Source organism: Magallana gigas, chromosome 3, assembly GCF_963853765.1.
Source record: "Magallana gigas chromosome 3, xbMagGiga1.1, whole genome shotgun sequence".
NCBI classification, from domain to species: Eukaryota; Metazoa; Mollusca; class Bivalvia; order Ostreida; family Ostreidae; genus Magallana; species Magallana gigas.
In genome coordinates, this window is record NC_088855.1 from 19,047,972 (window position 1) to 19,167,500 (window position 119,529).

A 119,529-nucleotide genomic window follows, 5' to 3' on the forward strand; every position below is an offset into this window, starting at 1 on the left:
ATTTTTTTATACAACCCACTCTAAAATGTTTTTGGCGCTCATCTATTCCGGTTGTACAAAAAATAGAAACGAGCGCCAGAAACATTTTAGTGTGGGTCATTCTTCCTTTCAGAGAGAATAATATTGCCGTCAGATACTGCATTTATTTTTAATTAAAAATGTTTTTTTACAAGTACTTTCCTCGTGTCCTAGTTGTTGCATTATAAACATTTCATTTCATCCCGTACGTGTTATGGAATACTCGTGACAGGATGCATTTATATATACATGTACACCCGGCTATTATTGGTGGGCTTATCCAATTTCAAAAATTGGTTGGGAACCAGGAAAAAAGTTTTGCAACCGTATATGGGCGGCAATTTTGTGCCAGGAACATATCATCATATATACATGTATATTTCTAGTTTATTAAATCACATTCAAAATTCCGAAAGTCTAAACACTATCATATATATATCAGTAATTGTCACTGTCCAGTTCTTCGTCGCTTGACGAAGCAATTTATGTTTGAACTTTCGCGCGCTTTTTCGTCGTCGTGACGTCACACAGGTGTACGATTTCATTTTTGGATGGGCACAGTACGTGCGGACGATGGTCTACTCAGATGGGTCTGATTGAGCTAATCTGTTTAACCTCGTAATTAAGATAAGTTGTGACGAACAGGCCGATCAATTGAATAAAAAACTACTCTTGGGAGTGTGTAGTTGAATGTCGAGTTAAAGCGATCACCTGTGTTTTAAGTTTGCCACATGGATATTAACGTCTGCTTTTAGGACTTCCAATTTGAGTAGAATTTTTATCATCAAAACGCAATGACAGCTTGCCAGGTAGGTTTCAATTACACAACTTATTTTATTTTGTAGGGGCATGTAACATTAACCAGTGAAATATATTTCCCCCTGAAAGTTACATGTAAACTTTGACATGTTTACTTAGAGGCACTTCCGATAGATAGAGCCCTTGGGGGTAAAGCGTGATCCGCTCGGACCAAACCGATGCTTGTTTTGGTGTGTAATCGGTATTTATAACATACACGGGGACATTTGCGTACATAGGGTGGGAATGGCATGATATGCACCCTACTAGCTCTGCACCAAATGTAATATAAATCATTTTGTGTGAATCGATAGACCCTGACAATGAGCTTGTTTGTGGAGTTTGACCACCAGTTGTGAGAACACCAGTGGGACTGTTGTTTGTATATACAGTGCCATGTGTGTTATTACTGACTCCAAGCTGGGGACAAAAGTCTTCACTTCTGCAAAACATGCCATTTTTGACTCTAATCTACTTTGTATGTAGCCTTCATTCATTGACTGTGACAATTAAGGCACTTCTTGAAAGAAATTAAGAAACAGTTTGGAAAAGCACATGTCAGAATCAATGTGGCGATTTGGTGGTCATCAATTTTCTTAAAATCTTTCAAGGAAAGAGCTTTACTATTGCACCGTATGTCAGAATCTGATATTCACAGATTTTGCTGAAAGAGTCTGTGCAGGTTTTCCTAGTCATTATATTAATAAGAATAAATCAAGTTTTCATGGCATTGTTATATACTTATATATATATATTCTTCATTTGGGATCTACTAATAATATACTATGAAACAATTTCTTAAAGACATATACCGTATCTATTAATTGTATGAAACAATTTCCTTGTAAAGACGTATATTCAATGTGAAAGTATTTTTAATTGGTTCGTCAAGGAACCTCCAATATATAAATTTCATATAAAGCCAAAAATAGAGAGTGTTAATCTTCTTTTGTTTATCCCTCACTTTGAAATTAAGATTATTAAATCAAATTAGTTCTCTTATTCTTTAATAATCCATCATTTACCGGTATATAATTTTAGCCATTCCCGTTTATCCTATTTTAACACAGCTATAAATATGCATAGTGAGAATATACCGGTAGATAGAAAAATTAAATATTCATAAAACCTGCTAGACCTGTATATTTGCATGCTGCAGTAATGCAGACAGTTTTCATTTTTACATAAATATAATTGAAGTGTCAAGATGATTAAATGTTTTGATCTCTCCATAATAATTCTTGAATTCATTTTGCATAAACCTGTTTTGTTATATAGGACTGATTCCTAAGGACTATAGCGGTATATGTGCCTGATACAGTGTTTTTATGCCCCCAAAACTCAAAGTAATGAATAGCAAGCTAGAGCTTTAAAAATTTCCAAATATAGATTAAAAGATATCTAATTTAAATTTGAAAAAAATAAATTGTCTAATCGGTGTCATATTAATAGAAATGTTATATATCATCAATGAGCTTATATGACAAAAAGTATGTGTTTTAGCCAAAAATAAGGTATTTTCTATCAGTTTTTTTTAAAAGGAAACATTGAGAGTATGTGCTTGCTCCAACACAACTTTTGAATGATATGCAAAATAATATGAACAATAATGTATGTAAGAATGATATTGGAGCAACATTTGACAAACTTTATACTATTGAATTTGAAGAAAAACTGATGAATTCTTCATGCTTTTGAGAAATTGCAGAAAAAAGCCCATTTACGTGACGTCATAGAAGCGATGTTGTAAAACTTATAAATTTCTGTAGCTTACATATTCAGTTTTATGTTTGATTAAAATATCTATATAATAGGATGTTTTTTTTTCAAATTTATAAAAAATGGGATTAGAAATTAGACCTTAATTAAATTATCCAATACATTTCTTTGTTGGCTGGTTTGATTAATTGAATGCACAAAACTTAACTATTTTAATGCATATTTCCCAGAGCTAAATAGCTTAATGCGCGTACATAATACTGTAACAGGTTTTATTATGGAATCTTTTCAAAATTTAAAGAAAGGATACCTATGAAAAAGCTCTCTTTTTTGTCAATGAAAGATTAGGTTTGACATCATTTCACTTCCTAAAATTGTCCTTTAATTTCTCTGTATAGATCATGTCAATAGACTGCCTATATTTAGAAGTCATCTGTACTTCATCGTGACATCAAACATGGTTTTATAAAAATACGGTTAAGTAAACACTTCTGTTCTGTATAGACCAATTACTGCATCGGCATTAGAAGACAGGGAGTAAATAGGATATGGGAAACCCTGCTTCAGAAAATGAAGTGTATATGTAAATATTTTTTGTGTTCACAAGATTAATTATCATTCATTTTCCATCTGAATTGCAATTCATTACGGGTATAATGGCTGTCACGGGTAATCCTATATATTTGATGAAGAAAAGTAGGTTTTTTTATTAGAAATTGAATATCAGTGGTGCCTGCAGTTATTCCCCTTGGGATATTCACTTAATGTGCATTAAGGTGGCCATAATGTTAGCAAAGGTGATCAGATTCAATTACAAGCTGTCATTTGTTTAATTTGACCATTTCAATAAATCAGTATTAGATGGACAGGACTGAATGCTAAATGGACAACCATGATTGAGTTTTTATTGCTCAGTTATGTCCCCTTTCAGTGCTTCCACAGGAATTGCCCATTACTTTAATGGCTTAATAAGGAAATCATGGATTATGTCCTGGTTTTAGTGATGCATGCAAAAATTTTATATCCTGGAATAACACTAACACAAATGCTGAGCTCTGAGCAAATATTTCTACAATATATTAAACAAATATGAAATAATAAAATAGTTGAGTTTATTACGAAAGAACAGGAAACTTGTAAGTACATCGTTTAATCCAATCTTTGTGTCAATAAACATATTACGTGCTAACTTTCTAATAAGAATTGGAGTTTTTATCTTTGTATATATACAGTCAATCTTGTACTCTTTCTAGGACTGCCACCAAGGCTTTGTAACTGATTGATAAAATCATCTCCAAACAGAGACAGTGACAGAGTTGTAAATGAGTTTTGTTGTAAGCATATGCCATGTGGAAGGCCGTGACAAGTCCTTCACATTAATCAGGCCCTGCCCCACAGGCAGGGAAGTGGTCAATGGTCAGTTGTGACCACTCTCCGCTAGGCTCCTTGACCTTTCAATGCTTCTCTCTCTCCCTGTACATTTTGTATGAACTCTGTAAAACTTTTCTTCTTTAGTGTAAACGTATTACTCAAGTTGATGATGGATTTTTAATGTCAAAGAGAACATAGACTCATTGTGCCACCTGTGCATATTCTGAAAATGAAGGTAACTTTTTAAAAAATTATGAATTTTATAGCTAGCATATTAAAATATATCTAGGATGTAGTGAAGATGAATAAATAGGTGGAAAGGTCTTTGAACTTAACCATAATCATGATATGTTTATAGATATTTGGCAAACATCTTCTTTTATAAAGGTTTAATTCACTGGTTGATCCAAGATACGAATAGTTTATAACTATTTATGGGCATAGAAACAGGTCTTGAGTTCTGCGGAATTTAGAATATTTAGATTTCTGCATTATATGCTTCACAAACAACTCCTCCTCACTACCTGTTGACAGATAAGTAAAGATATACAGATGACACTGATGATGAGTTAAGTTTATGGACCGTGAAATAACTTTTCAACTGATACCGATCAGTTTAAGTATGTGTGACATATATCAGAGTACTTGCCTATGTAATGTACAGATTTCATCTAAAAGAATACCCTATCTTGACAGAAATCCATGGCTTATGTGTATCATGAGTATGGAAATGGCCTTCGTTGTTTTTTAGGATGTGGATTAAGAGCTTTGGTAACTTTTAAGTTTGTTTAACTTTTCATAATTTATCTCTGTCCATGGAATCCTGTTGCGTTATTTTGTATACAAAGCTTTCGTTGTACGGACAGCAACAGGTACAGTGTAGATAATCCCGTAATCCTTTAGTACACCTGATTAGGTATTTTGACACACCTGTTCAGGGACAAGTATATTGCATGGTAAATAAGCAGTTTGTCACTTCTAGGACATAAACACCATACAGTCATTGTTGTGTACACTAACCTACTTGTTCATATCCCGTCCCAGGTGTAAACACAGGTATATGAGTCTCCGGTGGAAACCTTCGATCAGTACTCCCATTATGTAAATGATTGACGTCACAGTGGTGAATATTGTGGTCCTTGCATTATAATTACCCATACATTAGAGTGTGCATGTATAAATTTAAATCTCATGTGTCAAAGGAATGATTCAATTTTCAAGATGCTAATTAATTTTAGAGTCCAGACTGACTTAAAATACTTGTTTAATGTTAAGATTTATATGTCCGCAAAAATGTCTGACGGGCAAACTTTGGCGATATACAGTAAAAAAGAATAGCCACTTATTATGATGAAAAATCTTCAGAAATTTCGTCATTGGCAAACCTCAGAATCAGCATTGAGATTTATGAATGGATTGACCCTAGTCTGTCTTGTGGTTTGAATTTTCATGCTTTGATTCATTGAGATTTTCTCTTACCATCATTTGCAATCATGCACGTATATAGATTAGTGCACATTTATAAGGGCTGAATTTTCTCCAGTTACACCTAACAAGTTTATATGAGCTTACCAAAACAGGAAAATTGTCCTTGATTTAGGAAGCATTTTGTACTGAGTTGTGAGAAAGTTTACTAAGGCGGCAATGAATGTTAAGTGGTCCAGTGTAGACATAAGAAAAATCGTGATCTACTCGTAAATTGTTGACATATCTGCTCGCCATATCATGTTTTCAAACAGACTATGTCATTGATGTCATAGCCTTATACATGTACCTAATAAAGACTCTTGGGATAGATCCTTTTTCTCGTGGGGTTATTGGTTCAAAACCTCCACTAAAAATGACTGTTCAGATCTAAAAGAAAATGTCTAAAGTCAGATCTTGATTTTTAACTTGATTCGGATGGTCGGGTGATAATAATTGATGAAATTCAACTGCAAGATGGGTGTGAAGAAAAACATTGAAGTTTCTGAGGTAAATTCAAACTCTTTTCAATATCCCTTGAAATGTGCAGATGTAAATAATCAAGAATTGTTTTATCATGGTGCATTTTGTTTTAGAATAAGATAATTGATGATTCAAAGTATTCGGACTGCATGCTGAGCTATATGCACATATTGTGATTGATAACCAGGTGGTGCTAACAACCTCCTAACGAATTAACACCTGGCCTAAATGAAATAATACCCGGAGGGGCCCACAAAAAACAAATTTAATTCCTCTGTTGTTTGAAGTGGGAATTTTAAAAGTTCTAATATATATGTAAAGGCATTTTGTTACATAATTCATTGTGATTTAGGACCAAGACCTAGGGAAGTGGTCTCAAAGGTAAAACACATATTTGACCGAATTTGTTGTCGTAAAAAGGTTGAAGGAAGGTGCACATTTGCTCAAACTGAGGGCTAGATTTTCCCAAAACCATATTCAACCTCTAATGCACACCTATTCTGCACCCTTCCTTTTTAAATCTTTTTTTTTCAATTCATAAGCCATGCAAAAATGTGGTCATGAATGCAATTATAATTGGATTAGACATATTTGCACGGTGATATTAGATTGGGAATTATACCTTTATATTTACATATGGGGTATGTTTTTCGTCATGGAGCACAGCCTGTTTAGTTAAATCGAACGACCCCTTGATGCTGTGTGCTATCCCTGCAGGAAATAGCCAAGTTATTTCAAAGTTCATCATTGTACTTAGTGAATGGTACATACATTTAAATCTGGTAGTATTTGGGGGGAAGTGACCACAAACTGACCACTTCACTTACCGAGAAAGTTTACTCAAGGCTTCTCTTTTTTTGTGAGAGCTCGGAGCTCTACAAGCCGCAGACAAGACATGCTTAGACAAATATTTAAACTTTCCCTTGTAGTGTAAATAGCGGCAATGTGAAAACCAGTTAGGAAAACTCAAAACGAGTGATCAATGACCATGTAACAATTGATTAGGAATGTTTTCTGAAGCTTCTGAAAAGATAAATATTTATTTGACTGTTTTGTTGTGTTATCAAGGCTGTGCAATATTGAACAGTGTAACAGTGTAGGGAATATAGCCGTTAATCCCATAATGTTGAGAAACCAAAAACTTTAGTAATCCTAAAGTTGTACATGGATTAATTTACAATTGTAACAAAATATGTTTCTGTAACAGCTTCTGTGGAGGTGCTGTGTGATCCATAACGATCAATTTTTCAACAATCAGTGGCTTCCATCTTTTCTTTTCTTTATATCCTAAATGTTTTGAGAGAGATAGCGAGAAAAACCTGAGATTGTGATGTCTACGATTATAGGAGATAGTCATGATCACGAACCTGATAATAAATTTCAGTTTGACAGAGCCCACAAAGGAACCTGTCAGACACTGGTGGGTAGATTTTGTCTTGTGGACTCCAAAACCTACCACAGTACAATGAATCCCTCAAAACCAGGGGGGTTTCAAGGCATGAACTGCTGAATTATCCATAGCATTATCAGATTAACTAATCAATTACACTATTGTTCAGCCCCAGGTAAACAAGTTACTGAGAAACACCGAAAAAAAGTTAGCGTGAGCAATGCACTTTAAATCAATCATGTTTCAGGTCAATTTGATCTGGATGTTGAAAGAAGAAAAATGAAAGGAAATAAAAAACAACGTAATACCTGGGTAAGATACCTGTCTCAGGATCAGGTTACCTGAGGTCAAAGAACTGTGAAAAAAAGAGGGTCAGTGTTCCTTGTGAACTAGTACCCGCAGAAGATTTCCAAATAGGACACCTGTGTTATCTTGGAGTCAGATTTGATAATCTTTGCCTTTTTTTGCAGCAAACAAAATTCAATAAAAACAGATTTGAGGTACTATTTTGGGTTAGATCGGTTCAAGGACACTTGGTCTTGGCCTGGAGATTGGGCCAGAAGGTTGCCAGGTGCTTGAAGCATATTGCATTGAAGGCGGCAGGACATCTTCTGGCTGAGTGGCACTGAGACAGATAAAACAGCTCTCCCCGTCTGACGGATGATGGGGGCCATTACACAGAGCCCAGCAGGTGCCCCCAGACCCCGTCAGATTCCTCACCAACTTATAGCAGGCTAATTAAAATTCTACGCTCTCTTCTACAGAGATAATTTGTTCCAAATGGTGCACAGTATCTAAAATGAACAATTTCTGTGATGCATTTAGAGCCAGCAGTTTTTTAATTTTTCTGAAAAGTAAAAAGCAGATAGTTCTAACTCTCCATTGCTCAGGCTTATGCTAAAGATACAGTCTTTCTCTTGTTGTGAAATAACACTGTAGCACCATAACAGTTAAACCAGAGCTGATTTTTGTTCTTTTAGTAGAAGAAATGTACAGGTGTACTAATTCTTTACAACCCTCTCCCCTTCATTTGTCACCCGGCCAGTCTGTGTAGTTAGAGCTTTGTCCTGTTGTCAGCCAATGTGCAAGTTTTACAGCCATGTTAACACCTTTCTCTTTGTGATTCACTTAGTCCACTAACCTTCAAAGACATTGCTGACATTCCACGGTGGGGCAACCTTTTTACCTGACAGGATAATAGAAATAAACATTACTTTTTATTTCTGTTACACGTGCTTAAAGTACATGTACTGTGGTCATCTTAAAAATTGGAAGAACAAGACATGTACATTACATCAAAGAATGGATATACATGTATCTCTCGTCGGACTTGGGATGTAACATTTTGAGTTTTTTGCTTGTTTTTTTTTTTACCTGTTTCCTCTAAGATTTCCAAAATCTTGGCATACATGCTACAATGGCACACTTGAAGTATCTTTGCCAATTGTTTTTGATTTGCAGTGCCTCATCGACCCTTGTTGTTGCATTTTGATTCGTCTTTTCTTTCATGAGGAGCTCTGGAGGTTATTTTTGGCGTTGAATGCAATGGGCTGTTTTGACATGTGTTATGCAATTTCATGATCAATTTGAAATAATAATACCCCTAAACAACAGCTGAATATCTCTTTTTGTCTCTGCTATTTTAAAATTGTGTTTGGGTTGGATGTGGAAACCTTTGCATCATTTACAGGTCAATGCCAATTTGATTTATTTCTATTATGGTTTCTATGTAGGTCTCTAGTATAAATGTGATATCAAATGAAGGAATATACTCTCAAGTTTTGCTAAAAATCCACATATAAATTTTAGGATGTGTATTTGTAATTCAGTTTCCTTCTGACTTGGGGTTTGGAGCACTATATAGCCTTGGGGATCACAAATTTTATGTGTGCCCCTTGAATCAAAAGTGCATCGCTACATCACACTCAGCACTTCTTGAAATTCATCTGGTTCATTCGTTATTAATTTACAGTCAAGTGTCGTCTTTTGGAGAAAAACGGTTCCCTGGAATTGGTTGGCATTTTTAAGACTGATATTGATCAAAGTGCGTTCTCTTTCAACCCGAAAACTCCTACCTAAAATAAACTTTTAAAAAGTGAGGCATTTATGAAATGCAAATTAATCTCAGTTACGTTATCTTGTGTGGTTGATAAAATAAAAGGCAAATACATGTATGAGCATTGATTGACAGATCCTTCTTTCAGAAGACCAAGGAATCTGAACCCCCAGTAGACAATAGAAGTACAAAGGCAGCTAGTTTACCAATAATATATATGATCACGTCAGTTTACACATGATGGTGTCAAGTTTTTGGAACTCAACTCAGAAATCTTCTATCTGCTTTTAAAAATAGGTTTATAGTTATATTGCTCAAAACATTAGAGCATGCATGAATTTCAATCTGCAGGCATAGGAAAGTGTTCTTCATGCCATCTGTGCAGACACACTAATCTTTTCAGAGATATTTACAGAAATGCATTAAAGACAGTTATTTCTATGTTAAATATTGTTTCTGTCAAATGTAATATGACAGGGATTTATTGGAAGCTTGGATCAAGTATACACAAGCAGTAATGCCTTTAGAAGTTACAAAAATTCCCTGTCAGAATTCATTTGTCAACCTTCATAACAGAAATAACCAGCTTTTGTGTTTTGTATAGGAATGACTTTGTCTTAGTGAAACTATTCCCTTCAAGATGATATCTATAGTGACATCTGTTGAAATGAACTTTCGAAAAGTTCAATCATAAAGATAGGGTTTTTGGTCAGTTATGACTGACTTTGTTTTACTTGCTACTCATTGAGGTCAATTTGCAAGAAAGATAGGCAAGAAACATTGATAACACTGTGATTTTGAAAACTCTGTATTGATTTGTGAGTTTGTGGAAGATTTCAAGAATTGCGTCACTTCCATCAGTGCCTAGAGCATTACCCCCTAGTTAAACAGGAAGAAGTAAGCTTCCAGGGGAGATCACTGCAGGCTTTCCTGAGATCATTCTCCCAGCTTATCTCCCCTGTAGAGATAAATGTGTTGTTATAATTACCATTTAAGATGATGCTAAGTGATAGGGATTTGTGGGGATACTACTAGCCCAACCTGATTACAGGCTTTATCAGTAAGGGGATAAAACAACATATCTCTTCAAAGGCTCAAGATCAAGGATAGAGGAATATTGTAAAGGTCAATCGATTCCTTAGAAAAGACAGTTACTGCAAACACTGGGGTTTCAATAAAATGTTTTTATGGATTTCTGGATGCCATATTGTTTAGTTATTTAAATGATGTACATATAGATCAGAAGCAGAGTTCCTCGTCAAGTGTTGAAGGATCATCCATTGTAAAGACAACAGTGTACAAATCATGTAACAGTCGATATTTCGGGCTCTTTGCATGATCACAGCCATCATGCAGATGTATCTATTTGAATCATTTTTGGCTAATTAAATGGCTGGCATTTCTTATGAATGGCCCAGGAAGTTATTTATCTAACCATCTTTTTGTGCACCTGGGGTATCAAACGCCATACAGTTTTTCATATGCTATTCATAATTTTTGTGTTTTTCAAGAATCCTCCAGACATTCGCTTTAAATATATCTCTGAAGTTTGGTTGAAGAATGATCTTTAGATAGAGTAACTGTGTCAGTGAGCTATCTATAGATGATCCAGAACTCAACAGACATCGAAGATCTGCTGAACTTCAAATGTAGTTGCAAAACTTCAGATGAAGCTGCAATCAGAATGACAAGCATCAAAAACATCGAGAAGTGAAGAGTCAGACTCTTGATTCTTCTTCTTCATTGCCATCTTTACCAGTAAATCATTTCGGGGTTTAGTTAGTAGTTACACACACAGAGACATAATTGAGAAGGCAGGTTCTGTTAAGCATTTGTTGAGAGGCATACACACAACTGCTAACTTCTTTAACTGTTTTTTCTGAATCAACAGAAGGGTTACCTTGTCATTCTAAAGGAGTATAGCCAAGATGTGTATGATGTACAGGGCCAGCCATTGAACAGATGCATTGGACATGGGGAGTTAACAGTAGGGAGTAGTGATGGAGATGGTCTTTGAACCTCTGTAACTGTTAATTAGCCCCCTTGTACCTCCTTTCCGGTGTTCTACGAGAGGTGTTGTGTTTCTGCCTCTTGTTTTGTGATTCTGTCTCTTCCTGTTGTTGTCACGGAACCTCTGCAAGCAAATGACATGCAGTGACCGAGTACATCAGTACATATACAAGAACACAACCTTAGCAACAGAGAGAGAGAAGAGAGAAAGAGAGAATATTTTATTTAAAAAGATTAACTTCCACCTCAGTTCAGAAATTTGTCAAATTATCACAAATACTGGCATATGTACTATATTTCATTCTGTACCATTAATGGTTCCAGGCGCCAAATGTCTGTTAATTAGATACTTTAAAACATGCTTCAAAATTAGCACAGCACTGGTGACTACTTTTATAAACCAGAGTTACTTGTATCCAGAGGAGGTCAAAATATATATATAAAATTGGGGGAGGGGGGGGGGATTGAAAAATTACTAAACAAAACTAGTATATATAAAGTCAACCAAGATGATTGCCTTGCAGAGGGTATTGTATCTTTTTAGAATATAGAAAGAAAGAATTTAAGGTATTCTGCAATATCTACGTAGAAAGTGTCATTTATGACTTGGCTAAAGCAATGTTTAGAGAACTTATCTTACAAAGTTCATTGACCAAGTTGGCAGTATCAGTTAATTTGGGTACATTTTCAGAAATAATTTTGTTATAAAACTGTCAAATAAATTGTTCACTTGACTTCTTAATATTTTGATTCTTATAAAAACTGTGCTGAACATCAACTATTGGGTAGAAAACAATAGAAATAAGGGTAGTTTGATTATATCAGTTATTTTAATTATATAGACCTACAGTTAATGATTTATAGATGGCTTTTGAAATTGAGCTCTTCAGGATTCTCTACGAAGTTCTCACTATTCATATCTTTATTGTACTTGGTTTTAATTTGTTTTTATTCAGTTGACATGGAACAAAAGTGTAGATAGCAAAACTACTTTTATATCTAGAATTTCCCCTTTCAACTGAATAAGATGAAGGAATTAAGTCTTTCATTGCTGAAACTCAAGGTGATGAATTTGAAGGATTACTGGATAAGACGTGAAATATAGCCAACAAGAAGCATTTTGAAAACTCTCTCTCTCTCCTCTCTCTCTCTCTCTCTCTCTCTCTCTCTCTCTCCAAGAGAATCCTTCACACACCTTTCTTATCCTCTTTTATATTACAGGTATTTCCACACTGCCGTACGTGAATTATTTTAAGTGGTACATGTACATAGTTCAAAAATAGACAAAGCTGCATGCATTTGTGTACATGACATATTATATCATAAATCATAAATTTTTTTCCTCTAGAACTTAAAAAGTAAAAGCATTGCATAACAGCCTTGCGTTGCACATTTATATTCAGTCTGGTATCATACATTTTAATAGACAAGCTAAAACATTCAAACCACAAATATGCATACATTAGCCAACACTTTTTATTTTGGGAGAATTGTTTAACCTAATATGGTGTTATAAATTTTCCCCCAAAAAATCTATCTTAGAATGCATTGATAAACTAAATGTTTGGCTTTTCATTTGCCTTTCCACAAATGTGAGGATACCATTTGGTATTTTGGGTCTTGACAATAGGGTGATTGAGAGCAGATTTTATCCCCCGAGGGGGCCTCATAACAAAGCTCCCTGATTGCAGCCTAGTACATGGTTGGTGTGAGTTGTCATCAGCTTGTAGTACTACCAAAGGGACCAGCTACAGTCAGACTTAGAAAGGGAGCTGATATGTTCTTATATGACAGCTGTAAGAAAGCACATGGAGAGGGGAAAAGAAAGCATTAGGGGATGTATTTATAGCGCTCAGTGTGCAGCTTGCCGTGAAAAGTTTAAATATCTTTGTTGAGAGTCTTTTCAGTCAAAGAGTGGGCTGGGTAATCTTTACTGAAGGACGATTGCGCCAAGCATTGTGTTCAAACATTGGTGTTTATCGGACGTTTGTTTAAAAAATACTCAACAATCCAAGGAATGTAGACTTTTGTGGGACTTTAACATACGTGCAGTGTTAGTGCTGGAGATATTTCAGACTAAACTGGAGTATTCTGTGTAAGAACCTTGTGTTGGTGTTACCTTGATGCTCATATCCAGGTGTTGTTAAAGATAATTTTATCAGTCTGGAGACTTTTTAGGGTGGCCTTCAGTATTTGTGTGATTGCCGTTATAGTGGGGCACTTACTCTGTCCAGGGATGTTAATTTAATTGCGGACTATACTACCTGATCTAATTGGATTTAGGGCTGTATGTGCTGAGCCTTAACCTCTCTCTCTCTCTACCTGCACCACAGAACTATCTATTATTTATCTGACTGAATGTGAAGTGTCTTGTCTGGAGTTAAACATTTATATATAGATCACACAAGAAAAAGAAGATTGCCTGCGCCCTCGGTCGGTCGACTGCTAGCTCAGAATTCATCAGCTACGGAGGAGGCTTCTTTCTTTGTCCAACTTGGAAAAATGATTTTACTCTGGGAATATAAAACTTTGCTTTGGGAATTTTAATTTCACTGTGTTGTAATTTTTTTTTTCTGGATTTGAAAAAAAAATGTCCACATCCTCAGAGGTATGTAAATCTTAAAGATTTACCTTTTGAAAAAAAATAGAAAAAAAGGAGAAAGTTTTGTGTTTGTATTGGAAAAATTGTGATTCATACAATGAGTAAAAACGGGGGACTAATTAACCAATAATCAAACAAGGCCACGATGACCTTTGATTGGGTGGATGACTGATTGTGTGTACTCTCTCATACCACTCGTTTACACGGGGGAATCCATAGACTACCTGCCGATAAAATGACAGAATGATAAAAACATTGAATCAAAGTATTGACACTGCAGTCAGCTAGTCCCGGGAGAGGTCTTTGTTAAGGTGGCTCTATACACCACTTTTTGATGACGCAGTACGCAAAAAAGTAAATCTGGAAACATGCATTTCCGGTACTGGCTGATTTAAACTGAGGTGAATTGTATGGGAACCGCTATTTTGAAAAATTTGTTAAATGGATAGATTTAATTTGATAATTGGAAAATTCATTACTTACAAGTAATGTGGTGTGTGACGCCTTCACGTTGTGTGGTATTATATATTTATCGAAATAAACAATAAAATCAAGTATAAATTTTTAAAGAGTTTCTTTAGCTTCATCGATATGTTACACCGTAGCGCAGTGGGTTAGTGGGTTCACTACAAACCAGTAGGTCATGAGTTCGATTCCCGTTGAGAACAATAAATTTTTTAATACTTTCCAAAAATTTCTAAAACGTATTTTTTGGTTGAATACCGTGAAAGAAAATTCTAAACAGGTGAAAATATTTCAATTATAATATACTTTAATGCACATTAACATCGACACCTAACGGGGATGACAGGGTTGCTTTGAATTTCTCTCAGGTTGGGATACATAAATCCTATTAGCCTAGTCAATGTTTCCCTTTATTTATTTGACTTAGTTTTGCACTAAAGCGAATATATTCACTTATACAGGAAAAAGTCTATAATGAAATATGCATGTATTTATCATTCCAACATTATTTTTAGGAAATTTTCTTCAACTCTGAAATGAAAAGTCCCCAAGGTGTTTTGGCCTTGGGACTTAGGAACGATAACCCTTACATGAGGAACTTTCATACCAAATAAAATTTAAAATATTTTTTGTGTTTATTTGCAATTGTTTTCATTCAATTTTTTATTTCACATTTATTAAAATACATTTTCTTATAACATCAAGCAACTTTTTCAGATGATTTGTCAACAGAGTAAGAAAATATGAAAAAATATGTTTTTGGGAAATACTAAAAAAAATTGCAATAATAACATTTTTGAATGTTAAGAAGTGTTATATTTTTTTTTATGTGTCCGAAGGAAATATCCATCATATGACAAAATAATTTCTTTCAATTTGTTGATAGCTGTCTTTTTAAAAAATATTTTACAAAAACACGAAAAAACATTAAAAAATTCTTTTAAAATACCTATAGTATCCCTATCGTCATTTTAATATTTGATAAGTATATGTTTTGTGGTCTTCTATTGAAAATTGGAATAAACTGTGGGTGTATAGAGCCACCTTAATTGTAACTTTGGTCTATGGGGGGCTGGCCTGACTTTGACAATATACAATGTCATTAATTATACACAGCAATGAGGTAATGATTGTGTAATTGTTTCATGTAATCGCATATCTCTGATGCCACAACTTCTTATCAGTGGATGGTCTAAACACTTTCCATACTTTGTTATATACAGTTATTGGCCTTGGTAGGAAGCCCTCGTTCTGACTTTTCTTTTGGTTTGGTTATTTTTTTTGGTAGAAATTTGCATGAATACTGTGACAGATGTTGACATTTTGGGCCTGACAAATATTAAATGACCAAAATCTCAGAAAACCGTTAAAATCAATTTTTGTGCAGGGAAAAAGTTAGCATGGTGTTGGATTGTTACACTGAAGTCTATAATTACATGTTCTAGATGAATCAGTTGTAACATTGAAGTCAATAATTACATGTAAAAAATGAATCGATCACTACGAAATATTAGCACCTGATAATTCATATTTCCTATTGGCCTTGTCTAATAATTGATATGAATATTGATTTTATGTATATTTGTCCCTGATTTCTTTCGGTTATTTGCTATTATGAAGCACTACAAATTCAATTATAATATTTGACAATGAGTCATAAAGTTGTGTGTAAGTAGGGAAACTATAATTGTTTTGCAATAGTATACGACTCTGAGATATGACTCAGTTTCTTCTACCCATCCTAATATCTCAGTGAAAACAGTGATTGGAATTCTGTCAATGTTACGGCAGCAGTAAAAAAAACTTCACCCCAATGACTTCATGCTCGACAAGTCTCTGACCTCAGGAACTGATTGCTAACATACTCTTCTCTATAAGTTAAAGTTGGCAATCGTGGTCGTATTTTGTAGGAAAAGATATAGGATTGGGGGGGGGGGGGGGGGGGGGCTTGACTTGCACATATTATTACTCCTATATGTATATATGTAGGGTTTTACAGCTTTTAATAAGGTACAACCACTGTATAAAGCTTGAGACTGAAATAAATGTATGGAATGTGATATCATATTTCTAAGGGTCGTATTTAATATAAGTGGCTGTTGTGCTGCGGGCCCAATACACACAAGTCTTTGGGGGTATGCATGTAGTTTGTCATGCAGAAACATGCGATTACTGATTCAAAGATTTGTTAAGTTCTTTATGAAAATTGTTAAAAACTAAGAAGATATAAATGAATACTGAGCATGAAATAGTTGAAAGTGATATGTTTGAGATGTTAATATGCATATATAATTTGATATCCATCAGGTTATTATATTTATGATTATTATATATATTTATGTAATTATATTAATGTAAAACGCATGAAATTACAGATATTGCTAGCAAAGGCTTTATACAATTTTTGTGCTTTAATGTCGTTTTAGGTAATTAAACCATATTTCAAACAAAATTGTAGAAAAGTATGTTAAAGCAGTTAATGCATGTTTCATGTGTATTTGAAATGTAATACATAAAAGTTGCTTTTCCTCTTCCAGACATTGCTGGCAAAGGCTTTGTACGACAATGTGGCGGAGACTCCAGATGAGCTGGCATTCAAACGTGGGGATGTCTTGTCAATCCTGGAGCAGGACGCTAATGGTCTGGAGGGATGGTGGCTCTGTTCATTCCGTGGGAAGCAGGGGATTGCCCCAGGAAACCGGCTCAAGCTGTTGTCAGGAATGACGGAGAATGGATACCCAGAAAACATGTACCAAACGCCACCATCGACCAACAAAAACTTGCATCGCCGCAGTTGGGATGTCATCAGCAATCAGGTATTAGAAGCATACGCCATGTCATGTAGTTCATTACCAATGTTCACCGCGAGGGTCTGGTACATCTGTACAGTAGATCTTGGCCGTTCCTTTCAAATTGCTATAGAATGGTATATCTTTGTGTTTCTAGTATTGTAATATCCTCTGCTAATCTGAGATTATCTTCTTACTAAACCTTCTTGTTATCGGAATTCTTTTGTTGTCTATTTACTGATCATACTTCTCAAACAGCTATTCAGAGTCCATAAGGGATCATTACATGTTTAATGCCGATTAATTAAGGCCAAAATAAACTCCAGATTTGTAACATGGAGAGGTTAACAGCTATCAGTAACCAGCTTACAAAACAAACCTGCTTGCTTGGCCTTTATTTGGAAGGTTGACAATTTTTTACAAACAATTCCCACTGCATTTTGGCAATCTCAAAATAATTCCTGTAGAGAATATCAAAATAATATAAATGTGTATTTCTCTGAAAGCCTTAATTGAGTCTGCATAAAGCTGAGTTAAATGAGATAAAAATAGATCCTGCTATCTGAAAGTTTCAGTGCTTAGAAGTTCATAAACATTCGATTCAAAGCTGCACTGAGTGGTTTTAGTAAAATCTATACAAACAAATTCACTTTGCACTTAATTTGGATGATATGAAAATAGAGATGATTTATTAGTTTTAATATCATGTACGGTAAATACATGTACAAGAAGCATCAAAATATTTTGGGAGGAAAGTTTAGATTGCACTGCGGTTTTCAAAAATCTGCATGAACTACAATTTCTTTTCAATTTAATACTTTTGAAAAAGTTCCTGACTCACCTATTTTTCGTAAACAATTACTTTTTCTGGATGACCAAATGCCAGTCAGTGGTTAATGATTTGGAATAACTTTCCAGGATTGGCTGGTTGCGTCCATTGAAGAGTTTCTTTGTTAAAAATTGTTGAATTTTCCGCCATTTCATTAAACTGTTACGGATCTCATTAAGGGAGGTGTCATTATTGTTAACTGAGAAGTTGATGTTCTAAGTAATCTGGTCAGAGTGATAATAGATCTAGATCAGGTATCTATTACTGTTCAACTGATTAAGTAGAGATTGACATATTATGGTTGTGACATTGAATTATCAGGGAAAAAAATGAATTATTTTTGCTTCAGTTCACTCCACCACACAAACAAACTTCTGATGTCAGTGGCTGATGGACCATCATTCTTGAGGGTGACACTAATTAGAGTGAAATGATTTTCGAATTAATTTCGCAACACTTTGCCTATATAGTTTGCGGTCTTGATACTGAGGAAGCAGTGTCTAGGAATTAACACTGTATGTAAATCATGTAAATAGTTTTTTGGCATTTTGATTGCAATGTGGTATGGAATTAATTATGATTGGTAACGTCGAAAGGTGTGAATTTTTATGCAAGGATTGGCAAAATACCAACATTACTGTAGAACTAGTCATAGAGTGCCTTCGTAGGTAAATATAGCTGATACTGTGTGGGTTACTGGTAACTGCATTGTAGCATGGTTTGACAGAACTTATCAAGTTAGAGACCATCAAATTTGAAGGTGCATTTTTTATTTCTTGAGACCACTTGTCCTTAATATATCTCCCTTCAGTTACAAAATTGTGTACATGTATTAATTAGTATATTAGTCCATCAATCATGAAAGGACATTGTACATGTTATTGTTGTATTTAAATCTGACCAAGGACATTTTATCAAATTTTTATGAAGTAAAGTCTAGATATTATGTGTTGATAGCAGATGTGACACTTTGAGCTTCTCTGTGTCAGGGAATTTGTGACTTGATACAGGTAGCGTGAGTCTATAGGCAAATATATCATGCAAACTTGACCTGGAAATCGGCTCTCTTTCTATTGACAAATCTTGACCTATTTCTATTAAACGATTCCCCTAAATCAGCAGTATAACATTCTCAAAAACCTTTACCAATGATAAAAGGTTCTTTATGTTGACGGCATAGGCATTCTATAGTTCTTGCCCATCTGTGTCCTTCTTGTGTTACAGTTTTTGAATTATGTACCAAAAACTGATGACAACTTGATAGGTAATTTCATTTTGGAAAGTATGGCTTTTGTGCATAGACAGACAATAATTTCCATGTATGTTGAACTTTGGTATACATAAAATGTCTGTGTTCTCAAAATCTATCATACACACATGTAGATTGAAAAGATTTGTAAATTTTCACTCACATTTATAATGTCAAGAAATATATCATGAAATCTGAACTAGCCTTAACCAAAAAAACGCTGATGTTTTAATGTATTGCATGAATTCAGCACATGCTTATGATTACAAGGGCAGACAGCGTGAAACATTCCTCAGTCTTAAACAAACCCTGACACCATGTTATCTTTACTTAGGGAGGGTCATAAACCTCTACAAAACAAAAATAATATTGTTCCATAGAAAGACTTAGGTGACATTCCACATTGTCATTAGACAAAAAGATTTAATAGCTCGCAATTGAGGCATTTTAAAAACATCTGTTTGGCATAACATGTTTTTAAAATGTTTAAAAGGTGTAAATTCAAAAGGCATTATAATATTGCACATGGCTGTTGTCGTTTGGTCTATATACCCATTAGTCATAAAGTACCTGCAGGCCCCAGAGCATTGTAGACTTGTTAAACTCGTCTGTTAAGAGGGTATCCAAAGGCTTGGCCAGTTCAGATATGTTAATCTGTGTATTGCAAGTTGTTTGATGATCTCAGGTGTGTATGTGAGTCAGTTTGAGGCATCACCTTTCGCCTCCCACACGCTCTCCATCAATTGTGTATTCCCCATGTGTAGCCCTTGTTAGGTTCTCTGTGCATTCCCTATCTGGTAATAAGAATTCTTACTGACAGGTGCTCTGTTTAGCACCCTTAGTGCAACCATCTTTCACTGTGTTTATTTACTTTAGCAGTAAATAACAGGATGATCAGTTTATAAGTTCGACCTGCTTCAGAAGATGGGCATTGAATCCTTGGTGATTTGTGTATCAGGCAAACACTAATTCCTACATCTGTTACAGACCAGCCTATTTAAGATCAAAATGAAAGTACTGAAATGATCATAGCCTTCCCATACAATTAATTACTGGATACTTGGTGTCATAATTTCTACGTCAGTTATTGCTTAGTAACAATTTTGTTCCCTTTTATTGTAGAAATATTCAGGTTAGTTAACATTATATGTTTTTCATTACTTGTGATCCATAAAATGAAATTCCGTAGTAAAAATCTATGCATATGATGGTTCCTAAAGCCTTCAGAAAACACAAGATGATCAAATTCCTAAAGAATATTTCAGATTCCCTGGTTGATAAATGTAGTGAATCTTTTATAAACTGCCTGTTTATGAGATCATTTGAACATAGCAAGATGTGTGGTATATTGCCCCATATCTGTGTTGACCTAGGACACCAGTTCTTGAAATTGTTTCCAAATGAATTATAATTCTTTGTGACAACCTGATGATCTGACTTTTATGTTTGGGAGAGAAGCAACAGTTGCATGAGATTGATGATTGATAAGACGATTGATGCCAGGCCGCCAATACTTGTCAGGCCTTCATTGATCGGCCCTCTATCTTACAAACCCCCTTGGTTGATCAGGGAGAAAGTCCCTGTGGACATTTGATAGAATTACCCAATCTATTTGTTTTGTTTTTTTGTTCGAATGGATTTACTACACCTAATAATTGTTCTCAATTGCTTGTATTTTTTGCGGCCATTTAGATTTGGGATGACTAAACCTTTTCGCCTATGAATCATACAAAACTTAGGTCGTATTCCTCAAACATTTTTTATGCGGTAGGGATTTTATCAGGCCCTCAATAAAAATCATACACTTGGCTAAAAAGCAAGAAAATTCAATTGAACAAGTTTGATATCTATCAGTATTGTGATTTGAAGTACAGCGAATCTGGTTTCCTAATGGAACACATCAGAAAACTCTTGTTTTTTCTCCTGCTTGCTCATGATTTTGCCATTTTCTTGCATATCAGTCCATTACTAATGATTTCAGTTAATGTTGTTTTGCATTCATTACAAGATTTCTGAAACAGCATGGGAATGAGAGGCTGTACTTGAAAAATTTGGAATGGATCATCGGAGGATCATGATTGCAGATTTATCAAAATTCTAAAAATATATCTGTCTTTTATCACAGTGTTACATACTTCTATAACTTTCACATCCCTGCTGGATTTTTCTCACTGATTTTTAGACCGTTTGGCTATCGTCTCGCACAGTTACATCATTTACAAACACTCCACCTTCCTGGGTTTGATAAAGGTATCTTGAATTTGATCTTCGAATTTTTTTTCTAAATCTGAACGAAAAAATCGCTACCATGGTGCAAGTACAATGCTCATAAAATCTGTCATTTTCGAAATGTATTTTTTTTCTCCGTGAATACATGAGGGTTGTCATTTATCTTTAAGGTCTTAATGTTAGAGGTTTTGTATCCAAAGTGCTGAGCTTGCACCAAGATTCTGTCAAACGCTAGTTAGTTATTTCATTAAACCTGCATGTTTTATGAATAATTCATCAATGGGAGGGCTACATTGATATGTATTTGTAACATTGACAACATACCTTTAGCAGCGAGCTACAGATTTTGGGAGGTGCCCCGAATGCCAAAGTTCATGGGAGGGGGAACATTGAGATGGGGTCATGTCTGTTCATAGGTTGACAGCTAATGTGATAAGAGGGAAGCAGACCCATATCTTGAGAAATATGAAGCTTTTTGTGAGTGAAATGTAATGTTTTCTACAGAAGTTAATGCATGTCAACTTCTTCTGATTGTAGAAGAATTATGTAGACATTGTGCTACAAATACCTTAGTTACTCAGAGAGCCAGATGTGTAAAAAAAAAAGTAGGGCTGTTCACTAATGTTTTGGCAAAGAAATACCCTATTGTTCGGGCTGTAGAAAGCTTTGACCTAGAGTCTAGCACCTCTAATCTGAAGAAGTGGCAGAGTATTATTTGGCTGGATGAGCAATCAAAGCCAAATTATATCAAATTTATTCAACCTTTTTTTAAGTCCTTTTGTATCAGGGAGAGCCGTTTGTCTTTCCCTTTGTTTTGCTAAGTGTTTTGATCCCTGTGACAAAGGTTATTTAGCAGACCACAGTCTCATATAGAAGAGGTAATTAGTGCGATTGGACCGCAGTGATGGCCTGATCAGCTGACCACTGCTATTGTGTAGAGGGGCCAGAAGACCGTGTGATGTTAATTCCCCAGAGACAGATGGGCAGACCAAAGCAAACTGTTCATTTCATTTTCGAGACACGATAAACTCTTGTTTGTGCATGAAATTGATTGAGTCTTGGACAAAGCATTGTCAATAACCTTGTGTCTTGATGTTAATCAGACATTTAATGTAATTTGTTACCTTTGGTCAGCCTCTGGCCAGATTGAGAGAGACTTTTTATTTGGCGATTAGCGGGAAATTCTAGTAATGCATTGGTAATAAGATCAAATGTCATTGATTTTATTGGTCACTTAGTCGCTTAGTCATTTGACTCACGATCTGCATAAAATTTCAAGAAAAGGCAAAAAAAAAAAACCTTGCATTTATAACATGCACCACTCTTATCAATTTTTAGAAAAATTTGCAGAATTTTCCCTAGTGACTATATTGTAGAAGCTTTACACATGAGTTCATGGACACCATCATTCCTGACAAGTGCATGTTAGCATGCACTGGGTGGGACCCTTCTAAATGTGATAAAGTTTACTTAACAATCTCAGTGTTACTTATTTACCCATATTGTACACATCCTGGCATTGTAAATATTGGATTTATTAATGCAGGAAACCTAAAGCTTGGCAGTCTTCAAATTGGTTTTCTGTTTACAGTGTATACCTGCGATAAGCTCTCGGACCTCTGAGAACTTAGGCAGACTTCAATCAATGTTTGTCTGTCTTTTTCTGTGATATGTTTTGAAATTTCATTGATAAGTTTGGTGACCTCTGAGAGTTTTTGCCTCTTTTTTTTTCATTACATGTTATAAATACATATTGCAGTTATGCTAACAATCACACAAACTTGTCTGTGTATATAACTCAATTAATAGTCATATTCTGTAACCTTGTAAAATTGTTCCACCCTCTTTAAACTGTATCACATCTCATATTTCAGGATTTGTTTTTTTTTTTGCAGTAATACAGGATTGACATGAAACCACTAGGGTATTATTACTACCGTGGTTCTATGTCATGCAATTAAATTGTATCAGGGAAAAAAAGATTTATAAACTCACAAAGAGATAGATCTGTCAGTATAAAAACGAAATAAGGAGAAACCATTGAAGTTCATAAAAATAGATTTCTGACATATCAGATTCAGAGAAAAACAGCTGTATGGCATAAAACCATGTTTTATATTTCCTCACCATTTGGTTTATCTTGTCCAGCGCACCTCTCAATTTCCTCCACAGAATTAATTACTTTTCAACTGTTCTGCTCTTTCCAACCCTTGACTATCGGTACAGATGCCTGATTTGATTATTGCTTGAAATATTCAAAGAAGGCTTCATTCATGTTTCTTGAGTTTGTGTTTACTTCATATATATTTCATTCATTGATGAGTCGTACTGGATTTAAAAAAAAAAAAGAAGAGAGATCGTGATAGAATTAGTTCATCATATCAGACCCCCTGTGAGGACACAGGATAGAGATAAATATAAAAAAAAAAACATCCTGACATTTGAAACAGAAAAAATCATTCAGTTATAGTGCTTCTAGTTCAAAACGAGATCATAATATGAACTTATCGGTGTAAAATAATGTATGTTACAGCTCACACTGTAAAGGACATTTAACAAATACAAAAGTACCGGTAGTCTTGAATTCAAAAAACAAATTTTAAAATCTTAAAAAAGAAAAAAAGACATGCTAAATCTAAAAAGACAGAAAAAAAGTGACATGCTTTGTGAACATTCTTGAGCAAGACACATGATATCGTTACGACATGCATATTTTATTCGAAGCCAGACAGACAGGCTTCAAGTTCTCCGCATCAAAGTCGCAATTTTCTGTGTATATCATAAATCACTTTTTCATTTAATGCAATTATGTAATTTTAGTTTTAAGGAGACGTTAACAAACACTAAAACTTACTTCAAGTAGTTTCAGAGTGCAAGACGTTTATTGGCAAAAGCACTGGACCAGAATGACAAACCTAATTATGCATTCACTAATTAGTTAATTGTGTCTGATGGTTGTACTTTTCTTTATGAAAGAAAAATCTGTAACTGGATAGGTTTAATTAAAGGTGTGGCAACTTCTCTATCAAGTTTATCATATCAAATTTCTTTTCTAATTTAAAGGATATGTACGGGGGTATAATTTTTCAAAATAAATGTTTAATTAAAAATATTGCTGATTTGAAGAGACATCTTGTAATACGGATTGAAAGTTGCTGTTATAATGTATGGTCTAAATGATGGACCATGTAGAAGTTTGATACTAGAGGTCGAAAAAATCGGAGAATTCATTTCAAGATGCCATAGTTCACTGATGATAAACGCAGCATCATATCCGGTGATAAAACCATTTAAATGACTCACAAAGAAAATTATTTTCAAGCATTTGAGCTTCCTTGGGAAAAAAAAATAGTGGCTGCCAAATTAAATATGAGAAATTCAAACTGTGCATGTGTTTAATTTAGAATCAATTTAGAGATTGGACAAATGTAGCATGAAATAAAGTGCTTGTTCAATTCAGCTGAGGTTGTAGATAAGAGTTACGGTGCAAAGAAATGGTTATCAAAATGAACTTGTCTGATATTTTTTGTATGTTAAACTTATTTGATTAAAAAAAAAATCTCTAATCAATTGAATTTGTAACTTTAATTGGCTAAATGAGCACTTCGTCAATTGCAAATTAAAAAAAAAAAGTAACTTATTTCTATCTACCATATAAAATGTCAAATACATTGGGTTTTGGTTAAGTATACTGGTCAGTTAGCTTTTAACTTCAATTTAAAGTGCAGATTAATTTTCATTATGATAACTTCTACTAAATTTTCAATATGAATGCACTTGTGAAATGAATGTTGGCATTGTAAAGTTCTTTGATATGGCAATGCAGTGAAAGGTTTTTTTTGGGGGGGGGGGATATTCATTCAATCAAAAATACCTGGTATTTGTCGTATTGTGAAAAGATTGCAAGATCAGCAGTTGAATAGACAGGATGCATCGATGGTGTGTTGAATTATTACAGTCGACATACTGTATTGTGTTCTTTCTGAGGTTGTAGTGCTCAAGACGCATCTAAGCTGGAAAACTCACTCACGAAATAGGGCACGACGTCACAGCTGCTTCATTCATGTTTTGTGTCTGAGAACAAAATGGATTTCTTGCTGTTTTGAACGTGTATTTTCTATCTTTGGTGGCACGAATGATAAGACACCAAGGGTATGATGGTATTCTTAAAGCAAACAATTGTATCAGATTTAAACAAAACAGGCTTGCATGAGAAAACGGCGAACTTTGCTCTTTATTATACTATCTCTCAAATCACAGTGTAACCTTTTCCGACCCTTACAAACGTGTTCGTCTTGATCTAGATTTACACATCCAGGTAGATTTTTTAGGCAACATAGTACAAGTTGTTATTCAACAATATTGTATCGTAGAGTCTCAGTTAAACTATAGCTGAATTATTGAGTTAGTTGTACATGTACTCAGGGTTTGGTAAAGCTTATCAAACACCCCACTGTGTGAAAATCCTTTTTTTAATGTTGAAATGTTAAAATTGCAGTAACTTCAGGCATATTGAATTATTCCATTAGTAATATTTGCATTCAAAATGTTTTAATAATATTTTTGGCCTATTCATAATGTCCAATTGCCTGCTATTTTAAAAGGCCTGTGGTAATAGTCACAATTTACTTGGGACCATATTGCAATATCGACACTTAATTTCGCATTGAAGTTGTGAATTTCAAAAGGTTCTGTGCCCCTTAGGCTTCATTGACAATTGCCGTAATTATAGATTTTGTGAGCGAGCTTAAGACCAAGATAAACATGTGCATGCAATGGTTGTGCAGTGCCCATAGTGATAAAGCTTGAATTGTAATAATTTTGAAATTATGTAATGATATAAAACATGATTAATAGCTTGCAATATGGGTATATATTGATGTTTTGTGGGTTTTGATTTGTGAGTCATTGCTTGCTAGCCAAACAAATTAGAGAGTCCACAGAACTTTTTCATCATTGCTGATTTGACGATTTGCTCGGCTAGTCCGAAAGTCGGATTGCATGAGGCTTCAGGATGAATTGGAGTAGTCTTTATGTAGCTGTTTTAAAACGTGAAAACCAAAGGCGAAAAGTAGGGTGTTTTGTCGGTGTTTTGGAGAATTAGGCTTCTCACAGATTTCAAGCTATTTGTGACCTTTTCATTTTGCCATAAGTTGAGTCATCAGATGTAATCTGATGTAAAATGCAGAAAATTACAGGAAATAGATTTGTTCATTAAGATTCCTCATTAGCATATTTCTATTCATTGTCGCGGAGCTACACATGTGGGGTGGACAGTTTATTGTTTTGAATTCAGTTGTGCATTGAAGTGGGAATCTCCAAGAATACAACCTAGAAAATGGAAAATAAGGCAAACTCTTGGAGCTAATATCTCTCTTTATTTCAATTATCCCCGAGTTTCATAATGTGTCCATTGTTAGCTAATCTGATTATCAGATGGAATTGGAAAATTTGATCTAAAGTGAGGCTGAGCAACCATCAAGTTGTCAGTCACATATTTTCAATTGAAACATGATGTGTCTTTAATTACATGAAGTAAAGTGATGATAAATGATGTATGAAAATTATAACTCTTGATTTTGTTTTGCAGGTTGTGACTCCAGTGCGGCACGGAGATATTTTCCAGTTTAATACGCCACCACAGCACGACTACGACGTCCCTCCTGTACGACACAGTCGGGGTAATTCCGTTGATCGGACCATACCAGAAATGGAGATGAACTATGATACTCCTCCCTCCATGAAAAACTTCGCCGAAAACAACATGCCTGGGTTTGCTGTGTATGACACTCCACCGTCTGCTCAAAAAGATGGAAGAAGCATGTCGTACAATTCTTCTGGAGGTGATGATGTCTACGATGTACCTCAACCATCATCCAATAGATCTAGCATTGCATCGAACATTTCTCATCTCTCAAATGAGTCCACCATGACAGTTTCAACCAGCAGTGCTTCAAACAAAAGCCGTGGAGGCAAAAATTCGGGACCCCACAGTACCTGCGACTCTGCCCGATCAAGCATGGACATAACTCCACAAGACTTTTACGATGTCCCTCCATCTCAACCTTCGGCTGTGTATCATCTGAAGCAGCCATCTGCCGATTCGGGATTAGATCTTTACGATTCACCACCAAAGGTGAGAACAGTGCTAGAGGATTTACCTGATTACGATGTGCCAAAATCAGACTCCCCCGTTTCAAAGCCGAAAAAATCTAACGGAAAATTTATCCAATTTGGTGAAAGTGCATATGACGTTCCAGATGGAAAACCCATCGAACATGACATAGACGATGTGTATGATGTTCCTAAAAATAACGCTATTGTGAAAAAAGGTGATAAATCTCTATTATGTAACATTCAGGAAAATTCAAAGCCAGATCAACTGGAGTTAATGAAATGTGAGGGATCCGGTGGTGTGTATGACATTCCTCCACAAGTTACACGGGATTCAATTCTGTCTTCCAGGTCCGATTCCTCGGACAGCACTGATGGACAGAGAGTATCCGGATGTAGTCTTGGATCTAGAGATTCAGATATTCCGATCTATGATGAACTTCCTTTAGATCTGGATGCTGCTATGGATCTAATGGTGAAACTTCAGCAGGATGTGCAGAAATCTACAACCAAATTATCCAGCTTTGTAAGCAGTACCTGGAGAAAACGAGAAAACCTGGAGTCTAAACTCTATGGGATAAAAATCGCCTGTAATGGTGTCAAACAGACTTTTGAGGAGTTTTTGGATTTTGCACAAGGAACTTTGGCAAATTCGGCCCGTCTACCAGACCGAAAACTAATTCATAAACTTCATAAACAGTTAAATCCACTACAACAAACGTTGCTCCAAATCAAAATATGCATCACAAATCTTGATGAGAACAACTGGCAGGTTTCAAGACTTGTATCTGATGATCCTGCCAAAAATGACGACCTAGGAAAAATTGCAAACATTTCAAAGGACCTGACCATTGATGTCAGAAAACTTGTGTCCATCATTCATGGAAATTCATCTCTTCTTTTCAGGCGAGCGAAAGATGGCACCCCTTTAAAAAGGGATGGCCATTCAGAATCTTGCAGCACGCCACACTCAAAACCTCCGCTAAGACAAAAACTAAACAGTACTCCCAAACCAGTACTGACCCCTGAGCGAGTGTCTGATGTTCAACAGAGACCTTTACCCCTACCCCCAGGGAAGGAGAGGCCCCTCCCTCCAACTCCTCTCAAAGTGACCACCGCTCACTCCGTGGAGGGTCTAACCAAACCTGTAACAGAGAATGAAGATGAGGCTAAGCAGGTGTCGGAGGTCCTGAAATCTCTGAACATTGAAGTGAAGGACCAGAAAAGTTGCAATGAGGAAGACATATTGGATGAATACGACTATGTGGCCTTGGAGGCGAAAGATGCCGAAGATCATCAGAAAAATCTCCTCAGAGACCTAGAGCAGGAGAAAAGGAAAGCCGTTATCCATGAGGACTTGGATGACAAACCGGTCAAAGAATCCTCTGTTCCAGAGTTATGTCCCTTAAAATCACTGACAGATATTCAAAATTCCCTTAGTGAGGACCAGGATATAAGTGATGAAATGGAGAGCGTGAAAACTCCGGTGAACCGAAACTTTGTGATCGACCCTGCTAACTGTATTCCCAACATGATCAAACTGGATCCTAATGACAAGCAAGTGTTGAATTTCTATTCTGGACAGTTAGACACCCATACCACCTTACTAAACAATGCAATAGATGCCTTCTTTAACTGTATAGAGTGCGGACAGGGTCCAAAGATATTCATATCGCACAGTAAATTCGTTGTGGTGTCGGCTCACAAACTCGTGTACATTGGTGATAATCTTCACAAAAATCTCATGCACAATGAGGTCAAGACCAAAATCATGCACTGCGCCAATCACCTGTGTGACGCCTTAAAATTGACGGTGAAAGCGACTAAAACGGCCGCTCTACAGTTCCCTTCCGTTCCTGTCGTACAGGAAATGGTGGACAGAGTGGTGGACGTTTCTCACGCTGCGTATGAACTCAAAACCGTGATCGGCCAGGCATCTGCATTGTAAATCATTGTTCCATAAGTGCTTTATATATTTTGAATATTATTTATTATTTTGATGTCTTTTACTCTGGCTGTTAATCGACTCAGATTTTTTTTTGGCTGGCCTCTGTTGAGGTTTAATTAATTAATTGCTGTTAAGGTTATAATTTTTTTTAAAGTTGGTAGAATTGATGATGTCAAAAGAAGACTTTTTTTTTGTCTTGTTCTGCAAATTTTGAGAATGAACCAACAAAATGTCAGGTTGTGCTCTATATACTATGGTGTTTGGGAAGCATTTCTATGAAGTGTGACTTTTGAGAGCACTTCTCTGAAATGATATTGCACTGTAAATCAATTGATCTCATCTGTACAACATGGTGCTCAGAAAAAAAATCATCTCCTTTCCATAAAGAACACCTTCTGAAATGCGTTTGAGTAGAATATTTTATTTATGTATAGCTGTTGTGTTGAAGAGCTTATATGCACTTTGTATCTATGCCAAAAAAATATATACTAAGCATTCAAAGGGAAACAACTCTTGTTATCACCACCACTAGTTTCAGATGATGTGCCTTAATAATACACATTCAGCATTACTGTCATTAGATATGCAAGCAACCAGCAGTAGCCTTAGTCCACAACAAAGTACAATTAATATTGATTAATGTGTTCAGCCTTCTTTATACCAGGTAGATTCTCATGTTGTTCTCATAAAAAGAAATTCATTCAATTCAATTCATTAAATGCCGACAGAATCATCTTTCCTATTCATATTACAACTGTGATACTTCCATTACAACATAATGTACATTGGGTATATATATATATGTAATTTCGTCACATAAAAATTCGACTAAATTAATACTACCAAAACATTTTTTTGTCTGTAACAGTCACCTTGTTATCACAGTACAGAACTAGCAGAGTACCCGTCATTATGTAATATGTAGGTTACTACACCGACGACACGCACCAATCTCCGTCGGGTTTTGAGTTGTGTCCGGGAAGGAGGGTGGGGAGATGTGTGGGATTTCAATGTACTACTGTCTGCATGTTACAAAGCAATAAAAAGTATTAATCTACAAACTGCCTTTTTTTGGTATTTAAACTTGTGGTTTATAATAAGAGACTGTGGATTATGTATAAATTATATGCAATGCTTTCTGTAACAATGGAAGATAGGTTATTATAAAAGAAGTTTTCATAGTTCAAGTGCGTGAACTCCAAGATCAATATGAGAAAAACTCATCTTTAAACACTCTGTATGCAAATGACTGTTATAAAGCCACACAAAATTGTAAGGATGATTGAAGAAAAGTCTGTAAAACTCTGATGAAAGAATATCAGAATCTCAGCATTTTGGTTCAAGTTAAAACACACCGGTAAACATATGTAGCACTTTTAACCATTATCGAGGTACTGGTAACAGCAACAACATCAACAAATACTTGACTTTCTATCGAAACAGTTTCAACAAATTGTAATTTACAAAGTCCACCTTTAGAGCTTGTAGACGGAGTAATAGTTCTTGTGTTGTGGCTGCCGAGTATTCATGATTGTGGAGTGCGTGACAAACAATTAGTTTAGTCTGGCATCAAACCATAGATTTCTCAGACTGGCTGATGTGTCACAACTCTGTAAACATTGGAAAGTGCAAGTTTACAGAAAATTAAATAAATACCATTCAGCATTAATATCAGATAGAACCTGCAGTCATGTTTACACAAGTAAATTAAAACCTTTGGGTGGGGAATCAATAAAACAGGCATTGGCATGATGTACACTGTTTATTCTTATTAAATCAAAGCAATACAATACAGATTTGAAAATCTTGCCATGAACACAATTCTAATATCTATTTATTTATTTTTTTTTCAAAAGCCAAAAGAAAAACCCATATATTAGTTTAGAAGAACTAATTTTTGGTAATTCAAATATAGCAAGTAATTAGAAAAAGATTATTACATAATTTTTCTGCTGGTAATACCCATGCAGGGTAAAATAAAGTCATTCAATATTTAAGATGTTGGCCCAATCTATGCCAAAAAAATTCATTTATATACATATCTTTAAAGGGGCTAAAGTTGGAACATACTGCATCATATATAAACCTATGGTAATTGAATATGTAGAATGTATTAGTTATTATCTTGTAAAAAAAACAGTTGAATTAACAATGGAGTACAATCTGTATTTTGATATACCGGTACATTGCAATTTTAGAATTTAGATTGAATACTTTGAGGCACCTTATGAAAAAAAAGGAGGAGGGCTACTATACTGCAAGATTTAACAATGAGAAACTAAATATTACACACAATTTTCTTTATCTGATTTTACATTTTTTTTTTTGCTTTTAAAAAACAATAAATGAAATACATGTATTGTCAAACAAAGAACTATATATGATAAGAGTTAAATTTGGCCCCCATAATTCGCCATTTTTTAAGTGTTTTGGGTACAATAAAATGTTAACTTCTTTTTTAGAAGAGTTGATATAAAATATATTTTTCATGTATTTATTTGATTTATTTGCACTCACTGGCAGTATATGTCGTCAGAAGTGACGCTATTTCTATAATTCAATCAAAATCAGCCAAAAATTGACTTTTTCTTATCTATTTTTGAATGGGAAATATAGAGTGCATGCTTGAACAAGGAAAATGTTTTTGTCACTTAATAGTCTTGGCTTGATACATCTCTGATTTTAATATTTTGTTTGTTCAAGTATGCACTCTATGTTTTCGGAAGGAAAAACTGCTTGAAAACAAGCAGTTTTATGCTAAAAATGGAGGGAAAAGGTTGTCTTTACGATGACACATTTCTAAATTGTGGGCACTTGAACCAAAATTAATATTATGTAAACACATCACATACATATCTGTACTAAGAAAACAAAGAATTATAGTAAAATGATGATATTCATTTTAGGGGCCATTTTAGGCCCATATCATATATAGTCCTTTCACCAATACATATATTTTGTATGTAAAAGTTAAATCAAATGATAACAGTACAAATAAATCTAGAAAATAGTTTAAATTTCAAAGAAAAATACCCCCACAGGTACAATATTAATTTTCCTACCATCAGCATCAATCAAAATATCATGTAACTAAATGTGTATATAGTACATACAATGCAAACAACATTTATTCCATCAAATCCTAGTAGGATTCTTTGCTGGAGAGGAATTCAAAGCACCTAATGAATACTTGAAAAATATATACATTGGCAGTTAATATTGAATTGGCCCGACATCAATGCAGAAACATGCCGGTCCAAACATACTATGCAAATTAAGCAAATCAGTTTTCTTGCAACAAATTTTTGCAATATCAAGATCCAGTAAAATCATATAAATTGGTAGTGAAAATCCAACTCCATGAAATGAACAGATAATGCATGTATTGTAGCTGATGGTAATCATCACACAATGCAGTAAATGCCCTTTCAGCCAAGTATGATGCATTTTATCGCAATGCATTTCCCTAATATACACACACACCTATCAGATATTTCTTCATTTTTTATTCAACAAACTTATCCAGAATAAATTTCCTCACAAAACATATTTATAACCAAATTTTTTCTTTTACATGTACCAAAAGTTCTGCTCTACATGTTTTGGATGATTAAGAAAAATACCGTACTTTATTGTCATCGAATGCACTTATGAAAGAGAAAGACAATAAAAGATGTAAAGGTAAAAGTAAGGAGATTCTATGCTTTAAAATAACATTTACTAAAGCAATTAAGTTCTCATGAAGAAAAAATAATTCAAGATCTTGAGGTATCTGTTTACTTATATAAAGATTCTCTAAATGATTGGTAAATGGTCACTCAATGAGGAAGGGCGTGTCTAGGCAGGAAAACCCCGTGTTGACCCCTCCTTCGTTGACCCCCAGGTACTTGGTCCGCATCAAATGTCCTGCTTCATGGTTCTCAATCACCTCATCAGCTGTTCTACAAAAAATCAAGGAATTGTATGGTATGAAAAAATTAAAAGAAACAATCCTGTGTAAAAAATAAATATTTATGGTATTCATTTGTTGCATAAAATGATTCAAAACATTGCTGTGTAAAAATTATAACTTAAATATTTTTTTGATCTGATAATATTCCTCATAAACCAGAACTGAAACTCAGCAACATTTTTTGAGGATGTATTATTCAAAGTGTCAATTATGTTATTCAACATTCAAATTCTCTTTCCCTAGTATAAAATGTTATTCAAATGGCAAACAAATTTTACATAGAGTAGACTGCCACTAAGCTATATAAATCTAAAATTGTTATTATAAAATGAATATTCAGATCGAGACAAGTTGAATAAGCCATCAAATAAATAGTATATGAAATATTTGAAAACCATCAGTCAAAGGACTTAATATGTAAGACAATTTATCAGTAGGTGAATGTAGATGATATAATGAAGGACAGAAAAAGACAAAAAATTCCAAACATAGATCTGCCCAGCCCTTGCAGTGGTTACCCTATATTGGTCCCATAGATTCACATATTATTTTATTCAGCCCTCATAATGGCCCCATAAATTTCTTACATATTTTATCATACAGCCCCTGCCGTAGTTACCCTATAATGGTCCCATAGATTCCGATCTCGCTGACCACCTCCCTCAGGTCAATGGTCTCCCCCGTCTTGATCAAGTAGTTCTTCTGGACCCAGGGGTAGATCTTCTCCATCAGTATGTACCCCGCTCTCATCTTGTCATCCTTCAGCTCTGTTAGCAGGGTCTTGATTTCATCATCGTAATGGTTGTTGCCTACCACCAACAAAACAGCAGATATAAATAAAAGTCAGCTGTTTCATGCATTCATGTGTAACAGGATGGGAGAAATAATTACATATACTAGTCTGGGATTCAAACCCAGGCTCCCTGATTTTCTATTCAAAGGTTCTACGAACTGAACTATCTAACATCAGCCATTAAATTAGTCTGACTGTAACCCATGTACACTTGAAAACCCCACCCCATCCATCCTTCACCAAAAATATTGAAATTAAATCTCAATGACTTAGTAAGATTCATATATGAGCAAAAATTCAAGGACTTCATGAGAGTTTAATATGAATGCTCCAATTCTTTGTAGATGACTGCTGGATGACCTTTCCCTTACCTCCGCCCTCTCTCTGAGGTTTCAGCACATAATGTCCAGGATTATTGATGGCTGTCTCTGCATTTCTGTCTCCATCAGGGTCCTAATCAGTAAAAGATACTCACTTTAAGAGCAAGGTAAAATTGACATTTAAAAAAAAAGTACTATTGATCCAATCATTTTAACAGTAAATGTTGAGGGAAGTTTAGGATTACAGATATTCAGATTTGAGAATTGATTTTCCATGTAAACTTTATTTGCTTTAATGTACCTGATTTAGTTGTACAAAAGAAATATACAACAGTTACACATATAAGCATGATTTTCCTTCACTGTAAAGAATAATTAAACAAGTTGTTTCCCTTGAACACACATTACCAATTCCTGATTATCGGTATACCCCGGTATTTCTTTCCTTTAAATGCAATACACATTTTTTTTAATGATTTACTTGCTTTTTCTAGTTTTACAAGTTACATGTTTTCTATCTAACCATAGACAACAACACTATCCATCTCCCTTTACTTACCAGCATTTTTTTCCTAATTAAAGTACATTGTGATTTATCTCCCTTTGCTTACCAGATCTAGACTGTACTGCCCTGCAAACACGGATCGAATCTTGGCAGCCTCCTTCTCATCACTGACAAACCGCTCTACGGCGCCCTCTCTTGCCAGTTCCTGCTGAATTTTTTTGGTCCCGGCTAGTTGATAGTGGATTGAGGGACATTTGATGGCTTTGGACCTTTCTATATCAAGTCTTGCACTCCACTCCTGAAGCAAAACTAACTTGTGAAAAGTTATGCAAGTAACAATATTATTATTAAATAAATGTTAAAGCTACATTTTGTTTTAATCTCTTTGCACATAGCTTAAACACATACAGTACAAATAGTGTATATCTACATGTACATGTATATTGTATACCCCAGTATACTCCATTACAAAATCACTTTGTAGTGTCATCACAAAGACACTGGAAAATGTCACTATATTAAATTCCAATGTCGTTTTACTGTATGTAAAATACAAAATCTTTACACAATGAAGACATCAATATACAGTATTTATGTATGAAGTCATCCTACCCTCACCTTTTGACTGCTATAATGATCTGGGGAGTATCCTTCTCTGAAGTACACCACAGCTATTTCAGTATTGTTTCTGTAAAAATAAATGTACAGCTTATCACTGATTACACACAGACTTCCTGGAGTAGACATGAAATATATGTCTACCTAAACTTAACTTTGTGAATAAGGGGATGAGGGGATCATGATCCGTGATTTTTTTTTTTATCTTTATTTCAGAATAATGGTAAATACTGTGAATGCATTTACAAATCACATTGCAATTTGAAAAAAAAAAATTTTACTATCTAGAACACCATATGCTCACAGGAAAAGTGCTTTGTCTCTCCCAAGAGACATAAGTGAAGAAAGAGATGGCAAGTTACAATATAAGACGTCTATTGATTGGTCCAAATCAAAGATTTTCTTCTCCATCCATGTGTGATCCAATCTGTTTCGCTCTGGGATGCTTGACACAAACAGGATGGCTGCACTGGAAGCAAACACCAAAAAATGTGCTACAGTATATCTATATACCCGTTTCACTACATGCTGACATTGTAAATCTCTATTTTTCTAACTATTAAATACAGTGCTTAAAAATAATGTGAACTGATATATCAATTTCAAGATGCGATGCTCTGGAATAAAAGATGGAATTTAATTGGTATACATAAATACTATACAATTACGTTTAATACCCAGTATTAAAGATTACATTTAATTCAGGTATGAGAGAGAGAGAGAGAGAGAGAGAGAGAGAGAGAGAGAGAGAGAGAGAGAGAGAGAGAGAGAGAGAGAGAGAGAGAGAGATGTAAAACAATTTCTGGTGTACATATTTCACTGGTTATAAATGTTCAAAGATAAGTGGTCTTCTGACAAGTCTTCATTGATTGACAATCATTATTTTGCACCACATTATCACTGAATATTTAATATCTAACAGCAGTTTAATTTTCTGGCAGTCGGGTAATAAACTTGAGTTTAAAAGAAAGCTGTGTATCAATGTAATCACAATACCATTAAATCTCTAATCAATAGCAATCTAAAATTTGCAGACATTTACACATACTTTTTGTTTCCATAATGTTGCCATGCTTTCACTAATCCTTGACAAAGTCCTAGAGCTGGGTCATTCCTTGGTAGCTGAAAATACATAGAAAAAAAATTCACATAATGAAATAAATGGATCAATGAAATTAAAAAAAATAATTCTATAATCAGTTAGACACTCGTGTTGTTTTTTATGGCTCTGCCTATTTCCTACCTGATTTTTTGTGCACTTGATCTTTGCTTTTTTCACTGTGTATCTATAAAATGAATAATTATTTCATAAAAAGAAATCGTGATGAATAATGAAAAGCAACATACATGTTTTGCATTTAATTAGACTATCAAACATTACAAGAGACAGGTCATTTTACCAGTATAAAATCTGATTTTTAAACCTTTCTTTACAAAGCATGCCCAGTTACCTACAATTTTTTGGTATAGAAAATTCCCTTCAGATTTCCTTTATATTCTATGATGAGGAAAACTTAAAATAAATAATTCAACCATATCAGCGCCATGAAATTTGAACTCTACACCCTAGCCTACAAGTTTACCTGTGAACATCTGAGAGAGCCCCTACCAGGCCAGCAAAGCTCGAGGCAATGGTATTGAACTCGATCTGTTTGAGTTTTGCATGCTCGCCCACTTGAGATAGGGAGCAGTCATTATTCTTCTCCATCTTTTTTGTGTCCATCATGAAATCATTCCTAAACAGGCCCAGCGATACTGGCTACAGATGAAGAATTTAATTGTACAAAACAATTATAATTTAAACTATCCCCATTTTATATAGATTTCATATCATTCTGTTTTCATTTATAACACATAAAATGAATACATACTAGACTTTAATATATATATGATGAAGAACAATGATACACATCTTTAATTAATAAGTAGAAATACTGGTGACAGTTAGACCAATCTGAGTACAGCCGCTAGATAGCTCAGTTGGGAGAGCACCTGACTAGAAATTAAAAGGGCCCCCATTTGTGCCCTGTCTGGTCCATCATTATTTCTCACATCCCATTACACAATACACTGTATTATGAATGCACTGATACATGCAAAAGATTGACAATATTACTGTGATTCTGATTTCTATTTCTTAACCACACTAACTAAATGATACATTTCTTCAGATGCCAATACTGTAAATTCCTAATTAAAGGCGAGGAGCTTATTTTCGCGTAAAATCGCCAGAGGCACCCTTCGTGGATTTTAAAATCTCGCCATTATTTTTTGAGAGTTGAGAACTATTAGAAATAAATAGGAAAGTTCTGCGTTCGCGATTTTATATTCTTGCGATTTGATACAAACCAGCGGGGTCGCAGAATTAAGTACTGAGTCTCGCGTAATTTAAGGAATTTTCAGTATTTACTGGACAAGCAGGCCAAAGTTGAACTGTTTAATGTTTCACCAAGTCTATTACAGTGTACCTGAGTAATGCCCTCCTCTCTCACACTGATGTAAATCTCCCACAATTGTCTGGTGAAGTCATCCACCTTGATTACACTGAAATATATTACAATAAAACTGTGGACAAAGCTTAATGAAAAAAACATTAACTAGACATTTTTCTGGAATGAATGTTAAAGAAAATAAAGATATTTAAGGAACGATTCTGCCAAACTTAATTAATGTGCACCATTCTCATACTTGTGTAAAGCCTGCTCTAGAAATTGGTGATCATGGGCAACGCGATGCATCAAAAGGTTAAAGGATTTTTGGATTCCCTTGGCATGTTCCAACAAACTCTGAGGAATGACAGATGGAAACAGAGTGAAAGGAGCATGATTGACAACAGTGGAGGATCCAGGATTTTCTTTTGTCCTCATTAATGCCCCTGTAACGAAATATTTACTGTTTACATAGTGGGGCATGTACATGTACCTATGTCTACATGTACAATAAAAGCTTTACTAATATATAACCAAAAAAGACAGGGCAGAAATAAATTTCATACTGAAATAATAAAACTATGGGATAATATTATCTTAGCAACTGTTGATTTTCTCGAAATTCACTGTTTAACCGTTTTAAATCATACATGTACCATTAATCAGGGCTCGATCAATAGCTGATGCTATTATTTCCTGTAGTTTCTTTTCTTCAATTTTTGAACCTTCCAAAAGAGTCGCCATATTGTAGGATAGTGTACCAAGCTTGAATGCCTGGACCTGTTCATAAGCATTGAAACGTTTCAACGTATAAAATCTAGAACATCATCTCTTGTTCATCATCTAGATCATCATCTTAATCATGAATTAATGCATGGACGATTGACAGTCTCAGTACTTATATAAACAAAGGTATACTTATTTATGCATAAAAAAATTCACAACACGTTGATTCGTGAAATACAGCCGTCAACCGTCAACCGGAACAAATCGAAAGCTATACGAAACAGAAAGTGAAAGTAGAGTAGTTCGTTCATATGAGCACGTGATGTAACCAAGCGAAGGTATGTTTAGCCAAACAGGTTTAAAATCTTGATATTCGTGAACAAAAATGCCATTAAAAACAACGAATAATTTAGTAAAGGCAACATTAAAAACAGGCTTAAGCCAAAACATTAACCGAAATGAAAGTAGACTTGACAAGTTTTTGCACTTCGTGTCCGTAATCACAGGCACTTGTTTCTGAGAAAAAAATTTACCCTATAGTATAATATATACTATAGGGTAATTTTTTTTCTCAGAAACAAATTTACCCTAAAGTATAATATATACTATAGGGTAAATTTTTTTCTTAGAAACAAGTGCCTGAAATTTACCCTATAGTATAATATATACTATAAGGTAAATTTTTTTCTCAGAAACAAGTGCCTGTGTCCGTAATGTAGGCTTCTGAGAAATCTAAAACGGTTTATAAAAGGTTTTTATGCTACATATATAAGCTAATTGAGGGAAAAATGTCATCCCTGTATAGATCAAGATCGAGTCTGTCTAGCAATACTCAGATAATAATTATATAGATTGCACATGCAGTTATGCACGAAAGTTTAAAAAATGTTTATTAATGATAATGTCACTTGTTTCAGAATGTTGCAGTAGAAAGAAATATGTTGCACAAGACGCCATTTCCTCACAAATACCAACAATGGGCTTTTGATCTGTCAGAATTCATCCTTAGGCCGGTTCTTTTGAGCCTTAGTGAAATTGTGTCCATTTTTATCCCAACCACCCATGAACGGAATCATGTAGTAATGCACTACCTCCAAAACCTGCCCCTCCTACCTCTGTATCTGAGCATACTGATTTGTCTACTAGTTCCTGCAATAGTTGCTTTCTTCTCACGGTGTCTTCTTCATTTATACAGAAATTCCTACATTCTCTCAGTAAGATTAAAAGATGGACAAACAGATGCAGATACATGTACCTCAACATGTCATCAGAAATGTCATAGATACAATATCTCGACAATGAACATCTGTCTGTTGCCTGAGTTTCTGTCTCGATTTAACAATCTCTCTCACACATCCTGGAGAGCTCAAAATATAGGGTGGCGAATTATTGCAGATCAAGATCAAGATCAATCCATAATTAAACCCAAAGCACCAAGCTCTAGGGAGCATATTCTTACCAACTTTCCCGAGATGGATTTTATTTGTATTCAAGAAGCATGGCATAGAGACTACAGCAGATCTTTAGTCAATGAGCTTCATAAGATATACCCTTGGATCATATATGATGTGGGAAACTCGAACCTATATAACAATTACTTTTTATTTAATAGTGGACTGATGTTTGTCAGTAAATATGAAATACTTGATGCTAGCTTTAAAACATACAGTCATTCTTGCAAACAGTGTTTGTTTTCTGGAAAAGGACTCCTAATGGTCAAGGTATTTATTAACATTCACTTTATGCTTCAAACATTTGTAAAATGTGAGATGAATTAATTTAATGACAAGTGAAATTTGTTAGTTGAAGATCAGATGCTTATAAAATTGATTAACTTTTATTTGAAGGTATTGCTTGAAAAAACGAGTAAAGGTACCAAAGTAGGTTACATCTTCAATACACACTTACAGGCATACCAAGGTAAGAATGTATTGCACATTTATTAATTTCATAATATACTACAAGTCTATGGGAAAAATTAAGGACTTTTTCTTCCAGGTGAAACCCCGATCATTCAGAAACAATTAGATGAAGTGCAACTTTGGACAAAGGAATTCCGTGCAATGACCAGTGGTCAAGGTGACATAGTGACCTTTGACATCCTGTGTGGGGACTTTAACTTTGATAACATATCACCAGGTATATCACCCAGTCTTTGTTTAATCTTAAGATCTATGCATACTGATAATATTGCTTCAGATGACCAGTCATTTACTTGTGCTCTTGCTTGTAAACATTTAAGGTGGGATGGGACAACTTCATATTGTGACGTATGTCCTATTAAAATAAACAATTAATAGAACCAAGCATAATTTTATTAACCTTTCTCTCTCGTAATTGTTATCTAACAGTTTAGCACAAAGGGTTAGAGCATTAACTACGAATCTGTATACTTCATAAGTTCGAATCCCGATAGGGCTATGTATTATAATTTTTACCTTTCCAAAAAATGTTAAAACATATATTTTTGGTCAAATCTTGTGAAATTTGTAAATTTTAAAACAATAAAATTATTTTGATTTTGATCTACTTTTATCCACATTAATATCGACAGGTATCCATAAAAAGGAGACTGGGTAATTTACATTTACCTAATCCAACCAATGCTTATTGCTTATACATGTATATTTTTACACCTATGTAATTTACAATATTCAATGAGACCACTAATTGACCTTTGCCAATATTTTTATAGTACATATAAATTTGAGACAAGGGCAGGGAGGAGTGAACATCAAGCATGCTTTTATGTGTTTTTCTTCATTGACAAGCAAACCTCCATGCATGCTTGTTATCTGATAAGATGACCAGTGATTTACCTTATTTTATTTTATTTACCTGCGCTTTTACATGGATATACATTAGCTTTGAAGTTTACCAGCGATCGATTTATTTATGTTTACATAATCATATACATATCAAGTATACTGTATATTTCAGCAGACCAGTGCTTTACATGTATTTGCTTTTGCTTGTATACTTATACACCTATATGGTATATTTCAGGTTTAGGTGACAGTTTACTTACCTGTGCTGATATCTTTATGTACCAATATTACATATACTTAATCTCAGCAAGATTTGTCGAGACTGACAAATTTTGTCTGACGTCTCTTCGGAAGAGACTTCAGTCAAAAATTTTCCGTCTCAATGAATTTCGCTGAGATTACTACATGTATTTGGTATGTTTCAGGTGACTTGCACTTCAGCGATTTACCCGTGCTGATATATTTATATATCTATATTGTATATATCAGGTGACCAGTGTCTCTCAGAACATGGACTGTTTAGCATGTATGTCGACCCAGCTCGTAAATTTGTGGGCAAGGACCAGGACTGGACTGTAGGTAATGACACAACTTCAACATTTACTGGTAGTTAACCAGGTTAGGCCATTCCAAGTTTTTTCTATGTTTAGCGTCCGCGGACGGATTGGTTTTGAGATGTAAAAATGAAAAAAAACACAATTTTTGTTCATAAAATTAGATCGCTTTTTCATATGTCGGGCTCAGGATCGCATTTTTAAATCCAGATCAGAAATCAAATAGAACAACATTCAAAATGGCAATCATATAGTAGGTATTTGTTATTTTTGTTACAAAGTGAAGAAAATACTTCAAAATATAGAACAAATTTTATTTTGTTGAACTTTTAAAGTTGTGTTTTTTTTCAAAGGTTTGTGTTTTTTTTAATGTTGTTCTATGATAAGTTTTTGAGTTTTGGGTGGACGCTAAACAAAGGAAAAACTTGCAGTGGCCTTAGCTAGAGTACTCTATACAGGGAAATATTTGTAAGGGTACTGTATACAGGCCCCTGTTTTATTTTCGTTAATTGCTCTTTTTGTCAACTGGCAAATTTGAGACTACATGTACTAGGCAAATAAAACAATTTTTATATAACTGTGTTAAAAAGTAAGATGGCTGCAGAACTGTAGCTGTGCAGGAGTTAAGGTTGCTGGATCATAGAGCTACAGTTCCATCAATACAAATATTAACTCTATATTTATTGTGCACAAAAATGTTGTGCACGCATTTAGACTTATTAAACTAATTCAGGAATATATTCTGTAATTATTTTCACATCCAAAAAAAAAGTTTCCGTCAGATTTTACCACTAATTCAGCATTTTACTTTCCTCAAACATTTTCTTAAACGTTGTAACTGACCTCGAAAAATAAGATATGTTAAACTCTTTACGGGATCAAAAGCTGCCATTTTTACCTGTTAACAAATCATACCATTTCATTTTACAGGGGTGTTGAAAAGATATTCAGAGGCAAGTAAAGTAATGACATCTAAAGTAAAATGTCTTAGGGATTTTTATTATTAAAACTCTCACAGAATGTAATAATTAGGTAATAGGTAAGTCCAAAACCGTACGCAACTTTTTTTCCGTAATAAATATTCACTACAGTTTTTTTGTAGGAATGAAACTGTAGCTCTACTGTCTGTCAACTGGAATTTCCCATAGAGCAACAGTTTTGCAGCTATTAGAGTATTTATTTCCAACTGTGTCTTGAAATTCTGATCATTTCAACCAAGATTGTGGTTGGATTGCATCATTTTTTTTTTGAAAATTTTGCAGATTCATCTCAACAATACGCTGTTTTTATCAGGAACTTCATCTTTATTTCATCACAAAAGACACACTTTTTATAATATTCATGATTGAAAAGTGAGAGCCAATCATCCATAATCAACTTTACTAAAACATAGGTGATTTTTTCTCTTCAAAAGGTACAGAAATGAGACAGTCATGTTTATGGGAGGCGGATGTTTCAACCCCAGAGAAATTTAAGGTGTCTCTAAAAAATCCTGCAAAACGGAGAAGGTACATACTTGATGCTGACGTTGAAATAGCCACACTCTCTAATCTTGTGTACAATGCTCATCCCAAAACGGGGAAAGTAAATAAGGAGCGTGATGGAAAACGCAGGATAGACTATGTCTTATACAACAAGGATGTGAATGTTGTAAGTACAGTAAAACTCAGTTATAGCAAACACTGTTATAACAAATTCAAGCTTATAGTGAAGTAAAGTTTTTTCTCCTTTATTGTAAAATGTATCTTACACTTATTAAATGCAACAAACTATGTTTATATTGAATCAAAATCCTTTGCCTGTGTCTATAAGTGGGTTCACTGTCGATGCATTTTATGATGAAAACAGTCTAAATCTGCCTATATTAACCTGTATCAAAGGAGGTTTTTACTATGGAATAGATATGAATTTGTGTGACCAGGATTGGAAAAAATAAGCAGATGTATATGAATATGCAAATTGATGGTGTAATGTGTCTGTTGCTTTTACAGAAAATAGATTTGATAATGACAATTTGAAGGAAAAAAATATGCTCAACTATATTGTGGTAAATACATGTATGTTTGATAAGAAATGTTATATTTTATTACAGAAAGTTGAACAATATGCCTTTGTGACCAGATTGGCCCAAGTGACTGACCATATACCAGTAACTATGACGATAAGCACTTTGTGATACAATGTATGGAACAGCTTTTGAGAAAACCAGAATTTCTCGCCTGCAGCTAGCGTTTTGTGATATTTTAGCAGACTACCTTAAACCTTACATTAAGAAGAACTAGTTTGTAGATTATTTTTTCATTTTACAAGAAATCAATGTGATGCAATCTTATGACAGACATTTGAGAGAATCCTGTAGCCATAAAATCTGTCATTTTGTGATATTTAACCAATTAAAGGATCAAATAGGGGTATTTACATGTAGCCATTGAAAGAACATACTGTACAATCAATGCAAGCATTTGTGATATTTTGACAGACATTTGATGATAACTAAAGCCTGTTACCATGATATTTTGTAGATTTTTTTTATATTAAAACAAAAATCCGTTTCCAGGACAACATTTTGTTTGTGATTTGTATTTACTTTTGAGAGATAGAAATTCTGTCCCTTCCTATCTCTATAACACGTTGAGCAGTGCTGAACCTGCATTTCATCAATTAAAGTTACAAAATCATTCGAAAATATACACATGATCTGCGATCTTCAAAATAGCCGTGGAGCTTGGACAGGATGTGCCCCCGATCTGCGCAAGATGGCATTGAAAAAGTTGTAAACAGCTTCTTGGAATTGGCATCTGAATCTAACCGGGGTAATCTGGGAACTCAAATGTATCGTTATGTTATCAAATATAAAAAATAAAACGAAAACCATTTAGATGTGAAAAAGCCGTGTTAACGCCTTGGATAAAAGGTGCTATGTTACAACGCACTTTGAAAAATTACGCACTTTGAAATTATTTTTTTCAAAGTGCGTTAATTTTGGGACCAAGTCAACGCACTTTGAAAAAAAAAATTTTTATTGTTCGGCCAGCACATTTTTTCAATAAAACTGCATGTACTTATACAAAACATATTTCTTTTTCCGATCTTAAATGTTTACCCAAAGTTGCTGAATAACATGTTTTGGAAGGAAAAATGAAGGGTAGGGGACCCTCTTGTAATCAATTAAATAATGCACTGGTATTTGACCTGTGTCCTTGGTTAACCCCCACCCCACCCCCATCCCCGTTCTAAAAACGTTAAATTAGATTCACGAGTGTTAACAAATCATCAAACTATCAACAAATTAGAAATTCATTTCCAGAATTTGTGATATAAAAATATTTTTTCAAAGTGCGTTAAGAGTGTCGATACTAAAATATGTTGATGTACCTTCATAACGCACTTTGAACAAAAATTTCAAAGTGGGTTAACTTGGTCCAAAATTTAAAGCACTTTGAAAAAAAAATTCAAAGTGCGTAATTTTTTCAAAGTGCGTTGCCGCAGTCCTATAATGCAAGAAAATTGGGTTATAACTGATGTCTTTTAGGAAAGTGTGTTATCGTCTTTTTGCACTTTTTCTTTTTGGGGAAAGCGCTTTAATGCCTTTTATTTGCTTTATAAGTCTTTTTCGCCTTATAACGCTCACCAAAGGCAACATTGCGTTATTACGTCATTTGGAAAGATGTTCCCTACTACAGAGAATTAATATGACATTTAATTATCGTTAAAACGCATTATTTGCATTATAACGCCTTTTTAAAAATCTTTTGGAAAAGCGTTATGCAATTATTCGTGTTACGATTCTTTAATATTTTTTCGTTGTTATGGCTGTTGAAAAGGCATTATTACGCCTTTTTTCGGGGGTAATACACTTTGTAGTTTATTTTTCAGTAAAGTAAATGATAATTTCAGGCTTTATATAATTTGTCCGCGTCCAGTTCGCCTCTGAAGTTCACTAAGGATACGACGTGATAGTTCCATGATGGCATCATCGTTCATATCCCATATGTGGACCACTGCAATTCGTCACTCCTCTAGCGTAGTATCCATGCTAAATAAACCTGATGGGTGCTACTTATTACTGAACCCCCTTTTACTATTGTGTAAGTATAAATACGGATTTTACTACGGAGGAAGATAAACGACAACTGTCTTTTGAATTCTTATCAATCAAGAAGCAACTAACACCACTTTTTATTTGTCACTCCAATACCGAAATTTGCTAGATATAAACCTATATTCAGTGAATTTAAATTATTTATTCAAAGACATGCATATTAAAAAACAAATTCTACATGCAAAAAAAATTGATAAAAAAAGAGCATGCAGTTTTGTAAAAAAAAAAAAAAAAAACACTATGGCATGCATGTAGTGATCTTTGCGTTTTGAGACAAAATGTGTACCTCTCAAATAATCTAGCTTCTTTTTTCTGAGAACTACAAATGTTTTGTATGACTGATTAAGTCATCGTCTTAGATTAATTACAGATACGTTAATGATAGACATAACGGTTGAAATGTCAGAAATAAACTAATACTTCAACACTAATTAAGTAGTGTCTAAATGGTGATAACTCATTTCAAACTTCTGTATATTAAGACAATATACACCGTGTGTAACTAAATACTTGCACTATTTGTAATCTAATGCTCGCACAATGCCTATACTGCATCTCTACTGATAGAGATCGATCTATCCATTATCACATTTAGTTGTAGACAGTGTGCAAATGGCGTTAAGCTAAGTTCTAGACAGTGTGCAAAAGGCTTGGCATACAAAAGGCATTGAGCTAAGCTCAGGACAGTATGCAAAAGGCTTGGTATGCAAAAGGCATTAAGATTAGTTCTAGACAGTATGCAAAAGGCTTGGTATGCAAAAGGAATTAAGCTTAGTTCTAGACAGTATGCAAAAAGGCTTGGTATGCAAAAGGCATTAAGCTAATTTGTAGACAGTATGCAAAAGACTTGGTAAACTATGCAAATGGCTTTAAGTTTAGTTGTAATTTTTATGGAAAAAGCCATGTACATGTGTACTAGTATGCAAATGGTGTTAAGCTTAGTAGTATATAGCAGGCATGGGCACGATTACTCAAAAATGTAATCGATTAATAATCGATTACATAGGGTAATTTTGTGTAATCGATTATTCTCATTTTTGTCCACTAATCGATTGTAATCGATTACTTTATAAGACGTAATCGATTAATAATTGATTACTTTAAAAAAAATTCATTAAAATGTGCATGGTACCTCTTCAGAACATATCATATATTAAACTCTTCAAGTTAATTTGGTTTTTTCATTATATGAATGATATGAAAATTTCAGAATTTATATTTCAATTTTAATAAGATAACATTTTATAATTTCTACTGCTTATTTAAATCATAAGCAATTATAAAGAGAGCTCTGTCATTTAAATTATGAAAACAAGGTTTAAAAAATTAAAATTTTTTTTAAAAATATCATAGGCAATATCAAAAGAACTTTGAGGGAACCTTGCTTCACGATTTGAATGAACTGTGTTTGGAGCTTATAATTGTTCTGATTTAATAGATCCTTGTTGGGCAATTTTAATTGTTATCTAAACATGATTAGGGTGGTCACACCTCATTAACTGCTTTGTGCATTCCTTACCTGGCAAGAACAAACACACTTACTGACACTTACACACCATTTTTTTTGTTTCTCTGGCAAAAAAGACACTAAATATAACCTCTCTCTCTCTCTCTCTTTCTCTCCCTCCCTCTCTATCTGTCTCTCTTTAAATAATGGTCAGTAGCTTAGCGATTTTTCTCTGCCACAACTTGGTTAAATAATCAAAAAATTCTGCAAGGAAGTGTGAAACACAGAGTGAACTGATTATTTGATTATATACTCAATGACCTTTGAACCAATAGTTATATTTGAAGTGAAAATGGAAAATCATAAAAAATGAATATAAACAATTTTATTTTAAAATTTATAAAATGTATTATAAACAACACTTGAAGAGCATTTTTTCATACAATATGTGCATCACAATATGTTTATGTAAAGAGTAATCGAAAGTAATCGAAAAAGTATTTATAATTACACTGAACTTTTTGGCTGTAATCGATTAAATTACGATTACAAGTAATCGAAAATCTCTTCGATTACAGATTACTGTCGATTACTCGAAAAAGAGTAATCATTACAATCGATTACGATTACTCGATTACGATTACCCCATGCCTGGTATATAGTATGTAAAAAGATAAGTATGCAATGACTTTAAGCTTAGCTGTAGACAGTATGTAGAAAGCTCAATATCCAAAAAGTTTAGTTCGCAAATTGCTTTAAGCTTAGTTCTAGACAGTATGTTAAAAGCCTAAAGATGCAAAATGGCGAAAAGCTTAGTTCTAGACAGTATACAAAAAAAGTGTGAAGCTTAGAAACGATTTGACGTAAAAAGCCTATGCTTAGTTCAGTCAGTATGTGAAAAAAGAGATAAGCCTTATTGTAGACTTATGCAAAATGTGTTAAGCATAGTTGTACGCTGTGTGCCATAAAAAGTCTTTGCATAGTGATTTCAGTAAATCTCAGTCTTAGAAGTACAAACGTCCCAAACAACGATAAACTGTTGTATAAAGGGAATGTCTGCGCCATGACTCATGCACATTTTCATGTAGGCTACTGCACAAAACTAATAGTTCAAAGTCAACTTTAGTTGATTCGAAATGAAGCACATGTTACTGGCCCATGTGTCAAAGAAACTGTCTTAGCTGGCACATAAATGTCCCGGATTATTGTCAATCTCGCCTATTGACCTTAAGTCAAACACCATGGTGCAAATGTCCGTGACACAGACACACAGTTCTCATTCTTAAGATATCAACGTTGTCTTCAATGATTCCGTGCAGTCCAACTCAAAGTTACACACGGCATAGTCCATTCAGGGAGTCTACGATAATCATAGTTGTATATTTCCACAGAAATTACATGAGTCATGCTTTCTCTTGTTCTATGTGAAATGCCCTAGCAATCCACTAAAAAGAAAAACAATTTCCCTTTTTAATCAATTATAATTTTAAACATCTATCTTAATAAAACTGATACGACTTAGTTTGTAAAACCTTTGGAAAAATGCGCTTGACAAAAACCATTTAGACAAACAAAAATTGTATCTGGATTACATCCTTGTGAACAGTCAGTCAATAAATTCCAGATTGAGATACTAACCCAAAAGTTTCCCCCTTCAGTAGATGTAGAAGGACTTATTAAGGTCATCAGTCTGCACGTGTCTCTTAGGGACTTTGTGCTTCCTGGGTTGAGGGATGTCATGGCGGCGGAGAGGGCGGTGCTTGAAGTTTGTACGAGCCAGCCATTCGATCTGTAATCCACATAAATATTCATTATTCCAAGAGATTTGCGAGATTGATGAGTATATTTCAAATATCAAACAGGGTGTTCACTGACCGTGTGGGTGGGTTGCGGGATGGTGGGCAACTCCCGTCGATCTTCTGATTTGTTGATGGCACCTGTCAGGCGGTACTGCAATGCAAAATCAAACTTTTAAGAAATTTGACATAAACCTCATAGATTTCATTTAGAACTAGAAAAATCTTGTGTACATGTATTGTTCTTGTGTTAAAATAAGAGTGAATGCAGCGCAAAAATAACGAGTATTTTATGTATCGTCCATGGTTTATAATCATAAAATTATGATTAATTAACCCAGGATAGCCACATGATGTATCTTACCCAGTCATTCATATGCTCTTTCCATCCGTGACGGAATGAAGCAAACGATGGCTGTTGCTATAGATACACAGTTACAGATAATGAGAAAATGTAATGACAGAAAAACAGACAGACAGACGGAAAGACGGAAAAAAGATCTCTCTGAGAGAGAGAGAGAGAGAGAGAGAGAGAGATATGAACTTACGCTAGACTTCATATGAAGCTCCAGCAACACCTCGTACCATTGACACTCATCTGTAGAGGTCTCTATACAGCGCTGTATAGACAAAACACAACATTGTATTCATAAGGGTAACATTCGTAAGGCGACATATAGCGATACGCGCATGTATTTCATCGCTTAAATTATTCCTTGAATTAGTTCAGGATATATTTTTAAAAAAACATTTATTGCATTTTTCAATCATTTTCATTTCATGATTCATTTTCTTAATAGATTTTAATTACATTATGGCTCTAATGTTCATATACACCCATTAATATTAATCTGAAGAAATATAAAGGGAGCATCGATCAGCCTCTACCCGTCCATTCGATATCGAAGACTGTGTAACTTTGGTGCATATTTGTAAGCCCAAAATGTCGTATCTATTATATTATTAAATCTGTTTTTTGTATGGATGAAATTAATGTGAAAAGGATAAACCGTGATTTAAAAAAATTATGAAAATGGCATGTCTCCAGACCCCGTGCAAGCGTAGTTAAAATTTTAATCTATTGTAAATATAAAGATAATAGCCTTTCCTTTTAAAATGAGTATACATTTTGAAAGACAGTACCCTCTTAGACACGCTTTCATGCTTTCTACTATCCGATCGCTCTCGTTTCATGCTGATTTTGTCAGATTTTTTCGCTGTGCGTAAAACACGTCAAGCTGCCACCGATCGAAGTCAGTAACTAACGCGGTAACCACAACGCAACCGCTCCTAGGATTTAGCGTTACGTCGCCCTTGACAACGTAAAGGTACAGGTGCCGTCATTACCTTATATGGACTATAGATATCATTTTTTGACTTACCTCAAATGAGTGAAAGGTAATCCATTCACAGGGTAGTTCAAACTATTCTACTGTTATACCACATTGACGTACGTTTTTTTATGTAATGTGACGTCACAGTACGAAAATCGCGCAATTTTCCGTAAATTCTAACCCAGTGTAATCATGAGACTTACAGCCTTGCCACGTCAATATTTTGTTGTTGTCTGGCAAACTATGGTTTTTTACCGTTCTCTGATTTAATGTTACCTAGAATAACTAGCATCATGCCCTGGCTACTGAGCATATATCTTAAATTAAAATAATTACCCAATGCTTTGTACAGTAGATTCTTAACTAAACGCGAGGTTTCAGAACAAACTCTCGTAGAACTGCAAATGCAACTCCGTGAGGATTTTAAAATCTCGCTATTGTTTTACTGACAGTTACTAACTAAATAAAAGTACAAAAGGTTAACTTTTGTGATTTTATATATGTTCTTGATATTTGATACAAAATGTCGTAAGTGCGGAATTAAATGAACCAGTTTCGGGGGACTGGTCAAGCAGCACTTAAAATTAAAAAAATATAGATGGCACAGGTCCAGGACCAGGGTAAATTTAACGTAACGAACTAAAGCATAACAACTCTAATTTAATAAAATATTTTTCGTTATCAGTATTTGCCATAACTAGAAACCCAACCAGTCTCGCGATCGCTCATTCCTTAGTCACATTTTGGCAGATGGTCGGGCCACCATAATTTTGGTCGGTATATGGTAAGCCCCTTTCACAATTGGCGCACGAGCAGAAGCGACCAAATATTCGTGCGACCAAAAAAATTAGATATGAATCGTTAGTTGTTGCCGAAATAATCGCATATGAAAAAAGTATTCGTACGAATTTTGCACGATCTAAGCAAGCATTGTGCGATATAAACGCATTGAATCTTGCGATATATCTTGCGTCTGTATGCGACTGTTGTACAATGAAAGCAACTGTTGAAAGATAATACGATAGGAACGCGCGAGATACTAGGTGATCGGACGATTGAACGTGCGCCAATGTGATTGGACGTGCGATTATGTGTTCCATGGTACGAATGATCGTGCGAGTCAGAGGGGGTATATATACCGCCCATATTAAGTAGACATAGTTGAAAGCGAGAAAAGATGCCGCCCAAGAAGATACAGATGTGCAGCAGCATTTATTATTACACCTCATTATGATTATTCTATTATATCTGATTGGTTTAGAAAGTCATGTGACAGGACGATGTCATAAGAATGAAAAAGCCGATATTAGCATACGATATAGACAAATATGAATAAATCAAAAATATTTAATCATTATGATTCTCAGAACCAACTTAACTATCAAAGTTTTATGAAAGAAAAGTGAGACAGTTACATGGAAAATCAAACAATCACGACGTTAATGTTGCGACTGTTGAAAAGTCAAACATTATAAGAAATCAACGTATTTTGTGTAATCATATGTTGCTTGGTAGAATAAAACGTTTATTGCATTTATGTTCAGGGAATATGAAGATTTACTCACTAGACTAGGGACACCCCGATCGGTGAACACTACTCACTAGGCCAGACCCCGATAGGTGAACACTACTCATAAGGCTAGACCCCGATCGGTAAACACTACTCACAAGGCTAGGGAGATACCGATCGGTGAACACTACTCGCTAGGCTAGGGACACCCCGATCGGTGAACACTACTCACTAGGCTAGAGAGATCCCGATCGGTGAACACTACTCACATGGTTAGGGACACCCCGATCGGTGAACACTACTCACTAGGCTAGAGAGATCCCGATCGGTGAACACTACTCACTAGGCTAGAGAGATCCCGATCGGTTAACACTACTCACAAGGCCAGGGAGACCCCGATTGGTGAACACTACTCACTAGGCTAGGGAGATCCCGATCGGTGAACACTACTCACTAGACTAGGGAGATCCCGATCGGTGAACACTACTCACTAGGCTAGGGACACCCCGATCGGTGAACACTACTCACAAGGCTAGGGAGATCCTGATCGGTGAACACTACTCACATGGTTAGGGACACCCCGCTCGGTGAACACTACTCACAAGGCTAGAGAGATCCCGATTAGTGAACACTACTAATTAGGCTATGGAGATCCTGATCGTTGAACACTCCTCACTAGGCTTTGGACACCCCGATCAGTGAACACTACTCACTAGGCTAGGGAGATCCCGATTAATTAACACTACTCACTGGGTTTATGGGACCAAAATCACTGGAAACTACTCACCTGGAAAGGTACAGTTGATCTGTCCACACTACTCACTTGGCTATTGACAGTCCGAAGTGAACACAACTTATCCTTCTTTGAACAATCAACCCTATTTACGCTTTTTGACTCGTTTAAACTGGACATATACCATGCATTATTGCACAGATTTATGTACAGTCGTGCTTTGATTACTCCCTAAGCCATATTTACATATTCAAAAGTTGTGTTCATGTGCTTGATGATTTCCAATTCATGCAAAAACCTAGAGTGTTCTTGTCTCTGGAATAATCACACTGAAACCTGCAAACGTCAATGAATGTCATAATGAATAGAAGGGGTGGGGTCAGTTTGATCAAACTAATCTATACAAAGCGCCTTGTCAAAAGCTAGGGCTTGTTTCACCCAAAATAACACATACTGCTGTTGCGCCGAATACTAGTAGTCCTTTGGATAATATTAGCTACATGTAAGAGTATACCTCGACATATAGTACAGGGGATCTAAACACAATGTGCAAAGCGAAACAACTAAGGACTAGTCAGTCAGATGACACCAGATTCTGAAGAACGAGGAGGTCCTCATTGGGTCCCCAGCGCCAACGAGAGTCGAGCTGATCAAAACCAATTTTGGCGCCCGTGCTCTATCATACTGTTATAGAGGGGCCAGTCTAAATATTTCGCTTTGGGCCATAACTAGAACATGTGCCATCGGGTTCGCTGGGTATTGGGAAGCTCAAAGGGGCTGAAACATGGCGGCTAGTGGAGAAACTTCACATACGACTTGCACCACTCGAATGACAAAGGATTCTGGACGATACAGGGTATCCAATTGGGGTCTTCGCAGTCAAAGTTAGCCTGATCAGGTTAGCTATACCCTTACGTTGCCTCTGATGGTTACTGACCTTTTGCTATAAGTAACTCTAGTTTCTTTAGTAATTGACTCAATAGGTTATACATGTATATGATTAATATCAAGTGTGATTTCACAATGCATCGGACAATCTTGGTCGGATCGTATTTATTTTTGATCAAATGTCTGCTATGGTCCAAATGAAAATAAAACTTGCCTGAGAAGACACATGTGACCCCCCCCCCCCCCACACACACACACACACACCTTAATATTTGAAAGATTGATATAAAATTTAATTGAATAAACTCATAGAAAATATGAAAGCAAATATATGCAGTAGGTGGATAATTCCCAATGGATCAAAAGTGATGGTGACCAAAAAGTCACACCTCAAAGTGCAAGTCTTCGACAATGGTTAACTTAAAACTTGCGAAGCTTCAAAATTTAAATTTAATGTTCACAAAAATTAAATATGCTATAAAACGCAAATATTTCGTAATTTTAGAAAAATTGACTCGAATATCAGCAAATTTTAAGCTTATATATAAGGCAGATGTTATGCTTCTAACTTCCCTTAATGAAATCGAAGGGCTTTCATACATTTTACGTTTAAGAATTAGTAAACAACGATTTTGAAATCTATTCCATAGAGATGATTGATACATGTTTGCGGAGACTATATTTATGTACAAACATTTTATTTGAAACTTGAATGTTTCAAATAACATTTTATTTTAACGACCGAGGGATTAACATTAATGTTCAAACATCAAAACTCGATCTCTGCTCCGTTGGGACTTTAATCAACCTGAATTTTCACCTGACATAAAAACAGGTAGAAGTACATTTTTGATTTACACTTACCTTTTAATGCATCACTTTAAAACTGTTAGTTATCGCCATGTTTTGATTAGGATTTAGATTGGCTTCGTTAAATAAGTAGATTTCTATGCGGTATCAATTTATCCCATGCAATTTTATGTACATTTAATATTTCTATCAGTTACCAACAAGTATAGAATTAAAACCCAAGAATTTTCAAGAATTAACAAAGTGAAAGAAAGTTTTGACCATTGTCGCTATATGCAAAAGAACGGCTGATTCTTAAGAATCAAAATTTGTACTTTCATGGCAATTGTACAAACAACAGATAGATCTAACTTTTATGTACTAGAGGGGGGGGGGCATAAAATTTTATCCTAACTTATGTGTATCCAAGTAATCCTTGGGTATGGAACGAAACAGGTGACAACTTCAAGACGCCCATATTTCAGGGTTTTGTTGACTGGGTCACGGGGTGCGTAGAGTGGCAGCACTGAGGTGGTATCTTGTACAGAAGGTATATCGATCCTGCAACGACGTGTGAAAAGTCGCAAACTGATTAGTTATGAAAAGAAACGGTTTGTAATTTATCCTAAATCACTGCTAAATGCGGAAAATAGCTTTAAAAAACTGAATTACTGGAAGATTAAGAGCCCCTAGCTTCCTTTGATGATAATTTGTTTGAGGTGTGTGTATTTGTTTGAGGTGTGTTTGGTTGGTGGGAAGGGGGGTGGGGTGCTGGTTTTGTATTTTCACGCAATAACTTACATGCTGCCTTTTATTAAACAATGATAATTACAGGTTTAATTTATTAAACAGAGTAAGATTTTTTTGACTGATAAATTACAAGTTTAATATGTTAATTTTACGAGTAGAAAAATACATTGAGTCAAAGCACAACAGTATTAAAAAGTGAGGAGTTACAAATCTAAATACTAACAAATTAAAGACAGAGGTATGTAATTGCCCGAAAGTAGACCAAGCATGCAGCATTTTATTTCGTCTTTTAATTATAATTCGTTGAGTGGAGTATATTTTCAAAACTTTCATTGCCTATAAAAACGGAAAGTGGCAAAATGTGAATACCGTATTGAATCGAGCAGCTTCACTCTAGTTTTATATACAAAGATTAAAGTTTAGATCTGATAACAGCTTTTTTTTTTACGTTTTAATAGTTGGGTTTGGAATGAAAAGAAATGATTTGCTTTGTATGTACTTGCAAGGTTTGCCTGCACGAAACAGAAAACCCCCAATGAAACAGGCACATATGCAGATGCAACTCTGAAGTGTGATATAATGCTGTTGTGGGTTTTTTCCTCATCGACAGAATATTATTTGTAATTTTATTTTATTTCATAAATACAAATACACACTCACTTAGACTTGGTTTCACCTCATCTACACGTAATATTCAAACTAATTTCGTACACAAATTTAAAACATCGTAATTAATTTCTTTTTACGTACAAAATCTGTTCTCGTGTTATATCCGATCTTCAAAATTTTATTTACAATCATTTATGTTTTAATGCGATTTACTTATACTGCTCTGAAACTCCCACAATATATTTCTATTGATAAAAATGGCAATTAAAGGAAACAGCAGTTGCAGCATTCATGTCTTCCATTCACGATCGCGTAATTATGTACAAGAGGTACACCCCTTTATCGTGGTTGAAAAAAGAACTAATATATTCATTTAAATTCAGGACTGGTTAATTATCACAGATTTCTTCAAGTACATTACGCCTTTTCTTTCTGCCGGTCCATTAAAAAAAATCCCAGCAAAGAAATAATCACAACTTGAAAAGCAATATGTAAATTGGTTGATCAATTGAATTGATTTTGATATCGCCGAACAGTGGGGAAAAATTTTCTCTCTAACGAGTCTCCATGTCTTCTTGGCAGAGAAAGGCCTTTTCTCGATGATTGATTTTGCCTATATTATGATCCTGACAGGCCCGCTTGCTGAAATAGGACTTTTAAAAAACATGGTGTTGCAATGTGTATATATCTATTGTCACAATGGACTTTCCCTAAACACAAAAGAGGGGCAATTTCTTATCCGCTAGAAACGATCTTTGTGGAAAACAATAGGAAAACTGCAGAAGACATGGGGATTTAATATACGGGCTGTCAGCCTTGTATTTATAAGTATTTACTAGTCAGCTGAGAAGAGTTCCACTCCGGCGTTAGTTTGAGTGATTGACAACCCTCTTACCGGTGAAGATGATACTGTTGGCGTTTTTTGGACACTGCCTAAAGACAAAACAATCTCTAAGATAATATATGGATAAGCAGGGATTATATATCTAGGAAGCAGGTGGCGAATTTCACTTGTTACAACGAGATATGGAAAGAAAAAGGTTTGTTATTTTAAACTTTTTATAATGTAGAAAATTGATTTTTCTTGGTATGATTCTTTCAGAGTTGTTTGTTAAAAATTGCTTATTTTAAAAACCAAATTTTCAAAAGGGTTGTAAATTTTATATTGATCTCTTTATTACGAAAATAAGTTCTAACTATAAAAAAAATCTGTCAAATTATTATGATACTATTTGAAGATCAAGCATGTAAATATCTGCAAGACAATTCATTCACAGAATATTGGTACGTTTATCTAATCTATTCTTTGATGCCTGTCATTGGATATCTTTGAATGTATCAGAATAATATCTGATCACGAATCAATGATCAAAAATATTCGTTGCTATTTCCCTGGACATGAGCATGAGGGAAGGACTTTAAAACAGGTCATTTTAAAAACACTTGACACTGCAATAGCAACCCCGAAGTCAAAAACAACAATGGCTAGTTCCGAGTTCTTTTGAAATCCGCTCTGTGTTTTTGTTTCTTGACAAAATCTTATCTCGATAATCTTTGTCCAAAATGTGGAATTTATGGTTACCCATAATCAGCTTAGGGCTTAATGAGATTAACAACAAAAAGTAAATTTTCGTCAAAGCTGTCCTCTTTAAAGGGTCTTTTCTTACCTTGAAAAAAGAGAGTAAATATAAATAATTTAACGCTAACTTCCTATGAAATACTGTACAATGATAGGATATATAACTTTCAAGATTGATGGGAAAATTACACCGGTATATAGGGTAGTAGTTGTTTATATGCCTTCGTTTAAAGAGTTCCAATTTCATTTGAAAATTGGTCATTTCATACATAGATATCAATCGTGCATGAACATGTATGATAAATTGCTGTTATTGTTTCTAAATAAAATATATGGAATGCACGTCATTAAACCGAGTCAAAGATAATTTAAAGCACTGCCACATTATCAAGAACACAAGTTTTTCTATCAACAATTAAAAATTTCATATTCAGTTGATATGGATTATTATTGCTATCTAAGAAAAATGAATAAAACAATCAATAAATGAAATAAAAATGGGATGTGGTGTTTGTAAGAGCTCTATTTTACAGATTTTACTTTTTGTTGAATGGAAATGCAAAACAGTTAAACCATTAATCTAAAATAATATTTGACTAATCTGCCAGATTAAATTAATTCATCGGATTTAAAAGTTAGTATAGCCACAATGGTCGATATTCCCTTGGAGAAAAATGTCAGATTGTTTCTCCAGAACGTTTAATGTCAGATTAGTAAAAATTGTTGTCCTTAATCCCAGAGATACCGTATATCCACCAATCCAGAACTATATTACTAATTAAGCAGGTACATGTATAAAGTAAAATCACATGATAAAGTTATCACAAATCAAATCTTTTTATGACAAATATTATTTTACATTGACCATGCCTTTGCAACAAAGCAATATGGCAATTTTAATGAAAATGAAAATAAATATCGTGTATTTACATAATGTAAAAGTACCATAACCAATTAATATTCTCTATGTTTCTATATATTTCATGGGATTGATTTATAAACTAATTAACTTCATTTATCTTTAAAATCTGTTACATAACCTCAAACTCACAGTATCTGTACAATTTAATACACCCATGCATCCACCTCTTATATCTATATTTTATGGTTAAAGGAATAAAATATACTCGGTATCTAGGACCTCGCCATTGTATTGGCAAAATTTACTGAAGTTTAAGAAAAGCAGAAAACTCATCTGTCATGTAACAAAAAGTCAAAAAGGTTCGAATTTCTGAAAAATGGAATCTTAAGCAAAATCTCTCAGACTTTGGTATAACCTAGAATGTCATCTCCTCAAATTATGAAATCAACTGTACTCTGCATGGGTGCGCTCTGCGAACTTAATGAATACTGTGTACTTCGCTACAGAAAAATCGCCTTCGTCATGAAATAGATACATTATCATTAGAACCTTGATCACTATCGTGGCATTTACCTGTGCATCCATTATCCAAAATGGTCAGTATTCTAAATTCAATAAAATATTGATTTGGACTGCCTCCTTGACAATCAAATTCATTTATGTTTGTCATTTGAATTTCAAAACATGACTAAATATTGACTCTTCATCAAGTATTGCAGATCAATACTTTGACTAACAATAAATATTACCCAAGTAGTTTCTTTGGAAGAATATAATGGCCCGTAAGTATCCAGTATGGGGTGTTAAATAAATATTGGCGTCAAAAGATAGTTTAGCGTCATCGAAAATGTTCTTCACGCAATACTTGGAACTTATGAAAATAATATTATGTCAATATTTGTTTTCGAGCTATTTGGATCTCTATCAATATTACTCCTTCATTTTAACAGCCCTAGATCGGTATCGAACTGCAGGGCAAAAAAAAAAATTTCGTAAGAACATAGCAACGGAAATTTTGATGACCAATTGAGGTTGTAATCATAGTAAATGGATATAGGTTGACGCCATGCACGTTAAACTTCCAGCATGGGTAATACCTGTGCAATGGGAAAAATGAAACTATACCTTTAAAGAATGTCAAAGGAGGTTTAATTTTGACAGGAATAGAAATAAACCCCTGCTTTTGGCAGTCGTTTGAGACTTTGAAGTTCTGAAGTTCTGAAAGTGGATCTGAATACAATCAATGGAATTGGACAAGTTACAAGGAAACCCTTGAGTGGTGAAAATATCCAGGGGACATTTTTTGTGTTGATAAAAACTCGCTGGGATTGTTTTTGTAATCTGCAAAAAGGTGCTTTCTGACTCTTTAAGTTTTTTCTCAAGGTGAGGCTTCAGGGGCCTGTGAAAAGTGTTTCTCTTTGGGGGTGTGTCATTTTGGCAGAATCTGATGAAATTGCTCTCTTTAATCAAAAGAGATTGTTCTTAGCTTGTGCATATATAAAGATTACCTTCTGTTCCAAGGAATAGTAGATGCTTCAAATGCAGAGGAACGAACATTGAGAAACTTAACTCTTTTGATTTGAGCTTGCAGACATGATTGACAAGCGGTACGTGTACCATGTATAATTAAGAATATAATTTTCTAGTGCTTATAGGCAGATTTGGTATGCATTTCATGTGAATGGTTTTAATTAGGAAATTTTCTCTCTATTTTCAATACTGTATGTGTTGCCTTTTTGTATACTCATGCTATTCATCCCAGAAACATTAACCTTTTCCTACTGAACGCATTTGAAATTGAGAACGGATAATGGTTAATCTGTGAATCTTTTTATTGAATGGTCGTAGGATCATAAACACACATTCTCGGGCCGTCTGCGATTCCCGTTGTCAATAAATGTCAATTTTACCCAGGGTGACGAAATCTCAGACTTGAAATTCACACAATGAACACGATCCCACAGTGAATAAGAAAAGCTTGTGATTATTAAGTCTGTAATTTTAATAGGGGACTTTCTGCTAAGAATGAAGGATGAAAGGTGATAAAGGCTTCTTTACAAATCAATATAATGAATGGGTGATAAATTATAACTCGGAAAGGAGTTCAATGTTAATGAAATATTAGTCTGTGCATTCTTAGAGGAAGTGGATAAGGTATGTTCGCTGTATTGAATTTTTTACTTTACCTGTATCTTTAATTTTGCATATAGAAATATAGAATTTTGTATATAAACAGTTTAAGTTCATTTATTTTCACTCATAATATATAATGTTACATGAGGTATAGAATAGTTACATGTACTTACAAAAGTATAAGAAAAGCAGGATTTACAATAGAGAAACAGAAAAAAGTACACAATGATTTTTTTTTAATTTGTTACGTAGGTGAACAACACAGTGAAACTTGTGTTAGTAAGCTGCATGCATTTTTTTAATTCCCTAAAATTTCTTCAATGAATGATGTTTTGAATGAGATAATAGTATGAATATAACTATGGTAAAAAAATTTATTAGTAAACATCTAAAGACTTCATTTTACTGGTATGCTAGAATCTTTAAAATATCGGTAAGAGCCCATAACATTTAGGATACCCTTTAATGATTGCATTATGTACAAAATTTTGGATCAGTGCAGCAGCGAGAGGAAAAAAATCAATATTGTTTAATTAAAATCTCATATAATACAATGCCAGTATGTCCAAATCAATTTGAACCAAATTAGATTTCCATTGTATTAACGTAAACTCTAAATTACTACAACTTCTGGTTTCATGTTTTATTTAAATGGAAGGGGGGGGGGGGGATTTTTCTGAGTATGCATGAAATCTGAAATGGATGAAAGAAGGGTAAGTAGGCAAGCAAAAATTCAATGTTATTGATCAATTCAAAAACTTTTTCTGATTTCAGACCACAGAGTAGTAGGGGAGGCCGTGTGAGGTCAGCAGGAGCGAGTCGGAGGGGTCCACCCAAAATGGGCAAAACTAAAATGACAAATGGCACCACCAAGCCAGCAATCAATAAGGACCCACTTGCAATTCCAAGACCGCATGTCCCAGAAAAACAGAGCTTGAAATCACAGCCCAGACCTCCGGATGTGTCACTGGAATCTCCCCCTAACCCCGAATTACAGCGAATTCTGAAGGAAAACCCGGACATTCCTCCTGCTACAAGAGACTTCTTTGATTTCATGGTGGAGCGCAGGTATGACCAGGTTAAAAAGATGCTCAAAGAGAGGCTGGTTGACGTCAACTCTCGCGATACTGACAACCGTCTGCTCCCAACTCCTCTACTTATTGCTACTGAACTCAACGATGTGGAACTTGTGAAGTTGCTACTGAAAGCTAAACCCAAACCTGCCAATGTAAATGATGAAAACATCAAAGGAAGAAGACCCATTTGGTAATTCATGTTAAAATTCAGTAAACATTTACTTGAATACTTAGAGTGATGTTCTCAATTTCAATTCAGTTTCTTTGACTTCAAGTGCTATTAGATGTACTGTAGTTACTTTACATTGAAAATAACTTAATCAGAAAAGAGAAAACTGAAAAGTATTTGTTCGTCCATATTCAACTGCTCAACTGCTAGTCAATGAATTGCTCATGCAATATCCCCCAAAAATGGTAAATAAAAAATGACAATGAATTCGTTTGATTTGGTGTGAACTGATACTGCTAGTCTTACAAAATTTTATGGAGAAAAATATATATCAAATATTTGAACAGGTATTCAGCTATTAGACATAAGTAATTTCAAATGCAATCATAATGTATTGTACTGATTTCATTTCTGTAGGTGGGCAGCCAGATGGGCCAATGAGGAAATTACAGATCTACTGCTGAACAGCAGTAAACAGAAATGCGAGGTCAACTTTGTTGACAAAGAGACAGGTACGTATTTATAGTCCGTTATCACACCTTTAAATTTCCTGAGTCTTTATTTTATCAATGTGTCCCCTATATGTATTACTTGGTAAACAGTTAGATGATATTAAAGACAAGTGCAAATGTACTTTCTGCAACTTATATGGTTAACCTTGCTTCTGTAAGAGAAGATAGATTGACCTTTAGGTTTTTAGCTGACTATGTAACAGATTTATCAGTTTTGTATAATCATATTTATGTACATTCATGTAAATGGAATGCTTTAGCCACTTTTGGTTTTGAATTTTTCTTGTTCTTAAATACATACTGGTTTTTTTAAGAACATATGGAAAAAGAACTGAATGTGTGAATTAAAAGAAAAAAATCAGTATACATTTGTATTAGGTAAACACTAAAAAACTTTGTACCAGTACCAGTAAGTGAAGACTGGAGTTTCTCTTAGATATACTCACGACACATGTTCTGGTTTCAGGATGCGCTCCCCTTTACAGAGCCATTCTGTCTAATGCTGCCAATATAGTCCAGCTCCTGATTCATGCGGGGGCAGACATAAACCTCAGGATCATGGGTCTGGATGTCGGCGCTGAAACCCCTCTCATCAAGTAGGTCTCTCTCTGTTATCATTACCAGATCCCCCCCCCCCCCCAAAAAAAAATAAGTATAAATCTAAGAATGGGTCTCGGTCTCTCCATCTCTCTCTCTCTCTCTCTCTCTTTCTCTCTTTGTTTTTCTCTATAAGTTTACTAGTAAAATTATTTTAGCAACTAATTTTCAATTAACAATCCTAATAGAGCCACTTTAACAATACTAGGAACTTTGGGTAGGTTGTATCTAACAGCAATTGCTATAGACTTTTCTATGAGCTTTTTATTGTTCAACTATTTAGTTCCTGCATGGCTACTTATAGAAATCAACAACATTTGTCCACTTTATTCAGACCCATCATGATCATCATAATCTGTAATGGTGTATATTTTACTTGAGATCAGCATCAATTTCAACTTGTTTTGCTGTTGTAATAACTTAAAGTCCATGGTCTTGTTAAATTTCTATTTCTAAATCTTGAATTAGCTACATGTGTCCAATTAATGTATTTCTCATCTTTCATTCTGCAGAGCAATTCAAAAGGACAACAGGGAAATCTGCGAGTTGCTTGTAAACTCTCTGTGCAAACTACAGGCCAAAACTACAAGTGGACTGAATGCTTTACATTACGCCGTGGCATACAGACGGTATGAAATTTGTGAACTCTTGCTGGAAAATGGAATCAAGATTAATTCTAAAACTCCATCAGGAGTGACCGCCATGGCTGTAGCTGTCGAGCAACAAATTCCGGCCATGGTGAAACTACTGTTGGATTATGGGTACCGAATCGACAAGAGGTATAAATGGAAAGAGACTCCTCTCCAGCATGCCATAAGCATTCATTCTGAGGAATGTGCAGTGACATTGATACACTATGGTTGTAGTATAGTACCTGAAGGAAAATGGAAAGGACCATCCTATTTCTTTATGGCTGTGAATGAAAAACAAATGAAAGTTGTTAGATTCATGGTGGCCATAAAACCAACTTTACTCAATGAAAAATGGCTTCAAAAGAAAAAGTGGCCAGTTTCCATATATAGAAGGCCTGATATTGTAGAATGGCTTGAGAAAAAATGTCAGAAAGTGCAATCTTTAAAGGAACTTAGTCGCGGCCGTATATTTCAGTATTTAGGTAAATTTGGCATCAAGAAAATAGATAGTCTCCAATTACCAGATGCAATGAAAGAATACCTTAGATACAATGAATTCATCAAAGAAAAATATTATGTACGCAAAAAGTTAGACTTAAAGTGTTGTCCGTTTGAATGCCCGTCCTACTGTGCAAACAAGCGATGTTTACCTATAGAGATTTCTTCGTCCGAAGAAGACAGTGAAGCAAGTTCGTCAGAGGAAGAGACCTCAGACAGGGGAAACTACTGCAAGATCTGCATGATAAAACATCCCTCTGATATGACTGATAACCTTCATCATCAGCCCATTGGTTATAGTGGCAGGAAGTGACATCACTTAGCAACCAGACTGCAAATCAATTTTAAGTCTTTTTCTGAAGAAATACCGTCTTTTATTTTTTATATAATATATTATTGCATGGTTAAGTTATATCTTAAATGTCTTTGTGTATTACGGTATACAGTTTGTGCAATATTTCATTATTCTTGTGTCAAATCAGGCAAAGCAACTCACCTTAAACACTTTTCCATTGTACACTTTACAATTGCATGTAATTTAAATTTTCTTTTAATTTTAGAGCAGAGATTCATTTGCTCTTTTTGATGTTTTTTTTACCTATTGTATTATCTTATTTTCCTTAATTGTTAATTCATACACTAGGTATATGGTTTTTCAACTGGTACAATTACTCACTTTTAATCTTGTAATAAACTTAAGTTTGCATTTTGCTTTTGAACTCTTATTGAATAAGACGAGTTACACAAAATTATGTCAATAAAATCTGTTAAAAAATTATGCTACACAATGGGATTCAAATAAAAAAAAATCACTGCAAATTATCTTGTTTATGATATAATTCACATGAATATACAGGTGACTTTTACGTTATTTTTATCAGATTATTATACCATAATAAACAAAATAAATGAAGATATTAATATTTTTATTATTATACTTAAACAACATAATAAACTAAAATTTAAAGAGTCCATGTGATCAAATAAATGATAAAATGAAAAAATGACAATAACAAACCATGAACCATCTCAAAAATCCATAAAACGAAATACAAATTCAAAGCAGAGCAACACTGATCTCCAAATAGATAGAGGTAGGATCAGGTGCCTTAGGGAGGAGTAAGCATCCTCTGTTGACCGGTCACACCCGCTGTGTGCCCAATGTCATAAATGTTGCAAAATAATTGCAAAACAGCTGCAAAAATGCATAGCAGAAAAAATACATAATGGACATGTAAGTTGGTTATGTTAATTTTTTCTTGATGCAATATGTATACCTTTATAACCCAAATGAAGCACTACAAAGAAAACATGTTGTTTATATTAATTAACATCTACCTTTGAATTATTTAATCAATTATTCATAAAAACTTATAAAAGTATGTAAATTTATTAAAATTATTGTAATGTTATTTTCTACTAAAATGACCAAAAATATTATGGTTTTAAAATTTCTGTTAGCTCTGTTTTTGTGGGGAAAGCCATTAAGAAGCCTGTAATTGGAGTAAAATTGAATTATTGTCGTCCTCTACAAAAATAAATCTGCTATATATTCCTTATAAGTGAAATCTTTCTCCTGACAAAAATTAATGATTTTTTCAAATCTTATTTATCATAAAAGTTTAAGTTACAGGCAGACTGATCATACTAGCAGGTTTTTGCAGCAAAATAAAATTCTAAAAAATACAGCTCATATTGCTTTAAACTTCTATAAAGAACAGGGAGCACTATGTATAGTATATACTGTAAAGAACAAGCAGACAATTTTCCATCAATGTGAAGGTTGCCATGGAAACTCCAGTCTCCTTAAATGGAAGTCTGAGGTCAGTCCATGCAAGTCCACGGAAGCACTGAGGTTGAACAGTTATTTTCAGCTGAAAGTCCTCATAAATGATTTAAAACATCAAATTTAAAGTAAAACTTCCACATGGAACTTCTTGCATGACTTGCCCAAGTGTGATGCCACTGCAGCAAGACTTCACTCCTTTTCAATTCTGTTAGGCAGCACTGATATGATGTGTTAGTCCTCATGAAGTGTACACTTGCACAGATAAAAAAATCAGAAATGTCCTGTAACGGAATCACTTCTAACTGTCCCGTTGGTGCCTGCAACGGCACCATGTGCATGGTGCTCCTCATCACATCTGCAACAATGTTCATTACATTTACATTTGCAAAGAACAAAACTTGTTGCAGGAAACAGCTCAGCATGTAGGACACTGGTTTTTCACTTAAATGAAATATTCAACTTGTCTAAAGTGCGGTTTGCTGATCTAACGATTGCATGTGTTGTTCAATATGTTGTTGTCGTTTTGCATTGTTTGGAGTGAATCAGTTGAATTTATAAAGCTTTGAACCTGTAGATCAACAAATTTAAACAGGGCACAATAATAGTTCAAAACATAAGAAAAATAATAACTATCAAGTTTCTATGCATGCACAGCTAGTGCAGCTCTTAAAATTTTACAAACCCAAAAATTACAAGCATTTAAATTGCCATTAATTGTCTGAAAATATGTAAAATTGGAAAAAACATAATTGCAATAAATATTTCTTTATTAATCATATCACTTTCAAAGGTAATAATTCTTAATCAGGACAAACTCCAAGTCAAAGTTATTTCCCTTGAACGATTTTGAAAATGGCGCGCTTTTTCCGCTTACATACGGGCACCTGCATTGAAGCAAAAATGCCCTCGTTTCTATTTTCGAACTCATCACCGCCATTTTGATTACTTTGCAAAGAAAAATATGTCCTTTGATGGACAAAATACTACTCATCTCCAAGTAGAAAATGTTGCTGGTGAGATTTGTTTATCTATGAATACTATTACATGTAATTTACAAACATTTTGACTTCCAAACTATGATGAAAACTTCTAACAGGCGGGCTAATTTCTGTGTAGTGCGTCCGTGTTTCCTCAAAAAGAGTACTGGGCGCAGTGATATATTTTCATTCACAAGTTGATTTCGTAGTGGTATTCCTACACTGGCAGTCTGTTAATATGTACATTTCTCGAGTACTCTTTGCGTATTGTTATTATTTTTGCTGTGAATTCAAAGCTTTGATCATTAGAAATCACCCTATGGTGTTTTCATTGTTATGTCGAAATGTATCGCTTCTTAATTTCAAAGAACTAAGTTTCCTTAGTAAAGTTCGTGAGCTCTCAGTCCCATCAAGACCCTCGTAGTAATATCTTGTGAGGTACAATGTTTTGATAAGTTTACTTGCATACAAGGACTTAGCAAGATGTCATTATTGACACTTGCAAGACATCACAGTGTCTAGGCTACTGAAGTATTGTCATAAAAATTCTCTGACAGATGTAAAATCCTGTCGGTTTGTTTGGTTTGTTAACACCAGCATATAAAGGTACATAGATAAATACGTACGAAGTGGTGACAGTTACTTAACTGATTTCTTATTTATATTGAACATTTTTGATTCCTTCTTGAAACCCCAAAAATAACTGAAACATGTTCATTTTAAGCATATCTGACATATGTCCTGTCAATATTCAACCTATGACCTTGTGTAACAAATCTATAAGTTATATATATAACAAAATTTGCTTTAAAATTCATGTTAACATATGCCTGTATTCGATTAATTGCAATTCACTGGAATATATACAGTATACTAGTCTGGTTCTCATATTAAAGCCTATACTCATGCATAAATTCCATTGAATTATACAAAAATCTGAGATAAAAAATTGTTCAATTAAATTTAGAATTTATGGAATGTTTGATTGAATGATTCAAGACTTTAGCTATAGACTGAAAGTGTCCATGCATTAAAAGTAACCTATAGGAATGATACTGTAAACGTGGTTATTTATGCATTGGGAAAATTTATGCTAATTACGCGGTAAGCTTAAAACCGTGGAATATACCCTCGCTTGTATGGTAAAAAGATCAAAACTTTTGTTTGGTTAAATCACGCATCTGCGTATTTAATACCCATGTATATTGTTGACTACAGAAAATTCATATTTAACAACTGTTAAATAGTATTTAAAGCTGAACACGATTAATAGGCTCCTGCACATATAAACCCTTTCATTTCATTACACCCAACAGCATACATGAAACTTGTGGCCGACATCACATGCAGTATTCCTTGCATTGTCTTAGATTTTGCCCTTTTATTCCACATGATGGACAATGTCCATAACAAGACGTCTTCAGCTTTAAATACTTCATACATTTATATTGTCTATTACTGATATAAAAGCTCCAGATCACACTGTGATAAATTTCAACTTCGACCATTGTAGATTATGCCCAGCTGTTTTCAGGGGCGATCTCCCATGTTGCCCATGTCACGGAGACGGGAGAAATCGTGGCCCTTGTGGAGTCCCACATCCTTGACCCACAGCAAGAGAACATAGACCCCCAGGTACAGTACTGACTGGTGCTAGTCAGCTAGTGAATATCTATCCACGCAAGTGAAATTTTTACGGTAACTGGTTAGATACCATCATACCAAGAACTAAATTATTGAATTTCACTTCTTTAGTATTGTATTTCAATTATTTTATAAGTCCTGATGCATGTTCAACAGAACGGGTTCTCGCGAGCGCTTGCCGAAATTCCCAATAACTACAACACAAATTTTGGTGAGCGCTTGCAAACACTGGCTCTGCTGAACTCGCCTTTGTTGCTAACTGAAAAAGAAGACAAACTGGCTCAAAATAGAAAGGGAACAAATATTTTCCTGTTCAATAATTTTTTTGGCCTTCAAACTTGTATTTTGGCCCATATATGACATGATAATATAGTTTCAATTGATTGTTTTACATGAATATTAATATCATCTAACAGACCATTCTGTCATTAAAGCAAAGTATACTTCAGTGTAGTAATTATTTACTTATATAAAGTGAATAGATCTCAAACTTGAATTTTACAATGCAGACAGTCCAAGTTCAGCAGATCCAGACAGAAGATGGACAGATTGTGGAACAGTTGGTGTTTGAACACATTCCCATCACACACATCATCACCACAGACCAAGTGCAGGAGGCGGAGCAAGCAAAGGTCAAGGTTAAAACCAAGGAACCAAGGCAACCAAGCATCAAGCCACCTGTTGGCAAGGTGAAATAATTTCCCTTTTTAATTGAGCTGAATTACTATATTAGAAGTGTCTAGTTAGTAATGTGTTATAAATTATAAATAATTGCATTGCTAAATTTAGATGGTAACACGATATTGTTTACAGTACTTTATATTGTACTTTAGGGACCTTTTAAATGTGACACATGTGAAAAGGTTTTCCCCAAATGGCCCCAATATCAGCGCCACATGAAAGCTCACGATGAGGACAAGCCCTTTAGGTGCCCCCACTGCGCCATGTCCTTCAATGTGGTGGACAACCTGAAGCTCCACGTGGCCACCCATGTCCCTGCGGATGGAGAGCCAACATGTCCAGAGTGCGGGAAGAAGTTCTCCAGGATCGCCAGTCTAAAAGCCCACATCATGCTCCATGAGAAGGAGGAAAATCTAATGTGCACCGAGTGTGGAGATGAATTCAGTCTACAAGTAGGGGGTTCTTTTTCTGGGTTTTTTTTGGTCATTAAAAATTATGTCAAGAACCAAGGTCTATTTCTGTACTCAAACATGTACAGTTAAACACGTTAATAACGAAGTGCCAGGGACGGGTAATTTTACTTCGTTATAAGCGAAATTCGTTATATCTGTCAAGTTTACAAGATATTTTATGGTCATGGGGAATGAAAATCACTTCGCTGTAAGCGTCAATTCATTGGAAGCGTGTTCTCTATAACCATGTTTTACTGTACCTCTTTCTTTCTTTGTCTATAGTTGATTAAGATATTAATATCATATATATTCGTATATTTTACTGTATCATTTCTTTCCTAAATTCTGTAGTAACCACATATGATTTCTCCTATTTTGAGAAAATACCTCCTAAAAAATGGAACATAAACTGTTATTTATTACAACAAAATTTTTATATTGTGTGTGTTTGAACTTTAATAGAGTCAGCTTGACAAGCATATGCAGGAGCACAGACAGGAGCAGGAGGGGATGAAGACCTATCCTTGTAGGCAGTGCACACAGGAGTTCACCAAGCCTATCTTCCTGAAGGAGCACATGAAGCAGCACTACAGGATCAAGTATGTATATGTTTGAGCAATGGAATTTTTTTTTAATGATTGTGGCATTATGAATTGCAATTGCTCTAGCACCTTAATGATGTTTAATTGCATGTCATAGTAAATATGTCAGCAAGGCATTTTGTTTATTACTACTTGTGTTTGCATAACATTTTAAAATTTGAATGGAAACAACTGTGTTATTGAGTTTTGAACTCCATTGGTTATTGTATGAAATAAACAGGGAGAGTGCAATAAGCATGCACATATTATATTACTGATATGCACATATCTGTAAGTAGCAATACACCTTGGTCAATAAAGGAAAGATGTGAATACATACAAAAATTTGATTTTATCGATTAATTTGAAATATTGTCATCATCAGAATTCATTATGTGTCTTACAGATCCTCACTAGCCCACAGACCATACAAGAGAAATGTGGACAGGTCGGCCTTCCATTACAAGTGCCAGCACTGCGGGAAAACGTTTCAGAAGCCCAGTCAGCTACAAAGGCATAATCTCATACACACAGGTCTGTGTTCACTGATTATAAGTACACATCTATATGTAAATAGTTGAATTATTAAATAGTCTTGTGTAAAATCAAATTTTTGTATGTGGTATACGCTATAACATGATTATTTCCTATTTTTAGGTGAACGTCCATTCAAGTGCATTGAGTGTGACAGGGCATTCAATCAGAAGGGGGCTCTCAGGATTCACATGAGTAAGCACACAGGACTGAAGCCCCACCCCTGTGATTTCTGTCCTATGTCTTTTGCCCAAAGAGGAAATCTAAGGGCTCATATACAGGTACAGTGAAACACAGTTTTAATTGCCTTTTTGTTTTATACTCATATTATGAATCTGTTACTGAAAGTATGCATGTTTAAAAATATATATCTTATTGCATTTCATCTTTGATTGGCATATTGTAAATTTTTATGAGAATACAAAATTTGATTTTCAACTTGCATGAAAGAAGTATTTACAAGTGTGAATAATGAAAATGAAAGTCATACATTTAATATAAAACTAATAATGATTATTGACTTGTGCAGTGTGTTAATTAAAAAATTTTTTTTAATGGTCTTTGACCTGTGCAGTATACTATATCTGTATCTGACTTTGGTTGACAGCGAGTGCACACCCTGGGTAGGGACGGTGAGGATGGGCCCACCTACCAGTGTGAGGAGTGTAGCTGTGTATTCAAGAAGCTAGGCAGTCTGAACGCCCACATCAGCCGGGCCCATCAGGACTGTGGGGTGAGAATAGCAGCTTTATACAATTTTTGTTTGTTTTGAGTACATGCTTAATCATAGATGTCAGAAAGAAAGCGGTAAAGAGAGAAGCTGATCATTTTTTTTTTTTTTTTTTACAATTTTTATATTATGATTGAGAAGAAACAGGTACTTTATACAGCTGTATGATATCATACAAAGTTGGGTTCTAAATCAAAAAAGTTTTGGGAATAAAGATTTTATTTTGCCAGCTACTGACCAAATTTTCCATGTACACCCATTGAAAATAAGTGTTGTAATGTAACTATTCATAATTATCTATATGAATTTGAATAAAACTATATTGTTTGACATTTTCAGGCACTTCCCACTCAAGTGGAAATCAAGCCTTCTGGTCCACTGGGCAATATTGTCAACATCAACAGTGTAAGAAAACATCACAAATTAAATCTGCTCTGTGTGTCACATTAGTAGTATATGCATGCTGATTTGTTGAGCAGTAATGATAGATAACATGTGAAAAATTATTGTCTGTATATTTTGTCAGGTTGAAGATATGGCGACATCAGATGACATTTTGCGTCAAGCTCTCGAAAACAGTGGCCTCCCAAGTGGTTCTGAAGTGGTATCTGGGGTAGAGAATGTGGCAGCATCTGGAACCACAACGGCACCTGTAATAACTGCCACCTCATCCTCCGCAGCTACAGATCCCACTCCTATAGCACCTGATAACGTGGTCCGCCCACCTCCTCAGTATCCTCATAATAACCTCTCAACCATGACAGTTCATGACACAGCCACAGGGATGGTGAAGAGACATGTCATCAGAAAGGTGAGATATGGCTGCCGCATTTTCGAAAACTTGCTTGCTGTTAGTAAATTTATAAGTAAATGAATATTATCTATCAAGTTATTTATCATCTGTCAAACTATATTTTGCAAGTTGCTTTTATGAGAATTAGAAGTGATATGCAAATTTTTAACAAAAGTCTTAGAAAATTTTGGATTAGACGTAAATAAAATCTAATGAAAATTCCTTTTTTTAATGTAAATAAAAGCGGTATTATATAATACTGTATTAAAAGTTATTTTAGAAAAATTAGAGATTGTTGTTGCTAAAATGTAAATCTGATTTATCACAGGTAAATGGAGTTCGGTGGCATCAATGTACCTACTGCAGTAAAGAGTTTAAGAAGCCCAGTGATCTTGTGCGACACATTCGCATCCACACCCACGAGAAGCCTTACAAATGTACCCAGTGTTTCCGAGCCTTCGCGGTGAAAAGCACGCTGACCGCCCACATCAAGACCCACACGGGGGTCAAGGACTACAAGTGCTCCTCCTGTGACAAGTTGTTCTCCACTCAAGGAAGCCTTAAGGTCCATCTTAGAATGCACACAGGTAAAGTATGGATGTCATAAAGCTGTTCAGATAATGGGGAAGAAAGAGTACTAAAATAAATTTATTCTCTATTAATATTATGATACATTTATATTTACTATAATATGTGATCTGAGATTTTTAAATCTTTAAAAAATATCTTACCGGTATTCCTGAACACAAAGTGGTAAACATGCATATACAAATATAATAGCACTGGAAATTTTAGATAAATTTATTCATATTTTTTTTCTTGGACTCTTAGAATGCATTTACATGTATATTATGGTATTTGAAATTTTAAACAGACTTTCCTGAAAGCCAAAAGTGAGTTCACATGTTTATTTTAAAGATGAAGATTTTGTAGGGTTTTCATGTTGTTTGACATACTCCTCCACATTTGACAGGTGCCAAGCCCTTTGAGTGCCCTCAGTGTGACAAGCTGTTCCGTACCTCAGCACACAGGAAGTCCCACATCCAGTCTCACTTCAAAGAGTTGCAGGAGGACGCTGACGGGACGTCCAAGAAGAGAGCGTTCAAACGAATCTCCCACAAATCGGGAGACCTGCCCGATATTCCACTGCAGGAACCAATACTCATCACTGATACAGGTAAGAGTACCTATACAAGCATGTACATCTGCATGTGTATTCATCCAACTTGTTGTAAATTCTGCACTCTTTTATTTTGTTGAAGTTTTACTGTCCATAATTTTTCTCCATTGGCTCAAAGCTTTATTCCTTGAATGTTCATGTACAATCTGCTGATCAAAATGCAAAGGATTATGACAAGGACATTCTTTAAATTAGAATTTAGATCTGATGTGTGATATTTATGAACTTTGTGGTTCTGTAGGTCTGATACAGCAGCCCTCGCGGCACAACCTGTTTAACCAATACCTGGGGGAGGCAGGCAGTGTGGACCGGCCCTACAAGTGTGGCTTCTGTCAGAGGGGCTTCAAGAAGTCCAGCCACCTCAAGCAGCACATCAGATCTCATACTGGTTAGTGTTAAAAAAGTCTTTATTTTCAAAATAAGGCCTAGAAAATTTATATTTTAGTTTTTCCTCAAGCAAAGAATTTATAGATAGAGTGTGACAGGCAAATATTTTCATGTTTGTTGCTTGATTTCCAGGGGGGAATACTCAATTTTCATATTGAAGTTGTCTTTTGACAAAAAAAAAAAATCATATGACATGATGCACCAGTGTCTGAGAAGCAAAACAATAAGTTTTTTTCACTTATTTCAGTCGTTGAGTTTATATTTGTGAAAAAACATTTAATTATTTTCTCCAAAAGTCATGAAATTGTAACTGAGATTTTGATATGGCAAAAAAAGTTGGTAAAATCATTTTTGATGACATTTGATATTTTTTTTTTCATAGGGGAGAAACCTTTTAAGTGCCTTCAGTGCACCAGATCTTTTGTATCCAGTGGTGTTCTTAAGGCTCACATTAGGACACACACTGGTCTGAAAGCCTACAAATGCTTGATCTGCGACAGCACATTTACAACCAATGGAAGTCTGAAGCGTCACATGTCGACGCACAGCGAGGTCAGACCCTTCATGTGCCCATATTGTCAGAAGACATTCAAGACCAGTGTCAACTGCAAGAAACACATGAAGACACACAGGTATGTGGACATATTGATCAGTAGACATTTAGAGTATGTAGCTTATGATCAAGCTTAAGTTCTAAATCCTACATTCTTGTTGATGGAAGTTGAAGGTCATACTGACACACTAGTAAGATACAAAACTTAGCATTGTATTAAGTATTCTCAAGAAATGGAAAGTATGTATAATGTTCCAACCCTTAATAGTCTAGTCAAAACAGGTTATAAATCTACAGTGCCAGTCAATATGAAATGATCTTTTTTTCAGACATGAGCTAGCAATCCAGGCTCTGCAGACTGGTGACCAGGATGACAACTCTCTAATTGAACACAAGAAAGAACAAGACCAGAATCTGGTCATTGAGAACCAGATGGTAGAACTGGGCCTAACCCAACAGGTAGGCGACCCGACACTTAACTTTGTTTGACAGTATGATCCTTGTTTGTTAAGGTTTTTCAGAATGCTTTAATTTGATCTACATGTATTTAAGGAGTTGTCCGTTCCAACATCCGGAGCACAAGGAGATTTGGGACAGCAGGCTATCTTAGCTGCAGATTCTCTGGACAATTTCCAGCAAGCCTTGAATCAGCAGGTTTGTTGATCACTTATGCATGTATAGTTATATGTAGTTGAGATTGGGGGAGGGGCTTTAGTATGTAGTTTTGTTCTGAATGTTTCATTATTGAAAGGGTTTATATGTCTTTTGTTTTCATTCTAAACTGAAGTCCTATTATGAAACCTTTCTTCAACTTACTAAGCTTCTGTCATGTCAGTGTGTTGTTGATAGCTGGCTCTTTTGATCAAGATTTAATGACTTGTACTCTTTTTCTTTTAGATTTTTGGACAACAACAGACTTTCACCCAGAGTCTCCTGGGATCAGGGCAGCAAAACTTCAGCCAGCTCAACTCCCAAATGCACGCCCAAGCTTCGGACAGCAATGACATTAACGCAGCATCCAGCAACCAGCTGACAAATGGGAACCAGTTTAACCCCCTAAATAACCAGGTCGCCTCCCAGGTGGCCACTCAACTCAACACACAGATTGGAGGATTCAACCAAAACCAGTTCAGCATGCAGGTGATTATATATTTGTATTAGATTTTTGAGAATATGCCGTCTGTCTACATTTTTCAAACTTTCAAGACTGCAGAATTATTAAAAATATGAAAGTGTATTAAATCTTTGTTTTACATATTGTGAAGTGTTGCAATGTATATGAATTTTCTTTTATTTTTGAATTTTTACTTTCCACTCAAAATCTCTGACTGTGGATTTTTCTCTAAACAGAACCAGTCAATACAAGGGAATCTGGACATCAACAATCTGCAGGCCACATTCAGCTCTCAGGGAGTTACTTCCCTTACCACAAGTCTCCCCAGTACATCCATGCAGAACATCCTTCCTACAAGGTCAGTCTGTATAACTTGTTTTGTAGAGCATGACATGCATGTCTTCTTGAAAATGTCTTGCCCTGGGTTTTTCATTAGCAGTTTTCATACATTCATTCACAGTTTTTACATGTTTGAATTTAAACATGGTCTTGATATTTATGTATCATGAACATTTGCTGTGCAAAATATTTTTATTACTTGTCAGTTGCAAAATATAGTTGTCACAAATTAAAGTCAATAAGTAAATTATTGTTGATTGTGCACACATAGCACTGTTGTAACAACTTAAACACAATGTCCATTGGCAAGCTTCTATTATTTGCCATTGTATTTCAGTGAGTTGTCTCTCCCTGAGGCGGAGGAACCTGAGTCTGTGTCAGAGACTGAGCAGCCCAGCGCGGTGATACACCGCCAGAGGATAGAGCCCGAGCAGCCGTACGAGTCAATGTCAGGCTACGGCCGCAAGTCCCACCGCTGTGACGTCTGTGTCAACAAAGTCTTCAAGAAGCTCAGTCACCTCAAACAGCACTACAGGACTCACACAGGTTGCTATTAAGATAATCTAAATTGCTTTGTTAAATTAGGGAAAATGTGTTTTAGTAGGAAATCCGTTTATCCTGTTCAAACATGGAGAGTCTGCTGAATAGAAATATATAGTCTCTTTAATACAATGACTTTTTACAGCCAATTTAGGTCTAGGTCTTAAGGTCTCTTTTCCATTGCAAGAATGAAAGATTTCTATTTTCCAACTGAACTGTACTTTTTCAAACCCCAACTTGGACTAATTATTTTTTTCATTTTTTACAGGGGAAAAACCTTACAAATGCATCACCTGTGAAAAAGAATTTGTGTCTTCTGGCGTACTTAAAGCTCACATGAAAACTCACATGGGAACGAAGGATTTCCGGTGTGAGATATGTAATGCTGCCTTCACGACGAATGGCTCTCTCACTCGCCACATGAATGTTCACATTACATACACTAAGCGCCCGTTCAAGTGTAGTGAGTGTGATCAATCGTTCCGTACAGCCAGCCAGTGTAAGAGACACGAGAAGCAACACAGACCAGGTAACCACATACAGTAAATAGAAAAACTAAAAATATGAAGCATGTAATATCTGATACAGTTGGTAATCGTTTTTAGCATCATGTATTGAAACTCTGTGAACCCAAACTAAATGCTAAATGTCAACATTGATAAAAAAGTACATGATATAAAACATACATGTACATGTGTACAAATATATTTCACCATCTTAATGCTGCTTGCCTTGTTAGTGAAATATGAGCTGGAATATAAAGACATGTTTATGGTATGTCATATTAAGGAAACGTCTTTTATTACTATTTTAATGTTTCATAGTTAATAACATGTACAAGTGTTGATTCTAGAGTTCCTTTGGTTTAAAATTTTAATTTCTGACCTATGTATCCAGATTATGGTGAAGAGCCCCAGCTCCCTACAAGGACTCGGAACAAAGCAGTTATCCAGGTATCCGAGGATCCAGGGGAGAGTCTGAACAGCGGCCAGGAGCCGGAGATAAACCTGTCCCTGTCCGAGAAAATTCTCATGGAGTCCGCCAAGAAAGAGACCCCCGAAGAGGTATGTATAAGAAATGTTTTTAAATATGACAAAAACACATGATAAAAATTTTATGCAGGTAGATAATAATGAGGCAGTTGAATAGTTTTTATTGGTGGGTTTTTTTTGCAGTTATTCTGTATATAAATTTTTAAGAAATAGTCAGTGAGGGGTATCTAGTTTTCTTTATTTTGATTTGTAACATTATCCTTTATTTGATGGTCCATAGAGTATCCAAACAATTTTAATTGCTATTTCTCTGTAAATCAGAATGTTATCAAATAGGATGTTAGATATCAAGAGGGAATACTATGTATTTAATGAAGGAATATTACAGTATTTACAAACATACCATACTGTTTCTATCAAATAAGTGTTTGACTTTAAAACTGGAATATATGTAGTAACAATAATTTGTATAATTTTACAGAAAACCCCAGAAGAGCCTGATGAGCCGTCAGGGGGAAAGCACGCCCACCAATGTCCTCACTGTCCCAAGTCCTTCAAAAAACCCAGCGATCTCGTGCGGCATATCAGAATCCACACTGGGGAAAAACCATTCGCTTGCGATATCTGCAGTCGATCCTTTACAGTCAAATCCACTCTTGACAGTCACATGAAAACCCATGGGGCCAGTAAGTTGTAACAAGCAAATATTTGGTTGCATGTTTGTGATGGTGCATTTTGATGGAGACTGGAATTTATTTCAGTACTCTCTATGTCTAGTAATCATGTTAATGGTAAAGATTTTGATTTTAAGTGTCAGAAATGAATGCTCATCAAGGAAAAAATATTTCATTAAGATATGTGCTATTTTTCAGACATGAAAAAATTCAGCTGCCATATTTGTGGCTCCCGATTTTCGACCAAGGGAAGCCTGAAAGTTCACATGCGTCTCCACACTGGAGCCAAGCCTTTCAAGTGCCCTCACTGTGATCTGCGGTTCAGGACCTCAGGGCATCGTAAGAGCCACATAGTAGGTCACCTCAAACCGGATCTTCCAAAGAAGAGGAGATCCCTACTGCAGGACGATGACATGGCAAACCAGAGTCAACAGCAGATCAACATGATCAACGTCCCCGACATCCAGAATGTGATGAGCACCAGTCAAGCCAGTGGTCAGGTGATCAGCATCGAACCCTCGCTGTTCCAATCACAGAACATCCTCCCCGTGTCCCTGTCACTGACCGACAGCATGGGTCAGATCCAGGAGAGCACGCTTGCCGCCCACGTGCTGCAGGGGCTGGAGAATGTCCAGCTTCAGCTGACTGGGAGCATGGGGCAGGGCGGGATACAGATCAGTGGGCTGGACCCTAGCATCTTCTCCCAGACCGTCCAGATTGATGCCAGCTTACTGCAACAGCTGCAGCAACAGGGCAATGTCAACATCACCATTAACCCCAGTCTGCTGACTCAGGGCATGCAGGTGGCTGACCCCAATGTGGTGCAGGGTCTACAGGTACGGACTGGGTCATCCTGCTGGCATGCAGGGTTGATTTTGACAATGTAGATGCTACTTTTACTATTAAAGAAAATGCCATGTTAAAGATCATTAGATTACTGTAAATCAACTTTCATTCGCGATTCACAGGAGAAAAACTGTTTTGTGATGACTATTTTTTGCGATCTAGCTTTATCTACACTTGTTTTGATATAACACCCATGCAGCAAAGACTAGTTCCGTGCGAGAAATATATGCGACATAGAGGCTCTCACAAACCTCGCAAATATTTCTCATACGCAAATAAAAGTTGGTTTACAGTAACTTTGAAAATGTAGATCTTTGAGTATTCAAGTTCATGTTAGATTTAAGATTAAAAGTCAACAAATTTTAAACTAGCACAATTTAAATGTTACTTTTAGCTTGAAAAAAAGGGTTATGTTCATCACCTTAAGATGTTTCTATAAGTATTGAAGTTCATGTAATGTATAGGTTCATGAAAAGTCATCATTTATAATATAAGCATTGAAATCAGATAAGCCTTGAATAAATGTTTTTTCTGTTAACATGTCAGGAAGTTAGTGTAAGCCTGTGTGTAATGAATAACACAACTTCTGTTTCCTCCTCAGATCCAGACAGTGGGTGACCAGAATGGCCAGGGTGTCCTGTCCCAGGCCAGTATGAGCCTGGACAACCAGCCGTCCATTATACAGATACCCACAGGCTCCCAGGATGGTGCCCCCAACGCCTTTGTCGTCACTGCTGATGGGACACTCGCCTCAGATCAACAGGTATAATTGTAGTAGCGCTAGTCAATTGTGGGTTTTAAACTTCAATGCATTCTTCTTATTGTTATTTTGAATTAAAATGAAAAAAATGAAGATAGGCATGTACAGTTTTTTTATGTATATTTGCTTAAAAAAGTTTGTTCACACATCAGGGCTTCCACATAATTTTTCTCATTCTTACTTTTATAGATCACAGTAAATCAAGGTGATTTGCAGCAAGTGGAAGGTCTGGTGACCCAGATCCCGCCAGACCTGTCCCAGAACATCAGTCCGGGAATCCACCAAGAGATGGACCCTCCCCCGGACTCCTTGGAGGAGAAGATGCAGCAGGATGAGGTGGATGATGACGACCTTTCAGGGCTGGATGATTCTGAGGAGGAAGACGAGGAACATGCGAATCACCTTGGAACAGTAGATGAAGACAACTCTGGTCTTCTGAATGATCCGGGCAGCAATACTGATGAACAGGACAGTCTGAGTCATGCTAATGATACTCTCACTCACGGGAGCGAGTCGGCCAATGTCAGCCTCAGCGACGCAGTGCAGGGAGAGGAAACAAAGCAGTTCTCTTCTGACAGACAGTATATTTGTGGGGTAGGTATCACTTATAAGCCTTGGTATTAATTTGGTACATAGACACTCAATTATAAATCTTAATATAATTTTATAAAAGTTGTACATGTATTTGCAGTTGGAACTTGAGTTGGCCAGATCTATATATTTCCTTCTCCTCTGTGATTAGAATTTGCTTTATTGGTAGCTCTAATACATAGATTCATATTGTCTTAATCAGGACTCTGCTATCATAGGTAATTGTTGGAAATTTATTCAAGGTATTAATGTAACATTCCATATTTTGCTTGTGTTGTTTGTTAACTTTTTCTATGTAGAGTTGGGTATAGAGTTAAAACATTCAGTGTTATATGACTGCCAACTCTTGGTATGAAAGTTAGTGTCCACTTATTTTGGAAAGTGATGAGTCAATCTATACAGCAGTAACCAACATGTTCTTTCAAGAACACTGAAAAAATGTTGATTGAAAATTTTATTTATTAACAGGTTTGCCATAAAGGATTTAAAAGAGCTTGTCATCTGAAGGAACACATGAGTATCCACACAACACCCAGTGGAGGATCCAAACAAGCCAAGCCCTCAGTACACAAGTGTACGGAGTGTGAGAAAAGCTTCCAGAAACCCAGTCAGCTGGAGAGACATTTCAGAATTCACACAGGTAACCAAGAGTAAAAACCGCACCGCTATCCTACATAAAAGGGAATTCAAATTACTTTAGTCTGTCCAAGATATTTTTGCCGCACATTTTCTTAAATTATTCTATATTTATAAATACCTCTGGGTTCAAATGATGTTCATTTAGTATTACAAAAAATTCCCAAGATTTATCCTTTGAAACGCCCCCTCTAGCTTTTCAGGTTTCAATACACGCTGAAAAATAAAAAGTTTATGGGGATTTTCCATTGCAAAAGAGATAAATTTATCCGGGTGATAACGTTGAAAAATTGTGCAAGGTTTTCTGAGTAGTTTCCAAATGGAGAAAAGAGGTAAACATTTACCATAATGATTATAAATCTCCATAAAAAAATCAGTTTTCGTTCTGAAGAATTTTTCATAGGAAAAATGATAATAAGTCAACAATGGTATTTTGGATATTTTCCCTTTCATCTTTTTTAATTGCTCTTCTCTCACAGGTATGAGTATTTTCATTAAAAGTAGTCAAAATATGCGGCATAGATATCTTTGGACAGACTATAGAATTTATGTAAAAGAAATTGATTAGAAAAGAAAATGTTGATCTAAGTGTTCATATGAATAAAACAAAACATTACAGTATTTCAGTTATTTGAAAATGAATTCTCTTAAAACTTGAGCATTTGCAAGAAATTATCCAGTATTTCCTTAGAGAGATTTTATCTATATAGGGTTGTCTGCCCTAGATAGTGTAAAAGCTAGATTTTTTGGAGATAAAACAATAAAAGTAAAAATATTTTTCTTCTGCATTTCAGGAGAGCGTCCTTTTGTGTGTCAGATCTGCAACAAAGCTTTCAACCAGAAAAATGCCTTGAACATTCACATAAAGAAACACACTGGTGAAAAACCTCATAAATGTGATTACTGTGAACTGTCCTTTTCTCAGAAAGGCAATCTAAAAACCCACATAAAGCGGGCCCACCACATGGACATGGTTCACAGCATGAACCTCCCCAAGACACTGTACGTACCCCCCTCAGCGGGAGGGCTGGACGAGGAGATGAATGCCAAGGAGGAGGGGTCCACCGCAGAAGAGGACCAAATTAACCTTGAACAAGTGGCCCAAGAGCTGTTTCCACAGTGAGGGGTTTACAGGTCATTGTTGACCATTGTGAGTGAAAAAGGCAGTGTTCAGGTTGCTTTTGGCCTGTGGGTGTAAGGGGCAGTTCTTGTGTACAATACAGTCTATGCCCACTAAAAATCAGGGGAAATTAGGAAATACTCGGGGAATTCGTTTTATAGAACCAGGATCTTCCTATTGAAGAGATCTTGTGATTGGTTGGTGGAGACATGAGGGCCTGACAGATCGTAATAAGTTATTCTAGTCATCCAAATATTTTTATTATTTAATTTATCAAATGTCTGCTTCGAAGGTGTAAAAGAAATAATGTAACAAGTGTGAGGACAATGATAGGGAAGTTGTATAAAGCGGATCTGTTTTTGTTATGTCTTATGATGAATTTTTAACTTAATATTTAATATTACTCCAAACTTGATTTGATGTGCTTCCAAAATAAAACAGAAATCTTGACATAATATGCCTGTGTTTATTGTTTTTGCATTCATTATTTACCTGTCAGTTTCAAGGGATTGTGTTGGTGGATTTTTAGATAGACAAACCACAATAATACAGCATGTTGTCTTCAGGGCCTTTAAAGTTGATGCAAGATGTCGGGGAAAACTGCAAAAAATGCATAAACTTCATGGTGTAGGTGACTTGTGTCACATACTGTACTCAAATATGTTGGAAAAGAGAACAATCATGGAACTTTTGAGAAAAAATGTGATAGGGTAGCTTTTCTTAATGAGAGAAATTTGGAAAAATGAAGTCAGTTTTTAGGCTGCTTAGTTTATATATTCAAATATAGTTTATGGATTTTGTTAATCAGTATCATGTATGACAAATAAGAAAGAGTTAATTAAAGTTGGCCCATTGCTTTTGCTTCCAGTTTTACCTCATGAAAAAAACAGGTAGTCTTTTATGTGCAAGACTTTATTTCTTTTCAAGGTGAACTGCAATATGTACTTGTTGCTATGCTTCACCTGAACTACTTGAAATAAAATACCTGGTACATATAAAAGACAATTTGTGTCTGGATGTATTTATGACAAATTGTAAAAGTCATGTGAAATAAACAATTTTATTCTTTTATTCCTCAGTTTGATCGTTGAAGGTTTTATTAATGTAGTATGTCGAAGAAGTCTGTGCATTGAAAAAGAAAAACACATTTTTGCCCTGATGACTTTTGCCATTATTGGCTTTTTTTTTTGCATATTAATTAAGAGGGCTGGCTGGTCATGGCCATTTTTAGGCTAAATGTACCTCCTTGTGATGAAGAGCTCTATATAAAGATATAGGAAAATGCACATATTTTTAGGCTAAATTATTTAGTTTTTATTCCTTACTGTTTTTTAGTTGATGGCCAAAAATATCATATGCCAAAGTTTAAAGCAGATCTGATGCTTAATTTGTTGACCAACCAGCCTCCTTAATTTGAAATGGATAAATTCCCAAAATTTGAAGATTTTTAATTATTTATTTTATTTAATAATGTATTGCAAAAAGCATTGTCTGAATTCAAAAGAACATATTGTGGGGAAAAAAATGATTATGTCAAGAATAAACTTGAAATGTTGCCATGGAGGACTGCAGCTTTCACAGAAACAAATTAAAAATAATTAGTGTGTACCTACGATAATGAGACATGCCATACAGGGTCTGTCACCACCTCGTACAGAGATAACACGGGGTCAAAGGTCAAACTAGAAAGGCCAAGGTCATCTGATGAAGATGCAATAAATTAGGTCAAAACCCAGGTGCACCTGTTAAGTGGCTGTTAAAATAGATTAGTTTACTTACATCAGCCGATGAATCAGCTTTTGTTTGACTTCTTTGTGTAGTTTATATATATCCCTGCAACCACCTGTCAAAGCTAACAGCTATGCCCTTTTAAGATTTTGTTCTTAAATTAACATATTTTGGTTGCAGGACACTTTTGAGTCATTGCGCCATTATCTATATGTGGCTGCGTCTACGGCTTGAAGATACATTATAAATATTAATTTACAGAAGATAAAACTATAATTTGAAATATTTGAAATGCTCTGGAGTCAAAAAGATGAATGTGTAATCTTTCTTTTATATAAATTGCTTTGTGTTCTGACATTAATGAAAATTTTATGTACAAACAAATGTCACCCTGTTTTTCTCAAAGTAGGACAGTCTGAAGTTCATTAATTTTAAGAAGCTTGACAGTTTAAGATTTTCAAATTTAACGTACGTCTAGCATGATTTTTCATGGAGTAATTTACTGAAGTAGGTTAATTTAATTTGACAAAATTTTGTGAGAGTTTATCTCAAATTAATTTATTAACAATGCTGCATTTTATTTTCAAATATATAAAACATAATGCAGTAAGTGTTGCAAACAAATGCAGAAAAATTAAACCCTATGAATGCTTTATATATATTCTAAACAATAAAAACATTGATTTATTTTTCAAGAAAAATGTAAATAAATATAAATAAATTTTGCTAAATAGACATTAGGGAATTTATTAAATGAAAAATTGATGTGCTCGATTGATCAGCTGTTGATGGCTTCACAAATTGATTGAGTTTAATACAGGATTACGTAATATCTGTATTTTCATCCAATGTGTGCTCTCTTCTTTATTTCTAATAATAAGACAGCTATATACCGGTAACTGCACGAGGCATTTATGTCATACCTTTAGATTTGGTTAAATTCACTAAGCCAGCTGCATTATGGACGTGTCAACGGTTAAAAGTGATCTGGCTCTTCCATATGTTTCTGATCAAAAACGAGATACATTTAGTTTATGTAAAGTAACTAATCTATTAGTTAGATTGGGACCAATCTCCCAAATGGGATATAATAGCCTGTTTGGGATATTAAATTCAAAATGGGATATGAATTTGAAGTGCAAAAAATTAAAAAATTTTGATTTTGTAATTTTGAAAATAAAATCCTCATGAATTCAGATCAAATGCAACAACTTTTTAGTGAGCAAGTTTTTCTAAAATCCTACAGTTTCTCAAGAAGTTTTGGATATATTCGGTATGCGGTATTCATTCATTGTATAATGAGCTTTAAAAATAAGGTTAAAGACAATTGAAATGGTATTAATGAATGTAAGTGTGGAAAAGGTGATCATCCTTGAGACATTATAGCGTAGAAATCATGAAGATCGTGATAAATTAATGCTTTGGAGCAAAATACATGTATAGGTGTTTTCAGACGGTTTTTTGACTGGGAAACATCAAGCACAGACCTGCTCAAGAACCATTTCTAACTATGACGTGTATATAAATGATGTAAACAAAAAAATATGTTAAAATCATACTTGGGCAGACCTGTACTCTATACATGTATTATCAAAAGTAAGATATAAAGAAATATTGACAATATTTTTATTTGTTTGCAAAAATGCAATTTTCCCATTTTTGTGACGTCATGCATAGATAAAAAGCTATTGAATGATGACAAATATCAAGATTACCCTGATAGACATCCTCAATTTTTTGCAGTACAGTATAATGTTTTATGTAGATTTGATTTTGATACGAAACCATTTAAAAATCGGTCAAAATTGGGAGCAGATATTTGACCATATCAAATAAAGTCCTTTTAAAATGGTCTACATGGGAAACAAAACAACACAAGTTATTATTATAGCATGTTTTATTGGATGAAAAGTTTTGTGTTCTCAAATAAATTGATTCCTTCAATGGGTAAAACATAAATATACAGATGTATATATGTAATGAACACTAGCTGACTGATGAGAACCTATCAAGATGGAAGTACAATAAATTAGATGAAATGACAGCCTACAAGAGTAACCACAAATCACTTGATTTGACATACATGACTTTAACTGCCATTTTTATGATCATGTCATCAGTTTTACAAGAGCTGTCAAATTAAAATGTCATCAAAATATACAACATTTTCTACATATATTGGATGAATTTTCAAAAAATCTTTTTTTTTTTAATTTGGCCTTCCAACCCCCCCCCCCCCCCCCCCCCCCCATTTTTATTTGGGTGTTGAATCTGATGATTTTTCAAAGTTACTTGTAAATAATGGCAGTTTGTGACATTAGACATTTTGTGATGCCTGTCTTTTTGGGCACACCTGTATCATATTGTTGAAAGTATGCAACCAATGAAAAAGATGAGATAACTTGTCGCTTTTCCTTTGGATGTTTTTATATTGGGTAATAAAATACTAACTACGCACAAGCTGGCACTTGGAATAGGGATATAAAACATGATTTAAATTAAGAGCACTATATAACAAAACAATGATATGTTTAAAGCAAAACACTATAAAAAAAGGGGAAAAAAAACCCTTTGGTACATGTATGTACAATCATAACCTTATAAGATTATTTCTATTAAATAGAATATGGATTTCAAAGACTGAAATTATCATAAATAAGAAAAAAAAGAAGAAAAATATGCACCACAGCTTAATAAGCTTTAACATTATGGGAGAAAAATGAGTAAGCATGTTAACAATCCCATAAATCTTTGAGAGGAAGAGCAAATTGCCGATAATAAGAAGTTAAAAAAAAATAAAACCTGCCGTGCATATGTGTAATCACACTTGTACTTTTCATGCTATCAATCATAGTGCTTTTAGATAAAACTTTTCAATAACACTCCTTAATGCATAAACAAGGATTGCCCAGTTTGATGGATGTTTGTGTCATGTGTTCTGAATTGCTTGCAAATTTGGTTAATTTATCTAAGACCCAGCCGGACTATAGGTGGGTCGCTTTGGAACCTAGAATATTTGTGTCCACTTGTAAAATGTATAATGTTGTCAGTTTCATTCATATTAAATTTGCTAAATACCTGTAATTACTATGTTAAGACAAAAAAATTTGATTCCGCTGTAATGTTTAATACTGTGTTGAAATGTGTGTACAAATCACGCATCAAATTTTGATTGATATTTTGTTCTTGCACGTTATAGGAAAAGAAAACAAAATATTATAATTTTAGGCCACAGCATTGTGATTTTGACTTATTACTGATGTGAAAAAAATTAATATTAATGTAAAAACTAAACATATTTAACAAATAGATACATATTACCTACCAAGAAAAAGCAGTAATTTGGTAGCAGACAAATACAGTTTGTTTAAATAAATCTTGAGTAATTGGGTTTGTATGATGGCTGTTCTTACACGAATTTATCAATTTCTCCTTGCGAGAATTTTTGTTTAGCATGATAGATAACGGAATGTTTATTGTCCGCGTTTGAGGAACTTGACACTGAAATGATTAGGCATTTTATTTTCCATGCGAGAGAAATCGAGAGAAATCGGGGGGAGAAAAGGCATCAGCTACGTGATTTGACGCATCAAGTAACGAGGGAGTTGGATATAGATAATGATTACAATTTACCTAATCTTTGCACATAAAACACCATGTCTTGTCAACCGAAATTACAGCCCCAAAATTCAAGCAACCCTTTGTCTGACTGGAGAACAAAAAAAATGACTTCATTTATATTGCTGCTTGCCCAGAGCACATACATTTACACCAACTATTTTGTAAATTATGTATCTAAAATATTACACGAGGAATAATTCGAATGCTATTCCAAAATTGCCCAATCTTTACGATGATATTATGCAGTAAATATTATAAAGTTCTTCTTCACCTAGAAGGGACATGGGAAAATCATAAACATACTAGCTAACGAGATACATTATGAATAACTAAACAAAGTCATTTATTAAATTAAAGCTTTTCTCTCTGGGTGGATTTCACGGTTTTAACATGATTTTTACCTAAATCAACAGAAACAAAAATTCAAACAAAAAAAACTATTTTCTACATTGCACATGTACATATATCTAAAGAAAAATGTTAAATCAAGAATTTACTCACTTGACAAAGAAATCAAAGTTAAAAAAAAAAAATTATCATTCACATTCAGACCATATCTGCTAATAGTCATGTCAAAGAGTACTTTAAAAGCTATAATATTAAATATTTCTCAAAGATCAAGAACAAAAACAGTTCATAACAAAACATTCAGGCCACATCTACGGTACATCTTTGGGATTTCAGATAATATGACACAACATTTCTGGAATGTTAAATCTACTTTTTGTCAAAGTTATCACATAACGAGTTTTAAGTGAAGGGCTATCTGATTTACAGTGCTGCCTTTAAGGAAATGCAGTTACAGTTATGAGAATCTATGGTTTCCAAGAGGTTGTATTTTAGAGTCGTTTGACAGATAATCTCCCTTATTATTATTACTTCCCTTTGTTAGCGAGCTCCTGAGCCATTTCATAATACTTGGAGAATTTGGCAGTGTGATCCAGAGGGAGGTAGATGTAAGGGCTCATATTGAAGGCTTCTTTGATTCCGTACTTTTTGACTGAAGAGAGATGGCAGCGACTAAGGTGGTATCTGTAAGAGCCTTTGGAGGCAAAGTGGCGACTGCAGGCGGCACAGCGGTAGTCCATGTTAGCCTCACTATCACTGCTGTGGCTGCTCTCTTGATCAGAGAAACTGTCTTTGCCATCGGACATGTCCAAGTCCTCGTCATTTGTTTCCCTTCTTATGGAGAGATTCAACGGAGCAGTTGGCATGGGAGATTCGACTGGATCGAAGTTTTTCAATGAACTGGAGGGGAGGATTCTAGGAATGTTACTATTGGTGAAGAGTTTCTGGAGACTATCTAAGGGGTGCTCACTGGTCAACGACTGGCTATACACAAAACTGCTGAGAGAATCTAAGGCTGAGGATTTTGAGGAGGAGGAGGAGGGAGGGGAGGAGTCTTTGCTTTTCTCTTCCTCGTCCAAATTGAGATATTTGCTACTGAGGATTTCACCACTGATCTCTGGTTTGGGGGTGCTCTGAGACTTTCTTGATTGTTCGGGGTTTGGACTTTTTGCCCCGTGCACCTCCTCACACATTTTCTCCAGCTTTCCAATATCTCCAGACAATTTCTCCTCTGAGGAAGAGACTTTTTGATCTGGCTCATTGGGGTAGAGGTACTGGAAATATTTCTGATATCTTTCCAGTCTTATGGATGGACTAGATCGTTCCAAGGGTTTCAAATGGGCTGTTTGGGCTGATTGAGCCTTAGGCAAAGAGCTCATTTTTATGGAGCCTCTTCGGTAATTAAACTCTGATTTGAAGCTCCTCTGAATAAAACTCTCCATTGCGGATAATGCCGAACTTTGCTCTTTATTTTCATCACCACTCCCATGGTTTGGGTCTATAATGTCCAACTTTTTGCATTCTCTGCAATCATCATCGTTTTTCACTAAACAAGAAGAGTCAGTTTTGTCTTCTCTGTTGTCGTCTTCTTTTGTACATTCATCACCATCATCTACCTCTAGTTTCACTTTCACTTCAGCATTTTCATCTGCAGACATTTCTTTGGATTCGTTCTCTGAATCTTTGTTGCTATGCAACGGTTTTTCAATGCCTACCTCGACACTCCCATCTTCTTTTCTTTCTACTGTCTCTTTCTTGACTGAAGTTTTAAAGTTTGCATCATATTTTGACAACAGTAAACAGACTCGGACATGATCAACAAATTTCCCAGTCTCTATCTTATCGTTACAGTTTTCACACGTGATTCTGCTGTCCTCAGTTGTTCCCTGCGAACTGGGACTCTTGGACTGATCGCTTGATGGTGAACTCTGTCTGCATATTTTTGCCCGAGATTCCTCCTGTGTGCTCCCTAAGGGTGACACACAGCTATCCATGAATTCCTCACGCAAATATCTTTTCTGCGGCAGTTTCAATTTAAAATCGGAATACGGCGAGTTTTGGTGCATCTTTTTTTTGTGATGCCCAGAGAGCACCATATGGTTTGCTAAGCCTTCCATATCGCTGTAAGCACTATTACACACTTTACACTTAAAAATACACTCCCTGTCCAAGTCCCGATCACAATACACCGAACATTTGTGAGATCTCCTTCCATGTTCGGATGTGACGATCTTGGTGTAATGTTGTGTCTGCATCATATGAACAGTTAGCATGGGTAGGGACTTAAAAGACTCACCGCACTGTATGCATCTCAGGATCTTTTTGGTTTGCTCCGATTCCTGGTTTAGCCACATATCCTGTCCCCTGACTAACTTTGGGTACTCCATTAAGTTGGTTTGTTTCGTCCCTGCAGGTAAATGCCCTGATTCCTGAAGGTGAAGACTCAAACCATAGAGAGTGCTGAAGGTCTTCTGACATGAACACTTGTGAACAGTATATCTGTTATTTTCGTCTTTCTCCAAATACTCCGAACTTTCTTTTGTTTTCTTGGTAAAGTTTGAATTCTGATCTTTCTCAGTTGAAGATTTCAACTCTTCCTCAATTTTAATTTTCTCCTTTGAGTCTGCGTTCTTTGAGTCTTTGGATTTATTTTCAGTTTTAAGACTTTGACCTCCCGCAAAATCTATGTTGAAATGTTTGTGAGAATTTGAATGAGATTTCTGAGAAAACGTGGGAGGTATTCCAGTGAGAATTCCACTCATGGGTCTGCGACTGGAGCGGAAACCAGCCATCCCACCAAATCGCCTCTGGAGACTTTGAAGACTAGAACTGTTGGAGAGGAATCCGTTGGTGTACTTCCCGGCCGATTTCTTTGTGTCCACAAACAGACTGGATTTGTTGGATCCTTTTGTAGACAAGTCCAATGGTTGATCCTCTGAATGGTTTTTCTGGAATGAACATGGAACAGATGGATTGAAATATTTTGGGAATTTGTTGGAATAATGTTTGGATTTCAGAATGGCTTGTCTTGGATGGGTGGGTGCATGTTTGACCATGGATGGTGTTGCAAAGTACGGGACGGCTAGTTTTTTGTAATAGAGTTCGTCTCTGTAAATTTTTTTGGGTGGTGATGGTCCTTTCTCACTCATAAACAATGGCAAAGGATCTTGCCTCATTAGTCGTTTTAATGGTGGAGTTTCCGAACGTTTCTCGGAATCACTCTTGCAACCCTCTTCCTTTTTGAGAGTCATTTTATCACCATTTGAATTTTCACTCAAATTTTCAAATGTCGTCTGCTCTGAATTTTCCTTAAGATCCAGAGTATTTTCTGATGAATTTTCCTTGTTCACAAAACTATCACAACTCTCCTCCTTGAATACGACTGGTGAATCTTGTTCTCTTTCTGAGGATACGCTTGCGTCCTCCGATGTAAACGTGGGCTCTTGATTGGGTCTCAAGTTTTCTAACTTTCCGTCATTATCTGATGCCTCATCCTCATTGTCCCCTTCAGATCCTTGATCGTCGTCAGAGGCTGTAATCAAAAAGAAATTTCCTTTAAAAAAACAAACAACAAATACCATCCAATTTCTCTCACTGACAATAGCAACGAATTATAGTTTTATTGACGGCAGTGAGGTAAAATTCTGACAAGGCAGTAATTTCCCCAATTGATATTGCATTTACTTCCTTATTCCAGATCATCCTGGTAAAATAGTTTCCTGAAAAAAAAATATGTCAATTAACATGGAATAAGGGGATATTAAAACAAGGACATTTTAATTCATTTCCAATCATTAATAATTTTTAGCAGGAAGTTTTATCTGAAATGATTAGGAATATCCACACTATTTAAATAAAAAAAACATTTCTTCTAATTTATCAATAATTACCTTGAATTAAAGAAAAATATAGAAAAAAATCCTTTGACAAATCAAGTATAAAAGTTCCCACAGAAATGATGGTGTTGTTTCATAAGCCCAGGTCTGAATAGAGAAAGTGTTTACCCTGGTTGAGACCAAGAGATTTAAATGAGTGATAGGTGAATCCGTCATCGAGACAGATGACAATAAATTTGTTTTGAAACGTCTCGCGTTGGTCCAATTAGCACAAATGTCAATTTTACACTACGATATGATGTGGAATTGTAGGCAGCATGTAAATAAACTGTCACCAATGAAATCATTATGCAATCCAACCTCCTACATTAAAAGATTTCACACTTTCACTTAAACTCAGTTAACAAGGTAGCCTAATTCTGAAGTTATACACCAGGTAAGTAATGCGTTTGAGTGTCTCTCCCACCACGCACCACAAATGATTACACATTTGTCTTTGGAACATAAAACACACATGAAAACGCTGTCCACCTGTCAAACTTATTAATAAACATGTCCCTTCCTCCCCCGGCGACCAGCAACAATTAAAATACTGGACCATCAGACAAAAGCAAGAGTTATTCCCCTTGAGCTGTGAGATAAGACTCCTTTAGCATGTACACCTGCGTCTGTTGACGAGCGTTAGTTGACAGGTGACAGTGAAGCGTCAGTGACACCCCGTGTCCAGCTGTAGCCCACTGTTTATGTGTCCCTTTGACCCCACCATCATCCCTCACCCACTACCACAGTAGCGAGAGAAAGAAATGTTTCAGCCCAGAGTCCTTGCGATGACACCCTCCTCCTGATATTAATGATGGCTCTATGTCAACAATCAATTACTCTTCACACAATAGACAATATGAAAAATTAACTAATCCAGGCACTAATGAATGCACAGATGGACTTCATCGAAACTCTAACCAAACAGAATGTGCTCCCACTCTGCAAATTTACATTTTTTCACAACAAAAAAACCTCAAACAAAACATTACCCAACTTCCATTCCCTGACTTCTGTGCTCCACCAGAGCATGTTTTGACATCTATCACAGGGGTAAATCTTCTTTACATCGTTGGTGATGTCTGACAGTAGTGTGTGCCTACTGCAGAGGCTGACACACTGGTTTCAGCAGTGGTCGTTGGTCTTGATCGAGTCTGACAGACGTACCGTTTCATTACAGAAATAATCTGTCAACACTACACGAACGAACGAACAGCCAGTAATCAGACCTGACATAAAGACAACTCAGTATTGTGGCCCCCAACCTCCATTTGTCTGCTCATCAGAGATTACATCCTGCTCGTATTTAAAAATTCTATTACATTAAAGGGAAAAAATAACAGATAAATTGATTACTAAGACACACATCTCATAGACACAATGATGTACTGATGGGGTGTACATTATAAATGTAGTAAAATAAGCAAGTAGTACTCTGGCCCTACCATTTACTGGGGCTTATTCTTTAGAGCACATGTGTACGATATTTACCTTGTACAATTTTCAGCTGCATGGTTTGTTTGACCCTCACCATTCATAAACTTCCTGTGAACTATTCCAGTTAAAATTCAAGAGATGTCACAATTTATACACCTAGTGTAATCCAAAAGATGACACTCCAAACAGCTGCAGTCACTCACTAACTCCGAAGAGGAATAAATTTAAACACCATTAACAGGCCTCTCAATGCACACAACAATAAAATGTATCTCGATTCAGCGAGTGTCCCTAACCTCAGGTGCAATCTCAAGTGAGAGTCCACCACATCTCGAGACGATCTCGACACGAGTCTCAGCTTACTGCCTGCTGTCACTTAGCTTTCCGTCTGCATCACTGTTGTGCAACTGACAAGCCAGCTCGTTTGTTCGACAGGTTTTTTAAATTTGATGAGGAAATATTGATCGACTGCTATAGACAGGTGTAGTACCGAGTTCCAGGTATGACCGGCCCTCTGATACAGACGACTCCAGTTACACACCAGACATCCAAGGCGATGGGCCCCTCCACTCATCAACCAGAGATAAATGATTGTGAAGCAAACAATGTATGCACCATTACATCGGTGAAACTAATTTTTTGTCTGTTTGGGCCAAAGATAGGCAGATGTTATACAGGAAATTTTTTTTTTTTTTTTTATGACAATCTTCAAATGGCACAGACGGTCTCGTGTTTGGAAAATGATGAAGTCACCCTTCTCCAAGAGACAATATCAGATAGAAGGAGAAACATTAACTTGCCATCTCTCTCCATTCCCTTCAAGGATAAGATCTAAATACATGATGTGTCACCTAAATAAATCACTGGATAATAAGAAAACCAACACGGCTTCCAGCAATAAATTATTGTGCTAGGTGTGGAATTTTCAAAATATAAAAATATTTTCATTACAGCATGACTGATATTTGATAAACAGGTTTAATTAATTAAATCCTACTGAACCTTTTATCAATCCTCTTTGACAGGGCTTCAAAATTTATTTGATTTTAAAATGTGTTTAGAGATAATCTGTCATTCATGGAATTCAAGTTAAATGGTTAAATTTCAAAATTTCTCTCAAGTTAAGTGAGACTTAGATTTTCTAGTCCACATAGATGTAATGTAATCCATTTTCTAATGAAGTGTACAAGTGATCTATGTTAAGAAGTAAATTAAAAATTCAAACTGTCAGCAGATGAAATTTAAAGAAAGAGTAGATTTTATTAAAAAAAAAAAAAGAAGTGGGAGAATTGATAAGTTAGCACTTGATTGCATAGAATGAGCCTGAGTAGAAAAAGAATGAAGGAACAGAAGGTCTGTCAATCAGCGAGTCCTCTCCTGGGACCCGCGAGACAAGGGCTGAAGAGCTTTGTTTAAATTCTCTCCAATTTTCACCTGTCAACCTGTTATAAACTTCAAGCCTTTAGAGTTTGACATATTAGTCAGGTTGACAGAAATTGACCATGAGCGGGGATATATTGATTTGGCGTAAACTCGGCTGTCTATCAAAGCGTCAAGTAGGTGTCAGGCCGCGGGACGGAAAAAGGAGTGTTCCGCGGGTCCGCAAAGCCAAACAAGGAAACTTACATGTCAATAAATGCTCACTGGGTTCCGGAGAGAGAGAGAAAAAAAGGTCCTTATATTTGTCACAGAAACTCCTTAAAGAGATTTCTGATTTCTCTTTTTGTCGTCGTGAGTAAATAAAGAGTTGAAAACTGAACTAGCTAGCAAATGTACCATAGAAGACAATTAAAATAATCTGATTTGTTGTATTGTTGAAACATTGATGGAATTGTTTCACCTCGGGAGATATACTTTCATTCACCTTTAATGAGATAAAGCCGACACTGAACCTGTGCGACAGGTGAGCTGACATAATGGCTCCATATTTCCGGTCTGCATCAAAGGTGCCAAAGACATTTGAAGGGTACGGTATTAAGTTAAACTTTTTCAAAATCTTTGTAACACCTTGGGGGGTTAAAGATACAATCTATAGTGTTTAGAAAGGTAGGACCGAAATCTCCAAAAAACAATCCCTATCCTTGAGTTTTGGATGTACAGGTAGAGATATCCTTTTCTTAGAATAAAAATTAATGTCGCTTTACTTGCAGAAAATGGAGAGTCTAGAGTTTTATGATAACTGTATCCTTGTCAAAATAGCAGTTTGAAAAAGAAAATCAAGTTGTTTTCCATTATCATATTAAATGATAGTTAATTTCTAGCTTCCTGATATCCACACATAAAGCCTTTTATTATGTAATTCATTCCTAGCTCTCTGATTGGCTGATATCAAACATTCAACAATTAAATCATAAAATGTTACTAATTCACTTTCTAGGAGAATATACACTGCTCTAAAAATAGAAAGGGAATTTCCAAACGGTTATGTTTGGTTTTCATAAATTTTTACTTATAATGCATGGCTACCGGTATATGACTTAACAAATAAATAAAGATAATGAGAATTTCCTCCTTCAAGCAATCATTACTGCTTTTTGTATTTCAAGAATATACAGGAAAAAAGTACATTCCATCTATCTTCCCATTAAATTTTAGTGATATTTCAAAGAAATGACCAGCTCTGCACTTACATGTACTTAGGAAACATAATGGTCTTTGGTAAAATCTGGTATTTTATGATAATTACGGTACATGTTGCTATTACCCCTAATATAAGTAACAACTTTCTGTATGCGGCATATATCCGGGATTAAAGCGAAAGAAAATAAAGGCAGCATCCTATGATATATTCAATGAACCTTTCATGTAATTATAAGATATTCAAGGTCAAATCTTCCATAAATTTGCATATACTCTTGCATTTACCTTCAATGAAAATTCACACAATGTCAGAGAGACAAAGAGACAGAGAGAAAATTTCCTGCTTCCAAATCTAATTGCATTTCATTACCACTTGACAATTCTTTGATCAATTGGATTAAGTTGAAAGTTTTCTTATAAATTACAGGAATTCAAATAAATCTGGTGTAACTTCATTATCAGGTAAGCAAGGTAAAAGTGCAAATGACATTAAAAAAAATGGTATTCTTTACGACACAGCATTCAAATTTCAATGAAATAATGGGAATCGATGACTTCATGTTTATCTTAAAAAAACATAACTTAATCCATTGACAGAGACTAGCCTGAAACTTAACAGTAAATATGTGAATGCGAATCAAAATACACATTTTTAAAGTACAATATCACACATTAGGTGATTTCATTAATACCCAGGTACTGTTCTTAAAATGTATTTGGTAACAGTTCTGACAGTAGATGAATCATTGGTGCACAGGCCACTCGGGGGCATTTTCATCTTTCACTTGCACTGAAGATTTTGCAGCTCAAAACCTCCTTAAAAAAAACCTGTTGACACAGTTCCTAATGACATTTTAAAATAAACCTAATATAAAATCAAAGGCCTGAAGGTCCACAATGGCGTCGAGGTTAAGTTAATTTGAAGAATAAAAACCTAATATTTTTTTAAAAAGTCAAAATAATCTCCACTATTACAAAAATGCATAATTTTTTTTATATGTGTTATTTATGGTTCTCCTTCATTGATCAAATGTACACTTAGGTACTGTAGATTAAAACAAAATCCTTAAAACAAAGTATGATTCTGTAACTCTTAGTAATGTGTGTACTTAACATGAGATAAACTTTTCCTGTTGTTTTGCTGGAGATTAATTTTATAAAAATTGATTTGGGCGGTCAATTTAACAAAAATGAAATTTAATATAGATTTTATGCAGTCAACTAAAATTATAGAAATATCAAAATTAAGTGTGATTTTTTTCTTCATATTTTCAAAAATCATTCTGATTTGGTTATTGACCATTCATTTAGAAATTGGTATCAATTATACTTACGTTTTAAAAACAAATATAAAGACAAATACATTAGTCAACTTTCAAAAAAAAGTTTTTAATTATTTTTTTTATCACATAACTAATTAAACGGCACGTCTTTTAACCCCAAGGAACCCCAAGGAACCCCAAGGAAACCCCAAGGAAACCCCAAGGATACCTCAATGACAGAAATGAATAACTATTGATACCCAAGGGGGTCTCATTAGAGTGCAAGGGTCACCCCTTACCCTTGGTACCCCAATTATACCCCAAGGAACCCCAAAAGATAACCTAATAATACAGATTTATAACTCCTGATACACCATAGAACCCCAAGGAACCTCAAGGATACCCTAATAACACAAATTTTAAACTCTTGGTACCCCTGGGGACTCATTGGTATTCCAGACACACCTCTAAGAACCACAGGGAACCCCAGGGATATCCCAAGGAACTCCAAGAATACCCTAATAATACAGAATCATAACTCTTAATACTCCATAGAACCCCAAGGATACCCTAATACATTGTAATACAAATGTAAAACTCTTGATAACCCTGGGGACTCATTGGTATTCCAGATCGACCTCTTAGAATCCCAGGGAACCCCATGGATATCCCAAGGAACTCCAAGAATACCCTAATAATACAGAATCATAAATCTTGATACTCCATAGAACCCCAAGGATACCGTAATACGTTGTAATACAAATTTAAAATTCTTGATAACCCTGGGGACTCATTGGTATTCCAGATACACCTCTAAGAATCCCAGGGAACCCCAGGGATATCCCAAGGAACTCCAAGAATACCCTAATAATACAGAATCATAAATCTTGATACTCCATAGAACCCCAAGGATACCGTAATATGTTGTAATACAAATTTAAAACTCTTGATAACCCTGGGGACTCATTGGTATTCCAGATACACCTCTAAGAATCCCAGGAACCCCAGGGATATCCCAAGGAACTCCAAGAATACCCTACAAATACAGATTCATAACTCTTGATACACCACAGAACCCCAAGGATACCTCAAGGAACTTAAAGGATAACTTAATAATACAAATTTAAATTCTTGATACCCGTAGGGACTCATTGGTATCTCAGACAAAACCCACGGATACCCCAAGGAACTCTAGGGATACTCTTATACATGTATTGGTTATATAAATTTTATAACTGTTGATATCCTATGGAACTCCAAGGATACACTATATCTCTTGATACTTTTTGGGTCTCTTTGATATCCTAGACAAATCACAAGGTATCCCAGGGAACCCCATGAAACCTAAAGGATACCCTAATAGTACTCTAATAGTAATAATACAGATACCCCATTGTTATCCCTGACACACCCTATGGATACCTCAAGGAACTCCAAGGATACCCAGTAATATAACTTTTGATACCCAAATGAACCCCAAGGATACCCTAATAACACAATTTTATATCTCTGGATACACCCTCGGGGCTTTTTGATATCCCAGACACCATTAGGTATCCCACGGAACCCCATGGATACCCAAAGGAACTTAAAGGATACCCTTATAATACAGATTCATAAAACTTGATACCCCATAGAACCCAATGGAACCCCAAGGATATAGCCTAATAATTCAAATTAAAAATTCTTGATACCACTGGGGACTCATTGGTAGCCCAGACACGCCTCTAAAAACCTATATAAACCCTAGGGAACCCCACAGAAATCCCAAGGAACTCCAAAAGATACCCTAATCATACAGATTTATAACTCTTGATACACCATACAACCCCAAGGATACCCTAATATGTAATACTTTATAACACATTTGGTCTAGCCGAAAAATTTTTGTCTATAAATTTGTTTCTGACTTGTGATATTGCATCACATTCTAAAATATAATGAAATTCATCGGCTATATGTTTTTTGTAACAGAAAGGACAAGATCTTTCATTTAATGGGATACCTTCCCATTTCAACTGGTAGATGGTGATTTGAAGTACGAAAGAACTATATATATGATATGAGTTAAATTTGGCCCCCATTATTCACAATTTTTTAAAGTGTTTCAGGTACAATAATATGTTATGTTTTATTTTAGAAGAGTTGATGTAAATTTATTTTTCACCTATTTTTTTTATTTTTTTGCACTCACTGGCAGAAAATGACATCATAAGTGACGCTATTTCTATATTTCAATCAAAATCAGTCAAAAATTTACACTTTTCTTATCTTTTTATGAATGGGAAATATAGAGGGCATGCTTGAACAGGGAAAATTTTTTTGTCACTTATTAGCCTTGGCTAGATACATCTCTGATTAAAATATTTTGTTTATTCAAGCATGCTCTCTATTTTTTCTGAAAGAATTAAAACATATTACTAATTAATACCCAATTACTCAATGGAATATCATAAAAACATCTGGGCAACCCAAGGAACACTTGTGATACCTCAATACATACTGGTATGATAAAAATAATGTTTCTCCTGACTTAAAATATCTGTTCACTTTGGATGAATTTAACAATTAGTGTTGTCAAATCAGTTGAAAATCATAATCGAGTACTGTTAATCAGCAGAATTTGTTGTCTCTTACCAACTGATGATCAGCCAATATTGAATCAGTAACAAATTATATCAAATTCATGAAAATAGGGCACTAAATTTTATGTCACCACAAGGAAGTCTGCAATTCTTCCGGTGAACCATTCATATGAACACTTAATATGACAATGTTTCTTCGGTGAAATTTTCAAATGAAGTGGAGAAAGATATTGTTCAGTTACAAAGACCCAAACTTGTTATACTATTGACATAGGGGCTGTTACCCTTATTGGAGTACTTTTGAGAAAAGACAAGAAGTGATCATGGAAGTGTAGAGTGGGGCTATCTACCCTTCGTGGGTACAACACAATGGATTGACCCATTACGCGTGCAGAATGTTCACCTGAGAGGCACCAAAATACCTGTTAATTGCAGGTAGACACCCGTTGTATATTGGTGGTAGCTCTTGGACAGGGATTAAAGGGCCAACATAACCCTTTACATGTATACACAATGGTTTCACCATCACTGTTGCAATATATTTACCTACACTTACATCTCCTTGTTTATTGGTAGACAACCCTTGTGAATTTTGGGTGTCTTCCCACTTTGCTATAATTCTGAAATTTTTATGGGTGACTGATTTTAGCTAAGTGGGAATGGTGCTCAGGTAAGGGTTTCAAAGAACAAAGGAAATTAATTACAGGTAAATTATAGTCTGTTCAATTATTGACCTTAAGCAAATTTTTAATAAAAAAAAAATAACAGGCAGTTTTTTGAGATTATGTTTAAAATAAAGTTAAAAAAATTAATTAGATACTTGTAATAGAAGTAAATTTTGATAATTAAAAAGGGTTTGTTCTATCATGATTGATCGTACAAGCTAATTTTTATTTCATGTAAAATTACTTAATATTCATTCTTTTGAGGAGAAGGAAAACTATGACATTACTACCCCTTCTATGTCCCTTATCAAGAACCTTGAAAAAATAAACATTATATGGTTCAAGTTTTGGGCTGTTGATTTTAATAATGAAAAAAACTATAAATGTTAATTTTATCAGAAATGCAAAGGAATTATCACACACATCATACAAATTTGGCTATAGTGGTTATGATATAAAAGAATTAAATGCTCAACAACATGCATGTACATTTAGGACTACATTTTCAGACTGATGGAACCATTTCAATATTTTACCCCTGAAATTCAGAAAAATTCTTGTAAAAGGACTATATATATGATATGGGCCTAAAATGGCCCCCTAAAATGAACATCATCATTTTTCTTTGTACAGATATGATGTTTTTACATAATGTTCATTTTGATTCAACTGCCCAGAATTTAGAAATATGACATCGTAAAGACAACCTTTTCCTGCCATTTTTGCCTTTTTAGCATAAAACAGCTTGTTTTCAAGCAGTTTTTCTAACTTTTACAGTACAACCATTGGGGTGGTTATTAAATTCTATCAATTGGGTACCTTGCAATTGGGGTTCCTACAGGTATCCTTGGGGTACCAATAGTTGACCTTTGGACTCCAATGAGTATCCTGGGGTATCAATAGTTATCAATTTTTATAATTGGGGTATCCTTGGGGTATCAGGAGTGACCCTTTGATTTTTAATGAGACCGGCCTTGGTCATCAAATTTACTTTCCACCATTGACATATCTATGGGGTTCTCAAGGGTATCCTTTGGGTTCTCATTGGTATACTTGGGATTCATTTGGGTTCTTTGGGGTACTTATCACTTTAAATAAATATGTATAACAGTAATATATTTACAAATTAATGTATCTGATGATATTTTTTTTTATTTAATTGTTTTAATGAAAAACCAACAAAATGACAATAATCCCACCCTTTGCAGTAAATGGAAATACCGGTAGCCAAGCAATGCTCTTCTGTTGATAAAAATTTGAATATCTTTCTAATAAGAGTCTTAACAGATGCAGTTAGTTGTTTCAAATTTTCCTCACTTTCTGCTATGGTACAATGGAACTCCATATCAGAAAATTGATCCCATAGGACTTTATATATGATTTTCTTTGACAGGCTTGTTAAATTTAATAAACTCCCAAAACATTACCATAATTACCATACTATGTAAAAATATGTAAGAAAGAAAATTTAATATGACAAACAATTTTAAAATTGCGGAAACACTACAATCATATCAGTAATTTTAAATCTATAATTTAAATTAAATTCCCTATAGGGTCACTTCATCAATTTACTTGCATGACTAATAAATTTAAACAACTTCTAAAAATAGTTCACTTCTTTATTTTAATAATGTTATTATTTATTTCCTTTTAAATTAGCCCAAAAGCCACTGCCCATTTTACAGATTATCTATTTTCCATACACACATGCTCCATCTAAACCATGGCTCAGATAATGGCCTCCTTGGGACAAATGAATTCAGCCAGCTCCTAAGAATTTATCATTGACAAACAAAAATTCTGCATTGTCAGTTGATAGAATACTTATAAAAGATAAATATATTTTAGGGTATTATAATGCTATAAATTAATTAATAAAATCTGTAAGGATTACCTCCCTTACTTTTCAACATCAGTGAACAATATATAGAATGAGGAAAATGAAAACTGCCATAAAATCATTAAATCTTGTCTGATCCTAAAAAAAATACAGGTGCACATCTTCAGATGGTGATCAACATATGTACAAATTTTCAGACTGTTCCATGCAGTAGTAAAAAATTCTATAGGGGGGACAAAGTTGCATCTACAGAGAGACGGACAGACGGACGGACAGGGTGAAACCAATATACCCCCTTAAACTTCATTTGTGGGGGTATAGGGGTATAATGAGATTCCTGGGGTATCACTAGTTACTAATTTCTATTATTGGGGTTACTTGGGGTTCTAATGAGTATACTTGGGGTTCCTTGGGGTATCCTTGGGGTACTACGAGGTGACTCTTGGATTCAAATGAGACCCCTTGGGTATAAATAGTTATTAATTTCTATCACTGGGGTACCTTGGGGTGAGCCTTTGATTCGAATGAGACCCCTGGGGTATCACTGGTTAATAACTTTATCATTTGGGTTCCATGGGGTTCTTACGGGTTTCCTTGGGGTTCCTTGGGGTACCCTTGGGGTACTAAGAGGTGACCCTTGAAGTCCAATAAGACCCCTTGGGTATTAAAATTTATTAATTTTTGTCATTGGGGTTCCTTGGGGTATCCTTGAGGTTTCCTTGGGGTTTCCTTGGGGTTCCTTGGGGTTAAAAGACGCACCCCTAATTAAATTACAATTCATTACAAACTGACTCACCTAATTCTTAAAAAGTTTTGAAAGAAAATTAAATCTAAGTTTAGAAATATCTTAGGAGTTAACACATTTTTAGATTTTTTTTCTCTATTCATATAGAAATAAATATTAAAATTTTGATTGTGTTTAATTTTATATATTGTATACTGCTGATAAAAACTCTGTCTCTTATTATCAATTTGATTTAAAATTCACATGGGTCCAAATTACACGGGCCGAAAAGATCAGGGGTAGATAAAAGAAAGCACCCAATCACGTTGTTTACAAAGTGAAAGTAGGTCACGAGTTGGTTAAAATAACTTTTGGTTGTAGATATACTTATCGCTCGATGTAGGAAGTTTTATTGCTAAAAGATCAAACTTTTGTGCATTGTCAATATTCGATATGGATACAAAATAATCTGTTTTGCAGGCTGGTATATTTCATAACCAAGTTGAGTATGTAGGCCCAGCTATCGCATGTGTCTCTGTGCTAGTGTATTCATCCGCTAAAACCCAGATATATTGTTTACAATAAAATATTAACATTTTCTAAGACATCAACCATTTCGTATCTGCCAACTTGTTTTGTTGACGTACAGTTCTGCTCGAAATTGAAGTATATCAGCTATTTATCTTCAAACACATAAGAAAACTTTGCACTCATTTGAGTTGTTTGGCTCCTTAAAATCGGCAACTTCCGGACGTACGATCCCTAGATGGCTTTCGAGCTTCGCTCGACGCCATAAAAAAAACCAGTTCAAATAATTCATTTCTTGAAAAGAAATTATTCTGACATGATTACCATGTACTTTACATGAGATTCAGTCTTACAGTTTTGGCGAAAAATAAAAAACGTAATGAAATAAAAATACACGGAAGAGGTGGGAGGACAGAATTTCCACGTAAAAGTTCTCGCCATCCATCAGTATTTTACAATAAATAATCACTGCCCTCGACACTGTGACAAACACTTTAAAATAGCATCAAGCTACATCCTGGCCACCACTGACGTAATACGTTTTTACACTTTGATTGATGGGAAGTCTTTCAATCTTAAAACGTCATTGCGTTTTAAGTCTTATAATACATGTTGCATTCCAGGTACTTTAAGCATTAAACCTTGTGTCATGCTTAAATATAAGGCCTGCAACTTTTAAGAACTGTTTGTTTGTCATTTCCCGACTACATAAAAAAACCATATCTGGCTCTGACATTTTTATCAATATTCTACAGAATATTATCTTTTGTTATTAATGATTTAAAAAAAAAATTAACACTTCTTTTTCTACCAACATGTCTTAACAATGATAAGGTACTGATATGGGACAGGAGAAACAAACAATTTTTAAAGGTGGCCTGCAGGCAGTATAAACAGTGAAAATGTACATACTGTATACATGTACAAGTTTATTTTCGCCCTGCGTAATTTTCGACGTTCTACACAGGCAAACAGTTTTGCCCCATCTTCAATTTGCCCAGGCACAGTTTTGTTTAAAGAAATTTGAAACACTGGAATTCGCCCAGTCTTAAATTCACCTGCTGACAATGAGCGCAAAAGGAGCGAAAATAAAAGGGGGGGGGGGAAATGTTCCTGTATACAGTATTCATGAATATATGGTAATATAACACCAGCTTCCCTTTATTTCAGATATGGCGTCATGATTTTTTTGACACATAAATTCACGTTAGTTTTTGATTTTGTGGGGTTTTGAAGTTTACCATTTAAAAGTAACAACAGAAGCATTTTATCAGTTTCCACAAAAAATTAAGCCCACAACATGTGGTTTTAACAGAATGACAGTTTGAAATCAACAACTTGGACTTTTTAAAGTTATATAACAGTTCCGGTAAAATTATTTGAATTTCATAAGAAGAAAGACCTTAGTAAAGCAAACAATATGGTATGTAACTTTGAAACAATATCTAAATATAAGATAGAAATGCATGCCGCAAATCTTTGTCAATCTTTTGTCATTGCAAAGTTTGAAAAATTTTGAGTACGAAATCTTGGAAAAACTTGTACCAAAAGCTATTTTGCAGGTTTAATCGGTAAATATAATAAAAATTTGAATACCCATACTAGTACATTGTACATGTACAGTACTATATAAAACAGTCGAAGGCCTAGTCACTACGCAGTTGTTACTAGTGTCATGGGGGTAAAAATTGTCAAAATTGAGTAAAAATACTTAATTCAATATTTACATATTTAATATTTCTTCCTTGATGTCAAATTGTCTGACACCTGCATGATATTAGAAGGAAGGATTTCTGTTCATCCTATTTTTTTTTCCCCGTCTGCAAACATTCCAATCTTGCTTTGCCAGTCCCTTGGTTTACCCCCCTTCAATATTTTGAGAACATGTCAAAATAATTTATTACATGTATTTGCCAATATTGGTCACTGCCTATAAAGAACAAAAAAAATAAAAGACAGATGCTGTATGAACCTGCGAATTTGCTGGAGAACTCTACACTGTCCATGGGGGGAAGTATTATTTAAATCTTTTCATATCAAACAGAAACTGTCACCTCCTTGAGTGATTTATTACCGGCAGATATTACTCAGCGCTTGTGTAAAGGAAATCCTTCTGACAGCAGTACGAACCGGGTACCAATCCATCACGAAAAATTTCATTAAATGAAATCTGAGCAGGAAGCCTTGACAGGCCAGAAATCACCCTTTTATTAGTGTTTGCCAACTCATGTCATATGTGGATTCCATGTTTTTTTTTCTTTCCTTTCCTATCCTTCATCCGAACAAATCAATCATATATTCTGAGTCCCTACCTTGATAGGGGGTAATAGAGTTCTCCAGCATGCACTTCAACAAAATTATACCAAGGTGTAGCAAAACAACAGAGCAAATAACACTATTTGGTAAATTTTACAACCATATATCTTTTATGATTCAAATACAGCCAAAAGTGCTTGCACTTTTGAAAATTAGTCAGAATATGTATCTGTATAGCAGATATTTGTAAGCACATGTAGTACACTGTACATGTATTCTGATAATGCATGTGACATATCTGTAAAACATGTGTACTTGTATGATTCAAACTGCGAGTACTTTAAATAAGAATGAATCAGAATACGTGTCCATGCAAATCTTTATAAGCCAGATGATGAAGTACCGGTACTGTAAAGTGTCTCTAAATGAATCAGACTTTGAAATTTGAACTTACAGTTGGACTTCGATAATTTGCACATCTAGAATACAGTGGATATGTCAAAGTGATTTGTAAGTCCCAACTACTTATTTTTTTAAAGTATTTTATCCTCGATATCTTAATAACTCGGATATATCGAATTTTTAAAAAGTCCCATCTAGTTCGAGATAACAAAGTTTGACTGTATTTGCAAATGTGTCATACTTTAAAAATTTGTAAAGAATCTATTTTGAAAAGTTACCGGTAATCTAATATGCACTTGTAGTTATTGTAACATCATATCAAATTTATATTCTATGATCTTAGGTATAAATAAGTAGGGTCAAGTTAACTTCCTTCATTCACGGAATAAGACAATCAGACAGGTTATAATGACCTATGTTCACCAGAACTCTTCACTAAAAGGTCTCTTCCTCTCAAAATGAATATAACATTAAAACTTCTTTCTTCTGAAGTGCTTATTTTGGCATATTCTGTCACTTTGGCAAATGTTCATTATAACTTTTCAATTCTTGTGTAAAAAAGCCACTGTACTCACTGGCTTCCAACTATGGAACTCTGTAATGGCCGAATGAAATTCAGCCAAAACTACTGACCTAACCCTTGAGCAAGCAAATATGTTAAACTTTACATCCGCTAAAAAAATAAGAAACCATAGCTTAATTCAATTCATTACAGACCAATATTACAAATAATTTATTAGTTCTACAGGAACATATGTTCAACTGCAGAAATATCACCAAAATCATTTTTGGTGAAATCTATGATTTTTATAATTTTATAAAAATCATTCATCAGTAATTTCATTATATTTTGGGAAGTACATGTAATATCATTATAGGGTATTTCAAGTAAACACAGTTGTAGTCTCCTGCAAATCAAATATTTTCATACACATGTACAAAATAGTACATGTAAAAACTTAGTACAAGTACAATGATTACAGGAATGAATTCAGTTACCATTTTTTAAGTGTTTGCCTTTCATCCATCAAAAACACCACTGACATAAAAGATGAAAAGTGAGAGTTATGGGCCCTAAAGACTGACCTCTCAATATTTCAAGGTCAGTCGTGCATAGTTTTATTACTGGCTTTGAAAAATTCAAGGTTTTTTGGATCTAGTTTCAATTCAATATGAGTAAAATATTCTCAAATGAGGTTGAAAACAAATAATTTATAACTTTACAAACTCCCTATAGAACTTACAATGCTTTTGACCGTGACCTTTTCCCCAAAGAAGAAACACTTTATCAATGTCATGAACTCAAACAAAAAACCATAATAAACAATTGTGATTGAAAAAAAGAAATTCTTAATGAAGAGAAACCCTAAAGTCATTACAATTCCAAAACCCAAGAGATTTAAATCTAATGATATTTTTTGTGAGTGATATGGTCCTCATATATGTTTGTTATTGGTGTTTAATTACGTGAAGTGTGTATTGAAGCATTGGTTAATAAAAGTTCCCACACAACAACGTCAAAAGATTTTTATGATGCTGTGAATTTTGCCTCTTTTTATTTTACATGTATCTCCATAATACATATTATATTTTTTTCTCCATAAATAACTTAAAAATTGCAGGCTTTTTCTTCTGTCTTCATCTGAGGCTAGTATGAATCATAGTTAAACCTACAAAATAGTTATTCACCCATGTTTATTGAAAATAATCATAAAAAAAAGACAATCTTGCATTTACAAAGGGACAATCAGAGGAATTGTGACACCCTGAAAACAACCAAAACTAGCATAAAGAAAAGTGGCCAACTAAGATTGGGTGGGGGACACTTTCCATGATATTCCATAGCTACAGAAATTCTTTACTATACCTATGAAGGTCGAACATCAAAAGTTTGAATCATTAAAGAGACGTCTAATTATGGAGAGAGAGAGAGAGAGAAAAAAAAAACATGATTGACATACTTTTGGCATGTATAATTAACTGTGATCTGAACCTTGGTTTAATAAAGCCAGCTGGCTCGACGCTAAAGGCATACCTGGATTATATAGTTCTGTGACAGAAGACAAGGTGGTAAATCAAGGCGAGAACAAGAAATGAGGACAACTCATTATAGGCCCGCTGATAAATACTATCAATCAGCTGTAATACACAACTGAATAGATCAATGATTCGGGATTTATAAGGACTTTGACAATATTTGACGGTCCCAGTTTTAGAAATGTGGCCCCCTGGGGAATGACAAACGGTATGATTACTTCTGTCTGTTCTTCAGAGATCAGCCAGCTCCGCATTTATCAATTTCAAGGACGCTGCATACCGAGAAACATTCTCAAATCTCGGAGAAAAAACTTGTTTTAGCGACTTGAACAATATTCATAAATCACCATAACCTGTCAGATCTCCCCCAATTTTCATCATACTTGTGTTGTAGAAGGTAATGGTACCCAGCACGCCAGCCCTCCATGCATTGGACACCCAAGACTCTCCAGGATAACCTCCAGAAACTCGCACATTAAGTGCTAAATTTTTACGGTACTCACCATCACCAATTTGAGATTTCTGCAATATGCTTGTTCAAAAAGATATACCAGTATGTTTAAAGCTTTGATTTTGAAATGTTTCCAAATTATTTAAAATTTCAATTAAAATTTTCAAATCACTTCATTTTTCTTTTATTTATTTTTTTTTAAATTGGTAGTGACAACTTGGTTTCAAGGTCACTATGTCAAGGTCTGGCCTATAATATCATGAAAAATCTGTGATCATAATCAGAAAATTTAATCTTACAGACAGATTTATGAACCACTTTGCACAAGATTTGGCCTTTCATAATTTAAAATAAAAAATACTGAAAAATTATATCAATCTTTTAAAAATGACTTCATGTATAGCATATTCCCTGGGGATGTTACAAATGAAGGACACAATTTAAAATAAGGAATAACATACTGGGCAGGAGGCTTGATAAATTTATAAATTCAATGTCACATTTGACGTCTTTTGGTCAAAAGCTTATCATGCTATGTACATACAATTCAACATAATTTTGAAATAAGAAGAACAAAAATATCAGCATGCCATGTTGTTCTGGGAATTCTGTCTAGACGCCCTGAATTAATTGTTCCTGCTCTCATACCCCCATGCTGTTTACATAGAGAGCACTTCTCTCCATCCCCCTTGTAATTTATGTGGTCCCCCAATCAAAGATGGATTAACACACCTAGCTCAGTGAGTGATGGATTCCAGCAAGTTCTTGTAAATAAGACGGTTCCTCATCAATCTCTCTAAACTAGGAGTTAAAAATAAAAAATCCCTCCCGTACCTGGTTAAGATAATCAGTGACAGCAATTAGCTTGACATATCTCCTTCTTTCTGAAGTCTAGAAATATATCAAAGCAATTTTTTAGCATTGTGCAGTTATGCAATTTGAAGGTCATTCCAAATCAAGATGAAAATGTACAGTTTTGAGTGTCACCTAGCTAGCTGGCCTGGATTTTTTGAAAACAAAACTTCATTTTTTTTCCTTAAGTTTGATCAGATCTCAAATCCTAAAGTTACTAAGCTGAAATTTTAATCAAAATATATTTTTCGTTTCTTGTACCCTAGTTCTGATGGGTTTGAAATCTTCTAGCCAAATTTTCCATATTCAATATTTGTGGTCCTGGAAAACTTTCTATCTGAATTATAAGGACCCACGACTAGGGTAACCATGCATTCATTTCAAAGCTATAATGAACGATTTTTGTCATAAATAACACCAACTGTTCAGTTAATGAAGTACCTGTCGAAACCTTTGATGGATACACAATATCTAAACATATATCATTTATAACAACCCTTCTTTTAAAAAGTCCTGGTTAAGTAAACAGCTGCTAAGCAAGCAAGCTAGCTTCATTAGTTCAATGAAAAGTTGACATGCAATGCTGACATCATTTCTGATGACATGACACCTGACATGGTCCATGTGTAAACTAATTAATGTGTATGGTCATGAGTCACTGAAAGAACTACCCTCTTTTGCCGACCTGCAAAAAACCCTTAAAACTATTGTTAATCATTGGGTTGATTCATAACAAATACCATTTGTATTTACATCATGTTATCAATAAAAGGGCTATGATGGTTAAAGATAAATACCCTTTACTTAGATTTAAGTATTTAAAACCTGCAGAGCAATTTAGTGAATTTTTCAAAGGTTATAAATTCCAATGAATTAGTATAATTTTAGTCTTGGACAGAGATAGTGGACATTTGAATGATTTGATACTAATATTCTGATAAAGTCTTTACAATAAGTTGGAAAATATTGTTTTGTTTTGTTTTGTTTTGTTTTTTTTTTGGGGGGGGGGGGGGTGTAAATGAAATGTTTTCTTAATCCTAAGGGGGTTCTTAAAGAAAAACGAAGCAAATGAAACAAGAGTCATCCTTATCAACCAAAACATTTTATTCATAAATTCACAAACACACCTGAAATATATTTATGTGTGGTCATGGATATGTTGTCATGATAAATGATTTCTTACCCCCAGTGCACATAGTTCCATCAACTTCTCATTATCTCTGCTCCAAAGCCTCTCAGGTTCAGTCTTTTCAGACTGTTTATGTAATTTGCATCTCGTTGGCATACATCAAATCAAATGTCAGTCTCTGACAGATATATTTATCATGTTTTTCAGTGTATACCCGATCACCTAGCTCCATGAGGCTCCATTAAATCATTCTCAAAGCTTATTTATCTTGACATATTAAAAAGAAAAGAAATTGTTCGCGTAGATGGAGGTGATCGTAAATCATTAAATATAATACATTGTATAATATCCACTAGTATTCACAAGTATTGTGCTATGAAAAAAATAACCCAGCCTTTATTTAAAAGGACTATGTGCAGTATTATGCATTTTTCGCCCCCCAAAATTAAAGTTTTATAAGGAGCTTTCAAAATAAGGTGGAAGATGATTGATAAATTGATGTTTTGTAGCAAAATATGGCTGTTTTCCGATGGTTTCTCGACTGGGAAACATCGAGCCCAGGCTTGTTCAAGTACCATTCTCTAGTATCATGTGTATACTTATATGAACAAAACATTGTTAAAATCATACTTGAGCAGACCTGTGCTCTATTCTTACGAATGCAAAATATAAAGAAAAAATAAAGCTGTTTTCAATTTTTAGCAAAATTGCGAAAATTGGGTCAATGAGGTGATGTCATAAATAAACACCAAATAAGCAATAATGACTAAAAATAGTAAAATGAAGATTAAAGTGATAGGCATCCTCTGTACAATGATTTATGAAGATTTGATTTGTATACGATACTATTTAAAAATTGGTTGAAATTGGGGGCATTTATTTGAAGCAATATGAGCTGTAATTTTTAGAATTTTAATTTGGTTTAAAAACCTGTTAGAATGATAGGTCTGCATGTAACTTAAACTTTTATGATAAATAAGATTTTAAAATTCATTAATTTTTGTTAGAAGAAAGATCTCTCTTCTAAGAAATATAGAGCAAATCAATTTTTTACAGGACGACAATAATTCAATTTTGCTTCAATTACGGATTCTTAACAGCTTTTCCCATAAAAATAAAGCTAACAGAAATTAAAAAGCCATGACATTTTTTGTCATTTTAGCGGAAAAAAACTTTTTTGTAAAAAAAAATTTCAACATGAAAATTGCAGCTCATATTGCTTTAATCATACCAAATATCATAGTCCTTTTCATTGCCCCAAATTTTTTGTAGAATATGAATATACAAAATTCAATATCTTTTTTATCTGCAAGATGCTGTTTAATCTCTGTAATCAAAGTACTAAAAATACAGAAAAAACTTTTAAAAAAAGTTAATTTAATTATCAGACAAAGGCATGACCTTAGAAACAATTTGTTTGTCATTTAACAGTACGTCTAGCATTTTGGTAGCCAGGATTCTAGACCAGCTGTTTATGGTCAGAAAATGATCATCAACTTAAAAGCGTCAATCTACAATTACCGCAAAATTTTTTTACTGGTTGTTTACTTGATCTCTGATGTGAATGAGAGTAGTGTTCTGTACATAACAAGCACTTGCTGTTACAAAGTGCACAATATGGTAATGAAACTAAATAGATAATTAAAATAAAAGAGCCATTAGACAAGAAGAATTTACAGTGATGATGATAATGATGATGATGATGTGCAGTTTTTCATATTTTAACCATAGGAAAACTTATGTAAGGTCAGCATAGGAAAAAACATAATAACCATTTGCCACCTTAGCAATCCATTGACAATGGCTATAAAGACGAAATTAAAAATCTACAATAATATTTATATGCTGCATTTTAATGTAGCTCTAGATCTAGTCTGCATGTAAGAGAAATGATAGGACAAAGGTGGCTTGACAGCTATAAATCTTTCTGTGGTAAAACATCCACATGTGACATTGTAAGTACTGGTATGTGTATCTGTTACAAACTATGGAAATTAGTCTTCATCATTGTGAAATGTGACACTTCTTAAAAAAACATGTAAACATTTTCATAATTCATAAAACAATGAGTCTCACGGCAGCTGACACAATATTAATGACCGCAGTCATGCCAATGTGGCCATATTTAGTTATTACGGCCAATGAAGGAGCTCAAAAAAAAAAACCCAAATGATGGAGACATCAACAATAAAATGATGTGGCAAGAAAGCAGCAGCCTTTGGATGAACTTCTGGTCTATATATTTATTACTGTTGCTGATGAAAACACAAAATGTATCATTAACTTTTTGTTTCTATGCAAATGATTGAAACATACAGAAAAAAAAATCATATTCTGCAGTTTCATAAATATTTGTTAAATATCAATTTTCATGTATTTTGATGTTGAGTTGATTCATGAAATTAATTGAATGTTTACTGAAGTGCAATATCTTGTAACAACTTGTAGGTTTATTGACCACGAATTCATGAACTGTAATTTTCACTGAATCAACAAAAATTAATGCCCTTGAATATTAATGAAACCATAGCATCCATGATTTTTTTTACTTTTAGAAGAATCAATTAGAGATCAAGAGCTTACATTGCTCATTAAATTAATTTTTTTTATTCTGGTAAAAGCAGGTCATCAAAAGATGCCCTAAAGTCTAAATAATTAAGGTTACTGAAATAACTTTTTTTTTTTTAATCCATGGTCTATTAAAATGATATACACTCTAAATGGCTTAAGACTGATAGCTCTTCAATAATGTAACAGCTTGTCTCAAGCGGCAGATGGGCTCCATACTGTTTCTAAAACAAGAAACCTGTCACTGTGAGTAATTCTATCAAATAGATACCTGTAAATGTATTTTTAATTGTTATCAATCTATTTGATGAATGAGGACTGATGGGGTTGGAGAGCTCACCATTTAATTCGGTGAATTAAATGGCTTATTGTGAGACCTTCTCAGTTATTCATAATGTACATACATAATAAAAAAAAAATTAACCTGATTGGGGGGGGGGGGGGGGGATTTGCATGAAAGAACAAAGTAGTATCAAAAAATTCAAATCACAGTAAAAATGAAATCATTTTCCCCTGGTATCTATAAAAATTGCAGAAACATATATATTATCATATGATAGACATTAAAAATTGATAATTATTATACATTTGTGATATATATGCAAGATTTGCATACAACATCTGCTATTGATAATTTATCATCATAATCTAAGTCATACACAATAATTTTTGTATGAATATTAATAAAATGATAATAAATTGATAAATTATAAAATGATAATTGCTGTAGATCAGTTCTCAAAGGCCCATTTGCGAATAAAAAAAATGACACATAGTAGATAGCCCAGGTGAGCTAAAAATTTGTTAATGTGGCACAGCTTGCTTCAAGCAGGGAACTGGAAAGGACACAATGCTTAAGCACTGATAAACAGATCAACCCTTTTCTCAGTATTACCCTGGTCCCCAACAAATGATAAATTACTGATGATGTCTGACAAGTGTTGACAGTTGCCATGGAAACAAGATTAACACAAATCCATCACTGTCAATAAGGATTCACAAATCACTCTGTGCTAAGTTTCTTCAATTGATGCATAAAACATAAAAATTGAGATATGGACACATTGCATGAGACGAACATCAATGGCTTTGCTGAACTCTAGATCTGCCTCTACATTGCTCATATATTCATCAAGATAGAATGGGTAATTCAATTGTAACCTCATTTATTATTAAAATCAGTTTCAGTTTGTTTGCTGCACATAATAATAAATGAAATGCATATTTAGTATTTTTCATCTCGATAATGAAATATTCATATAAATTACAGATGTTCTTAACCTGAAAAAACATCAATTCCGAGAATATATATGAGTTAATTAAACTTGTCCAAAAAGATGTTACAGAACACATTAAGTCTGATAAATCATGGAGAAAAGTATTTTATGATGCATCTTAAGGCGTCTTCTAATTGTGTAGTATTAGACACCATAATTCACATTCAGGTGAAAAACAAATTATACGCCGTCTTTTAATTTTTGTCAGATTTAGTGACAATTAAGCCCCATGACTAAGCAAACGAAACTCTCCTGGAGCTGGAGGTAAATAAAGATGCATTAATTGACTGATTTTTTTCCCCTTGACTTGGTGACTATGATGGTTTTTTTTTTCTCTTTCTTCCTCCTCCCATTTCATAAACATTCAGGTGACACTTCCATCAGCCACCAATCAAACAGCTGTGCTCGCGGTATAAACAAGATGTTAGACAAGATTTAAACAATTGTCTCATTACTAGGTAAATCAGCACCAGCTACCACCTGAAGCTACATCTATTCTATACACTACTATATAATGTTCTTCCTCAGGTGAAAGTTGTGCATCAATCTGCAGCTGTGATTCACCTTAATGCTTTCATGCTAATATATAACAGGTGAAACATTTAAAATATTTTAGAATGAAGTCACTGCAGATGCACCGTTTGATATGACAATAAATATCGGGACAACAGACCAATGCAGATTTTCTTACGATCCGAGTTGAAATGGAGAGATGGGTTACCATGGATGAAATGTGGTAGGTTAATTACCATAATCATAACTCACATCAGATTTTTTGACTGCCAAAATACCAGGCAAGCTAAAAGTGCCCAAAGCACAAACAATTATTCTAACATAGTACCCTTTGTGTTATGTATGTAAATTAACTACAGAATTGAAAAAACAAAATTTGATCCAACAAACATGATACCTGGAATGCACATTGACATATACAGAATGATTGCTTACCCTTTTATAACTGTTGTAGGGAATAAATTACATGTAAATGTAAACTCCAAAGTATTCTTCGGTGTAGTGTTCTTGTAATGAATATGGGTTTTGGAGGGTCCCTATGTTACCCCCATGCCAGAGTTGTCTTCCATGAACTCTAAAATCATCCAGTACTTGGGGGTGAAACATTTGACTTTTGACAGTGAATTAACCAATTTGTTGATAATCAGTCAAACTGAATTTCAAATCATAATTCTACATGGAGGCTTATGCATTAAAGTATCTATTGCAAATCAAAATAAAATACAACAGTTTTCGTTGTTTACGAAAATCCTTTGTACATTTATCAACAGCAATTAACTAAGGTACACATACTGCAGTATTTTAGGCCAAAGACCAGCAAAGAGCAGAATGGAATCCAGACCATACCAGACCTAAAGAAACCTTCCGTTTCTTTGAACACTCATAAAATGGCTTCAGTGTTTCCCAACATCAATAAGTTTCTCCCCTTTGATTTAGTTTCTTATATAAATCAAAAGATATTTAATCATACAAACAAAAGGTATTTCATGTAGCAAGATCTATGCTGTAACTAATACGTCTTTGATATCCTTTGTCCAAAAAATTATATCGGGGAGAAAAAAATAATTAACCAAGCTATAAATTTTCAGCTTGCCACATAAAACAACTGTTAGGCGCAATTTATCTTTATATCTCCTAATGAAATTGAGGTCCAGAGGAAGTTATGTATTGATTTTTGTAATAAAACATAAATTTTGAAAGGAGACATTTGACAGATGATCATCCCATTGATTTTATGTGTATAAAAAAAAGAGTGACTTCTGAGAATGATGGATGTCACTTCAGCCAAACTGCCATTCTGCACTCCAATAACTTCGACTGAGGAATAGCATTGCCATTATCATCCCTCAAACACTGTCAAAATGCAAACCAACAGCACTCAGGTCATCAGTCAAAACAGACCTTCATTCGTTTAACTCTAAAATGATGAAGAAATAGCAGATTTTATTTTTTCAATTTTGTTTAACGGAAAGGTGGGGGGTTTGATATAAACATTGTCATTTGAAATCCAATACCAAATATTAATATTTTCCCTTCCTTGTTGAAGTTCCCTCTTCCAGCATATATGCAATTTTTATTCTTAATCAGACTTTGAAAGTGTTTGCAATGTACTTGTTTTAATAAGATACTAGTATCTGCCAAAACTCTGCCTGACAAACTAAAGCTGCTTATAACTAGCAATTATAAACTTGTTTGGAATTCTTTCCATCGCTTGAAAACTATGAAGTTAGGACTTCTGGTAAATTACTCTAAGTTTTGTTTTTACTGAGCTACATATACTAAAACCAACATACCGAGCATTTTAAAAAATCCTGATAAAATTAAAAACACTAAAATAAATTGTTCCTGTTCTTATTTTATTAAACCACAAACAAAACATAAAAATTCCCTTATGTTGCCATCAATCATGATGCTTTTGGTGTATGGTGTCATATGTTAGGTGTCATTTTTAACAAGAATTTCTATGACTAACTGGGACAACTCAAGGAGCTCTCAGACATACAATTTTTGGACTTACAGTTTAAAAAAAAAGAACCAACACCTCAACAGGTCTGAGGACTTTAGTACTCAGCCTGCCTGCAGATTGACTGTTGCAGCAGAGGCTTGAACCAACAACCCTCTGCTAATCTGATTTAGTCAAACTGACAGACTTTCTACAACTTACATTCTCTTATTCACCATTGTCTAACTTGCTTTGACAAAACCAGAATCAAGTTGGACATCCTAGAAACAAATCTCCAGACCTATATATTTATAATTTACATTTGATATATATATTTTTTCAAATATTCAAAACGAACACTGAAAATCCTCTGAAATCAAAACCAAAACTCTGGTGGAAAATGCTTATATATATATCGCAATCCACTGAACTTGATGTACAGAAATTGACCCCAAGGCAACTTTAATCAGAAGTTTGGGGCTAATTGGGCATTACAGCATTGAAGTTTCAGAGAGAAACCTTCCCCTAAAAATATAAATCCTCATTAAAAAAAAAAACCTTCCATGGCCACAATTCAATTGAGCGGCAGCCTCTGTCGGGTTTTTCCCTTGCCTCGTCTCTTTCCCCCCTTCTCCGGGGTACATAATTACCAATGATGAGGAGAATTTATGTAAGGTCTGCTTAATGTGCTGAATCTCACAGCCGTGATGAATGTCTCTTTATCATGCCAAGCCTATCTTATAATGAAAACAAATGAGCTACCAACCCACAAATTATCCAATCATAGCAATCACTCTGACCTGCCTCGACAGATTCTACAGTTTATGTTTTATGTCATTTTCTCCCGGTTGACTTTGATTCAGCATATTCAAAAAATGAGAAAAATAAATAAATAATCCTAGGCCCTGGAAAAAAAAAAAGATTTGCAAGTCCTCATCTTTCAGCTTTTGATGGGCGATAAATCATTCACAGCACACTAGATTTTCATAACAAGAAGCTTTCCAGTGACTTGGAATAACTGAATGGTAAAAAGATCCAGATACTTATTGGGTTACATTGCCCTGGTTCAACTCATGTCATCATGTCCGATTGTTAAAGCAAATTAAATCAAACTTCTAGTGTGTTCGCCTATCTTAGCATGAGCACAGACTGAACATGGCTAAAATGCCAATAATGAGCAAATATGCTAGAATTTCAAATACTTTTCAACAGAATGAACTTCGAAAGATCAAAGACACCTATAATTCAAAATGACAGAATCATAATCTATTATTTACATGTATTTGTTATTTAATTTTTTTATCTTAAATTTACATAGGAGTGTGAGAGTTACTCCCCTTCTACCAAGAAAAAAAAGAGACGCATTGGTCGGCTCTTTTCATCACATTTTTTATTTATATTGTAACACTCCTTAGAAAAGAACAAATTTTTATAAACTTTTCTGCCATGAAGCAGTTTAACATAATCCCGTTCTAACTTAAAGACTCCATTACTCCCCAATGGATAACCCTAATGGCCAATGGATGGCAAATTTTTCTTAGTCTGTTTGCCTCTTTTTGCATGTGTTTCTTGTCCATTTTTATTCGGCAAAAACATAAATGTCTGGTGAAGTCTGTATTATCAGGTAGCAAGCTTTGAACACATTAATACTTGGAATGGACACTTCAAGACTTCAACTTACTGTACAGTATCTTTCGGTATGATTTGCATGCATTTTGTACAGATCTATTGCAGGTTTTTTCGGTACTTGATCAATCCATTTCCAGTTGTGTTCTTAATTTTTGTGAAAGATCATAATAGTGTCCGAACAACAATTTGAACAAGTCCACGTGTACCAGTTGTCAACATTCACCAACAGACAACAAATCACTGGGTTTTCTTTTTCAGTATGAAAATTACCATTGCAGTTGTAAATAATATTCTCCACTGAACCTAGATTTTAATTTATCTGAAAGTATATAAATACCGTTCTTAGATTAGGATAATCTAGCTGTGTTTGAAAAAAAAAACCACCCAACTTTTGAACCAGAAGTGTAAATAACCACACCATAGAGACATCGCAATAAGCCAGACTGGATTACCCCAAAGTAATGTTGACAGGTGAACCTTGTAATCAATGAAATTTTTGTCAACAGGACAGTAGACATTTTTACTGTTTCAATCACCTTTGAAGGATTGGGCCTTTTGGTCCACAAAGTGGGTAGAGCTGTGACTCAATGTCAAGTTTTAACGCCAACAGATAAAGAGGCTGTTCAGTCACCAAGTGCATAGAACCAATGCTTAAAGAGAACATCAAATTAAGCATCATGGACTTATCAATATTCAGCAATTGTCGTAAATTGTTTGGCAGGCAGAAAAAAAAATCAACGAACTTCTGTTGTTTTTTTTTCTTCTTTCTCACTGTGCATATATAGTGTTATTTAACAACAAGGCTGGTGTAAAAAATCAATTAATTCTTATCAGGTTGGCAAGAGAACAAAACATGACAAAATGAACATAAATTACCCCGAAATCACTTGATCAAATGGTGTCCATCACATTAGTGTTGATTTATGACCTAAAAGAAAGCCTCTGGATCTCCATAGGTCTGTCTCAGAATATTGACAGAGCTTTTGAAATTTGATTTTTTAGACACTTCTGGACCATTTGTCATGTTAAGAGATATGCTGAAAAGATACAGTGATTACAAAAATCCATATACATCAATGAGAGAGGTCCCCAGAAGGTTAGAAGGAAATTATAAGAATTTGTTACATTTCCTTCATGACGCAGTGAAAT

At 34.8% G+C, this 119,529-nt stretch overlaps 7 protein-coding genes and 1 long non-coding RNA gene across 19 annotated transcripts in view; 5 read left to right on the plus strand and 3 right to left on the minus strand.

Annotated features, from left to right (window-relative positions):
* The first annotated feature begins 547 nt into the window (after positions 1-547).
* Positions 548-30,595, plus strand: LOC105329588 (enhancer of filamentation 1). Of its 5 annotated transcripts, none has more exons than XM_011430882.4 (3): positions 548-827; positions 16,914-17,192; positions 27,063-30,595. In XM_011430882.4, the coding sequence occupies exons 1-3, from the start codon at positions 813-815 to the stop codon at positions 29,532-29,534; spliced, it is 2,766 nt and encodes a 921-aa protein (XP_011429184.3). In that variant the 5' UTR covers positions 548-812; the 3' UTR covers positions 29,535-30,595. The 5 variants fall into 5 exon arrangements, with proteins under 5 accessions (XP_011429184.3, XP_065934863.1, XP_011429181.3 ...); XM_066078791.1 differs by lacking the exon at positions 548-827 and adding an exon at positions 4,008-4,141; XM_011430879.3 differs by lacking the exon at positions 548-827 and adding an exon at positions 5,673-5,880.
* Positions 30,596-31,277: 682 nt separating this feature from the next.
* LOC105329585 (glutathione synthetase) lies at positions 31,278-39,146 on the minus strand. Its single transcript, XM_011430875.4, has 12 exons — positions 38,808-39,146; positions 38,411-38,597; positions 38,191-38,266; positions 37,306-37,481; positions 36,966-37,008; positions 36,771-36,844; positions 36,027-36,191; positions 35,723-35,792; positions 35,211-35,402; positions 34,651-34,732; positions 34,106-34,295; positions 31,278-33,475 (listed from the first exon to the last, which is right to left on the minus strand). Exons 1-12 carry the CDS (start codon positions 38,893-38,895, stop codon positions 33,349-33,351), a joined length of 1,470 nt encoding a protein of 489 aa, XP_011429177.3. The 5' UTR covers positions 38,896-39,146; the 3' UTR covers positions 31,278-33,348.
* A 28-nt stretch (positions 39,147-39,174) lies between these two features.
* On the plus strand, positions 39,175-44,761 carry LOC105329586 (sphingomyelin phosphodiesterase 5). Its single transcript, XM_011430876.4, has 7 exons — positions 39,175-39,215; positions 39,795-40,598; positions 40,725-40,797; positions 40,876-41,016; positions 42,135-42,224; positions 43,614-43,849; positions 44,292-44,761. The coding sequence occupies exons 2-7, from the start codon at positions 39,816-39,818 to the stop codon at positions 44,373-44,375; spliced, it is 1,407 nt and encodes a 468-aa protein (XP_011429178.3). The 5' UTR covers positions 39,175-39,215; positions 39,795-39,815; the 3' UTR covers positions 44,376-44,761.
* A 4,391-nt stretch (positions 44,762-49,152) lies between these two features.
* Positions 49,153-50,864, minus strand: LOC105329583 (uncharacterized). The gene is made up of 5 exons (XM_034480840.2): positions 50,688-50,864; positions 50,093-50,164; positions 49,624-49,698; positions 49,387-49,537; positions 49,153-49,193 (listed from the first exon to the last, which is right to left on the minus strand). The coding sequence occupies exons 1-4, from the start codon at positions 50,736-50,738 to the stop codon at positions 49,403-49,405; spliced, it is 333 nt and encodes a 110-aa protein (XP_034336731.2). The 5' UTR covers positions 50,739-50,864; the 3' UTR covers positions 49,153-49,193; positions 49,387-49,402.
* A 5,772-nt stretch (positions 50,865-56,636) lies between these two features.
* Positions 56,637-64,565, plus strand: LOC105329582 (putative ankyrin repeat protein RF_0381). Of its 5 annotated transcripts, none has more exons than XM_034480841.2 (6): positions 56,637-57,197; positions 60,120-60,205; positions 61,506-61,997; positions 62,394-62,488; positions 62,955-63,084; positions 63,598-64,565. In XM_034480841.2, exons 2-6 carry the CDS (start codon positions 60,192-60,194, stop codon positions 64,526-64,528), a joined length of 1,662 nt encoding a protein of 553 aa, XP_034336732.2. In that variant the 5' UTR covers positions 56,637-57,197; positions 60,120-60,191; the 3' UTR covers positions 64,529-64,565. The 5 variants fall into 5 exon arrangements, with proteins under 5 accessions (XP_034336732.2, XP_034336733.2, XP_034336734.2 ...); XM_034480843.2 differs by lacking the exon at positions 56,637-57,197 and adding an exon at positions 59,306-59,981; XM_034480842.2 differs by lacking the exon at positions 60,120-60,205 and having other exon boundaries at positions 56,638-57,197.
* A 2,329-nt stretch (positions 64,566-66,894) lies between these two features.
* LOC105329581 (zinc finger protein 236) lies at positions 66,895-82,583 on the plus strand. The gene is made up of 27 exons (XM_034480845.2): positions 66,895-67,017; positions 68,495-68,616; positions 69,135-69,314; positions 69,459-69,758; positions 70,221-70,357; positions 70,746-70,873; positions 70,997-71,154; positions 71,481-71,606; positions 71,943-72,008; positions 72,130-72,414; positions 72,725-72,983; positions 73,370-73,573; positions 73,818-73,964; positions 74,346-74,595; positions 74,846-74,975; positions 75,069-75,170; positions 75,414-75,656; positions 75,867-75,988; positions 76,307-76,515; positions 76,778-77,038; positions 77,407-77,573; positions 77,983-78,187; positions 78,374-79,011; positions 79,623-79,784; positions 79,971-80,375; positions 80,841-81,012; positions 81,803-82,583. The coding sequence occupies exons 1-27, from the start codon at positions 66,966-66,968 to the stop codon at positions 82,129-82,131; spliced, it is 5,559 nt and encodes a 1,852-aa protein (XP_034336736.2). The 5' UTR covers positions 66,895-66,965; the 3' UTR covers positions 82,132-82,583.
* A 3,152-nt stretch (positions 82,584-85,735) lies between these two features.
* LOC105329578 (protein tiptop) overlaps positions 85,736-119,529 on the minus strand; it is a 47,002-nt gene continuing 13,208 nt past the window's right edge. For 2 of the 4 annotated variants that reach the window (XM_011430864.4, XM_011430863.4), the window contains exon 2: positions 85,736-91,357. In XM_011430864.4, coding sequence (XP_011429166.2) covers positions 88,353-91,357 — 3,005 coding nt within the window. In that variant the 3' untranslated portion in view covers positions 85,736-88,352. Of the gene's footprint in view, positions 91,358-92,692; positions 92,948-93,191; positions 93,836-119,529 lie in introns of those variants that run through there. The other 2 variants (XM_011430865.4, XM_011430866.4) reach the window with 2 other exon arrangements.
* LOC136273690 (uncharacterized) lies at positions 104,606-108,646 on the plus strand. Its single transcript, XR_010711912.1, has 2 exons — positions 104,606-104,747; positions 108,414-108,646. It is a non-coding gene; the product is annotated as an uncharacterized lncRNA (long non-coding RNA).

Excerpts from the sequence above, each read along its gene's own strand:
- LOC105329586 (XM_011430876.4), top strand. The coding sequence starts at position 39,816 with ATGTTGCACAAGACGCCATTTCCTCACAAATACCAACAATGGGCTTTT. Across the intron at positions 40,798-40,875 it reads ACACTTACAGGCATACCAAG|GTGAAACCCCGATCATTCAG; the intron begins GTAAGAATGTAT and ends TTTTTCTTCCAG. Across the intron at positions 43,850-44,291 it reads ACAACAAGGATGTGAATGTT|AAAGTTGAACAATATGCCTT; the intron begins GTAAGTACAGTA and ends ATTTTATTACAG.
- LOC105329583 (XM_034480840.2), bottom strand. The coding sequence starts at position 50,738 with ATGAAACGAGAGCGATCGGATAGTAGAAAGCATGAAAGCGTGTCTAAG. Across the intron at positions 49,699-50,092 it reads AGCTTCATATGAAGTCTAGC|TACCGCCTGACAGGTGCCAT; the intron begins GTAAGTTCATAT and ends TTTGCATTGCAG. Across the intron at positions 49,538-49,623 it reads TCCCGCAACCCACCCACACG|ATCGAATGGCTGGCTCGTAC; the intron begins GTCAGTGAACAC and ends TGTGGATTACAG.
- LOC105329585 (XM_011430875.4), bottom strand. The coding sequence starts at position 38,895 with ATGGCGACTCTTTTGGAAGGTTCAAAAATTGAAGAAAAGAAACTACAG. Across the intron at positions 37,482-38,190 it reads GAGAGGAGGGCATTACTCAG|CCAGTATCGCTGGGCCTGTT; the intron begins GTACACTGTAAT and ends CTTCATCTGTAG. Across the intron at positions 34,733-35,210 it reads GGCAGTACAGTCTAGATCTG|GACCCTGATGGAGACAGAAA; the intron begins GTAAGCAAAGGG and ends TTTACTGATTAG.
- LOC105329581 (XM_034480845.2), top strand. The coding sequence starts at position 66,966 with ATGTCCTTTGATGGACAAAATACTACTCATCTCCAAGTAGAAAATGTT. Across the intron at positions 73,965-74,345 it reads GCACATCAGATCTCATACTG|GGGAGAAACCTTTTAAGTGC; the intron begins GTTAGTGTTAAA and ends TTTTTTTCATAG. Across the intron at positions 75,657-75,866 it reads AAAACCAGTTCAGCATGCAG|AACCAGTCAATACAAGGGAA; the intron begins GTGATTATATAT and ends TTCTCTAAACAG.
- LOC105329588 (XM_011430879.3), top strand. The coding sequence starts at position 5,830 with ATGAAATTCAACTGCAAGATGGGTGTGAAGAAAAACATTGAAGTTTCT. Across the intron at positions 5,881-16,913 it reads AAAACATTGAAGTTTCTGAG|ACATTGCTGGCAAAGGCTTT; the intron begins GTAAATTCAAAC and ends TTCCTCTTCCAG. Across the intron at positions 17,193-27,062 it reads GGGATGTCATCAGCAATCAG|GTTGTGACTCCAGTGCGGCA; the intron begins GTATTAGAAGCA and ends TTTGTTTTGCAG.
- LOC105329582 (XM_034480841.2), top strand. Across the intron at positions 61,998-62,393 it reads AAAGGAAGAAGACCCATTTG|GTGGGCAGCCAGATGGGCCA; the intron begins GTAATTCATGTT and ends TCATTTCTGTAG. Across the intron at positions 63,085-63,597 it reads GCTGAAACCCCTCTCATCAA|AGCAATTCAAAAGGACAACA; the intron begins GTAGGTCTCTCT and ends TTCATTCTGCAG.